General features: G+C 41.3%; 2 protein-coding genes and 1 non-coding gene across 5 annotated transcripts; 1 reads left to right on the top strand and 2 right to left on the bottom strand.

Annotated features, from left to right (window-relative positions):
* Nucleotides 1-29,356: 29,356 nt before the first annotated feature.
* Nucleotides 29,357-120,135, bottom strand: LOC102798253 (uncharacterized). 2 transcript variants are annotated; one of them, XM_006794688.3, is made up of 26 exons: nt 119,671-120,135; nt 116,977-117,096; nt 108,944-109,014; nt 103,166-103,289; nt 101,689-101,868; nt 94,565-94,648; nt 81,415-81,534; nt 74,702-74,872; nt 69,651-69,734; nt 69,271-69,438; nt 69,073-69,156; nt 68,240-68,407; nt 66,128-66,358; nt 65,805-66,035; nt 63,830-63,931; nt 63,481-63,557; nt 63,018-63,162; nt 61,508-61,745; nt 55,463-55,547; nt 52,852-52,942; nt 40,167-40,276; nt 39,762-39,836; nt 38,751-38,844; nt 38,613-38,653; nt 33,433-33,535; nt 29,357-30,552 (listed from the first exon to the last, which is right to left on the bottom strand). In XM_006794688.3, the coding sequence occupies exons 1-26, from the start codon at nt 119,899-119,901 to the stop codon at nt 30,169-30,171; spliced, it is 3,612 nt and encodes a 1,203-aa protein (XP_006794751.2). In that variant the 5' UTR covers nt 119,902-120,135; the 3' UTR covers nt 29,357-30,168. The 2 variants fall into 2 exon arrangements, with proteins under 2 accessions (XP_006794751.2, XP_006794752.2); XM_006794689.3 differs by lacking the exon at nt 74,702-74,872.
* Nucleotides 119,550-119,631, bottom strand: trnal-uag (transfer RNA leucine (anticodon UAG)). The gene has a single exon. It is a non-coding gene; the product is annotated as a tRNA-Leu (tRNA).
* A 163-nt stretch (nt 120,136-120,298) lies between the features above and the next one.
* On the top strand, nt 120,299-127,752 carry pex2 (peroxisomal biogenesis factor 2). 2 transcript variants are annotated; one of them, XM_006794690.3, is made up of 2 exons: nt 120,299-120,381; nt 126,251-127,752. In XM_006794690.3, exons 1-2 carry the CDS (start codon nt 120,378-120,380, stop codon nt 127,237-127,239), a joined length of 993 nt encoding a protein of 330 aa, XP_006794753.2. In that variant the 5' UTR covers nt 120,299-120,377; the 3' UTR covers nt 127,240-127,752. The 2 variants fall into 2 exon arrangements, with proteins under 2 accessions (XP_006794753.2, XP_006794754.2); XM_006794691.3 differs by having other exon boundaries at nt 120,302-120,381; nt 126,254-127,752.
* The last annotated feature ends 16,427 nt before the right edge of the window (nt 127,753-144,179 follow it).

Here is a 144,179-nt window from a genome sequence, read left to right as displayed (position 1 = left end):
GTAAGGGAGGTGTTGGGAGTTCAGTAGATATAGTTAAGACTCACTGAGGATAAGAGTGACCATCAATATTATCCTCATGGATGATCATGAGCTGCATACAAGCTGTTTCGTCCAATATCTTAGACACGGATGGAGAACTCTCTGTGTTAGGAAGAAGTTGAGCAAAAAGTAATCTCGGCTCCTTGTTTGCTACTTACATTTCTGGAGGCACCTGAATATGGTGGCTGCGCTCAGCCATAGAAAGGGGTGTAGAATGACCCACCCCCCTCTTGCAGGGTGACTGGATAACAAGTGTGAGGTAGTGAGGGAGAGGTGGAGAAAATAACCTCAATTTACACTCATTTTCACATTTCTTTGGCAAATGTTGCAACATATTGGGTTTTGCTTCAGCAGAGCCTGCTTTCTGTCCGGTGTGTGTGCTTGTGTGTGGCATGTGTAGACAATGGGCAGACTCTCCTGGTCTCCTAGTTGTCCTAACCCCCTGCGGCGAGGCTGAATAACACACCTCATCCTGGGCTTCTTTTCTCTCGCGCACTCATTTTCACACTCCCCTTTTCTCCACTTCCAAAAGGCTGAGACAAAAGCAGGCCTGTGTTATCGCCACTTTGTTTGCGAGTGTGTGCGTGAGCTTGTGTGTGTGTTTGTGTGTGTATGTAGAGGTCCTTTCTTGCTCCTTCAGGAAATGGTGCATCAAAGAGCATTATGTAGATGCTTGAATAGCTGCTGTTCAGGGTCTATTGGGGGTCGCCATAATTTTGTCTGCGCCTTTCTTTATTTTAAGAAAGAAAGTAGAAATGATCACCAAAGAAAAAAAATGTTCTTTTTGCAACACGGCTTTACAAAGCAGTGTTTTATATTTGAATGGTTTTTCCTTCTTTTCTCGAGACAAATATGACGTCTTAGCCTTATGAGACTAATTACATAATTATTTTTGCTATTCTGCTTAAGTGCGTCTTAAAAGTGATTTTTCAGAACTTTAAAAGAAGTCATGACAAAATATTCAATTGACTTCTGCTTTGACTATTTTCCCACTTTACTTTTTATCTAATTGTTTTTTCCCGTTGTTACTATTAAAGCATGAAAGCCAATGATTAAACACCATAGCCACTCGGTTCTGTACTGCAGTGATGCTTGCTGTACTAAATAGGCTCTTGTACAATAAGAATCCCCGTTAGCATCAGTAGACACAGCTTTTCTTCCTCTAGGTGTTCTAGAAAACGTGGAGCATTCAGCATGTGCTGCAATGTGTTTAATAAAAAGAAAAAAACAGCTTCTTTAACAAAGCCAAGATCTGTCATCTTACCTCACACATCTTACATCTATATGCAATCATTACGTATGGTTACCCTGCAATACAAGGCAAATCATCCTGATTTTTCTATCTAAATTTGCCCCCTTGCATTACACAGTTAATCATTTACTTCAGCCAATCTCTCCAATCTTAATGCCTGTCTCAGAGAACCATTTTATGTCCGTTTCCATTCTTCACAGGACTTGTGATGAACTACAATATTAAACCAGGTAGAATGCTCATTTTCTACCCATCAAAAGGCTCAGCATGCGAATGTGAGATTCCTGTGGTGTAGTAGAAGAGGAAACGGATCACTGAGTCTCCCTAAGGTCCTGCACAGTGATTAGGCTTTAGATAGGAGATCATCAATTCATACTGGGATCTATACCGGCTGTAATGATGGGGGAGTGTGTACAGTATGTGTGTGTGTGTGTGTGTGTGTGTGGGAAGGGGAGCAGGGGGAAAGATAGTCAATTAAAATGTGAGGCAGGCTAAAGAGAGTGATTATGTGCTGACCTTTCCAGCAGTTTTAGACACCGTGTCCGTGAAAGGGTTATAAGGAAGTCTAAATGGAAACAGACACACACAGATGCACATACACGCTCACACACATACGTAGAATTACAGTACTTTCCATACACTGCGTGCCCTATGGATTGGAATTAATTAAACTTCTAGGTGATATAGTGGAGGCTGATTGGAAGCTAATGTCCTTCTGACTGTTTACCTGCCCAGGGCTGGAACTACACACACCATATCTAATGAGCTGAGGAGTAGGATGAAGAAAGCGCAGCCACACACGTTCTCTCCTACACACTGCTGGGCAATTAAAAACCTTCCTCAGCCGAGATTGTGAAAGTTGTAACGGCTTGCTAATTCTCTGTGACTGAGTGGTGGTGGAAAGGCCTCGAGTGTGTTTGTTTTTGCATGTGCACAGTTTGATGTAAGCTGCCTGAGAACTCCTCATTTGTGACTATGTACAGTACCACAAAAAAAGTCCCATTGAACATTCGTACAAACTCCTGACCTTCAGATCAGAAAAGCCACTGTAAATACCTTTGTTGCTAGAGGCGTTTCTTTAATTTTCAGGAACAGAATATGAACATTTTCTTGTTTTTGATGGGGAGAATGTGAGATCAGATATAGAAATAAGGAAATAAGGACCTAGCTTTTCAACAGTTGTGAAGCGCTCACATCTAATTGTCATTCACCAGATGTCTAAAATTAGGATTTTCTTGTTTTCTACCCAGCCAGTATTTCTAATCAGTCAGTGTTTATGTAAATGTCGTCTCACAAATCTTACACTCTACTCTGAACTCACCTGCTCAGTTTCTGGAGATAAATGAGTCCCCCTGGATTTCTGGTTCCTTTTGGACACCTGCTCCCTCTCCCTTACCCCCTCCTGCCACAAACTTGCAATATTTCTTAAAGATGTGTGATTATAAACATCTAAAATGTTATACTGAACTTTTTTAAATCACTGAAAATGGTTATAAAGTCTAGTGGAAGTGGATATAATGCATTTTAAGCGTTCTGTTCAAAGAAAGTTTTGTGAAATTACTTTTACATTAGGGTATAACAACTGGAATCGCCATCGTAAAAGTGGGCTAGTATATAGCTGGTGTTGTACATATTGATAAACGGCTTGTATACAATATGCAAGTACTGACCCAGGAATGGGCAATACTGGCTAGGCTAGTTAGTTAAGTTGCCCTGTATTGATTGGGGATTTCAGATAATATCATGCCAAGGTGTGGCAAAAAAAGGGCGTTTAGGTTTTGTTTTTAGCTAGCACTAAGAATTAAACAGTTAGTCCATTGACAAAAAGTGTACTTAAAGAAATGTAGATTAAAACTACCAAAAATATGCACATTTGAAATCCGACTTTGAGTTCAGAACAAACTGATCTTTCTGGTACGCCAAAAGAAGCAAAAAAAAATAAAGAAAAATCTGGAATCTGCGAGTAAGTGGTGCAAACTTTGAGTCAAAAACCATCCAGATTTTTCAGTGTATCATTAACATTGTTGGCTGCAGCCCAATAATACCGAAGCAAAAGAAAACAATACCAGTTAAAGATTTTTTTGAAGAGAAATCTGCCATGATTGCAATGGCAAGTCAGCTCTTCTGATCTAAGGCACCATACCAATGTTCATTTCCACAAATGACATTATCACCATTCTTACAGCAGCCATCTTAAGTGTGCCATCCATTCATGGCTATTCAAGAAAGTTGATTTGAAAGCAATCTCCGGTGTCTGCAATTCTGCGAGGCAGACATTACACTGGGCACGGGCAATGTTAGAAAAGGCACAACATAGCAATAAATATAGAAACTGAGAGACAGGGGACAGTGATAAAGGGAAGAATAGCAGCAGAGAGTGAAGGTGGACATCCTGTACGGGAGGCAATCGGCGTGCAGGTTGGCTGTCCTTTATGACTCTCAGGGCTCATAATAACTGAGCTAAACGTTTATATTAACACAGCATATCAGCCTTGCCATCAGAGCAGTCAATGATAGAGAAAAAAAGCACACATAATTATACCGGGGGCCTCGAAATGAACTGTCGTTAGTTTCATAAACATACAGAAGGAGGGAGGGGAAACGTGAGAGAAAGGGAGAGAGAAGCAAAATCTAATTTACCCCTTCAAATCACATTCATAGGCTGGGACTGTCAGGGACCTCCTGAGAGTAAAAGATGAGAGAGAGAGAGAGAGCGAGAGAGAGACAGAGAGACTTAGGAGGTGGAAAAGGTCAGGGGACCTCAGCTTAGAGAAGATAGCCAAATATTATGTTAATATGGACTCCATTTTACATACAGAGCTAATCAGCGTGGCCCAGAATTAAAGGGGCAGATAATTAATTCTAGAGTAAGGGGTTATCCTCTTTGCCTATTGTCTTTGCAGGAAAGAGGAGGGCAAAGAGAGAGCAAGGACAGAGAAAGGGAGAGGAGTCCCTCAGCCTGTGTTGAACATGCAGTGATAAGGGACGAGCCGGGACATGGGAGGAAGCGAGAAGTGACAGAAAAGGAGAACAGGGGAGGGATTCAAAGGAGAAAGTGCAAAAGTATGTTGGATGGAAGTCACACAAAGGCAAATCACAGAAAAAGGTTTTGGCGTGGCAATGATGTCTGCCAGGGTGATTTTCTTACACCTTCTTCACATCTATTCTCTCATTTCTATCAATGGGGAAAAAAAACACTGTGAGGGATGGACTGACTGGTTTGGGCACGTTCTGGACGACCATCAATGAATCGGAAGGTGTGATAATGGTGTTTGATAAGTGCACTTGATATATATCCTGTCAGCAGCATTGTGAACTGCAGGGCAAAGGTGCTGGGCTTGGAGGTGATCTGTCCTAACAGATAATGTAAGTCAGTGGATCATATTGTGCACTAAATCCAATTTTTCTCTTACAAAAAGGTGCAAATAAATATCAGAAGGATGAGATGTCTTGATTTGTTTCTAATCCAGCGTCACCGGTTTATTATTTATATCTACCTATATGATTTAAGTGACTTTGAACGTGCTGTGGTTGATGATGCTAGGCGGGCTGGTCTTTTAGAACCTGCTGATCTGATGGGATTTTCCAACACAACCATCTAAAGAGTTACAGAATGGTCCAAAAAAGAGAAACTATTAGCATTAGAGCATTTCTGAAGGCACAACACATTAAACCTTGAAGCAAATGGGCTCCAGCAGCAGAAGATCGCACCATGAAGACTGCCTGGTCTGATGAATCCCGATTTCTACTGCAGCATTTGGACAGTAGGGTCAGAATGTAGTGGAAACAAGTCATCAGATCTCAATCTATTAGAGCACCTTTGGGATGTGGTTGAATGGGAGATTTACATCATGATGCTACGATATCAATATGGAGCAAAATCTCTGAGGAATGTTTCCAGCAGTTTGTTGAATCTAAGTCGAGAAAAGTAAGGCTGCTCTGAAGGAAAATAGAGCTCACCTAGCAAAGTGTAACTAATAAAGAGCCCAGTAAATATGAGTATTTAGTGGTAATATATTTTATCCATCCATTTGCTTCCGCTTATCCTTTCCAGGGTCGCTGGAGCCTATCCCAGTGGTTATAGGGCGAGAGGCAGGGTACACCCTGGACAGATCACCAGTCTAACACAAAGAGACACAGACAACTATTCACAATCACAGATTCACACCTATGGGCAATTTAGATTAATCAAGTAACCTATCCCCACTAACTGCATGTCTTTTGACTGTGGAAGGAAGCTGGAGTACCCTGGGGAGAACCCACACAAACACAGGGAGAACATGCAAAGTCCACACAGAAAGACCCCGGCCTGATGGCGGAATTGAACTCAAGACCTTCTTGCTTTGCGGCAACAGTGCTAACCACCGTGCCACGGTGGCCCAGTGCTGCCCGTATATATATTTCATGTAGTTTCATTTTTCCTCCCAGAAACAAAATGTATGTATGGTTGAAAACAAGATGGATAAGACATGGTGTAAATTTGATACTTTTATTCATTTTATATGGTCTCTTTATCCTGACCTTTTTAGTTACAAGATTGCATTATCCAGCAGAACCCATCTAAAGGTGTACAAAATTTGGGTTTTTTTCATTGCAGTACAATGTGGTAAACTGTTACACACCTGAAAGCTCGGTCCTTCTTTATTTCTCTGCTTCAAGAAGCTGAACCGATTCTCTTTCTCTGTCTCCATTATTCCAGGCTCCTGTTTATACCACGCACACCCGTACATTCACTCTCACACACTCGCGTGTACATGCTGAATTGTCCAGCACGGCGCAATGTAACTTTACACACAGAGAAAAAAAAAACCCACACCACGCAACAGTGTCTTATTGCATTAATGTGACACTGTACAAACAAGAAATATTTGTACATGCATGTTGTACTGCGCACCCAGCTTAGGTTGAGTATGCCCTGTTTACATGGACTAATGTCTGTTAGCAGGTACTTACTTTGAAGTATCATCCCACCATGCCTGTAGAGCAAGCTCAGATTATGTTGAGGCTGTCACTAAAGGGTATAAACATAGGCCTACACAGACGTGTACCCACACTCACTCATGCACAGTCAAAACCACATACTCACACACACAAACACCGAGAGCTTACATTGTATCAGTCTCCCTAAGCAGTCTAAATGCATCGTCTAGCTGGCCTCAGAAGGTGTGCATCACCGTTCTGATTTACATACGTGAAGTGCAGCAAATGCAGCCTGATGTTTTCACCTCTGCAAAAAAAAGATTACACCGGCTGGCGCTTTGCAACATGAAACGTTCCGGCTGAAATGTAATTTTCACCCCCATTGTTGGGGGATGAAACCAGGCAAACGACAAAAGATGGGATATGACAGAAGAGATACGGCAGAGGGAGAAAAGAATAAAAGACTGGGAGGAGAGAGGGAAGAAAGGATAAAAGAAGGGAGATCCAAGTGTTTGATATTCCAGGGAATCACAGCTCAACGAAAAAGAAACCATATCAACTGGTAAAATAAGATCATGCATAAACTGACCTGTGAGGTAAAAACAACAAAAATGAAAAAAAAAAAAGCCTGCTTCCAAGTTTCCATGTGAACCTTCCTCTTTTTTCCCCTCTCTGTTCTCTTTATTCAAACTCCAACATTTAACACTGTATTTAACACTGTTAATCAATTGACCCCCATTGTGGGCTAATCCCTAACTGTGCCTAATTCACTGGGCTCAAACCGTTATTCGACTTAGCTCTGTTCACTATCTTTTCAATGACATTTACCCAAATGGGACTAATATGGCCTCACCAGATTCACTTAATTTCCATCTGCTCAATTTGGTGAAGGATGAGTATGAATATGTGGCAAAAGAGGCTTGATTCCTCCTTCCTTTCTCTTGCTTCTTCTGCAACCAAAGCGGGGACATTTCCACCTTCAAAAATACATATTATAATATTTACAGAGTGGAAGACACTTTAAAAAGCTTATGTATTTTATTCAAACATGCCATAATATCTTAGGGTCTTGTAGAGAAGGAAAAGTGAAGCCCAACAAAATCAAAGCAGTTGAAACAAAACATCGGCTTTCTTTTGCCTCGGTAGAGTTTTAGTGTCTTTATAAATTTCAGCCAATGTATTTCATAGAAGCAGTGTTTTGCTGGTTAAATCTGAGCCGTGTTCAATAGTAATGCAATCATCTGAGTTTTTACTCCATTTTCTGTCTCTTCTAGCTGAAAGACCAGAGGACCAGAGTGTGCAGCTGAGACGTTATATGCATGAAAAAAAAAAATACAGATTAAAAACACAGAATCTTATATATGTGGTTGCTGAATAAGATACCAAATTACCATCATTTACGTGCATGGTTTTAAACAAGTTTTTGACAGAAACTGTTTCTTATCATCAAAAAAATAAATACAAGCAAAGCAAATACAAACCAATTTTTGAAATAAAAAGGAACCGCTTCCTAAACCTAATATCTGGTTGTGCCAGTCTTGGTAGCAAGAACTACAATGAAGTGTTTGCAATAACTGGCGACGAGTCTTTCACATCACCGCGGAAGAATTTTGATCTCCTCTTATTTGCAGAACAGTTTTTTAATACAGCTACACTGGTTTTCCAACATGAACAGCCTGTTTTGGTCATGCCGAAACATCTTAATAGGATCTCAATAGGATGTGAGTCCAGACTTTGACTAGGCCACTCCAAAACCTTAATTTTGTTGTTTTGAGCCCTTCAGAGGTGGATTTGCTGGTGTGGTTAGATCATTGTCCTGCTGCATAATTCACTTGATCTTAAGCTTCAGAGCACAAACTGATGACCAGACGTTCTCCTTCAGCATTTTCTGTTAGAGAGCAGAATTTATGGTTCCATCAATCAGTCGTCGAGGTCCCGAAGCAGCAAAGCAGCCCCAGGCCATCAGTCACCACCACCACGTTTGACTTATGGTATGACGTTCTTTTACGAAATACCGTTTTATGCCGGATGTCACAAGTTGGCTGCCATTTTTGGCCAGGCTTTTTTCTAATGTTGAATCATGAACTTTGACCTTAATTGAGTAAGGTGAGGCCTGCACTTCTTTAGATGTTGTTCTGTGACCTCCTGGATGAGTCGTTGATGTGGTCCTGGAGTAATTTTCAAAGGCCAGCCACATTTCTCCATTTGTAGATATCAGCTCTCACCATGTTTGCTGGAATACCAAAGATGTCAAAGAATTTATTTGTCAGCTGTTTCTTTGAATTTTGGCATGATGTGCTGCTTTTTGAGATCGTTTAGCCTACTTCACTTTGACAGACAGGTTTTGTTGAAGTGATTTCCTGATTCAAAAATTAGGCCTGGATCTAGCTGTGGAAATGAAATCAAGAACTTGTTCCACATAGGACCAGTAGGGTTTGGATAGCTCTTTTTTGCCCCATAATAAATGAAATCATCATTTAGAAACTATATTTTACTCAGGTTATCATTGTCTAATTTTAGAAACTGATTGATGATCCGAAACATTTAAGTGTGACAAATATGCAAAAAACTATGACTTTTTTTTTCTCAGCACAGGATGTTTGAGAAGGAGAAATAAAAAGAGGGAAGATTAAAAGAAGGAGAGCATAGAGAAGAAGCAAGAGAGGAAGGGGAAGAGGAAAACAGAAAAGAGAGAAGAGATAAATGATAAGATGGAGAGCCGAGAAAGAGAGTGGGAGAAGGAAAAAAGGAGGACAGAAAACGGGAGATAAAGAAGAGGAAAGAAGGAATGAAGAAAGGGCAATAGGCAGTCATGTAGGTTATATCCTGGTGTCATATCTTTAATGTGAATTTTGAAATCTCATCTTGTTTTCTGGAATCTAATGAACATAATATAGTTCTGCCATGGCACCACACATAACAACGTGCCATTACTTGATCTCACCCTTTCTGGAAGTCACACTGACATAGTTAAATCTCAATAAGTGCAAATAACAGACAGCAGTACATCATGCCCACAGAGCTAACCTCTGTGCTTTTGGATTTATCAGTACTGCGTCAGCAGATGGCATTAAGATGACATGCTAGTGGTGTAAACAATACACCATATACTATATTGTTGCTTGTCAGGGGAATATTATCTGCAATTTGCCTTCATATTGTATATCTCTTCCTCTCAGTGAGGTACTGGAGGTTCATTGCTTCTGATGAATCAGGAATGAAGAAACATTTACTCCGAAACATTGCCTTGGTTGTTGGCAATAACAAAGTTCTGGCCCAAATGAACTCTAGCTATGTAATTGTAAGGGATTTTTTGTTGTTATTGAGAAGCGTTTTTGTACAATTACTCCCATTTCCACTGTCAGATATATAAGCCATTGGAAGGGCAGAATGCACGATGGTTATCATAACTCAGAAATGCATTAAAAAATAACTACGCTGCGGCTGTCAAAGACAATTGCATTTACACACGCGCACGCATCCACACATGAGTGAGCACTTAGGCGCACATACGCACAGATGCAAGCCCACTGAGGCAAACATGCACACACATTTAAGTGCACACATACGGAGAGAGAAGGTGTTCCCACAGATAGTGGACTCAATGTTCTTAATCCGAAGCAGACCCCATCTGTCTCCCATTATAAAGACTCTGCTTTAGCCCCAAGAATGTCTACATTTCATAAATATTATCTGGGCCTGGCAAAGCTGGCCGGACAAAAGCCAGAACGCAGAGCATTTCTCAGGGCCGCATCAGAGCATAATTAGCAATCATAACATCATCCCTACATGCCATGCAGTCTTATTCTCTAGAAGCTTCTTAATTGCCTTGAGGTACAAACAAAAAAAATAAAGAAATATCTATTTCCTTAACCAAGAAAACATAATTAGATAGCAGGAATAACAGCTTAAAAGTGGGTCAAGTAATCCTGAATAAACAAAAAAAGTTTAATGAAATTACTCCACTGGACATGAGGGCAAGCTATTTTCCTCTGCTTGAAATCCCACACACACACACACACACACACACACACACACACGGTATTGAAGGCAGCAACAGCCCTTTGGGCAAATGAGGTCTGGGGTCAAACATGTTCCACTGTACAAAAATGTTGTCCTTCAAAAAAAAAAAAAAAAACCCAAAACAGAAACAACTGAAAGAAATATCTAAACTGTTCACCTTTCATTTTCTACGGCTTAAAACACCCCACGTGCAGGAGGGAGGAAACAGCAGATGATATACTGAGGAGCAGGGGGAAAAAAAGATGTAAGCTCATTACTGAGACAAGTTTTAAAACCAGAGAGTGGAGAAAAAAAAAGAAGAAAAGTAAAAGTTAAGCACTTCCTGAAACTTCAGCTTCCTTTCTATCTATCTTTCTTGAAGAGTTTACCCCCTCCCTGCCGTCACCACCACTACCACCTGTACCCCCCCCTCCTCTCTCTTACTCATTCTCTCTCTCTTCACTCTCTTTGAGTTAAGGAGGGTAAAGTAATCGTAATGAAATGACCCCGCGAGGCACGATGGCAGCCCTTGCCTGATAAGTTATTCCTGACTGGCTTTTAAGCTGCTGTCAAGCAATTTCCCTTGAAACCTTGCTTTGTTTTTTAAGGATGGTGTGTGTAGTTGCGGTGGTGGCGTTGTTGGTGGTGTGTCTGCGTGTGTGGTGATGGCGGCGGCGGCGGTGGTGGTGGCGGTGTTGGGGGAGGGAGGTGGGTGGCGGCAGAGTGGAGGGGGATGCTTTGACACCCCTGCTTCTCTCCCATGAGGGGTACACAGATGACAACCTCAAGGTATAGGTATGTGTGGTATGCCTGTGTGTGTGCATGTGAGCGCGTGGGTGTGTCTATGTATGGGTGCAGCGGGAGACATCTCATAGATGACAATCCCGCTAATTGAAATGACAGATTATTCTAATGTGCAGAAAGTCATTAAAAACCCTGCTGCCGTTTTTCTTCCTCTTTTTTTTTTTCTGTTTCCCTCGCAGAGAATATTTCTGACTCTAAGTCTGAGCTGGAAAATCTGCACTTAAAGGAGATGTTAGCTTTCCTTCCTTCAAGCTCATGATTATTATCAGGATCACCTGCCACATAGTTAACATCCAGGAGATACTTTTCTAACTTTCGCTCAAATGAATGCCACTGCTAAGTGATAAAGTTCGCGGGGTTGGACAGTGCATTTTTTTTTTCATTTCCACGTGAAGCCGTCGAGGGTGCGTGCTCTGAGTGGATTGATAAGCCACAGTATTAGTGATTATTCAGGGCAACTACTGCATGTGCAGCAGGATTATTTCAGCTTACCACTGGCTTTGAAAGCTAGGACACATTCCCAGCACTTCTTGTGCTATCTTGCCGAATACAATGCACATGCTATATTGCATTATTTTTAGCTCTCCACATGTGACGACTTTGAAAGAAGCCAGAGTCGAGCTACGACAAGCCATAAACCAAGACATATCTGCGCTCTGTGACATCCAATATCCCTGTCATTACCTTGAAAATTAAGGTCAAATGTCACATGTCTGTTTTTGTTCTCCATCCCTTTCCCAACTACCCCTCAGCAACTGAGTATGAGTGAGAAGTGAATATGTGGGGTGTAAAAATGAAGTTTGTCGCAAGATGCAGGGTTAGCAGTGAAATCGCGCAATGCACGGCTTGATCCAAAACCACAATAGGCTGTCTTAGTTAGCGTTGATAAGTGTTGCCCGGGCTCTCCGTAAGGGACCTACTGTTCTTTTTTTAAGTCAAAGGCTTGTCAGCACATAGAGTTCTGGCACGTTGCGCGTGACTTTAAGATCGTGAATGCAAGGCAGATAGGCGCAGTAAATTTCTCTGCATCCAAATACTTCCTCTTTTCTGTCTGAATCGCAAATATCCCACTATTTTTCAATTTCCAGTTGTCGCCTTTTTTTTACTTTATTTTTTATTTTTTTATTCCGCCCCCCTTCTCAAGCAAGCAGACTACACTGATATGGCGTCACAAGATCCTAAAACATTCTGCTGGCTGATATGGAATTTCTCCATGCAACAGATCCAGACAGCTAAAACACCAACCGGGGACACATTTTTCCATTTCTTTCCTCTGTCTCCTCTCCTCTCCAGCTAGTCCTCCTCCATTGACATTCAGCGGAGGTAAATATTTAACAGCATGCTATTGAGTGCCGTGTGCAGTGTGGCACAGGCCAGGCTGCGGTAGAGATATGTATATAGACAAGACTGTTTTATTAAGAGTCGCTGCAGACATATTAAGGTAAAGTATGCCTGACACCTAGGGAGGAAATTGCCAGTATATGACACTATTCCTCAATACTGTGGCAGCTCGCCTCGGTGCAATTTTGCACAAGGCGAGTGACAGAGAATGACACGCAGAGCGGGCGGGAGAAGGAATGAGAGAGGGATGAAATGCTGAGAAAGTGTGTAGGGTGGTTCGAAACAGGGGGGTGTGTCTTCAGGTACGTGCACAAATGTGTGTGTGGAAGTGTGTGCAATGTAGGTGGCATGGTGTGGTGACATGCAGAGTTTGTAATTGCCTTACCCCATGTGAGGGATTGGCCTAGAGATAGTGCTGTTTACCTGCGGTCCACTATGTTTGTTGTTTGTGGGCGTGATGGAGGGCGAGGGACTGCGCTGAATGATTAAGCTGGAGGCGCTGGTGTATAAGCTGTAGGCAAATACACAGCAGTATATGTACAGATAGACAAAAGAGGAGAATAACACACACACATGCGCAGACGCAACACTTTCGTGAGGCCCTTGAGTAGTTGCATTTATGGTGGCTTTCATATATTTAAATTCCAACTTTTTTTTTCCCCAAAGAAACCAAATCGAGAGTTCTGGTGGCTCAGCTCAAAAGGTTCTTCTGCGACACATTCATGCTTCATGGAAAACCGATTGCCAGTCCAAAAGATCAGCTTTAGATGGAAAAAAAATCTGTTACCTAACATCATAAGTATGTCCGAGCATAAACGCCTGAAAATAGATATTCTTCCATGAGTGTTCAGTTTAATTTATGACTCAGCCATGAATCATTATGAATCGGACCATTTTTCACGATTTTTTTTCCATGTAGGCCTGTTACACAAACACATGTGCACCCTGACACACAAACATTCACACACAAACCAGCCTTCTAACACTGAGAAGGCCAGTCCCGGCACAATAATGTGGTCCCATTGTTGACACATAGAGGGCACTGTTGCCTACAGTCTTAGACTTGGTAAAAGTCTGGCCTGCCTGTGCTGTCTGATGGCCTGTCTTTCCCCTTGAAAAGACACCAATTCACACAATTACATTCTAATTAAAAAGAACAACCTAATTAACCTAGGGAATGTATTCCATAATTCGGTAATTTTCACACGATCATCCTTGTGCTTGTAAATTATAGGTGATAAAAGCAAAAGCAGAAATTAATGCCACTTGCTAATTAAAATGGGGAGATAAACATGGGCTTATGAAAATGGGGGAATTGGGAGAGACTTTATAGTTTTAAGTAGTTTTATTATTACCGTGTCAAATATGAATTTGAGTCGTCATATTTTCTTTGAAGACTCAAAGCTGTGATTGGGATGAGCGGAGCATCACACAGCATGCTTTGCTCCTTGCCAACTCCCCAAAGAGACAGATATCCAAGCGCTGCACTATATCTTAAACATGCAGAACAAGAGCCTAGCTGAAAGTGATACCCCAGATCAAATTGCTATCATAAATTCTTCATAATTCAATAAAAACAGAGCGCAGACTTTGTGTTACTAATACATTTCCATTGTCTTTTCTATAGTCTTTTTTTTTTCCAGAGTCCCGAGACACGCTGTTGTGCGCCGGAATGGCAGCACTTGACTGCTCCTGACTTGTGATTCGAAAATTGAGCTAAAGGACAAAGAGGTGAAGCGACAATGAAGTGGAGAGACGCAAGGAGCGAATGGAAGCACAGACTAGTGGCACACTTCTGTGGCTCATCATCACCACCTATTCCCGTTTAGCAATATATCTGTCAAAGCCCTCATCACCATCACACGGTAGAGTCTTCGACTGATAATGACCCATTTAAAGTAAATAGCTCTGATCATCAGCATAGCAACCATTATCATAGATATATGGCCAAGCATGTGACTACTGAGGTGTCACCAGCAAACTGAACGTTCGTAACGTGTGCATGTGTGTGTCTGTGCGTGCAACTAAACATCCAGTTAAGCAGCATTAACCTACAGCTATAGCTTTTAGCTTAATACGATACTCCAACGCTCCTCTGGCAAATAGCCTAACTATTCAAAAATCAATTTCTGTTATATTACGAAACACATCTGATTCATCAGTTTAAATGACTAACTCCAATGTATAAAGCAAAATTTTAAATTACCATTAGGGTTCGTAGCATTAAAAAAAAATCATACTAAAAGCGACTGAAATTAGAAGCCCACGCTTGAAAATGGCATGTAATGATACTTATTTGATTCAAAATTCACAAAAGAATCACGCAGAAATATTCAAAATCTTGGTGAAGTACAATTGGAAGTTTAAGGAGTCACAATATTGTGTTTCAGCATATATGGAATACATGGCTGCATTTACTTCCACCTTAAACCATTTAACTCATGTGGACATTTGCAGAAATTGAATTTGGAGCGCTCCAATGTATGTCTGGTACTTCTATACTATATATCGCATATATACTTTATTATATTAAAAAGTGCAATAAGGAAAAGGCAGGTGCTCTGTATTTTATGTCTATTTTGAATCACTCGGTGTTTGCCTACATTTATTAGATTTAATGTAATCAGGTAAAGGATACTGTATATATCAATATGCAGATGCATATGAACGCTAGTGTTATGCATTAGCATAATTTCATGCATACTGCATGCCTAAGTATTGCATCTTTTAGTGCTGGTCACAATCAATTGGGGGACAGCATAAAATGTTCTGATAAATTATTCTGCTACAAAACTACCACAAGAGAGCTGTTTCAAAATGACCCAAATGTCATCTCCCAGAATTAGCTGGACCATGATGTGTGGCGAGCACACACCCTCCTGTCCTTTACTGGAAATAATATATATTACACCAGTGCTTCAGTAATTGTGTTTTAATAAAATCATTTATTTAAAATACAAACTTTAATGATGTTTTTTGATTGATAGTATGCTTTAATGGCTGCAGATCACGTACAACAAAATCATGCATGCTCACACACATACACATACACACAAGCATACATGCGCAGGCAGTTCAGGTGGTGTGTGCCACAGCCTGAAGCGATCTGTCTGCTGCGGTGACTCTTGACGCCCCTTCTATTTCTGTCAGACCATCAGCCGTAGTAAAAAAAAAAAAGAAGAAAAATTTAAGAAAAAAAAAAATCACTTGTTTGCTTCTGGTTCTGTAACGACCGAGAGTTTGCTTTAATGACCCAGGGTCTGAGGGCAGGAATAAATGTTTCTTCTCTTCACAGGCAAAAGCTGTGAAGAGAAGCCCTAAAAAGGATTCAGTATCACCCATATGACAAGAGTGCTTTCAGATACATCCGCTGAATGCCAAAAGTGCCAAAGCCACAGTTTTGATACAGCAGTTTTGGTAATATATAGCAAATAACGAAAGAATGTTTATGTTTGATCATATCCGAGCCTCATGTACTACATGACCCTGCAGTGTTTTAAAATCAGATTACCCAATGTTCACCTGTTTTTAATTACGCTTACTGTGTGTGGAATTTCAAGTACTGCACAGGGGGGGCTGCAGGCGTCTCGAAAAGGTTTTTACTCTCTTGCACATAATATGCTGCACACCGGCATATACATATGTAAAGCTATATGAATCATACACCCGTTTTCCTGTCTTTGTACTTCTCATGCTTCCTTTGCCTCGATTATCTCCGCCTGGACCAAGTTTATTATAAAGTGCACATAATTCTTTTCTTTTTTTTTTACCTTTAAGACACAAGTCCCAGGTAGCTTTATTATTAATTCACAAAATTACCAGACTATAACTTTGCATTGCTGTGCATATTCTCTTCATTACGCTTGTTCCTTCAACCATTCAGTCTGAGGTTTGTATAATGAAGATTTACTGTATATTATGCAGATAGAGACCCTTTTTTCCCTTCAAGACAGCCAATAAAAACTTACTTCAAGTCATTCTGTGTCAGGGTATAGTCAGAAAATTAATGCAATAAAAACACACATATGTCCTTATAAAGGTTAATGAATATAAGTATAAACAGTGGGACATCGGCATAATTTCGCGGATATTGTGAGCGGGGCTAAGTTAGTTTGTCTGGACTGCTCTGGCGGCAGCGAGCGCTACAGAGGAGGTAGTTAGGGCCTGGTTCTCTGCCAAGCTAAACTCCTGAAGCATGCAGAGGGCTAATGCTCTGCCTCTGATGTGTGGCACTGAAAAACCACAGGACCACTCTCAGGGTCCACTAAAACTCCATCACTCACTCACACCCTGGCGGAGACGGAGAGATGGAGCGAGAGCGAGACCCATCGAGGGAGAAGGCAGGGTAAGAGAGTGATAGAGGTGAAGGGAGAGGGGGAGAGAAGGAGGAAATAGAGAGAGTACAGTCACAGTGTTGCGACCGCGTGATTGAGGAATGGCTGCATATGAAAGGGGGGGAGGGGAAGCGAGGCGGAAAAATAGAGCGGCTGTATAGTCGAGGTGTCTTAATGCATATTCCACTCATCTTTTCTCCTCTAAAATTTCTCATTCCTCAATGGCGGGAGGGAAATCAGATAGCCTATATCAGATGGAAACCAGTGGGAGATCCTGGAGTAGATCAAAAGGTGTGGCTGTGGCTTAGATAAGTCTACCCACCATCCAGACACAGTTCATCTGTCTTAAATGGCTGCTCATTTCTCTTGTCAGATAGGGGTAATGCTATATATAGCAGTGATTAAGATGTCTGAAGCAGCTCTCGTAGTCTTTAGTCAACAGGAGACTTCCAAGGCCTCTGCTAGCACTGAAAGGGTATTTGTTTTAAATTAGCTGTTGTTTCAGGGTTCTATGCTTTCTGACACAGTGATATAGCCGCGGTATACGCTTTCATTATGGCACACATCTACTTAGCTGATCTTGTTAAAGTACAAATATTATGCTGGCTGAGGTACGCATGGTGATTTCACTGTTTGCTTTTCAACCAAGATGAAGCCAAGAAAAGTAAAACTTCTGGCACCGAACTGCAAGATGTGTTTTTATGCATTTGCAGAGCTACGATGACCCTGACAACATGCTGATACCTTAAGATGAAGATATATGGGTTTTTTTAAAGTCACCATTAAGAGTAATTTGAAGCTTAAGTGGTTTATGTCTTATGTTATACTTCGCTTACTGTATACACCAATGTCCCATCCAACTAAGTCATTTTGTCAGATCTGACAGTAGCGTCTGTCATTTCCCGGAAAACCTTTTTTTTCAAAAAAGTTGATAACTCATCCTGCACTCGGGGGGATGTACTAATTTTGTGCCTAATGAAATGGCACAAACTGCCGCATCAGTCCTGGTATAGTGTGAAAGGTTTGTGCTTGAGAATGGTGTGAGTACCAAGTGTGAAAGAACGCTAAAAGCTTATTCCGTGCGACAATGGTCAATGCGAATTTCTCTGTTGGCTTTCATTAAATTCCTACACTTATTTTGTCTTGCAGCAACAGAATTCTCACAGAACTCACTCACATTACATTTTCTAAATGTTTCAACAATATGATAAGCAATGCATTTATATCATTTTATACATGCCATTTAAATCTTTGTTTTGGAAATAAGGCAGAATGTTTTTTGGTAAACTGAGAAGGAAAAATAGCCTAATATGAGTCTCTCTGCTCAAAGAGAGACTCTTCATCTCTCTGTGAGCATATATTTAAAAGGTTAAATATTTTAATTCAAATTATTATTATTTGGAAGATTCTTCACAAAAAATGAAACAGCTCTTGCTGCGGGTCAGTTTTTGTAACTACTTGCAAACTTCAGATATTGCGATACTTCATTTCTTGGGTTTTAATATAATATGGAATGTCTGGCCAAGTGTTACATTACGATTAGACGGGTTTCGACACGACCTGCAGATGCCTTTATTGCAGGAATTGGCCTTTTTAGTGGCCTTCAGTGAGGAAACTTTCACTTCAGTGTCAGTTTGTGAAACCCGTACGGCGCTTTTGCAATCTCCAAGGCCCCTTCACCGGTATAACAGGCCAAAAAGGACCGAGACTCGCACATACGTACTTTCAGCGTGGAGTCTCTTGCTACTGCTGCATGATGTCACTGGCAAACACTCGACGTGGGGAACACACGGCCAAACAGCGAAACAATTTGTTTAATCATAAAGTGCATTTACATAAGGCAATGGCTGCATAAATGAATGCATAATTGAACAGGTTAATGCATAATGTAGTGCTCCCCAGGGACAATAAATAAAGTGCCTTTTGAAAATGTGCGAGACAGAAAAAAGATCGAGTGAGAATGAGGGAGAGAGACGACACTACCCGCCAAGCGCCAACAAAACATGAAACACGTTCGGCGAGACAATGCCAAGGCCAGCAGAGTAGAGAGAGAAAGGGAGAAAGAAAGAAAGGAATATGGCAGGAAATAAATAAATAAAAAGGTGAAGCCTTGCTAAGAGGATTTCAGGACATGCTTCGTTTCTTTCCATAATCTGTCTATTAGCACCAAAGTATTTCCAGCTCTCATAACCATGGCAGCGACACTATTAGTGACAAGCTCACACACCAATACAACTTAACATAGTCTCCTGGGAATTTATCCTTTACTTTCTGTCTCCTCTCTTTCTTTTGCCTCTTGTTTTGTCTTTCTCTTTCTTTCCTTAGCTACCACTCTTTTTTCATTCTATTTCCTCTCTTCTATCTCATTATAACACTACCACTCTCTTTCTCACTCTCAAAACCCTGCGTGATTTATTTTGTTGATACACACTTGGCTTGTCAAGCAACAGCAGATATTAATAAGTGTATAATCTCTAATCAAGATCAGAGCAGAAGGGGCATCTAGTGATCAGCACAGACACATGATTACAGTTCTGCTATACTGTCATTAGTACACTGCAGCTTCTCCTTTGGTGAGAAAGAAAGGAGAAAAAAAACATGACAGGATGTGTAAATGAAAATCACGCTGTCTGTGAAGGTCAGATGGTGAATTTAGTTCTTTTTCTACTTACACTATTTTTTTTTTATGGCTTTAATCTATTCCAGGTAAAATATGCGCAAACAGATTTGCACAATAAAATGGAGATATGTCAGTTCTGCATTATTCTGCTTACAACTCGAGCCTTGTTTAACAACAGCTGCGCTCCAGAAATGCTGACTACATATGCGACTAATGCAAAACACCACATTTCACACAGTTTTCACACATTGTTGTAAAAGAATTATTTGTAAAGGTTGCAGCACTGCGTGGCTAAAAACCCCCAAATAAAAACAACAAAGACCTCAAAAACAATACTTAAAAACGTTTTTAACAACCGATACTGAATGTGATGGAAAGATGCTAAAAACCTCAAAAACAGGCCCCAGATGATTATATTAATTATATAAACTAGGATGTTATTGCTGAAAATGATTCAGTTTGACTTTTCATCAGCAGATGCAGACAGTAAATAAATAAATTCAATATGAAACAGCTGATGTTCTTTAAATGTCTGGAAGACTGCAGTTCATCAGTGAGTCAGCCCCTATCAACTGAACCATGCTAACCTTAGCTTACAACTTACCGTTCAACCCTTTTTATCCAAATATGATGAATACTTTCTTGCTTCTAGATAGGTAAATAAATAGTGACAGCTATAATGCTTTACAGGGAATACAAATGAGTGACATCCACAGACAGTATAAAACATGGACGTAGATTCCAGGTCAGAATAATGAAGCCAATGAGGAAGCGCTTTAAGCCAGCATTGTGTCTGAAGGCCACCAGATGGCAATAGCTGTGGTTGCAAAAACTCTTCCGGTTCTACAGGGTGGGCAATTTCTATGGATACACTGTAATAACATGGGAATGGTTGGTGATTTTAAAGTCCTGTTTGTGGCACATTAGTACATGTGAGGGGGCAAACTCCTCAAGATGGGTGGTGACCATGGTGGCCATTTAGAAGTTGGCCATCTTCTATACAACTTTTGTTTTTTCAATAGGAAGAGGGCCATGTGACATATCAAACTTATTGGTAATGTTACAAGAAAAACAATGGTGTGCTTGGTTTCAACGTATCTTTATTCTTTCATGGGTTATTTACAAGTTTTTGACCACTTATAAAATGTGTTCAATGTGCTGCCCATTGTGTTGGATTGTCAATGCAACCCTCTTCTCCCACTCTTCACACACTGATAGCAACACCGCAGGAGAAATGCCAGCACAGGCATCCAGTATCCGTAGTTTCAGGTGCTGCACATCTCGTATCTTCACACCATAGACAATTGCCTTCAGATGACCCCAAAGATAAAAGTCTAAGGGGGTCAGATCGGGAGACCTTGGGGGCCATTCAACTGGTCCACGATGACCAATCCACTTTCCAGGAAACTGTTCATCTAGGAATGCTCGGACCTGGCACCCATAATGTGGTGGTGCACCATCTTGCTGGAAAAAATCAGGGAACGTGCCAGCTTCAGTGCATAAAGAGGGAAACACATCATCATGTAGCAATTTCAAATATCCAGTGGCTTTGAGGTTTCCATTGATGAAGAATGGACCCACTATCGTTGTACCCTATATACCACACCAAACCATCACTTTTGTTGTTCCAACAGTCTTGGAGGGATCCATCCAGTGTGGGTTAGTGTCAGACCAATAGCGGTGGTTTTGTTTGTTAACTTCACCATTCACATAAAGGTTTGCCTCATCACTGAACAAAATCTTCTGCGTGAACTGAGGGTCCTGTTCCAATTTTTGTTTTACCCATTCTGCAAATTCTGTGCGCCGATCTGGGTCATCCTCGTTGAGATGCTGCAGTAGCTGGAGTTTGTAAGGGTGCGATTTGTGAGTAGCTAATATCCGCCGAAGGGATGTTCGACTAATGCCACTCTCCAGTGACATGCGGCGAGTGCTACGCTGTGGGCTCTTGCTGAATGAAGCTAGGACAGCCACTGATGTTTCTTCATTAGTGACAGTTTTCTTGCGTCCGCATTTTGGCAAATCCAACACTGAACCAGTTTCACGAAACTTAGCAAGCAGTTTGCTAACTGTAGCATGGGAGATGGGTGGTCTCGTAGGGTGTCTTGCATTGAAATCTGCTGCAATGACCCGGTTACTGCGTTCACCAGATATCAACACAATTTCGATCTGCTCCTCACGTGTTAACCTCTTTGACATGTCAATGGCTGTGAACGAAGAGAAACTTGTAAATAACTCATGAAAGAATAAAGTTACGTTGGAACCAAGCACATCATTGTTTTTCTTGTGACATTACTAATAAGTTTGATGTGTCACATGGCCCTCTCCCTATTGAAAAAACAAAAGTTGTATCCAAGATGGCCGACTTCTAAATGGCCACCATGGTCACCACCCATCTTGATGAGTTTGCCCCCTCACATATACTAATGTGCCACAAACAGGATTTTAATATCACCAACCATTCCCATGTTATTACAGTGTATCCATATATATGGCCCACCCTGTATATAAGTCTATGGGGAAACAACTTTCTGTCTTGACTCTGTAAACACTTTTCCTGCCGAGTTCGTGGTCTCAGTCACTCATCTGGGTGAAACTCATCAGTTTCAAGGTCAGATCCACCCCTCCTCGTCACACCCAGTTACCAAAAAGTTCATCTTGGGGCTTCAAAATAGGACTTCAGAACCCAATGGAAGATGTCAAGGGAGCCGTGTCTATTGTCTAATGATGGTGTAGCCCTACTTTGCTTTGGTATGAAACGTAGATTAACTTATCGGAGTTATGGGCAAAGTTAACTGCATTTTACCAGTTGGTATCAGCCACTTGTCGATGCAGTGCAGTGATTCAGGCTTTATTAACTAAGCATACTCAAGAATACAGTAAATACCTAATCTGTAATCTGTACTGTAACTCTAACATGATCTGTGAGGAAATAGCAAATATTTGTAGATATGTTAAGTTGAAGAGACAGATAGACAGAGGGCTGTTGATTACAAAAGACGTCCCAATGATACAAATCTCTCTTTGGATGATGTTACATTAAACTGATTAGAGGCAGATTTTGACTGTCAGTCCACTCAACTGATTAGCAATAACAGAACACACATACACACACAAAAAAAGCTCTTCCTGACAGTCTGAAAGGGAATCACAGTCCATCTCTGCACAGCACCTCCTTTAAAACCCCCGATACATCCAACAACTAGAAGAAACTGAAACAAAACAAACCGGCTGTGTTCATTAAAGCCGCTATTGTGTGAGTCTCCGAATACACTCAGATACCTGTCAATGCCTGTTTGCATCGGGGGGGCACCGCGACGCAAACACCGCACGTGTGTACGTGGCTGTCAGGTGAGATTGTAGCATTTACACTGTGATCTGTCACACCTGATTACAGATACATGTTTCCTTCTCTCTGTGCCGCGCGCTGCAAATACGCGTGATGCCCGCGTGAGCGTGAGCGTGTGACAGGCAGGCATCGGCGGAGGTTTGGCGGCTGATGACAGCGCCGCGACCTCTGATGACGCCCTCCATTTTGTCAGTGGTGACTCACGCAGATTACCCCCAGCGCCATCTTCTTACTCTGTATGCTAATGAAACAGAGAGCGGGAGTAATGAGAAAAGAGTGACAGATAAAAAAATGAGTGGGGGAATATAGAAAAAGGAATAGGAAACAGTGTGTAGAAGAATACATGAGAGAATTGAGAGAATTAGAAACATGACCCAAAGTGTTTGTAAAGAGGAGTCACCGAAAGGGAGGCCACATGTGTGAACGTACACAGCGAAAGGGAGAGATAAAAAATATAGAATGTGGGGGAGAGAGAAAGAGAGGGGAGGAAAAAGGGAGACTAATGAAGGTCATCGGCTGCTGATTCTATATTGGGGGCTCCCTTGGATAGAATTTAGGGAGAGAGGTAGGGGAGGTGAGTGTGATGAATATGATTATAGTTGTGTGAGTGTGTGTGGCAGTAATGAATTCAGGGTGTGGGATAGAAATGGGATATAGGTCTCCGGGAGAGTTGAATTTCAAACAGGGACGCTGACTGCTCGCCGCCTTGGCACTGATCATTCCGGTTGGCTTCTTGTGTCCGGGCGTAGGTGCGTGTTTGTCTGTGAGCTTTGCGCCAAGGTAGCAGGTGTAAGACACGATCCGGCCTTCTGTAATTTATGTGAAAACAGAGCTGTCGTGAGATGTCATTAGCTAAAAGGCAAATTTCATTATTTCGCTAATGTGGAGCGTGATGACTCTTTTTGATGTCTCCTTCCAACCCCCCCCCCCCCCCCCTTTCTTTTTCCCCTTTCCTACCTGCTCCCTCTCTTTCCCCACCCCATCCACGCCCCCCGCTGCCTTTTTATCTATTTACCCCTCCTTTCTCTCATCCCCCATCCTCCCTCTCCTCCTCTTCTGTCCCCTCCTCATTCAGAGGATCTCCTTATTCAGAGCAGCGTTCCCTTTCAAGGTTGAAGAAAATGGCCATGTGTCTGCATGTGTGTGTGTGTGCGGAAAGTGGGAGTGATTTTCATTCATGGTCCTGCTGAAGGAGGTGATGGTGACTCACCTTCAGCCACAAACCACCACACACACACACTCATACACACCTTGCACTCCTTCCTCTCCTCCCAGCCTTTGATGTGTGTTTGAGCCCATAGCTAATCAGGTAGCATCAGGCCTAGTCCTCATTTCCCCTTCACACCAGCCCCATTAGGGAGAAGGCTTTCTGGAGCAGGCCGATAAGGACAATATGCTCTTCTTTGGCACTCTCTCTTCCATATATACCCCCAAATCTCACACTACTCACTTTCTTTCTTTTTCTCTCCCTCTGCTCCTTTCCCATCTTTCCCCCTCGCTCAGTCTCCAGCGTCTCTTCATTCCTTCATCTCTCATACTTCTTGTCACAGGTTTCTCTCACTTTTCACTTTTCTTTCTAAATGTCCCATTACTCCTCCGTCCCATTACTCCTCCTCTGCCTCTTCTTTTCTCTCCTCTTTCCCCCATCCCAACCTCTCTGCTCTCTAAATCACACCCAGCACCTCCTTTCCTTGCCTCCTTTGTCAGTCTCCCTCTGCATCCATCGTTCACTCTGGTTTCCCCCAGCAGTCCCAAACTTACTCCCCAAATCCCCAGCTACATTCTTTCAGTCTCTTCCCTCATCCATCCCTCTTTCCCTACTTTTACACTTCCTTTCTCCTTTCCTTGTAGTCCTTAATGCTTCCTCGCCTTCATATTACCTTGTAATCTCTCCTTCCTGCTAGGGCTCCTACTGTCTTATATTGCACATTCCTCCATTTCCTCTTACCACTTCTTTCAATTCTGGGTAAAACTTTTTGAGACATTGCTCATATTGTCAACTTGGCCATTTGTGGTCAAAATATTGGTTCTTTTTCTTAGTTAGTTGTGCATTCGGTAAACAGGGCAGCTTTTCACTTTCATTGACTAATAGCAAACTCACAACATTCATGATCTTCTTCATTTGTGAGCTTAATTAATAATTGTAAGATACATTTCTCCAGGCAACCAAGTAGATAATGGAAGATGCACCAATTTTCATTTCAGTTTCATTAATATATTTTGTAAGCTGTCTGCTATTTGCTACGCAATAATAATTGTACCTACATCATGGCCACTAAGATGTACACCTCAAGGTTACACGCAAATTCAACATTCAGTGAAATAGTCTCTGGTAGTTCAATAAATTTAATAAACATATTACTCCACAAACAGCTGTGGCCAGAGGTATTACGTCTTCAAGCTGTCCATGCAATTCATGTAAACATGATATTTCTTAAACTCCTCGAGAAATTTTTTTCAAACTCGACAAAACGGTTCACTTGGACTCAAGGATGAACTGATTGCATTTTGTAGGTCTTAGTTCAGGGTCACCTCACATCTGTCCCGCTTTTGTGAAGGTGATATATCAAACGCCTGCGGGGAATTTTATTATACAAACGTTCACTTGGACTCAAGGATGAACTGACGATGATGAAAACGAATTTTGTTCCCACACCTTGAGGGGCTTCTTTGAAATTTGACACAGTGATTCATTTGTACTCAAAAAGGAACCTTACAAAACAGATTTGTGGCCATGATTTAAGAAACTGTGCGCTAATCATACAATTTAACACACACTGTAAAGAAGAGACAAATGGTTACTGGACTCCAATATGTTGTAAACCCCATCCCCACTGACCCCGCCCATCCCAGATTAGCTCGACAATCTGGGAACACTCAGTATTGCCTAATTAAAAAAGTTCTCTAGTCAGAAAACTGCTGTTTTATTTTTCCTGACAACAAGTAGCATTGGGATACTTGAGTTAACAGCTGACTGTAAAATCGATGTTTGTGGTCTTCTGTTGTCCAACAGAAAACATAAAAGCATGATGTTGGCAATGCAAAAGCCTCAGTTCCCAATAGTGCCACACATGATGTGAATAAAATCCGAATCCAGCACTGAAATAAGTATGGTTTAATGTTTATTATCTTAGCTGCTGAGTACAGAAATATCTTACACACGCACGTTTTTATTGGACAGTTTTGAATCACAACTGCATCTTTGTGGAAGCTTTATTCTCTTTTCTGTTTTTCTTGCATCGGACAAAATAGATATTTTTTACATGCCTGTAATTAGTCCTTAGAAAAAGGGAACACGGGTTTTTCCCTTTTCCCAGGGAATAAGGAATACCAAGGAATTCTTTCATTTAAGCAAGAGTTAGAGTTTGAATGTAGGCTTATTGCCATTTTATAGTCTACAAGTCATACATATTTAGTATGCAAAATAAGCGAGTACATCGCTGTGCACTGTCACTTAAATGTTGACTCATTTAAAGCTGTATCACCCCTCAATAACTGGATTATTTCTAAGCTGACAAGTAGAATATTTTCATTTATGAATGACTAAAACAAGACTATATTTAGAATACTCAAACCGCACAGTTTATAAATTCAGTGAAACTAAAGCTAATACACTATGGTAACTTTCGCATGTAAGAAAGTATATTTCATATAAGCCTGATTATTACAAACTGTCATGTAAAAACCATAGTTGTATTAAATATGTGCAATGCATCTACATGAATTGAAAGAACTGCCAAAAATCTGTTCTGATTGGCTTTAAGTGTGAAGGTCATACAGAAAGACACACGATTAATTAACAATGAGTTAAAGCACACATCTACAGCAGTAATTAGGAGGTACAGAATGGGCCACAGTACCAACGATCACAGCCACAGTGGTTTCCTCCTAAAATAAACCTTTGGAGAATGTGCTGCGTGTACAAACTAGCAGTGAAAACCAGACAAGACAAGAGCAAGGACTTCAGACTTAGTATAGGATCAATGGAAATCTGAGTTTCAGTGACAGCTTAGACAGTTCGAAGGACATTAAATAATAGACGACAAAGAAAAAACGCTTTTGTGCTCTTTGGTTCAAACGATAATGTTAAACTTTGCAAAAGAATACAAGAAGAAGCCTGATGAATCCTGGGAGGTCATTCGGACTTTTGTTCAACTCAGATGGGGTGCAGTATGCCTGGCCTACACTACACTACCACAGTGAATCCACAGTCCTGACAGTGACTCAGGGCGGGGCTTAATGAGTCACTTGATGATGATATTTAGACATGGAACAAATTTGGCCTGAATGACAATGAGTGATTGGCTAAATAGCCCATCAGCAGACAGTGGTTCAATTAACCGACTATGTGCTTATAGACATCAGAGAGGGTCGGGCACAGATGCCACTACTGTTCAAGCCATTCCTCTTAAGGAGAGACACTTTTTATCGAATGAATCAAGTGAAACGGAATAACATTTATGCATTTTGTTGATGTAAAGAGTGAAATGAAAATCCCTCATTTAAAAATGTTACCATTTTCTCCAGGAATCTTAAAGATGATAATAAGTGAAGCAAATTATAGATAGAAGACATCACAATAGATCATCTTTCCAAGATGATCTATTGTGATGCCAGTCAGCTCTACTGTCTTCACTACGCTCTTACATTTTCATTTCCACATTATTTTTGCATGCACACTTACACGAGTCTCCACACCTCCACCCGGTCGCAGCAGGTGGCTGCCCCCCCTGAGCCTGGTTCTGCCGGAGGTGTCCTTCTGTTAAAAGGGAGTTTTTCCTTCCCACTGTTGCCAAGTGCTTGCTCATATTGTACTATTATTGCAGTGTCATTACCTTACAATATAAAGCACTGTTGTGATGTAAAGCTATATAAATAATATTGAATTGAATCAAGTTATTCAAGGGGAACACATCGGTAAATGTTATTGAATGAATTTTGACAAAATGTCAGCTTACAAAGAAACACTCGTGAACATAGTTTGCACCATCTCTTTGGTGATTTCTGCTACAGCAGGTTTTTGCTGTAACACAAACTCACAAGGTGAAAAAAACACCAGATGTGTTGTTGTGGCAACTAATAACCTTTCCTGTTGAGTTTATTAGCAGAGCTAAGGCTCTATCTGAGTTGCTCAGGTGTGGTCTATCTCCACCCATTTATTGCTCCAAGTTGGCTGAAATAAATTCTTAAAATCCTTTGCAAAAGCTTCTTGTACCACAAATGCTTACCAGACAAGCTTTGAACACAATATTTGCGTATGATTATTAGCACAGGCAACCATGCAGAGACCTACAGGGAAGCCCAGACTGGAGCTGATAGCGCATACACACACAAATGTCATGGGCACTAGCATCCCAATCATTTGAAATGGGGATCAAATAATAAGTCGTAAACACTGTAATGAGTGCTATGATTATCTTCAACTTCTCTGTTTTTTGTTTTAAAATCTCTCTTGCGGTTGAGGGCCCATACTGTTCACTAACAGCCCGACGCTAATTTGGGATAAAAAAAAATACTGACATGCAATATTTTGCTGGTTTACCACAGATTTCCAAGGGACCACACACACAGCAGTGAAGTACCACACATGCTCATTTGATAAAATTAGGTTAGGAAGGAGACCGTAGTGTGCTTTTCTGTCTTTGTGAGAGAAGAGCTCATGGTGTGGAAATTAAGAGCCTGCATGTACTTGTGTGCGTAATTTTGTGTGCATTTGTGTTTGTGCGTGTGTGAGAGAGGCTGACTAATCCCTCCACAGAGCTGAAACGAGTTAAAAACACATCAAAGGGAAGCTTAACCTCTGTGAAACCTCACCGGGTTTTCAAGAACAACAAATGATCATTCTCCTCATTGTTTCCAGGGGGACTCTTTTCACCGCCGCGCTGCTGACTTTTCCCTCAGTCCTGGGAGTTTTCAAAAAGCCTGTGGTTTCATTTTTAATGACTGTGCCATTTGTGAAAGTGTGTGTGAGTGTGTGTTTGTGAAAAGAATATGCGTGTGTGGATGTGTGGGTAGGTGCACGCGTGTGTGTTTGCACGTAAAAAAAAGGATATTTTTGAGTGTGACATGGCAAATGAGGAAAACAAAGCTAACAAGGACATGCAGCTCCACTCGAAATCATTAAAATGTATGACATCCTGACCAGCTATACAACCGCAATATATATATAAATATAAAGAACCAATGAAGGATAAAAAAAAAGAAAAAGTGGGTTTGGAAGACAGGAAGGTGGACACGGTGACAGAGAGAGGCAAGATGAAGAAGCCAGTTGTGGCCTGAGACCTGCTTTTCCTAGAATTCTCATTATCACAGTGTTCCCTCTTTATAACTTTGGATATGCACATGCTTCCTCTGCGAGTCGTTATTTGTGCGAATGAGAGTTGCTCTTATTCAAACACTTGAAACATGAATAGAGGAACACGTGCCCTATAGATCTACATGTTATCCCAGGTCCCAAACTCATTTTAGATCTTTTAATGGAACGATTTTACTTCCTAGAAAGGTACTTACCCATATCAGCATCGATGCCTGACTCAGCAGTCGTATAATTTTTTTTAACAAAAGCCTAATTAACGAGTACCACTGCCAGTTATTGTTACAGTACAAGCATCCAACTGGCAGAAATAATATATTTTTGGCACACTGACATGCAAAACAAAAGTGGGGAGGAATATAAAGCCGCTTGCAAATATGTGTTTTTATTTTGCTACCGTCACAATACGGGGCATAGAAAAAAATCAATAAACAGTTTTGAAAGTATAAAACATAATATCAGACAGCTAATACACCCAATCACGCGAGCACTGCGCTCGCCCACAGTCGCTCAAAGAGACACAGAAGTACACAGACACATAATGTACTCAAACATAGAGACGCACGGCCACATTCACCGCAGCAGACGCGGGACACATGGTGCACAGCTGGAGCATAATCAGAGGCTGCGTTACTGCCATTTACATCAACGTCTGAACCACGCCTGTGGATGGATCATGCGCTGTTTCTCATTTATCCAAGCCGGACTCATCTTCAGATCTACTGTTTAGCTCTATCTACATTAAGTTTCTTGTTTTGATTAGTTCATTTGTGCATTTAAGGTGCAAAAATCTGGTTATAGCTCAAGTGAACTGTTGGGAATTTTCAAATAAGTGCATTTGAGATTTTGTGCTCACTGCTGCAGTTTTGCTGCAGAATAATATTATTAATTGAAGATGTAATTGCTTGAAGCACTGAAACATTTTTGAGGACACAGTCAGTTATCATAATTTTAAGTCTATCTAAGTAATCTGTCAATGTGAACGTTTTCTTGGCATAAATCGTTGCATGGAACAGCAGTACCCTTATAAATATGGCTGAAGAAATTCCATTATTTTCTGTTTCTGAGCGCCCCCTTAGGCACAAAGAACTGTGGGACTTGACTTTGACCTGCAGGACATTAACCTCATCCTGGGTATGCTCCCCAGCGAGAAGCTGAAGGTCAAAAGCCATGGCAGGTCAAAGTCTTCAGGGGGCTTCATTTTGCCGGATTCCTGCTTGTCCCCTTAGACCCGGCATCTTCCACAGAGGCGGAGAAAGCGCACTTGGAAGACGGCCTAATCAAGGACGCTTTATCCGAAGCCTTGGACTCACCTGGTCTCTCTACTCCGACTGTAGTCGGCTTGGTTTGAGTCCCATTAGTGTCCCCTGTCACTGGGACTATACTCAGAAGACGAGGCAGGCCCAGGGATGAGGGAAGGGAGGCACAGATAGGAGGGCTGACACTGAGAGAGAGTGGGAGGTGGATGGTGGTTGTAGGGGGAGGAGGAAGGGGCCCACTCCTCTCCACTTGTCTATGCGTGGACCTCTCTTCTTCCAGCTGCCTACGCAACCGCTTATTCTCCTGACTGAGATTGCCTAACTACAGAGAAAAAAAAGAAAGAAACATACACAGAGAAGCACATGTGCAGACAAAGAGATTAATATGTTTGTGTAGCCAAAGGAACAGTGGCAAATTTTTGAGAAGTTCCCAAAAAACACGGCTCTCCTTTAGCCGAAGCAGTGGAATCACACAACTCGAATCAAAGTTAGCAATAAATATCAACCATCAAAAGTGAACAGCTATCGTGCTCATCAAGTAACTGACATTCCATTATGTGATTAATTCATCATCTTTCACAGTCGCTTTCATGCCTGTTGAAACAGAAATGCAAATGGAAAATTGCAAGGGGGTGGGGGGGTGGGGTTCAGGATTGTATTGTGTTCACAGTTTGAAATGGTTGCAAGTGGGAGTCATGCGACAGTGTAAATTTCTACATGAAAACAGCCAATTTGAGCGATCATTAGAGGTCGATTTGACACAAAATCATCCGTGACACAAAACAAATCGCACATCGTCAGGACATGATTGGGCTCCCTGAAACACAATTATAGACTAGCTAAATTGAGGATTTTTTGTTTTATTTTTGTGTGTGTGTGTGTGTGTGACAAGGACATTTGGGTAAAGGCAGCGTGGAGTGTGAGTTAAAACATGGCTTTTAATACAAAAAATAAAAGCATTTATATTTGTTGTAAAAGCTCGGTAATTATATGCAAAATGTGCCAGTCTAAAAATTGTAATAAGGTAGATAAAAGAGAGTAAAAGATATGAAATAATGTATTTTTAGCTGTGAGTACGAGTAAAATAAGAAATTAAAGGATGTAAAGACAAAAAAGACTCATCGGGTAATGACAGTTGCACTCATCCACATCTGTTTTTAAGTGTGCGTGTGTGTGCGTGTAAAAACTGCGGTTAAAGAATGATGTCACATTAACATGTCTGGCCATGTGTGAGTCTGCGTGTGTGTGTGCGCGAAGGAGAGAGAAAAACACAAACGGAGATGAGACAGACACATTTCCGGATGGTTCTGCTAATATTACCCGTCCAGACATCGTACGCATGCACACAGACACAGAGAGAGACACACACATGCTCAATAAACTCTGAGCACGGGTCTTAGGCTTAACCCTCGAAGAACCAATGGCATGTCGACGTGTCAAACTATCGTAAGATGCTTAAAAGGTATTTACTATCCTCAACAGGCAAACCTCCTGCAACACGTCCATTTTCAGTCATGCCAAAAGCAATAACAATTCTAGATGAAAAACACAGAGTCTGACATTTATAATTAACTGCACGCGACCGGTTTAATTTTTCTCATCTTTTGTGGCTCTGGATGCTTTTCTAATTGTGAGGCGGGGGGGTTGAAATTAAAAATCACAGCTTGTCTCCTCAACCTTAACTTTCCGTGGGTGAATTGGTGTGCATATATGTGGATGAAAAGGACACAAGGATGTGTATAAGTAGGGGTGAAGGGAGTTAAGCCTGTGTGCGTGTGTATTTTTCCACAGTTTGTATAGTTTTAATGCAAATTATGGCAATTACAGAACTATAAAAGAGTTGCATAAAAACTGTTCAGCTGCCTAATGCCTGTTTTAATTGTCGCGTGTAGCCACGAGACAACCTGGATATCAGCAGAAGAACGATACCCTGCTGCTGATCGAGTCTCGAAAAGAATCTCGATTTTTAGTCCTCTCGTGTTCGTCTTCATCTCTGTTAATTTCCTGTGACGTTTCAAAAGTTTGCATGAAATTGGCTTGACAGTCGGATGGAAATCATGCATATGTGCTCCGTATAATGCCTTTCGGCGAGTGAGAAAGCGACGGCGTCAAACCAGTTTGTTACTATGAGTAAATACGACTGATTCAAGGAGACACAGACCTGATTTGTAACCCAACGCCTTTCATAATCTGAGTCATTCCATTCAACTTCTTTACTGATAGCTCTGTGTGCGCGCGCAAGTGTGCTCACTGGAGAGTGAGGTGTTTACATCCTCTCCTTTCCTGACTGCCTGCGTGTATGTGTGTGTGTATACTGTCCACGTTGGATCGATGTGTGTAATGATTCACACTAGAGATTAAGAGGTGCTATTACACACCTGACCTGTTAAACAACACCTCTCTTTCTCTCTTGTCTGAGTTCTCCTCTGCGTTTCTCAGCGTTCCTCTATCCTAAACCCACAGCTAATGTCATTTGCTCTTCACTGAAACAACGCTGCATTAAAACTTCAACAAGTACCAGCTTTTGTCATACCCCGTCAATCAGCGGGCCACTTCACAAACTAACAAAAGTCGGGTGAGCCGCTCCCTAGGCCCTGGAGTTTTGGAGAACTGAGGGGGCTGAGGAGTACTTTTGATTTGTCTCTTCTTTGGTGATTTGTTGACTCTTGTGAAGCTCAACACAGTAAAAAATGTCAGCATTTCCCAAGAATATTCCTCTGTGTTTTTTCCCCCACATTGTTTTATCACAGCGGGCCATTTCCCTATGCTGTCATGGAGAGATCAGCACGGCTGTATTGATATACATCTCTCTCTCAGTTTCATGAAAGGGAAATCATTTACCAGTGGAAAGGAACGTCACTGCCTTTTCCCGATACGATTTGTCCCCCCCCTCCCCGCACACACACACACCCCACTTCCCCACACCACGTACACCCCCCTACACCCCGCACCCCACCCCGCTGCCGATTTTTCACTTTTATCGTAGGAAGAGGAAATGGATGTCTGCGTGCGCCTCTGTGTAAGTGCGCTTGTGTGTTTGAAGTTGGACGCATGAAAGCTTCCTCTTCTGTGTGAGCTCAACAGCAGGTGGGCCGGTGTGTGGGTGTGTGTTTGTATCTGTCGGGTAAAAGGACTGTCAGGACCCGGTGTGTACGTGTTCTCGTGTGTGTCTGTGTGTGCGCGCGTGTGGACGAGCGCTTACTTGTTGATTTAGCATTCCGATGGCCTCCAGGTTGCTTTGCAGTCTGGTCTGCATGTCCTCGATTTTGCTGAGGTTTAGAGCGACGCAGCCCTTCTTTTCCATGCTGCAACACAAGTGTATGCACACAGGCAAACAAACATACATGAAAAATAAACTCTTTAAAACAGTACAGGGAGTTTAGCGGTCTGAGAGAAAAAACAGAATAATAAAACTCTTTCCTTCTTGCAGCTCCTTTAACTGCTTTGTCTGTAGTTTAGCTTAAAAAGCACATTAAGTTTACACTTGCTTCTACCTATTCTTGCACAATGACATGCGTTTGCCTGACTGAACAGTTTCAGTCAAATGTCCTCGGAAATCTGGGGCATAAAGAAGTTGGCGTGCATCATCTTCATTATAACTATCTTCATTATAACTTATTACTAAACTCAAAGATGGGTGAGCAAATGGGTTCCAGAAATCATTAAATTATATAAGAAAGTGCATCTAAAGCTGGGGAAAAAAACAAAGCAGCAAAAAACAAAAACAAAACAAACGCAAGCGCAGCCAGGGAACATTAAGAGTACAAGAAGCCATTTAAGATTTTAACTGTTTATTAAAACCGTTTTGGGAAATGACAAACAAATGTTAGGGTCTCCTATCTTCAGACCGAGGGCTGTCTAAGGAATGTCTATTAAATTAACGACGGTGGATAATGGTGCTCTGTACGGGCTGAAGAGCTTGCTGCCCCCGCTTTACGCTCTTTCTTTCATGCCCCAGTGAACCTGTCCAGTTAGCATTTGGAAAAAAAAAACCTTCTAAATACTTTATTGAAGAGTTCTTAGCCCATTAAAGTACCACTGTACCTCCCCAATGTTAATTTTCTTGTAAAAGAGCAAGCTGGGATTTTCTATCAGAGCAGCGGACGGGAAGACGGTCCCATTTTGCCTCAGCTGAGAAGATGCGCGCACTCATTGAAACGCTAATAAATAGCCCCATTGTTCCTGTAGATGCGTGCGCACGCTCACACACACGCAGTCATAAACTTTTGCCCTTATTAGTCGCAACTGAAACCATTTAAGATGCGAAAGACACTTGAGGAAGACACAAATATTTGAATTGACATTGTTTTCGGCTCCCGTGCATTTGCAGCTAACAAAGGCAACAACAAAAACAGTAGATAGTAATAACGCAGCTTAAAAACAGTACATAGCAATCTCTTGACTATTTCCTCCTCTGATTTTTGAATCATTTATATGGATTTAATATTATTTATTAATTAATATTATTTCTCTGGATCGTCGTACAACTCTGAGTTATAGCATGTAGCTTAGAGACTGAACAAAAGAAATGGTTGCTCCAAAAAAACAATTTTTTAATGGCAAAAAACAAACTACAATTACAAATATATCTAGATAACATGAATATTTTTGATAAGTTCCCCCAAATATGTGCAAGAGAAACACAAAAAAACCAATCCATACATTCCCCAGCTGACAAAATATAATCTGAGTCCCTGCATATTAGCCAACTAACTAATTTAGCTTGGCCAATATAAGTAAGAAAACCTAATTTCCTGAAAATGACATTTATAAACTGAACATAATTGCCACTGACCCTTGCAGATCTTTTAATTTCACACCCTAATGATGATACAAAGAACATTAATAAGAGAAATGCAGAAATTTCCTTTGATCTTTCAAATTTCGAATGCCGCTTGAAAGACGAGTTCCATGAGTTTCCATCGCTACAGCGAAGGGGGAGAAAAAAAAAATAACAGAAGACACAAACTTTAACCACAAGCCAATTCCATAAAATCCAAAGCGCCACATCTACACATTTTCCTCAAATGATTTAAACGCTTTCCTACGCGGTAATGTGGTCTTCAGCAGATCATGAATCATCTCCGCTGCTGAGACAACTGTGTGAGATTTATGCACTCGATGTGAGAAACCGGCGAAGTGCCGAGCGCTTGGCTTGGCGCCCGTGTAAACATGTGTTCCTGTGTTTACACGCAAACACAGATGTGTGTAATTAGCAGCCTAATCCAATCAGTGTGTGTATAATTACAGTCATTAGTGTCAAAGCCAAGCGGCCATGCTCTCTAAACCAGGCAATAAACTACGTGGTTCCTCTCCTGCTCCAGTCTCACTCATCTTTCTTATTTACTGTCCTCATTTTTGCTGTAAATTTTATGCAAGGCTCGGCTCTCTTTTCACACAGCCGCCCTCTCATCGCCGCTTTCTGCTTTTCTGTCACTTTGGTTCTCCTTGTTTGTACAAATCCTCTGCTGTGATCACTGGGTGCTCTTAATTGGAAGCACATCGTTAGCGGTGCAACTGATGAAGCCTGATGCTTTATGAGCGCTTCCCCCACATGGGTTGTGTCAGGCAGCCACTGAGTCAGTGCTGCCAGAGGCAAACAGCATCAATCTCTCTTTCCGCCACTCACTGCATATCAATGTGTACTGGTATCATATTTTCAGATATTAGCAGAAATCATTTTTGGGTTGTAATGTCTGTTGTCAGAGTTTATCCTTCTTCTTTTTCTTCTTAATAAGCATTTCTGCAGGAGAGAGGTGGGAAGGGAAAGGAGGGGCAAGCGGCATCGAAACCCATCAGGCCACACGCAGCACTTTAGAGGGAGGTACAAGACACTTGTACAAGTGATTATCATGAGGGGCTTCAATGAGATTGTTAATTGACACTGTGATGTTACTGCGCAACAAGAGTGTAACAAACTTTTTTAGTATCACCGATCCAGGGCATTAATTGTGCACATAACAACTCCTATCATTGGTTTTTAGTTTGAGCAATACCGCTTTTACCCGTAATGGCAAAATAGCCTCATACTTTGCCACTCGGCTACTTATTTACACAGTGGAAATGAAAGGCAAGGTGTTAGTTTGATAAGCGACGTAATTTGGTCTCCGTGGCTAAAAACCTTTGACATATGGACTGTAGATTGTACATTGTTTAGGATCAAACTCTACAATCCGTTCTATGTCCAGAGCCACACCCCTGCATTGATATTACTGTCCTCATAACAAGGTTTCTAAGGTGAACAGAAGTTTTGCCTACTTTTTAACTCTTTCCCCCAGAAAAATGTGGCCTTCCCTGTACCCACCAGGACGACTTTTGACACCTCAGATGAATAATTTGACGACCATTGGAATACTTTCCGAGTTTTTGCAAGAGTAGCTGCATAGGCAGAGACCACCCTCACCAACTTTCAATGCACACCCAGTCATTTTGTCCTATGGGGAGGCCTGAAATATAACAGAAACAGCTCGGTTCAGAAGCGTTACCCCTAGCAGGCTTTTAAGGGATTACAGTGCTGAAGAAAAATATATATTTGAACATCTACAATTCTACAACATCTGGAAAACAGCTGCTGACGAGGATTACAGAAACGGCTACTAAATGGATTTGGATAGACACGATGTAGTGTAAACACCGTTTCACAAAAATGTCTGCTCATACAGACATGCTTTTTGTCAAAACATCACCTTATTAACAAGCGCTTATTCGATCTGTGTGTCTAAATCTAAGTTTTCCCGTCTGTTATGGCAGCAAATTGAGCTACGAGTTGGCTGATGCTTGGAGATTTCCTTATCCTTCATCCACTAGGTGGATTTTGAGCAGAAAATGCAAATAAATATGCCAATATCCTTTTTGACTCTTAAGATTTATATTTGCATGTAAAAAAGCTTCAGTTTTGCGTAAGTTGTTGAGTTTTACGTAATTTGTTGAGGTTGAGAAATGCAGAAAATTTCGTTTACCGAGCTAACACAATTGCGGTCCCCTCCATCAGGCCTCTCTGCGCCTCCCTGTGGGCTTTACTTTTTCACAAAATAACAAATGCAATGAAAGGCCTTCTCATTCAAGCAGCTTTATAACAGTAGGTCAGGTAATCATAATAAATTTCTTTAATAAAGGCATATCTAATGACAAAACCTTCACCCCGTGTTGACTGCTGTCAGTGATAGTGACAGCAGACAGACATTGTTAAGATACCCCCTGTCCCACCAGTAATGAAATTTACACTCTGAATGTATACGGCTGCCTTGCAATCATGACATTATCTATTGCTTTATAGAAGTGCAATTTTAACACATATGGCATTTTTTGGTAGGTGCGAGTGTGGGGGAAGGTGTGGGCATACTAATGAAATAAAATAAATTAGGAATCAACATAATGAAGGAATGGAATAAAAAAGGGGGGCAAAGGAGGAAGAGGGGCTGGATGGGGGTGACACTATGGAAGAGGCTTTCATTCACTGTTTTTATCTCGTTCCGTGTTATTATATTCGCTCAATCAAAACCCTCTCTTATGCATACATCTATATGAACTGCCTCTCTCGCTCTGTCCCTCTCACTTGCTCATTCGCAATTATGAGGGAAAGACAAAGAAAAGCGATTCATCTTTCTGTCGCGGCCCCTTAATGATATCATTAAAATGACTGACAGCTTTGAATAGCACTGGAAACCTACCCCAGTCAAAACAAATCTGATCCGTTTTGGAAACAGAGTCTGGTGGTTTGTTAGGGGAGGGGTGCAACATGAGCACATGTTAAAAAAAAAAAAAACGAGGTGAGGTTAGAACGGGGCGTGGGCGGGAGAGCTGTTAATGAGGGGTACCTTAGGGGGGCTCACACTTGGGGTATGGGGAGTACCGCTGCAGGCAGGTGCCCCCACAAACACCCCCTCTCCCGTACGCGCGCACCCTCTTTTCTCACTTCCATCCCACACCCAATCCCATCTGTGCCACGTTCGTTTTCATTGGCTTAATGAACATAATAAATATATCTCCTCTCTATTGATGAATGCTATTTGGCAGCCACGGGGGTGGCAAGCAGGAGAGGATGGGCACTTGATTGAAGTGTAATCATTGTTAAAGGCCCAGCATGAATAACATATTCAGATTGAGGAAGAAGAAATAAAACAGCAGCACGTGCGCACACACGGGCACTGCTACGCACAGGTGGCCGGGCCCGCGGGGCGTTTCATTCACAACTTGGCACTCCTGCTGTTACTATCATCATCAGCTTTGTTCCGACCAGATTGTGTGCGAAAGAGCCAAACGTGGTGGCTTTTGTTACATGCTAAACTTTGATCAGCTGCTGAATGCAAACAAACGTATGCCTTTAAATGTGTGGTCACACACACACTCATACACGTGCCCACATATATGCAGATGACTCACGTTTTCCTGTCTTGCTGTACTCCCCAGTCCCGGAGACGGGCCTGCAAACAATTATAAAAAACAAACCTGTTTATGATTGACTCGCTCTTGTATCTCCTTATTTGTAGTTCATTGCTTTTCCACTCTGCCCCTGTTCACCTTGAAGAGTTCCATGTCTTTCTCCTTCTCATCCACCGCTTCTTTCAGTCTCTTTACCTCCGCCTTCAGTGTGTCATTAGCCTCCTGAAGGCATCTGACAAAAGCAGAGAGACGCTGAGACGCGTTAAACAGAGAAATATACATGGAGAGGAAGAATAGCAGACACCTATTATCATCAAGAGACTCTTGTTAACATTGCTGACAAAATAGTCTTTCAAGCAACACCAGTGATGACCGCGTTTCTCTCTTTTCCAGAGCAGCCTTTAACTAGCAGTTCAGACATCATCGCATACACGCATATACTGTAGTCCATTATAACACAATTCTTTTTGCACAGCATTTATCACTTACCCTAGTGACTATCTATTTCAGTATCTTGCTGTGCCCACCAATTTCAGACCTATTAAGAATTCTGAAATTGTTTTATTTGCAGGGGGGGCGGGAAGCAGACATTTTCCGGTTAGGGAATATTGAAGGACTGTGTTCATTATGAAAAGGAACCATTGTGGGAGATGTGATTTCGACAAAGGTGTATGGAGTCTGTTATGCACAAGAGCCACATGGTAACATGACAAAAACATAAAGCAAAGCACACACGAGCACACACGAACGAGGACACGTGTGAGTGGAGACAGAGGAGAACATGGTTACGGTGGTGCTGGGTGGGATTATGAACGTATGGCACTATAGCTAGACAGCTTTGATCTCTGGCATGAAGAATATGTCACGCCCATGTATGTGTGTATTTATGAGACATGACTAAACAGAAACACTGTCAGGTGTGAGTATGTCAGGGAGTCTACCTGAATCACCTCAGCATATGCACACACACACACACGTACACAGACACACTTCATGCTGCCTCACTTCCAAACCACCGCCGACCATCTTCAGTCATATTCCCTAAATAAAGCGATGTACAGGGTTGAAACACATTTATTCGAACATACTTGTCTACAAACGCAAACAAATCTAGCTACTGAAAAATATCGCTGTGCCAAATATACTTACTCTTTCTCTTTAGTGATGATAAGTAGAGCTTTGTTTTGGGCTTCAATCTGGGCAATAATGCTCTCACTGGAAGCCCTTAGTAAGGAAGACATGTTTTTTAATGTAATTCTACACAAACTAACACATCAACAGTTTTTGGCTGTCCTTTAGTTGTTTGAATATAAACAAATAGATCAAAATGCACCATTAAACAGGTTTAAATATATAAAATCAATATTTTCTACAACATAAAGTATTTTGTAGATTGATCTTGAACTGTAGCTGCACATAACAGTAAACTATATGATTCACACATATTTTATAGCATGTGCCAACTAAGAAAACATTAATAACTTCCTTTTATTTCCTTAAATCCTCTGTTTTTATTTTTTAAATTCACAAAAAACATGTTGGGAGTGTCCATACTTTTGCTCAGTGATCCAAAGGTTGACATTAGTCATGACCAGCTGGCTCTCGTGCAGAAGCTTTGCATTGTCAGCCCGCGTCCCCTCCAGCTCTGACCGGAGCGTGATCACCTACAGTCGATACAGTAGCCAAGAATTATCCATCAAAACTTAAGCAGTTGCAATCTTTTCAGCATTTCCTTATTGCAGATATACTGCCCCCTTTTCTCTACTTTACCCAGCAGATTAGTGAAGTACACACCAATATTCACTCTAACCAAATCCCAAGTAATTTAAACTGGTTAGCAGCTTAAAGTATTTTTTAAAAATATTAACATCCTGCAGCTTCACACATTTATGGACTGCATGTCTCTGTCTTGTAAACAGACACGCCTGTGCACACGCTCAGATGCAAACATCATATTAAATATAAATGTGGGGTGGAGGGGAGCAAAGGTGTGATTAAAGAAAAGCTAAAAAGCGGGGTAAGTAATGCTTTAAATAGAGGGGGTGCAAAAAGGGTGAGACTAAATGTCAAAAATAGAGCATAATGGCAACACAAGAGAAAAATTAGGTAAATGGAGAATAATGGAGGATGAAAGAGATGGCATTTGCAGACACAGGTATAAATAGCAAGGTGAGGTATTAAGCAGGCGGGAGGGGAGATGGAGGATTTGGTGGGTGGGTGGAGGGGCAGAAGCAGACTGGAGGCGAGATTGGAGAAAGGGAAAAGATGGGTGTGGGGTGAACAGGGACTGGATGGCACTGGCCAAACTGCTGACTTTTTCATTCTGCTTATCAGTCAGGACCTTTCCAGGCCTAAACTCTGGGGACCCTGACATATTACCCTTATCGCCATAGAAACACCTTGATATGCCATACCATCTTCCCACAAAGACTTGAGCAAACACAGAAAAAGTTTCCAATATGTGGGCCGTGATTTAAGTTTATAAAAATGTCAAATGATTAACCCGAAATGTCAAAATATCAACTGCAGGTATGAGATGAATCAAGCACGGTGTGCATCTGTGTGTCTATCTGCATGTGTATTTTCAATCTCACACGTGCACAAAATATATATGTTATTATTTTACATTGCCAACGTGTTTCCAGAAAGTTAAAGAAGATTTAAATTTAACACATAGATAAGACTGATTCTGTTGCTGCGAAAGAAATTGTATTCCTGAGCAATCAAACAAAGAAAAGTGATTAAGAATCATTATAATTTGTTTTATCATCCAGTGACTTCAAGCGAGCATAACAGAAAAGTGAAGGAGGCAATGATTAGCCAACAAAAAAACGATCAGCATTAAAAATAAAAGAGATTATTGTCTGTAGCGTCCAAAAACTTTTATAACTCGACATCTGTTTCCTGATGATTGAGCATCCATTAAATATGCTTTGAAAACAGAAAAAAACCCACACTTTTAGTTGCCTGAGGTCAAGGTTTTTAAATTATTAACGACTTTATCTGACAGAAGTCAGTCAGCCCAGGGCTACAAACAGAGGCACCAGTTCAAAAGTTTACAACCTCTAAAGCTGATGAATTTTTCACCTGCACAAGAATATACGACGCAGCAGACAACGCATCGGGTTTTGTTTTTGTTCCACTGTAATCCAAAATTCAAATCTGTTGCAACACAAGGAAATCCACGAGACACTCATTTGTTTAATACCTTATGCATCCACTGAAAAAAACAGAACTGACGTGCATAAGAGTAAGCAATGAGGCTGTGAAGACGCCAGTGACACATAATTAATAATTCAGTTTGCGTAACATGATGAAAAATTGCGCTTTTAATTAGGATTGGATTAAGGAAGGGTTGCATTTCAGCAAATAAGCACTGAAGAGAAACCGTGGGATCGGTGAAATTACATCAAGCAAATCATTAAATTTTGAAGAATAAACTGAGTCAGGGTATCGATTGTAATTACATTAACAGTGGAGTAAATATTGTCAATCCCCCGCTGTTTGTGACTTCATCTTGTGTTTTGTCTCGTGCTCTGACGCATATTCACGTGAAAAAAGTTCTGTTTAAGCATTCATAGCAAAACCCCCGCATATTAACACACCCATATTAATTATAAGCGCAAATATATCAAGCTATACCATTCAAAAGATCAAATAACACCCACCCACGCAACACATGGGCGCGCGTACGCTGGCAGGATCTGCGGCATGCTGTAATGACAGTAATTACCTGCGGTCTCACATTAACATCTCCCTCCTGACTGTCTGACTGGCTCAGCTAGTGGAGGGATGTAAATCGCAGCACAAGTCTGATGTTGCGATTAGGTCTAAATTACACATCATCACTCTGTTTCCAGCAGTGTCAAGGGAGGCAGAGAGAAGGGTTTGTGAGGAAGAGGGAGGGACATTTGTAGAAAACGGATGGTGGGGGGGTGGGAGACAAGGAGGTGCCACTGCAACAGTGGGGAGGAGTAAGTCAGCACACCTGCTTAACATTTAGATTGGTTTTGTTGCACAAATATTTTAGCAGATGATGGGGGCTAAAAGGGGCAACAAAATGCATTTATAACCAAGTTTGGTGATACCTCTTGTCCTTTCAGCTTTATGCTCCAGAATATGAGTTGACTACTCCTGCGCTGGTGAAAGATTTCAAATCTTTACAGCTGCTGCACCGTTCCTTTTTTAATTAATTATTTTTTTTATTTATTCTACCAAAAAGAGAAAAGAAGAAGAAGAAGAAAAAAAGCCCGAGTCCTTCCAGCCTACGCTTTTCAATAGATGCAAGCTAGACTTTGCTGGACTCAAACATTTTTTTCTGAACCTATACATCTGAATGAACTTTCATGACAAACCTGAAAGCATACCTGCAGATGGAAAATATAAAAGGAAGAAAGAAAAGAAAGAGAGCAAATGATTGTAGAGACTTTAGAAGTTAATAGATTTTCCATCTTTTCTATTCTCCATGGAGCTGTGGACCGGTATCACATTGCGCATTGGACAAAAGTGTATTTTCACTAAAAGCCACCAAACCGTCCAAGGTCAGGGGATAAACATGCGTCAAAGCAGACTTTTCTTGGTAATGAGAGGAACATAAAAATGAGTATAAAATCAGAAACAGATAGCCTAGTTGTTGCTTCTACAACCATCAAACCGCTAGAGCCGAATATGAGCCATTACTCTGTTCCACTCAGCTCATCAGAGCACATCCTCTCATCAAATTAATGAACACATTTATTGTTAAACACGTTTTTATAAAACATTCATTCATTCTGTCTAATTAAAAGACCCAACAGGCCTGACATCACTTAAATATGCATACTTATCACTCACATGGTCTGAATTAAAGATCCACAAGTGCGTGCGGGGCTCTGTGTGTGCACTGTATGCGTGCATGTATGATGGTAAAAGAGAATGAGGCTTCCTAAGCAGGCCTTCTCACTCTAGGCTTAATGGTGGTAATCGTGGCGTGACCCAACATTAAGACAGTGTGTGCGTGTGTTTATGTGTGTCCCACTCTCCCTAATGGTGACGATGATGACATGTTCTCCATTAGACTAGTCAGTGGGCCACAGCAGATCTAGCATATTAATGATGCTGATGATGGCTTCTTTAATTACCTTCGTCTGCTGCTGCGTGGCCTGACTCCTTTTCCCCGATTCCTTTCATCACACACTCTCCTACGCATGCTGCTGGGTTGTTTATCAGTGGTTGCCATTACTGAAATCCTCTGTCTTGCATCTAGCCTGTGCGTGCACAGCTACATAACCAGCCTTGGTTGAAGTTTCACAAGCCCCTTCAGGAATCAGTAGAAAATAAGTTTAAACTTGTAAGGCATACAATGGAAATATTTTACCAAGTTCAGTCAATACGCCAGCACTAATATAATATCAAACAACATCCAACCTTAGAAATAATTCAATTTTGCACTTTTATTCCACAGATCCTGTATAAAGGAGGGTAAGCTAGTCCTTGAGGCGTAACAGGATTACTGACAAAAAAAAGAAAAAGAAATGTGCAAATATTGTCGTGCGGCGTCTAAAAAAGAAAAGGAAAAAGTCGACGTTTGATGAAAAACTCAAACAACAGAAAACTTTAAATGCATTATGGATTGAAAGGATTCGCAACAGCACAATGAGTGATGTTTAGCTGTCCGGCTGACCGGGTCGCACAAGTGCTTAAATAACAGCAGCAAAACAAAAGAGCAATTTTAGGGTCTGAGGTGCATCCGTGCTGTTTTGTTTCAGTGATGAGTTTGGCAAAGCACAGAGTTACGGGGAGGAGGCGCTGCCCCAAAGCATCTTGGGGGAGAGGGGAGCGGGAGATTGACAGACGGGTTGGTGTGAAGTCTGCAGTGATGCGGATGCTGTAGCGGTCCATTGTGGCGAAGAGAGAGCTGAGCAAAAAAGTGAAGCTGTTGATTTACCACTCGATCTACATTTCTACCCAAACCTACGCACGTGAGCTCTAGGTAGTGACCGAAAGAATGAGATCATGGTGGTAATAAGCTTCCCCCAAAGGGTGGTTAGGCTCTCCCTTAAACATATTCTAAGAACCTCAGCATAACTCGTTCACATCGAAAGGAAACTGTTAAGGTGGTCCGGTCAACAGGCTAGGATGCTTCCTGAATGCCTCCTAAGTGACTGCTTGGAAGCCGCGGGGAAGACCGAGGCCATGCTGGAGAGATTACATCTCATAGCTGGTGCGGAAACTGGAAGAGCTGGAACATGCTGCCAAAGGTGTGTGTCTCTACTTAGGCCACTGCCACCATGATCTGCACCCAGATAATCGGCAGAAAATGGATGGATGGATAAATATAGCATACATTGCAGTACGTGGTTTGCTTTTTAACTGCAAGGCATTTATACATAATTCATTAGGTTCTCCTGCACACGCAAACACGCACACAGATCCACACACAAGGACTAATAAATAAAAATAGAATAAATAAATAAAAATGTGCCAAGGTCAATCTCCTCGTGGATGCTCTTAGTTCAGTGCTCTCAGCTCAGCGACGTGGGGCTATCACACAACACAGCTTGTAATAGAGTGACACAACTCTTGGAATCTGTGAGGGCGAATTTAGCAGAGCTAAACCTTGTTGCCAAGGTGAAATAATTAGATGTTAACCTTGAATAATTACAGTATTAGTATTTTCCCTTACTTTTATTTGATTAATTAAACACTCTCATGTTTGATTTATTAACAAAAAAAAACTAATTTCCACTCTTTTTAAAAGTGTTGTAAATCTTGACCAAGGTGACAAACTGTTTATAAAGTAAAACATGAAATAAAATAAAAGAGCTATGACTGATGTGAGTCTGCCTTGGTGAAACTAACAAGGCAAATACGTATTTTGTGCTTGAACAAAGCTCAAAAAGCTTAAGAAATCCAACACATTATCAATAAAACAAAAACCAAAGGTGACAGCAAAGAGGAGAAAAAAAAACCTTTCAATACACCTTTTTCTTATCGCCTCTTCCTTCCAGTCTGAGACTAAATTCTTTCTGCCATATGTCACCTCTATGAACCCGTCTGTACAGGAACTTTTCATGATTTTGTACCGAGACAGAAACACAAACGTACAGCCTTCTTTGGTAAAGAAGGATATTGGGTGACAGCTAAGAAGGACGTGAAAAGTTATAGAAACAACACGCGAGGGGAAAAAAAACATGGTTAGTTTTCCTGCTTGACTGTCCTTTCCATCTCTCAAATGAATTACAGCAGTGTAGCTTAATGAGCTGTGTGGGATGGTGATGGGACACACATGCACACACACTGTGCAAATACAAAGTCCATTCCATGGTTTAACAGTCAGACAATTGGGCAACTTCTCTTTATTCATCAACTAAACAAATGAGCTTCATTTGTCTGTCCTCATTTCGCCATGTGTGTTGGTGTGTATGTTTGTGTGTGAAAACGGTGATCGAGCGCAGGTCGTTCTGAGCTAATTAGTCCAGGCTTGGGGGCTTCTATCACGTATAATGAGTGAGATCAGTGAACAGCTACAACCGTTACGGCGAACCGACATCTCAAGTGTCTCTAAAATTTGAAATATAATACATGCTTGTTTTGCAACGTGCATCCACTTAGCCAGATTGCAAACAAAAACCAAAAAGATATTTACAGGCTTGCACATACAACATGCTGTTCCATTTTTTTTTATACAAAAATCTGCAAACAAAAGTTCCACAGTTGAAAGTAGTTTGAGAGGTCCTATTGTGACTTTTTCTGGCTCAAATGAGAAAATCTTTCCATATTGCTTTAAAAAATATTTCTTCTCATTTCCAGGATTTCAAATATAGATGTTTTGTCAAGCCATGAATCTAAACAACCAGTCTTTGGTGCCTAGACCTTCAAATGTGGACGTTTTAAAAGAGAAACATTACTTATCCATGTCCGTCCGGTGTTGCTATGGCTGACGTGTCAAGGCACTGCCAAAGATACCTGTCCACATTTCTGTGCCAGCAACAGAATAGCAGTATTTGTTGCCCTGGGGTGAGAACGCACGAGTACTGGATGACATGATTTGATGGAAGATTTCTATTACGCAGTTAGGACCACAAATTTACAAAAACATATTGGCAAAACAAATGAATAAGGCCCTAATTCTAGCAGTCGAGTCCCAGACAGTTGATTCTGTTCATCTGGAAGTAGCGTTTTCAGTGGGAGAAACGTTTCGTCACTCATCCAAGTGACTTCTTCAGTCTCAGCTGACTGCAGCTTTCCCCAACCTTATAAACTGTACATTTGCATAAAGCTCTTCCGTGTTGATCCAGGCGTTGTTTGTTCTCACTGATGTATAAATCACATATAAATGAACCAAAACCATAAATTAATAATTAAAACCCTTAATTTAAATATGTTTTAAAATATTATATTGCAGATAATAACGGCCGGATTGTCATAAAAAGACAAAACAATGGCTTTTGGGGGAAAAAATTCCCAGACCTTCATTACAGTTATCCTATAAAATGTACCTCAACTGGATTTAGATCACATAACTGACTCTGCTAATGCAGATTATTCCAGTTCTTTACCTTTAAAAACTCCCGGGTTGCTTTTAGATTGTGTTTTGGGCCACTGTCCATCTCTTTGAAATGCCATTTAGTCAACTTCGCTCCAGTACAGCTGAAACCAAGCAGATAGTGTATCCCTATACAGTTCCGTCTTCTGTCACATCATCAATAAACAGCAGTGATCCAGCGCTGCTGGAAGATATGTATGTCAGTGTGTCACACTGCTTCCACCACACTTTACAGATGAAGTTGTATGCTTCCAAGCCTTCTTCATACTCATTTTCCTGCCATTTCCATATAACTTCATCTCCAAATAATGCTGTTGCAGAGCTGGTGTGGCTTTTATTTTCAGTGCAATATCAGCTTGGTTGATGCAGTGTTTAGCACTGTCAGCTCCCACGCTCCAAAGACATGATTGTGAGGTTAATTGGTAATTATAAATTGGCTGTAGGTGTAAATGTGAGCATGAATGGTGGTCCGTCTCTCTGAGTTAGCCCTATGAAGGACTGCACCCACCTCTCACCCTGTGACACATCCTCATTGGTTAATGCAGTTCATGTACTTTAGTCATACAACTATTAAAAGATTATGTTTAGGGAAATTCCAATATTACGTGGACCTAACTGCACATTATAGCGACATTCAACACACCCTTGCACAACTTAAATTTATATTGTGCATTCACACACAGATTGGTAAAAATCTACAAAGTATTTTTTCACATTCAGATGCAATTTTGTATTTTACCCCCTTCCAGAAAAAAAAAACTTCATAACAGAATTTGTATGCAGTTAAATACTGCCTAATGATTCATTGTGGGAAAAGGTGGTAACAGGAGGTAGCAGGATGACTCTTTGTTCCCTTTTTTTTTTTTGGCAGTTCTATGTTTTTCTCAAGGATATTAACAAGGGACCAGACTTCTCTCTGTAATCACTAGGCAAGCGCCCCGCTGACTCAGAGTGATTAAAATCTACTGTCTAATTGTATTTGTACAGATGACATCAATAGTAGTAAAGATATTTGGGCAACTAAAAAAGTTTAAGAGCATGAAAACATGCTTATAAACTTTGCTATCTGAAAACTTCTCTGCAAATTCTCATTAAAACTGCTTGAAATCTTTAACTTCATGCTCAAAGAAGTTGAGGTAAACACACTAATGACTATGATTGTGTGTGTTGTGTGTATGGCTGAGTAAGTGTGAGGGAGAGGGAAAGAGGGATGATCTGATCAATCACAAAAACATGCCTTATTTTTACCCTGATTGGTATTTGAACTGGACTCATGCAGAGGGACAGGACTGAGCAAAGTGTGCATGTATCTCTTCGTGTGTGTGTGTGTGTGTGTGTGTATCAGTGTGTGTATGTCCTGAGCAGCATGCATGGAAGCGCAAAACCGACTAACATGCGAATCGTTAACTTCATACCAGAAAAAAGATACTAAACAAACCCAGAAAACGCAAACAAGACTCTTTCGCGCACGCCTACGTGGTATACACTGTGCATACAAAGACATACATAGAGAAAAAGACAGAGCTATCTGAGGTTCAGCTTCTGTGCACCAAGGCAATTTGTAATATAGATTTCCTCTATAAGCCACTGTAGAGTACCATTTACCATTTCAAACCCTTTGATTTTTTTTCACCATTGGATAATTCATCTTCTGCCGCTCAATAACCAAGATTGGGACCTAATGAAGGAGTCATAGTCACAACGGCCATCACACAGGTGTTTAAACACAGTTTGGAGTCAAATTCACTGAAAAGCTCATCGGTTGTTGAAATGATGGAGGACACGAAGCATCCAAAGGAAAAATGCAAAGAATTGTGTACAAAGGTGGGTCAGTGAGCGCATAACGTATACAAATACATACTTTTTAATACATACATTAAAAAGTATAAGAGTGATTAACTGAATTATTTATAACCAGATGTAATCACTGTACTTGCTCATACAGTATCTTGAACTTAAACCCAAAGGTTACTGAAACATTACAGTTACAGTTACAACAACACCAGTAGTATTGGGAGCATTTTTATTGGCTGAGCAATGTGTTTCAGCCACAAGCCAAAACATGCACATACTACTTATGCTGCATGAACTTTTACCACTTTAGTTACTAAAGCGGAAAGCAGACTTTAGGTTCCATGCCAGAAGGCTCTACTCTGTTTCTACTAATACTAAAAGGCCAGAGAGGAAGTCCATTATTGATATTGGCAAGATTCTGAACTCATCTAACTTGTCAGTCCATTAAGGTCACCTGATAGGGGTTTGCAGTGTCTGCTTTACTATCTTAGTCATTAGATGCTCATGGCTGTTGCTCCTTAAAATGCTGTGAAGAAATACTATGATGCGATGGGTAAGAGCTGGATGAGAACATTTCTTGCACTTTCATATTAATCCATTAAATATAGGGCTATAGCCAGCAGCCTGTTTGCTCAGCTTAGCATGAAGTATGGAAACAGAGGGAAACAGCTAGCCCAGTTCTTTGGAGGCCCTGTAGAGTCAGGCTAGCTTGTAAAGTGTGCCCACAGTTTTGCAATGTTGTATCCACGAAGTTGTGGGATAAAAGAAAAACAAAAAAAGGAACTGGAGTTTGGGATTGGATCAGCCAAGTAAATCCACTTTAAGAAATTTTAACAGTAAAATCAAGGAGTTGACATTTCACAGCTTTCATTGTGTGTTTAATGTGTACTTCATGCCAAAATCAAAAGCCTCAATTTGAGGCAGTTTAGTAACCTACAGTTCAACTAGTCCATTAAAAAATCTGTGTGAAGACTGCAAACTCAGGCACAGATTACAACGTGAGTTAGATAATGGTCTCAGAGGCCTCTATTCACAGGCAATGGGACCTAGCTAAACAAACAGCTAAAACATGAAAGCTCGATTAGCTCAATAAATAAATAAACATCACAAAGAAAGGTATCTAGAAAAATTACTGTATAGATAAAAAAAAGGGAATCAATCAAAAGTAAACATGATCAAATAAGGAACTTAAATCAAAAATCAACGTGGGTACGGTCATATAAGGTGCTTTGCTAGCTGTCCCTGTGGCAGCGAAGCTGAAGCAGATGTTAGAAAAGGTTTTCAGCTGCATATCCAGTAAGCGTTGTACTTTCCGTTAATTATCCACAGCTATTCACTACAGCCACAGTCATTTTGATGACCTCTGCATAAGCTCATCGAGGAACCCAGAAATCCAAACAGTGTGTTGATTCCAATGAGATTCAAACAATTACAGCGGTGATGAATTCCCTTGGCAAGTATTATGGATGCATTCCAACAGCTAGCAGTTCACTATCCAAGCCACAGAAACTTTCCTTCCTAGGTAGCATATCAATCCCTTCACGTTTCTTCTAACCGCTAAGATTAATGTCTCTGTCCACACAAAAAGTCTTGAAGCCAGGTACGGTCACACTGTGGTCCACTAAGTATGTGTACCAATATCACTGCAGTGCTCCAAATACATACATAATAATAAATACAATACACAACACTCTGTGCTTTTCCTCAGAGAATGGTCTTAATCAGATCGCCAAGCTCATCTGTATCATTGTCTAAACGCCTCAAATACCCCCTGATGATCGCTGGAACAGCTCCATCATTGAAACCCCAAAGTTTCCTGCGTGGGTCCTCCAGGATTACAGGCCCTGCACTGGGCAATAGAACTGTCAGCACTATCAGCTGATCAACAGCCCCCACTGCAAGAGTGTAAGATGAAGAAAAACCTTTAGTAGTACACTAAACTTGACTTTGCAAGACTTGCAGAACAAACACTAGACGTTTCAGCTTAGTATAAATCACAATGAGCAAGAAAAAAACCCTAAAATGTTCCATTCATGCCTCCATTTTCTTAACCGCTTATTCAATTTAGTCACAGGGATCTGGAAGTTCTCCCAGCTGTCATAGGGTGAGAGGAAGAGAACACCTTGAACAGGTTGCCAGTCACATCACAGGGGTTACACAGAGAAGCAGACAACCACGGACACACACTTACACTTCTACGGCTAATTTGGAAGCCCAGTTAACTTAACATGCATGTCTTTGGAATACCTGATGAGAACCCATGCAGGCACACGGAGAACATGCAGCAACCTGCACATAAAAGCCCCAGCCGCCGCATTCAAACCCAGAGCCGTCTTACGGTGAGACAGCAGTCTATTTTTGAAACTGTATTTTTTAATGATAGAAAGAAAAGGAATTTACTGTATTCATTTGTGAACATTTAATTGCCTTTAATCAGTCAGTTGTGCTGTTTTCAGGATTCCAGGCTTTTAGAAAATAGCTACATTTTTCCATAAGAATAAGAAAACTTCATCTTGATGGATAAAGGGCAAATAAAATTAAAACCATGGGGACTGGGCGAAGAAAATCAACTTATTCATCTTATAAGATTTTTCTATATTTTTGAGGAATTTCCCGAAACGTGTCCGCATGAGGAAAAAAAATCCTTTAATATTGCAACTTTTATTATAGAAGAAAGAGACCTTTTTTTTTCTTGATAATTCTTGCACTAGCAGTCATTGGCACGTCTGCTTCAATCAATAGTCTGACATACCTCTGACAAATGTCATGCAAAATTTTTGATCACAGACAACAGAGAAAAGAGAGCCAGCCACGCAGCAAAGGCAGACATGAAAGAGTTTTCAACACTCGTGAAATAGATGAAGAACTCTTCGCGAGCGCTGACATGGCTTCTGACTGACCAATCAGCTGGCCTTAGTTGGTGTCTTACTGGCCCTGGGCTATCACAATTGTCAAGCCATGGTGCACTAAACAGAAGAAAGGAGAGCCATGTTATGTGGACTGCATTATTCACAAGGACAGAGTGGAGGGAAAAAACGGAGTAAGGTGAAGGAAAGTGAGTGAAGGGGAACAAAATGAAAAGAGAAGAAAACAACAGAGCACATGAGTGAGAGAGGACAGAAAAACAGGAGTGGGAAAGAAAAGAAGACACGAAAGAGAAAATGAAATACATAAAGAAGAAACTTGAAGGTAAAAAAAGGGAACAAAACACATAATCAAGGCATGAGAGAGCACCGTGGTGTGGGGAAGCTTACGGCTGGATTCAGAGTTTGTCAAATCTAAATGAACATCACTTCCCTACACTGGCTATGGCCTTAATTATCCATTCTGCCTTTGTACAGCGGCAGCTCAGCTCTGACAACTGCTCTCCCTTGAGATTCCCCCCAGCTCCCAGCTAGAACATTAGGGAATATCAGGGAATATTACACCTAGGAATTAACGCTCCAAATCACCTTGCTAGGTTTAGGTCCCGCATATACCCCTCCCTTTCTTGGACAAGATAATCCTGGCTCTAGCACCGGATATATGCCACTAATCATCAAAAAGGCAAGGGGGTGGGTGGAGGGTTGCAGGGAGGGAAGGAACAGCAAGGAAGATCTTCAAGGGAAAGGGAGAATAGAGGAGATCATGAGTATTAGTATTCATGTTTATGTAGTACAGTACACCTGGCTTAAATGTTTCATCCAGATGGGTCAGCGAGAAAAATCAATAGGCTGACTGGTAGAAGAGTTAGATAATCGCATTTAAATAATGAAGTGGTAAAACCTGGCATAGCTGTAATTTGTGTACACACAGTATCAATTCATTTTCTTCTCAGCAAACACCTCACCTGCATTGTGCCCCGAGCCCCTTTTTAAACAAACACCTGAAATTATTTGGGAAGACTGCGTCACTGAGGTTTGGTGCGTATTTCTTCACCTGGTCCAATGCATCCTGTTTCTCTCTCTCTGCTGTGAGTTTCTGATGGACAGCCTCTGTCAGCTCCTTCTTCAGCCCCGCAGCCATTGACCTGCGAGCGAAAACAAAACAGCCGAGCTTAGTATGATCCTAAGACGAGGCTTATCAACGAAAAACAAAACAAAAGACAGCTTAAGTGAGCAATTCGTTTTTGGTTAAACTGATTTCATTATTCAAATGTATTTTACAAATACATTATTTCCATTAGCGCTCCCCAAAAACAAACAGAGACAGAAAATCCCGATCCGTGTTAGTGTTTAACGCAGGCCCCGTGAAGTGTGAGTATGTGTGTGTGGCAGCCGAGCTAAGGGAATGTGAAGGGGATCAATATGAAGGGGTCTATTCCTGCCACGCACCGTGCGTCCGTGCGTGCGCGAGTCAGTCAGTGTCTACGAGTGTGTGTGTACGTGTATGCGAGCGAGCCTGTGTGTGCCGGCTGCCCTGGCTACAGCCGAATCAATACGACAAATGATTACCATTTCCACAAACCTCCCTCCACAGCCTCACTTCGGCCGCTCTCGGGCCTCGACACCCCTCCGCCAACACTCCACACAGACACACACATATATATATATTTATATCTATATACACACACACATAAACAACCCCCCCCCCTCCTCCACTCTTGACCCATACCTCTAAAAAGCTGATATAAAAATGAGAAATTACAACTTTATGAATAGTAAAAGCATCAGGGCCTTTTACGGCCAAAAGTTTTTTGACCATAATCTGAAGTTAGCATATTATTGATTTTACAGTTAAAAAAAAGAATGACTAGGCAGGGAAAGACCACAAAGTCAGCATCTGTCTATTAGTTTTTATTGGCTTTTGTGTTAAAACGACTCATCCAAAAATATCAAAACCTTAATAGAAAGCCCAGTATTTACCCAACTAAATCTTTCTAACACTGGTGATAAATGTGATTTATACTTCATACTTAAGTTCATTAATCAGTCTATTAAGTGCTAAAAAAAATGAAACTTTAACTTACTACCACTTGTTCTGTCTACAACTTATTATTTTCATTATCGTTTAATCTGCCAATTATCTTTCATTTTTAATTATTTACACTGTCTAGAGCAGTTCCCAAGGACCCAAAACCTAAAGTGTTTTTACATGATTATAGGTTTTATCCTCTCAGAAAGACAAACCCCAAATGATAGAAGATCAAATTTTTAGATTTGAAAGGCTGGGGAAACTTGTTTTGTCATTTCAGATTATATTTGATTACTTTATAAAAAATGTCACGGATAGCTGTTGCATTAAGAGATGGCCGATAGCAGAAGGGTGACAAAAATAAGAGAGAAACAAGAAGGCGATATCTCTAGGCCACCAGTGCTCTCCTTAGATCCTACAGTTTTCCTTGGGTAAGAAGTGAATGATGAAAAAGTAATGATCAAAAAAAATTATGAAATATGAAACCTTGATAGTTATGAAGGCACACCAGCAAGAGCTGGGCAATTTTAATTAATTTTCTTCTCAGATGATTAGAAGGCGATAAAATGAAGAATAAAAATCCGTATACGTTTGTATAATGAAAGGAAATCGTAGCCGACTACGCTCAGAATCCCTCACTAAATGTTCCTCAGCAACTTTAAAGCTGAGCCTAATAAAGCAACTCATTGGTAGCAAAAGTTGAAGGAAAAGCCGTACAGCCAAAACAAAAGGAAGAGAAAATGTCTGACAGATCGGTCCGTAGAGAGAACATATGATAGGATGAACAGAGTGGGAGAGAGAAGGAAAGAAAGAGAGGAGGCGTCCTGTGGAGAAAGAAGGGGGATTTCCCACAGCACAGATGGAAGCCATTAGCATGGTGCTGTTGCTTAAAAACCTTTCATGTCTTTGCAGTTATTAGATAATACCCGGTTAACAGTAAACAGCATGATTCTGCAAATGGATATAATATGCAGGCACAGCGATTGTTTTACCATACAGCATCTAAAATTGGTTAAAATCTAATAAAATGTAATAATTCAGAATGTAACCTATAAAGTCTCCATACTGAGTTTTAAATTGTCAGTTGACGAGCAAAATGTTCCATGGCTCAACTTAACCAAGAAACTCCCCGAGACGGAGACCGTAGCGGTGAGGTCATGTCGAAGCCAAAGCCGCAACCACAACTATGCGTGCACAAACAGCAACACACAAACACACACTCGACTGGGTGATACATGCTTGCTGATGTCATCACCGCAGCTCTGGTGAAACAGAGAGGTCAACCAGAGGTCTCACCTCTGAACTCCGCGACCCAACATCTGCTTGCTCACCTTCTCCCATCAATACATGTTTGTATACATTTTCTCTCGCATGAATCCAGGAGCAGATAAAAGGGAAAGCAGTTCACATGTTCAGGAACAATGTAACATTTTGCTTTGCAGGCTCAAACAATGTATGCATTTAGAGCTCAGGGCTGTTCTGCTCAACACATGTTCGGTAAAAAAAAAAGAAGCCTACTGTGCGTCGCACGTAAAAAAGTCTAAATGTTTTTGATTACCGAGCTTACGCGAGGGACGGCGGGAAGTGGGATGAGAACGGAAGCCGCTTTCCCTTTTTCCTTCTCTTTGCTTCTTACCTTATTTTCTCCTCTGCTAGCTTGCCTTCATTCAGACACCCCTCCATCCGCCTCACCTCCTCTGCACGGGCTGCCAACTCCTCCACTGAGCAGGAGAGAGAGAGAGAGGGGAGACAGAGGAAGAAGAAAAGTGTGCGATAAAAAGCAACAGTTCATTTCAGACACACTTAGTTGGGATTCATTAGAGAACAGGCCTTATTCAAATAATCACACAACCACAAAAAAATGCAAAAAATAGTCATAAAATTGCCTCAGATAGCTCTCGATGCAGAGATGATTTTGTTTTTTGAACTGGATTAAAGAAATAACTCTCCGAGATGACTACACACTTGCACGACACTTTACATCTTTTAGCAGGCAAACGTTAACTGGATGATTTACAAAACCTGCATACGGAGGTCTTTATTGATTCTTGTCAAGTTCAGCACGAGTGGGAAAACATGAACTGCGAGTCACCTTCAAAGCGAACCAAGAACTCTGCCACAGAAGAGGCACTGAATGCCTTTCAGAGGCGGAGAGGGAAGGGAGGAATGAACACAGTGCACTGCTTACAGTTGGTCGGCGAAGCAACCTTTTGTTGAGAGACAAAAGGGGTGCTCCCTGGTTTCGTCAATAGATGGCACTCTTTACCTTGAGCAGGCCACTTGAGCTCATACCCCTGACTGCAGCCCTTCAATCACATACCCTTTTCAGCCGTCTCTTCCATCTACATGCAATAAAACCCCATTGTCCTACACTTAGTAGTTTAGCACATTGAGGGATGCATAATAAACCACTAGTCAGGTTTCTTGGCTAGGTTTGCTTTGCAGGCCCTGTTCAGTTTGAATTTAAAATTTAGGATTTGCCCCCGCACTCCCCTCTTTTTTTTTTGTTCTGTATGCTGTTTTGTGAGTCAATGTTTCTTCATAGCTCTTAAAACCTTTTCACTAAATTCAGTATTCATTGAATATAACATAAACTGTCAGCCATCGGTGACCAAGGCTAGTGAATATTGAGAAGGTCTGTGCGCTGAATATGAAGAGGTGTGTGCGCTCCTGAGTCTGTGTTTATGCGTGCACGTGTGTGTGCGAGTGCGGGTGTTTGTTGAATATTTACGGAGCGGACCTTGACTTTCTGAGTGTGTATTTGGGGGTGTGAAATAGAAATATAGGAAATGTGTATTTCTGTAAGCTTTTTAAGGCCACACAGAATGCTAGGATAGAAGTGGTGGGAAAGACTGAACAGGAGGAAGCCAAAACCAATACCATAAAGGAAACAATACAGAAAAGAAAATCCACATTTAATAAAACTATGACTAATTTATGGTTTTGTTGCATCAAAACTGTTTAAACTAAAGCCCTAGGAAAATTGAAGCTGCAACTGCAATTGCTAAATATTTAACGATGCGCTTTTATTTGTGTATCTATGTGCATGCATGTGCCCTGCCTTGGCTATTTTACCAAACCTCAAGGTGAAAGTTTTGCTATGAATCTCAATAATCAATAAAGTGGAGATGTGAAAACTTGAGATGGGGATCAAATTCGTATTCAAGGCATTCGCTTTTCAGGTGACCTCAGTGACACCTTCCACCAGGGGAAGCCACAGAGAGAGCAATTAACTGCATGCGCTGACCGTTTACACAAACTCTCTTATTTGTGCCCGAGCTCGCATAAATAAAGGTGAGCACGCAACTGAAATACACACTGAAAATTAAGTGAAAAACAAATTTGTAGAAATACGAGGGGAAAAAAAGGGCATAAAGGAAGCTGGTGCAAACACATACAAGTCCTTACTTAAATGTGTATATTTAGCTTGGCAAGACTTGATGACCAAATACTGACAATTTTTTTCCACATAAAATGAGGATCTGCAGAGGGGGTGTGGATTTTGACACTTCTCTCTTTATCTTAGTAAAAGCAGAACTGCGATCCATATCCTGAGGTCTGAGGCCCTTAGCAAACTGTTTTGAGTGGCTTCATGAGCTGTGTCCGTAGTTCACAATTTAAGATCTTCAGTCCTTCTCTTTCTTAGCTCTTTGATTCTCGTCTTCACAACTTACGGTGTGACATTAGGCCACAATGTAACTCTCTCCCGATCTCTCCTTCTCAGTGCCTTCGTAGGAGCTTCAAAGCCCATCATGCAGCATCAGCCTATAATCACAGATCTGCGGTCAGATTACCCTGCTCTCACCGCTAACCTTTAACATGAGAAGGATGAAAACCTTGCTAACCCTGAATCAGTGGTTGGGGCTAGGCCCGGCCCTGCCTGGCCCTCATAAAAGCTTCATAAGGCTTCATGGGAGCTTCCTTTGGCTTTGTTGGGGGATTCGGAGCCGGCTAAGGTGCTCCCGAGAGATGTCCCAAAGCCTCCCAAGACTCTTTCTCTCTCTTTCTGAAGTTTCATGGGCTTGCAACACTGCTTTTGGGTATCAGCCAAAAGGTGCAGACACACAGCCGCACACTGTCATGCACACAAATACACCACAAGAAGACCAAAAAAAAAAAAAGAAAAACCACACCTCGTATGCACACAACAGTGAACACTCACAAAGACAAAGACTAACACACACAAACACACACGCGTACACCCCAACACACTCCCCTCTTGCTCTCTCCTCTTCGCTTTATTTACAATCCTCTGGCAGCGGTACAAGGGCCCGGGGCTATAACACACGGCACCTAATGCTCAAACTGCCAGGTAATCTCATGTCTGACATCCCCCTTTGATAGAAACTGATCAATAGACTCTTGTAAAGGAGTCATTTTCTCTGATGTTTCTACCAACCACTTCTCTCTATCTCTAACTCTCTCTCCTTTTCGCCCCCCCCCCCCCTTCTCTTTTATTAGCCATACATTTATAATTCATATTTCAGCGGGGCTGAGTTTGCTCTGAGACAAAGAGAGAGAGAGGGGGGGGGGGGGGGGGGGGGGTAAGGGGTAAGGGGTGGGGGGGTATGCTTCTTTGTGTAATAAAGAACAATAGTGGTGAAATGATGGGGAGAAATGCCAGTGTTTGCTGCTGGTTCCGGTGAACAACAGTTTTGGGGATCGATAGAGTGTGAAATGGGATTATAGCTAGTAATAGAGGTGAATTGGAGGAGAGAGGCCTGTGCACGTGTGTGTCCGGGGATCCAGACTGGATAGCAGCAGCGCGCACACACACACATGCGCGCACACACATTCACACGTACAAACGAGTGCACACACAAACGTGCAATAATGATTTCATCATCTTTAGGCAGATGCACATCAGCAGCACAGAGGGGTGGTAATATCACATTTCTGTTTTGGTGGAAGTGTGGAAATAAGGATATAGTGTTTTTGTTTATGCCGTTATTTCATTTGTTGTCACACGGCATCACATTTATTTTGCATTATAACCAACCTTACAACACATCTTATTTAAGATGTAAGATGACTCTACTAGTCGGGTTTGAATATTTTAAAGATCCATCCCCGCCCGTGTTTCACGAGCAGATGCTATGAAAACACCTACTTAAGAGTACGCCACATCTGATTTTCCTGGAAAACAGATTACGAATACAATCGTCCCTTCGGTACACCTTTATGTGCATTTTCTGTAATGGCTCGTGTGCACTGTATGTTCGAAATAGTGCAATTTTCCGCATGTATCACACACACCCCGGCCTATTCCGAGAGCCATAAGTGACAGAATGACAGTAAATTTGACACAAGCACCCATACGCCAAGTTTAAGGACTTTTTTCTATCCTTTTTAATCACTCCTTTCTTTCCAGTCTCTTCATCCTATCCTGACACAGTCTGATTGAATCCAGCTGCCTTCAGACACTTCAATCTAATCCATGTGACACTTCCCTGGTTTCCAACTCATTCTCTTTTCCTGCTTCTTTCCTTCTGTCTGGCCACAGAGACCTTTATATAATATCCATTACTCCCAAACTACATTTATATATTAAACTGTAGAAAGCATATCAACAGCATCAGAGGTAAAAATGCTTTGTTAAAAACACCAAAAATGGCAATTTATCTCGTTAACTGTCTAAATAGCAACATCAAAAATGACTTTGGACTGATATGATTATTACTTCTGAAAACCTCATACTGGCAGCTACTGTGCTGATAATTCATTGATTTTTAATTTACCAGCTGAGTAATTTTGTTATTTTACATAACAATTTACAGACGACTGGGTTATAAAAGGCTAATAAGTTATGTAGAGTAATTTAAAGCATCTTAAATATGCATTCCTGATTAAATTATTCTGGTTAGAGTCAGCTCTAGCATACATTTTCTTGTTGACTCACAATTGTATACCTGTTTCTGCCTGTCCATATTTTTCTTATCATTCAAACCTGTTCACGTTCACAGTCCAGTCCATCTTAGATGAGGTCTGCTGTTATTAAGCAACAAACAAAATCATCACCACTCAATGAAATATTTTCATAATACAGAAAGAACCTCGACGAGGGCTTCATGTTAATAAAAAGGCCCTTTGTTCATGACAGTAATTTCTCAAGCTGACTCCTCACCCAGTTTATTCAGACCACTGCTATATCCAGGTAAACAATGCCCCCTTTGTTATAATAATGCATCTTTATTCTTCTTAAGTCATTACAATAGGCTCTGCATTGCTGGATTGTATTTGCTGAAGGTAAAAGCTGAATAATATGTGGTTTTGTGTGTAGAGTAGAGTTGAGGGAATGCGTTTTGATCACAGACAAAGGCCAGGCTACACAGCGTTGTCCTTCTGTCTCTATCTTGTTAATGAGCAGTGTTCAGTGAGCAAGCCAGCCACTGTCTGCCACAGAGAGAGACCTCAGATTCATCTCTCTGCGGACAATAGGTGATTGTGTGTGTGTGTATGTGTGTTTGTACCTTGGAGAGCCAGTGTGTATGTGCTAATTAAAGCAGTGGGAGTTGGAAGAAATGGCTGCAAGCGTGCGCATGTGAGGTGTTTGCCTGGCGTGACCGTCGATGTGTACGTTAATTCTTAATGAGACATTTCTGTGCCCAGAGAGACCCAGCCATCACCATTCCTACACTGACGCACTACTACAAAGGCCACCATTGGCCACACGCACACATGTACAGACACACACAGAAACCAGATCATTACCATACAGCTAAAGCAGTGCACCATTAAATCAAACCTCTATCTACAGTGTGTGTGTGTGTGTGTGTGTGTGTGTGTGTGTGTCTGAGTTAACATGGTGTGCAGACAGCTAGCTACAACATCACCACACTGCTGGCTAATTTGAGCTAACTGATTGAGCTAACAGCAGTGCGGGCGGTTCTGCAACAAAAGACAGGACAGGCTGCGTACTGTAGCTCCTCTGGTATGCGATGGGCTTCTGATCGCCAATAATGTCCAAAACCTTTGCAGCGGGGAAATGTTCATAGAGTGCTAATAATAAAGGCAGGGTGATGAATGGATCAAGCAGTGAACTGACATAAAATCTTTGCTTTAGGTCATGTTGACTTGCTTGTTAAAAAAATGTGGATGCTGAATCAAGCACTGGTGAAATACAGGTTAATTTTCACATGATACTGAGTACAGTGTTAGTTCAGGCAGGCCACAAAGTCAAGCATAGCCATATTCCTGTCAGATCAATTGATCTCCATGCTTGCCCACAGCTGGAGGCTCAACTAATGCATCTAGCTGGCAAATCTCATAAAGGCCACACTGTGTAAGTGTCTTTAGGAACCTACGGCTTCTTCTCATCTACATGCCACATTGCAACCCACCTTCATCCCCACTCTTCCTTTTCATGCTATGCTGACAGATTCATATAATGCGTGCAATAACACTGTCATTGAACCCTACTCTGTTTTATGTTGGGGTCTGGCTCTTGCTCTCTCCGACTACAGACATCCACAAATGCGCGCAGAACAGCAGAGAAGTCCCTGAACAGCGACACAATACTGAATATTAATAGCGTTCTTCTTATAAATATATTAGTCCTAACTGAAATATGTATATGTTATCAACATGAATATACGGTTGACAGAAAATTATTAGTTTATGACTAACTGCATACATGGATCAGGACCAACGGCAGCTTATCAGTTTATGGACTGATTGCTACCTGTAACTTGGTGACTGCTGCGCAGCTCCTCCAGCTCTTTCCTCAGCTTTCCGATGAGAGTGCTCAGGGTCTCATTCTCTCTGATAGCACTCTGCAGCTTCTCCTGCTCCTTGTGTAACGCCTCCTGAAGCATCTGGGCCTTTCTTCTCTCCACATCCACCTCTCGGCTCTTTCTCACAGACTCTTGTCTGGCCTCCTTCAGTTCCTCATCTGACTGCCTGCGGAGTGTCACCTGTACCTGCAGCGTACGGGCCAAAGAAACATCCAGCGTCTGTTCGGTTTAAATATGTTGCACAGTTGTGTTTATAATGTGCTGTTGCCATGTAACAGTTGCCATCAATAGACCTCTAAATATATCATCAGAAATCACGTATTATTTGCTTTGCTTGCTGCTTACATTTAAAGAATTTCCAAAATGGTATCGCATCATATTGTATGGTCCTGAATAAAAACCAAAGATAAAAGATATATATATTTCCATTTAATCTAAAGCTGGAAAAGACAGAAGGTGGTGGAAATGATGGTGAATATAATAATAATAATAATAATACAATAATAAAACAGAAAAACATCATGAACCAATATAAATTCTGTGTTTCTGTAAAAAACACACATTTAGTAACCCAAAAAATACATTGTCAAATACAATTTCCTTAAAAAATGTTTTTAGTGTTAATGGCTCTGAACTCAGCCCTTGTATGTATGACTGATAACTCATGTAAAGGATTAGACTCTTGTATAATTATGTATATATGCATAATGATAAAAGTTAATAATGTGTACATGCATTATGCATGTGATGAATGTAGATGTATACTTCAAGATATGTGTACCTACATGACACGGACTCATTATGTGGTATTCCACAGGGGAGTTGTGTGAATGAATGGGCAAGACTTGACAGCAAGAGAACCTGCCGCTGTGTGTGTTTGTGGGAGTAATTGTAAGTGTGCGAGCATATGATTTTGGTAAGAGTAACATGTGTTCTGCTAATATGTGACAAACACAAATTAATGTGCGAAATCAAATATTACCGTTTCCACCTACCCATACACGGCTAAGCAAGCGTACACACAGACACGCGCAAACATAGACACTCACACACATACAAATGATGTGTCCAAGACTGCCAGGAATGCTGGCGTTCTGCCAGGCTACAGTCACCACTTTGAGTAATTTGAATATTTAGTGTCCCATTGAGCTCTTAATTGGAGTCAATTTCACCAGCCTTGGCACCGTTTGGTGCTTTAATTAATGGCGAGGCAATTTGTTTCTGCCAGACAATCGCAGGACAATCACATGAGTGGTGGGTGTGTGGTGCCCGTGGAGGTGGTTGAAGTACTCCTCTTTGGGAACTCAAACATGTCCTTAGATTGAAATGACTGCATCGCGAACATTTAAGGACAATGGCACATGCGTCTGAATTTAAAAGCAGACGGGACAAAGGTCAAATTAATATAGCTCTCACTAAATTAGAGGACAGGTCAGCAGATATGCATTACTTTAGTACCTTTTGGGTGTTCGCCAGTTCAAGCTCTAAGGATGCCACTTCCTGTTTTGAACGAATCACTTCCTGTTCCAGCTGTTTTTGATTGCTCCGGTGAGTTTGCTGGGAAGCAGCGAGACTTGGTTTCAGACCCACCTTTTCCTGGACTCTAAGGTAAGGAGAGCAAAGAATAATTGCCTGAGCAAACCGGTCTGTAAAAAATGTGCTGCCCAAGTTAACACAGCGTAATAATATGTAAACCAGATAGCATATTAATGATTACTGAAATTAAAAAAAAAAGATTTCAATAGATTTTTACATTTGCCAAGTAACATAATATATCTACTGTGTGCCATTTAGTAAGCAGACTGTTGCGAAAATGAGAGCGAGTTGGGGGTGGAGACTGATGAGAAGGGCATGAAAGGAGAGACAAGGACAGAAACCGAGCAGCAGAGGAGAATGAGAGTTTTATAGACTCTGTTATTACTGTCTCTCTAGCTCTGACTTCATCTGAAGAATAGTGTTTTCACACACCGCAAGGTGTTCAACCTGTGTTGCACAGCGCTGAAACACACACACACAAAGAAAAAAATGAGTGCTGGAATGTAGCAAAAACTGTTTGTCCATGTAAATATAAAACAAACTTTAAATATAAGCCTACATTTACATTTGTCAGCGTTACTTCTGAATACTGGAATGTCAACAAATTTTATCTCTCAGCTGTTATCACTGAACATAACTGTAAGTATTGAAACTGTGGCAGATATATTTTAATGTTTCATTGTGATGATAATACACAGAATGCGTAATCCCAGCAGTGCCATGCAGGATATTACCTTCTGCAGCTGCTGTCTGAGTCTTCCTAGACTCAAATACTCCTCATCAGAATGAGAATGGCTCCGACGATAGAGCTGCAGGTCACACTCCACAGCAAGTTTCTATAAGTAACGAGAGAGAGGGAGAGTAAGTGATATAGATAGTTAGAAAAAACATATTTTTTAAGAACATCCCGCTTGTTTAAATCTTATTTTAATCAGTTCTATAACCCTAAAAACACCTAAACAGAAACTTAAATAGAAACAAACCACCAAGTCAAGACACAAAAGGGCGAATGAATTGAATGAATTGCATTTCAACAGATTACACTCATTTTGGTTTACTAATAAATGGCAGTGGCATTGATGGGCCATTAAGGAAGCACATTATTGTGTGTTACACTCATTTGTGTATTGATTTGCACAGAGAAACATGACCTTGGTGTTTCAAGCACATTATACAAACTGTAAAACAACAAGTTCGAACTTAGCACGTGACTCTAGCTCATAGGAAGTACTATGAGCAATCGCGCTCATGAACATCTGCCTTGTTCTCTTAATTACAAATGTATATATATGTGTATATATGTATATCTCTTTGGAAAACAGTGAAAGTGTTACACTTTGTTTTTTACTCCAGAGAGCATCGCCAGGAGTAATGCTCTCGCTTTTTTTCATAAATTGCTTAATGTATCACTACCCTCAATCTTACCCTATTAGCTGCTGTCCTTTATACAGGCAAATTATGTAAGTAATTCAAAAGTAGACATCTTTATAGGAAAGGGAAGAAATCTTACTTATCTTCAACTGTCCATCTTTATGTTATAGTGAAATATTCTCTAGTCGAATATAAATTGACCAGTAGAGATAGAATTAAGATACTACACTCACAATTTGAGCCAGTCCATGGTTTTCTTCCCCATTTATCCCTCAAATATGAAACGCTATAACTTCTAAACTGCTTTTATAGTCATGTTTTCTTTCATTTAAAACTGTTTCATGTTTTCCACACTGTATTTCTTCGTAAACAGGAAATAAAGGCAATGGTGATTTTAGGGTTAGCCAAGCCCAACAGTGACATGAGGTAGCGCATTAGCAGGACGTGAAGCTCCATAAGAACTTCTAACCTCTTGATAGGCGCCTTACAATCAAAGTCATTAGCCAGTGTAATAAAGGGCCTGAGATACAGCCATTCTTCAACAGCCTAACTCTTTTATAACCAACAGATTAAAGTTGATTGGATTAAAATGACATTCTGCCCGTCTGACCTTGGCGGCAGCAGTTAAGTTCATCCAAATTAAATTTCTCCGTAATAAAGATGATTCATTTGTTGCCTGACGTAGTAAATATAAAACAGAAAGGGGGGAAAAAAGAAGAAGAAAAGATTAAGTGACACACGCCAGTGCACAGATGCACAAATGCGCACTAGTACACACACACACACACATATACATGTGTGCGTACAATGTCACAAGCACACAGAGCAATATATCCATGCATGCACTTGTACAGCATGATTGGAGCTGGCAAGCACCTGGGTGCACTTGCAAAAATAGAGACACCCATCTGAGTTAACCCCAAAAAAACAAGGCATGTATTCAAAACCTAGTTTTTAAGGAGGTGGGTGCATCCATGAAAAAATACATAGTGAGACAGTAAAGTGTGCAACAGCATTAGTTTCTTAGTTTGAAATGAAAGGTTGAACTGGTTTATGACCGAGTTTTCCACTGATCTCACAGTCAACCTCATTTGTTACGTGACATGATTACACAGAATTAGTGTATACAATGAATCACACTGTTTTCAGATGTTTCATTAAGTGGAAGGAAAACAACTCTTTTGCAAGAAAGGTTAATACTATTTGTTATGCAAGCAAATCAGGTTGTCCACATAGATATAAAGGATTAACTATGTTCATGTATTTGTACGTGTGTTTGTGTCTGGATTTATCCTTTTGTTATTGCTGTGTCTGCATTACGTAAATGTTTTCCCGAACCTGCTGATTGAGTGTGTCCATCTGCTCCTGAAGGGATCTCATCAGGCTTTTGAAGTGCTCCACTTTTTGTTCACTCTCTCTTAGCAGGTTGTGACTGGCCTGAAGTTCATCTGTTAGTTGGTCAAGAGCCTCCTGTGAATTCTCCCACTGGCCAACCTTTTCCTGATACCGGCGCTCCAGCTCAGCTAGCTCTTCCTTCAGCGAAGAAGCTGCTAACTGCGACTCTCTTAGCTGCCGTTAAAACAGGTAGTCAGACTCAAAATTAAAGGCATATTAGACAAAACGTATGTACGTATTTAAAGGCTATATCGGCCATTATTAACCTTTTCCTGTGAATATTGTAGTTCCTCCTCCAGACGTTCCACGTGCTCTTGCACCCTGCGCTCCTTCTCTATTGCTGCCGTGTATTTCTGCTTAAAAATCGCAGCCGTTTCTTTCTGCTCCTGGGTGTGCAAATTGGCCTCTTTGAGCTCATCCTTGGATTCTTTCAGCTGCTGATTAAGAAGTTCCACCTCCTCCTTCTCCTTATTCAGCTTCTTTTCAACTGTATCAGCCTGAGAGCAAAATCAAACAGAGTACAGATGCTGATGTTGACCTTTGTTTTTCAATAAAGACGATGAAAGCAGTCAAATTTAAAAAGACACAGTGGCACGTGTGAATGTGTGGACAAAAACAATGTGAAGTAGGAAGCAATAAATAATCTCGCAAAACGTAGACTTTTAGATTACATAAACTATTACAGCAGCAACCATCATCATCATTATCATCATGCTAAAATTCAAACAGTGAAACCAAAGTCATTACTCAATGCTTCGTGACTAAACGTGCCTTAAAAAGCTACTTGAACAGACACATGCTAGTTTGTTTAACATGGTGTAATTTACTGCACTGCTCTACAGTAACCTCTGTCATAATGAAAGGGGAACTCAGGAAGTGAAACCGGGCTTAATCCTGCCGTTACACTAGGAATCCTACCGTAGCTCACCTTTCAAGGGGAGAGGTTGAGAAAGTTAAACCCGCTCTAACACTCAGCTTGAGTTCATCCACATTAATCCCGCTGTAATCTGGATCAGAACACGAGGGTTTTACGACTAATGACAGCCAACTAGTTAGATTTCAGCGGTTCACTGCAGCTCGGTTTAACCAGGGATTAACTGGGCCCGCAGGACTAACACTGGATTGAAGGTGGCACGAGAGAGAACTTGCTCATGCAAAAGGAAGAAAGAGACAAACCAGAGGAGAGGAGTCATCGACTCTTACTCTCTGTTTTAGAGTGGAAAGACTGAACAACCTGTGTAGGTGTACGGCCGCGTGCGTGGACTGCTTAAAAGCATTGACTCAGCCCATGCAGCCTCTGTTTTATCTGAGCGTGATGGTGGTGAATGGTGAATGTTTGACGAGGTTGTCTGAGGTAACAGTTTGAAAAGAAATCACACGGAGAAGAACCACACGCTATAAAGTGAGACGTCGTACGTCGGCTTTACATATCAAAGCTGTATTTATTACTTGCTCTACTTGTGTCACTGTATTTCTCTCCTTTAATGAATTCACTATCCTACAGGCCAAACACTAATGGTGGACTTTGCATTTCTCTCTGTTACTGGATGAAAGGCCTCATAACAAGACTTAATGGGGACACTATGGCTTTCTTGTGACCATAATCAGGAGCGTGTGCTTTGGGGAAACAAACAACCCTCATTAAACATGATGGAAAACACATCTGACCCTCATGACCTGACAAGCCTCATTTAGCCTGATGTTTGAGTATTCACTGCCGTCACATGACTACCCAAGTTGACCCTAAGTTGATAATAACTTTATTCTTGGTCTACATTTCCCTATCTGTATTCATGCTTAGTTCCAATTAGATGTGAGAGTTTCACAAACAGTAGAGTCATCGTGTCTTGTTTAGTAATTCAGATGATGTAGATTGGAATATATGTAAGATGACTACAAAATAAAGCTTGTCTGCCGTAAGCGAGTCGGTTTGCCGTTCCTGGCAGAAAACTCTGACTACTTGATTGTCTACCGTGATTTAGAGCGCTCGCACTCAAACGCACAAGTGCATCCGTTTTTTCCTTTTATGTTCCTCATTGGATTATCGCAGTAGATGGCTTTTCTGTTGGATTACGTCTCAGCCGACAGACAAGTGAGCACACAAAAGAGTCGACTTCTGCGCCGTTATGGACCTCCGACTTAAACCGTCCTTGAGCTTTGTGACCTCCGGCTGTCGGTCTTTCAGCCTGCTGTGCATTTGGCCGAGCTCAGAGTTGTTCTGCTTCAGTCGGCTGTGAAGCACGGAGCCGGTCCCCCCTCCGGGTTACGCTTCAATTTTGTGAGCCTGTTTCACGACTTCCCGGTCAGAGTTCAACTGATCCGTAGATTTCACAAGAAGTGAGCAAAGGTGAAGAGGAGAGGAGAGAGTTTCTCTTTACCTGTTGCTCCTTAATACGGAGCTGCTCTTGTAGCTGCTGTTGTTCTTTCTCCTTCTGCTCTCTAAGGTGCTCGATATCGCTGACCTTTTCGCTTAACTGACAGGCCTCTTCCTTGTGCGCTCTAATCGTGCAGTTTAAGTGTCTTACCTCTTCCTCCAGAGCTGTCACCTGAGCCAAAAGAAAGAGAAGAAAAGATGAAAATTGAAAAGGATGGAGACGAGGAAAGCTTTACGCTGGGATACCATGCACATCCAGACAGACAGAAGAGATAGTGAGGGGGTGGCAGTAACCAAAAAGTGAGTGTCAGGTTTGAGTCAGAGAGTTTCCCAGTTTAGTCTCAGGACCAGCTGGGAAAATGTAGGCACAGCAAACATGAATGAGTAACGATTCCCTTTTCCTTAGCTCCAACTTTCGCAGAGCCTTTGAGCAAGGTGCTACACCTCCCATTGCTCTGATGGAGCTGCTCGGTAGCCAACAGTAGAAGACTGCTGCTGGTTTGGGCACTTCCCTTGAGTAGATGTGTGCAACTCTGTGGGTGTAAAGCAAGGAAGTGTTGAAAAAATAGGGGTGATCACTGAACCTAGCCTCGGCATATAAAAGAAAAATAAAAAAAATTGTAGGAGAGAATTGAAAGCCCTAAGACAAATTTCAAACCCAAAAACCAAAACATAATATAAAAAAGAAAGCGCCTTTTTCATAAAATACTGCTTAAAAACGGCCAAATATGCCGTTTTAAGGGGAAGAAAGGTTTCCATTTCTCCGAATTATAATTTTTTAATCTCTAAAAACTGCATGACACAACCAGAAAAGTGAACGCAGACGAGCCACCGCACCTGCTTCTGTGTTCCTCGATGCTTCTGTTCAGCTGTTATCATTTCGGCTCTGAGCTGCAGAATGAACTCATCTCTACTTCGAACCTAAAAACAGAGAAAATTAACAAAATTAATAAAAACGTGCATTTAAATAAGTTGCACATCCTGGCATTTTAGCCTCTCCAGTTCCTTTAATTAAACAGACAGAGAGAGATGGACCTCAAGGTGTGAGGTGTGGAGTTTGTCATGGCTCAGAGCCAAGTCAGCCTCCAGTTTGGCTTTGCTCCGGTCGAGGTGGGCGCACTCTTTGCTTCGGTCCTCCATCAGGACTCTCAGCTCATCCCTCTCCTCACGGAGCTTCTCCAAAGACCTGTCTTTACGAAGCAACTGTTACATTTGCACATAAATTAGCATCCACACCAGGGGAAAAAGCTTTAAATGTCCAAAGACGAACATGTAATGAAACAATATTAATTCTAAACCCACTCAACATTATCCGACAAACAATTAAAAACAGGTTGCTTTAAAAAGTGATTCCATTATCAAATTTCAGTGTGGTTAACAATAATCATGAAAAATGAAACTGATGTTTTTTTTACCTCTTTTTGACACTCTGAGTGTTGTCCCTTACTTTCTGCGAGCTCCTTCATCAGTGTACAAATCTTAACCTCCCTCTTCTGTATCTGTAAGATGAAAGCATTTAATCACACATCAAACACCCATTTTTTTGTTGTTTTTGTTTTTTTAATCGCAAAGCCACAGCCGCTCTCATAAGATTCGGACAAGGGAACGTCGTGTTGAGAACATTCGCTGGCGACTCTGTCACCGTTTACTGAACTCGAGATAAAATATTTGAGTTGTTGTTTTCATATTTGTGTGTTTCAGGTAATGGTGGCGGTGATGGGTGAATGACACTGCATACAGGGAAACGGCTGTTGATGCTTCTCTTGAGTATACGCTACGTCTCACAGTAGCTTGTGTTTGTCTGTTTCCTTGGTGACCTTCCCTAATTACCCACTTCTGCTCGATGCCAAATGAGTATGTGAGCGTATGCGTCTGCATGTCTGTGTGCGCTTTCATGTGGGTGTGATTCCTTACAAGTTTGCCCCGGGGAAATGTTTTGGACATTTTTTGTTCTCATTTCTCTTCTGTACGTGTTCACCGACTTCCTACCTCGCCGCGGTCTTTTTCTCATTGAGGTTGGTGAGAACGGCCAGGTTTGAGTGTCGAGCCAAAAAAGTTTCTTTTTAACTCCGGGATATTTTTGCGATGGCTTATTAACATTTTAAAGATGTTGAAGTTGTTCTTTTAACCTTTCTATGACTGAAACGTGAATGTGATCATCACCAAAACAAAAAACAAAATCAGCGGCCAGTATTTGGGAGTTGAAGACCGAGAGGAATAGGATGCTCTAAATTAGTTAACCTTTTATACATTGACATGAAGGCAAGATTGTATTACTTGATATCTAATCCTGTGTTGTGAGTGATTTTACCACAATATCACTGACAATGCTGACAATAACAATAAGAAAGAAGAAATGCTATGTCTCGATCTAATTTTAACAGCTTATTTGTTATAGTTGAAGCAGACAAGTTTTCACTTCCAATTTGTAAGAGCCTTTCTTTTGGAATTGAGTCAAATGCTCGCTCTCCGTTTCTCTATCCCTCCCCACCTGCTGTCTGTCATCCATGATCTAGGGATCGTTTTGACCAGAGTTGAGGGCTTGTTTGTAACAGTCCAGGGGGATTGATGGAGTTAACTTGGCTCTTTGGCCTCTCACCTCTGGCTGTCGGTGGCCAGGCTCACCAGACGCACTAAACCTGAGCTATGGCAAGTGAAGAAGAAGAAGAAAGAAAAAAAAGCCCTGTGTATACACACCGCTATCCACGCACCAGTTAAATCACACAGGAGCATTCATGTAAACACTTCGACTCATACAAATAGGTAGTACCCTGGTACCGGAGTGATACCGATAGTGTTTTGCATTCCACAGACATCAGATAAAAAAAACATGTGCACACAGACAAAGAAAAAAAAACTGACCAAAGCTTTTATTCATCTTACAAATACAAGTCATTCCACTTACCCATAGCAAACACTGCACACTCTCTTCCTGCCAATTGTTAAACCGTAGCTTGATTTATCTTTGAGTGCGTGCGCGTGCATGAATTCCCAATGTGAGCGTGTGATAGGCAGAATGGATGTTGATAAACACCGGAGGACGTCGTGTCAAAACAGACAACTTGTCAAAACGACACGCTAACTAGGTCAATCACAAAGTTTAAGGAGAAACTTTGGAGTGGAGCTTTGGTTTATGCATATCTCTACCTGGATGTCTATGTGTGTGTGATAAGCTCCTGAACGAATCTGCAGGAGGGGACCTCCAATATCGAAGGTATTTTTAAATCAATGAGCTCTTAAGTGCATCCCAGTCTCAATGTGTTCACACATAACGCACGCACACAACACTCGGCGTAGATAGAATCCCCACTGACAGGCAATGACAAGATAAAGAGAGGGAGGGAAAAAAAGAGGTGCGCAGGTGGGGGGGGGGACAACGACAGGAGGGGGAGAAATAATATTTGAACAGTTGGGGGTGGGTGGGGTAGTGAAGAGGGTGGTGGGGATGAAACAGAGATGTGGCAAGGCAAGAAAAGAAATGAGCAATAAGTGAGATCAAGAGAGAAAGCGAGGCGAGAGAGAGGGAGAAAAAAATCTGTAAGCTTTTCTGACAGTTGTAAAGCGCTGTGACCAGGACCCACGTCTGTCCCTGTCCAACCTTGAAGGCTCGAACAACTTTAGTCAACGCTGCTTACCTTCCACTGTACTGCTCCTACTCCGTTCTTTTGTGTTTGCTTTCACCTCTTTTTGCACTTTAAATAGGAGGGCATCTGAATTAGTTTTCCAAAAGTGCTTCATACACAACGTGTGCGTCCTTGCATTTTAAACTAAAGTCCAAGTGAGGAAGCTGAGGACACCAGGCAGGAGAGTTAGCAGCAGATTAAAAATAAATAGCCACATGCGAGGATTATAGTGCACACGTCTGTTTTGAAACACAGCTTCATTTACTGTTCTTTAGTCTCCACGCACATAGAGTGAAATATTTTAAGATTTACAGTAAAGGGTCTGAAAGGTCGTGCCTCACATATAGCTCTATGGCGAGATTTTGTGGCTTTTACTGTCCAGCAAAATTGCAGCGAACATGAATCCTCAACTCAAGAAATCCCCCGTTCTGCTTCCTGTGCACATTCGTGATCTGTGATCTTTAAAGAAGAGTTTGTGTGCGTGTGCGTGTGTGTCTTTTGGTCCTGGGAAGGTGAAGTAGATTATTTCTACAAAAAAAGCCGCTTGTGATGTTAATGATTTTATTATTGACACAAGGTGGTGGTGATGGTGGGTGGGGAGGGAGGGGGAGGGAGAGACAAGACTTCAACCTCATGTCTCAGTCGCAACAACATGTGGCTGTTCACATGATGTTGATGATGATGTGCGAGTTAGTTAGAAAAAAAGGATTCGGGATTAAAAAGGTAGGAAATTAAAGGGATTAAGGAGGAAGTTGTGCCCGTCCAATTCCTGACAAGCCTGGCTTCATCAAAAGTGTGTGTTTTTAATAAGGCTCTAAATTTAAGACTGGACATTTACATAAAAAAGGGCACACATCTGCTTTTATTTGACAAATTTCCTGTGTCATGTATGTCGTGTTAGTCACAAAAAAATGGAAAAATAGAGTAAAAAAATGTCAACAGCAAACCGTAGATGTCCTGCAAACATCAGTATCAGTGTTTGGCGAAATGTTGTTTTAACAGAAAAAAAATGATACTGCAGGGAGAGGAAAAAAAAGTTAAACAGATGTTTCAGTGGTTTCTTATATAAATCTAATATAAATGCCGTGTCCACGCTGACTTCCCAAGAATTTCGGATAATTAAGATTTTAAAGTGACTAGAGTACTTGTTCTCTGCAGCGAGAGCAGACTGCGTTCTCTTTTTATTCGGAGGAAAGAAGTGCAACTGTAAGTGAGAGGGCGAGCGAGAGCAAGAGAGAGTGAATCAGCAGAGTACATTTAAGATGAAGGAGAGAGTGTTGACAGTATTTGTTCAGCTGTGCTAATGTTTGGACATTTAAAGCCGCGGCGAAAAGAAAAAAAAAAAAAACACTTAATGCAAAGTTCTCCGTTTCATTTATATTTGAGAGGGAGCAGGCGCGCTCGCTCGCGTTCCCGCACACCTACTGCAGCCACCGTCCACACAACGACGGAATGAAGTGTGCATGAGGGAATGCAAAGCTGCAAGTGTGTGCGCCCTTGTGTGGGTGTGCGAGAGAGGGCTTGTAATACATCAGAGAAAACCAGTTTTTGTGCATAAAGCAAGGCCAGATGTGAAGCAGAAACCAGATCCCTGGGCTGAGAGCTGTGGTCCATCCTTTGACTTAACCAGCACAAACATAAAAGACTTAAACACACCCACACGTATACATGTGCACACAGTTGCACGTGCACAGGTAACTGCATGGAATGTATGTGCGCGACAAAACACATGAGCACAAAACCGTTTTAGAAATTATTTAAAACTCTCCTGTATGTGACAGCTTAGCTTCGGTGACTTGTTTTTAAGGAGTTGAACTTCAGTGCAGCTGCTTTCATCGTGAAAATGAACTGCTGTGCACCCCCTAATTAAATTTCTTAAATTTACCCAAACTCCCATACATGAGCTACAGAGGAGCATTTTTAAATGGGCGCTCTAATAAATGGCTGACTACTGTAACAATAGACTCGCGGATAGCCAGCAAAATTCTGAACTTAACCTTCACCCAAAAAAATACGTTGAAAAAGTGTATTGTCAGTGAAGAGGCATCCCAGTGACAAGGACCGAACCTCATGTGCTGTGTTCTGTTTTTTACAATTCCGAGCCCTTGAAATTTCCCAACGGCTTTGGGAAAGGTATCTTTGCAACCTGGTTAATTGAAGGTTAAACACAAACCACTAAGCACTAACATATGCTTTTGGTGTATCGTATAAAGGGCAGAGCAGGACAAAAAAACAGGTCTAAGAAGCAATGTTGCACATGACCACGTGATTTCCCAGCTTCGCCACAATCCCAGCAGTAGTGAAGCTGAAATCCCATTTTAGCGGAACAATCAAAATTTTTGCCAAGTCTGTCTTCATCAAAAGTATGTGTTTTTAATAAGGCTCTAAATATCAGAACATCCTATTACCCATTATCTAAAACCTTATTATCAGCACTATTGTAGAAATAGACAATGCCTGTCACAGTGAATATTACATTTGAAAATTTCATATTTAAATGAATCCCTCACCTACGCGACCCATCTTATCAGTCCCATTGTGGGGAAAGACAATGCATTACATTAAAGTGAATATTATATTTAATCTCCCATCCAGTAGAAATTTCGTATCTCTAGATTAACCTTTTTTTTTTCTTCCAACGTGCCCGCTTTCTGTAGAAACTCTTGCTTTAATGGTGAGGTGGAAAACTCGCCTTTAATGTACCAATTGTCAACAATTTGAGGGGGAAAAACACGCTCACGCTTCGGTTTAATTGTAAAACAACAAAGTCAAACAAAGGAAAGATTTTACAAGAATTCACATTTTAATATTTGAAGTAAGACCTTGGAGACGAAGCTGATTACCTTCTTTTCACTGGTGCGATGCTCGAGAGCTAATTCCAGCTGTAGACGTTCAACCTCTTTGCTCGCATGGTGCAGCTGGCCTAAGATCTGCTGTCTGTCTGCATTCAGGTTGGTGGTGGTCTGATTCAGGGCATTCGTGATATCACTTAACATACCCTCACTTATTCGTAACTGCAAGGTTAGCAGAGACAGGAAGAAAGGCAAGGATGATGATCTGAAAGTACTGTTTGAGGTTAGGACCTTTAAGCCCGCCAACAGACAAAAAGAAAGCTGCGGTGGACCAAAACGCAAGGAGAAGAATGAGCGACCCATTGCAAGCAAATACAAATAAGAGAGGTGGGAGATGAAAGTAAAATTTAGAGACGTTTGCTTCAGTTTTTTCTCCGTACAAGTGAAAGGGAACATCATAAAGGCTTTGTGCCAGGCTAGGGACCCCTGCAATTACCGCTTTGACTCGGGACCAATAAAACTGCTTGACTACTCGTCATAAAGTTGTAGGACGCTAACCGGAGCAGTGCTTCTGAAACCTGGAGGCAGCGCTCTCACTGTGTTGTGATCCTTTTGTATCTCTTCTACATCAGATGCATCAAAAAGCTTTTCATTAAAAGAAAAAAAAAAGCATCACATGATGTTTAGCTGGGCCACGGCCCCTTTTCTTTGTAACATACAAAATCACGCCGGGCAACAGAAAGCAACCTGTTTATTTTCAGACACTTACTTAAACCTTTGACACCGCAAATTTTCAAACTCGGCCCCAGAACATCAGTAACATGATGAAATGAAAATACAGTGTTACACTTATCGCATTTAAGCTGCTGGCGCCTTCTGAATACACCAGTGATGTCAAAAAGGTAATAAGGAAATTAAGTTAGTGTTAGAAAAGTAAGGGCATAAAGTCAGCATCTAAGAGCCGCGCTGCTTTTATGTTGAATGTATTTCATTTAGCTGGCTGACAGGCACCCACCATGCTAAAACACTAAGGAGCAGACAAATGACTTGGTTTGGCCAAGGACACAGTAAATAGGTTAATTTAAGCCTAAAACACATCACTGCCACGCGCCACTCTGATATACCTAGAGGGGTGAGAGGAGGAGGAGGAAAAGAAGAAGAGAATGAAACAGAGAGGGAGCGAGAATAAAAATAAAGAGAGGGAGTGAGAGGACAGTGAGAGAAACCTAAAGGCCATTCCATTCATCATGCGTACGACTCTTTAATGTTCACATTCATTACCACTGATTCTCATTGGGGCAAAAGAGAGAGAGAGAGGCTGGACAAGGGAGATGAGAGAGGAAAAAGACAACAAAGGAAGCAAAAAAAAAAAGAATGATCTGAAGAAAAATAATTAATAGAAAAGAAAATCAAGCCAGCATTTAACCCCTCCCCCCCATCTTGTTCCTTCTAATGGCTAAGTGATATTCACACAAACATGCTTCTTTAATGTACGAGGCTACCCTCTGCGGAGCTAAGATGGTGGGGATGAGTTATTAAATATGGAGAGAGGGCAAGAGAGGAAAGGCGGAGGAGGAGGGGAAGAAGGACTGATGATTAACTGTGAAGGAAGTAAAAAATGAGGAGAATTCCCCGATGTACCTCGCTGGATTTGATTTAGAGAACGGTGCCCAGTTCTGCTCCTTGTTTAAGAAGATCTCCTCTCCTCTGTGTGCGAGCGTGTGAAAGACGGAGCGTGCTTACCCACTGTGCTCTGCCGTGTGGCTGGGCTGTCTTTGAGGATGGCATTCTAGTTTTTCTCCTTTATGACAAATGTTCTCTTCAGAGACTTCTATGTGACTCGCAAACTAACCACATCCTGGGCGAGGGGCTTCGCATGAGCCTCCACAGCTTGGAGGTTTTCTACCTGCAAATAAAAAAGTGCTCAGGGGCACCCTTTCGCCTCAATCGAAGATTTCCCGTAGTGTTTGCGAAACTACCAACAAGATGTGGTGGTTTCAGTTACAGAAGATAAACAAGATGTTCGTTTCAAGTAGTGCTGACACTTTGTGGATTTTTATTTTTATTTTATTTTTGTTTGAGCAACCGGGTCAGGATTTCTGGAATGATTGTTGCTGAGTTGTATTTCTGTAATGTATTTTTTGGCTCTTTAAGCACGACTTTTAAGTGCTGTTTGCATTCATTACATTCAAGAGAGGGCAGGCATTTCTACAGCCAATATTCCCAGTGATTGGTAACTTACACCATATAAATAGCAGTACGGGCCAGAGATGTCATGATCCCTGGCTTTTTGTGCCAGGTTTTTGAGTTGCGTCTTCGGGTTTATTATTTAGTTGGGCTTCTTTACTCTACTTAAGCTCCTACATTTTGAGTTATGATTTTCTCATTTTTGTTCTATGTATATTTATGTTTTAGCTCATTAGTTAGCATTTGTGCTTAGTTCCCACAGTGTTTTCTCTCACTTTTCTTTAATCTGATTCTAATGTAGAACGTTGTGTGTTTCTTTGTGTTTAGTTTTGGGGTTGTGAATTCTTAAGTTATAGATTAATGGCAGGTTTTTCCGTTACTTTTAGTTCTTTCTGTATTTCATATTTTCCAGTTGTCCCTCTGTCTTGCTCTGTGTTTATGCCTTGGTCCCCTTGTGTTGCCTTGTTCTGTTCATCTTGTTAAGTAGTAATATTCAGATTAGTATTCGTCTTCTTTGGCTATTCCCTGATGTGCCTTCAGCGTGTGCTCTTCTGCTTCCTTGTGTTTTCTTGTGTTGTTGTAGTTCTCTGGGTTATGGTTTTGTTTGGATGTCTAGTAGCAGGTTTGGAATTTTATCAGCTTTTATTAGTCTTTTGCATTTGGATCTGCCACCTTGGATCTGGTCAGAGGGCCCGGTGGCGCCAGTGTCCGGCAGCCTCGCCTCTGTCAGTGTGCCCCAGGGTGGCTGTGGCTACAATGTAGCTTGCTATCGTCAGTGTGTGAATGTGTGTGTGAATGGGTGGATGACTGGTTGTGTAAAGCGCTTTGGGGTCCTTAGGGACTAGTAAAGCGCTATACAAATACAGGCCATTTACCATTTACCTCCACACTACAATCCATAGCCTATTGTAGCACAAAGGAATTTCATCAACTTGAACTTGGGGTGAACTGTCTCTTTACCAGCAATTTATGATTTCATTCATACGGACAGCCAATTTAGGATTTACCTAACTTACTTAGCATGCATGTCTTTTGACTGTGGAAAAAATCTGAATCTGAGAAACCTTGGCAAGCACCAGGAGCATGAACATACAAACTCTATGTGGAGTTTGCATGTTCCTGGAGACCAGGAGAAGCAAAACTGCTAATCACTGCACCACAGTGCCACTCTAAGTAACTGTTGGTGTGCGTTACTGTACATGAATTTGCGCTTGAGCAATTACTGATACAAAAAGACCAATAATTTCAGAGGAAGCAGACAGTGGGTGAACTCCTCACCCCAAACATGAATGTGAGTGTGTGTGGGCCCGTGGTTCAGATCCCCCTTAAATCAAAGCCTCTATTCATTGGGACTCAGTTAAATGGTCCTGTGTTAGATTAGCAAGGAAGCTCCGCAGAGAGTCGCAGCAAACACACTTTGAGATACCATACCATACCTTTGTATGCACGCGCACGCACTAGTCGAAACGTCTACATATTTTTATTTCTGGATGATTTAAGATCACGTCATAACAAGATGCAGATATAACCATAAAAAAAATATGGAGCTAAAGACACACTCAAAGTGAACATGGCCACCAGGAGCAGACTGCGGCTAGGGGCATGTGTCTTGGTGCAGTCACAACCTACCTCTGCCTCCTTAAGTGAGCCTCCCAGAAACACTTCCTAGCATTAATATGTCCCACCCAACACAGCGCAACAGTGAGTTAAAGGTGGTCATCAATGCAGTTAAATTATCTAGAGCTTTGCTAATAGATGGTAACAATTATAAGCAATGGGCCACCCAGTATTATTGCAATAATGAATTAAAATCTCTCTTTTATCTGGATTATTCGCCCCAGTTTTTTGTGTGACTATTGGGAAATAAGTTTTACAAAAACTAGGACAATAACGTGTTCATTTCAGCGCTTCAACCAAGTTCAACATATTACACCAGAGAGCAAAAGTTCTTTATGTTAAACCATCTACGGCGCAAGAGGGATTTCAAATGAAAAATGGACATTTGGCAAAAGAGCACATTTTTACACATTTTAAATATTATTGCCATCAATGTTAAACCAAGTAAAAGCAATAAGATCTAATTAAAAGTCAGCTTCTGTAAATGTTTTACTATACTTACTTATGACTGCAATCCGGACTGTTCGACAATAGCCATATTTCACATGCAAGACACAATTAAAGGCAGTGTTCTGTGTCAGCTTAGTTACTAGACAAAGTCTTCGCTAATATCCAATATTAAAACTCGAGAAATATAACGTTTTAAAGGCTTATATACCGGTGATAGCTGCGCAAAAGAAGCTTGGACTCATGGTAAAGTGCCCAGGAGCCAAAAGGAAGAGCGATGTAAAGTGACTGATAGTCTTTATTCCTGTTATCTAGTGCCAACATCATGGTGTTTTTTGCTCTCGTGAACAAGTAGAGACTGAGTATTATTTTTGCAGCAGCAATCAAGCCTTTCTTGGAAACAAAGTCACATTTACCCTGGAAAAACATCCAAATTTGAGTTACTCACAGGGCTACAAACAAGGTAATTCAAAAAGCCTATGTTGTCACATCTAATTTGTTATGAGTCTGTATAACAGGATGTTGACATTTTCTTATTCCCACTCACTGCGGGTCAGGCCTGTTGATCCAGCTAGTTAAAGATCTCAGTGTCTGCCAAAATCCCTCCTATAGCTCAAGGTCTTTACAGGTCTGACTTTCTCCATAATATTGTTACATAATTAATACATTAGGGTCATTTTTTTCCCATCTCCAAATCTGCCACCATCAGAGATGATTAAAAGTTCCCATGTGGTCTCTGTGAAGTCTTAATTCTCCAGCAGAGGAGTATAGGACCTTGGCTGAGAGTCCGGAAGAAAGAATATCAGATTTGTGATTTTATTTCAAATGAGTGCTTAAGCCCTGGACTTTCATATTAGTAGAGCTCCTATTGAGAGAGAAACCTCAATCTGATCAAGTCTCATTACTTTAGCAATCAAAGTTTCGCCCCTGGGGTCCACCCCTCAACTCCTGCCTCCCACCTCCTCCCGTCTGTCCTTTTTTTTTTCTCCCCCTCTGCTCACCATCATACATTTCTGCCACCAAGGCAGAGAAGAAGAGAAAGGGAGAATGGCTTGCGCAAATCCTTGATTGGCCAAAGTCTATCCTCCATCTAGGATTACGAATAGAAATGGAACATTTGAGGACAAAGGAAGGAGGGGTAAGATGGGAAGAGACAGAGAAGGAAGAAAGAGATAGATAGTGTGTTAGGGAGAGATGTGAGTCGCAGAGTTATGGGCACAGAGAAAGACAGAGAGAGAGAGAGAGAGGGTGGCTAATATAATTGAATTAAAAAGATGGAGCGGGGCCATTTCTAAGCAGGTGGGAGTGTGGAGTGAGAAAGAGCAGGCGAGATATTAACTTCTAATAAAAGAGAGATTAGAAAGTGGCTGGGAGGACTGCTCTGTCTTTACCTGTGGGAGTGACGGCCCCCACATAACCTTTCACTGCAATATGCACACTGATATTGGCCACCATATTATGAGCATGCTACACACAGACAGACGAATACATGAGCATCCACGCGCGCACACGCACATTTTCACCTCAAATAACCACACACACACAGTGCATACAGTATATATACACACATATATGCAGGAATATACGACATTTGATGAGACGTACAAGCGGGCGCACACACAGAGTGCATTATCAGCTCTCAAGCAGTGATCCAACAGGCAGCAGCTATCAGATAATGAAGACGCAGCTCTTTGGGAAGCTTCTGCCATACAGACAATTAATTAACTAATTGGTCTAATGAGCTTGTTAATGCCACGCTTTTTTTGGCAGCCTGTGTGAATACATTAACGAGGCTAATTCAATTAAACAGGTGCAGATTTCACAGCTGCCTCTCTCATGAGCATGAATGCACACGAGCGCACACACACACACACAAATCCTACAGGTGTTGTGTACATGCTCGCTTCATTTGACTCTGACGTCTTTCTCAGCAAAAACCTTGGCATTCGATCAAAAGCATAATGATATGCAGATCAAGTGGTGTGTACTTGTGTGTGTGTGTGTACGTCAGTCAGTGCTTGTGCCTCAATGGGCCGGTGTGCCTTTGAATCAGAAGTACAGCTCAATAAGCTCTACTAGCAATGGTAATCTGTATAATTGAAAGGGTATAAAATAAGTGGGTGGAAAAGTGATTGAAGCGCTAGGATGGCGTAGTTAAATTAGCTAACAGAATCCCAGGGGTCAACCAATAATGTTAGCCAAGGGTTCACAGTGCAATACAATTCATTTACTCAAAAGCTTTTCAGTACTGTATGTTTATTTGTGTACTTATGTGTTTGACCAAAAAAGACTATGACCCGGTGTTAAAAACACTAAGCATGTCTTCTCTTGAAGTTACTCTTTCCCATTTCTTGGCAGCCTTCGCTCACAAACGCTCTTACTGCGAAGCAGCAATTCATTATAGATAAATAGGACTCATTCATTGAAGAATCTGTAAAATGTCTTTAAATTTTATACAAACATAAAAGAAGCATTTGAAGTATGTGCTTGTGTACCCTTTGCGTGCATTTTACCTTTTGCCTCGTTCCATTTAGCTCGTCAGTTAGTTGCTTCATCCTCGTCTCTTTCTCCTCCGCCCTTCTCTTGAAACGATTGTGGAGCTTGTCTTTCAAATGCACCATTTTGGCCTTGGTCTGGAGCAGAAAGAACAGTATTATTTAGTCATTGTCATAAACTGGAGTCAAAGTGTTAGTCAGTTCACTTTTAACGTTGCTTGTTCCGTTGTTAAAATTGATAGAGAGAAGCGGTTATGAGCAAAAGTGTTGTCGATTTTTTAAAAAGAATCAAAATAGTTTTTTCATTTTTCAAGAATGTGAAAAAGTTTCACATTCTTGAAAAATGTCACACTATGATTTTGTCACAGTGATTTTCTTGCTCTGCACACACATTAATATGTTTATACACTTAGATTACATTATAATGTACATGCAAGCATAGAGACTGCCTCAAGGCTAAACTCATGCACAAATGCAAACAAACATTGGAGAGCTCGACTGATGACACGGGGCTTATCTAATGTGAGGTCAACAAGCGACTGTGCTTTTCTTGTGTGTGTGCAGTGTATATGCACGGTGATTTAATGGGTTGTTACACAGATACAACAGACGTTCCCTCACAGGAAGACTAAAGCACTAAGATTCAAGCCAGAGTACGGTTCTGAACTTACCAGTGACTAATGTATTGCTAATCACTCAATATTTAATCCATACATGAAAAGAAAGAGCAGAAAGTTTGATTTTTTTTACACTATCACACGATGGGAAATCACTAATTGCTGGAATATTTTGTAACTGGCAGAAATAGTGTTAACTAAACTTGCCGGGAGATGATAACACTGATTAATTTTCTCCAGCTTCATCATATCCACCCCTTTCCCCTATACATAAGTCTGCTTTCTCTCCCTCCCCCCAATCCCCTTCAGCCATTACTGAATACTAAATCAGACCCCCCCCCCCCTTTTTTTTTAAATTTCCACACAACCTAGTTTCATTTTTCTCCTTGTGTCATTTAGCCTTGACATAGCATAGCATCTTATGCGTTAGGTATGGCTGATGTGAATTTATTGTTATTGTTATCTTTTTTCCATTTGCTGCTTGTCTGTCCAGCTGTATGCTATGCATGGCTAAATCATTACCTGTGCATGTGGTACAGATATTGATTCCCACCATTAGTAATTTGCAGTAAAATCTTGACAGTTCGACGTGCTAACACAGCTGTGTTTAAGAACCAAACAGCACCAAAAGTGTTCTTTTCGTCAAAGCACAAATATCGCCAGAGGTATTTTGTGTAATGTTTGTTTCTTGTAGATAATAATGAAGTCTGTGTTTGAGAGTACACCCCATGTATGTTTGTGTGTACATGTTAGCTAGGGAGAAGGGAAATAGAGGTGATTGTATACAGCTACAGCGTGTTTTCTGCTGATTTTTGCCATTGCATTCTGCTGCTTATTGACACATATTAAAGCTGTAGCTGCTACACAACTCCAAACACAGCTTGAAGTTTATACCACAAATGTAAACAAGATTCGTCTATGTACAGTAATGAATATTCCTATTATCCTTGAGTAAATAAAATCCCAATGAGCAGTGATCTTAGCATCTTAGCTTTGGCTAAAACCTCTATGGGAGGGATTAAAACTTCCTTAATGCATGAAAAACCTTGTTTTGTGTGTGCAGATCATCATCAGTAAGTGTCCCAACTGCAAATAAAATCACATTCTCTTTAACAATCTCAGTAGCCCACACCAAAAAAAATCTCCCGTTTTGTTCTTCTTCTTCATCATCATCAATCCATACAACTGTTAAAAATCAAAAAACTAAAGCTGAGCAGAAACCGTAACATGTACAATTTGGGCGTGCTCACTGGGTTTTGTCAGCGCGAATAAATATTCATTTATTCTTATGTTTTTCAACAACGCTTTTCTATCCTACCACTAGGCTTCCTTGTCCTGCACTTAGAGAACTTGGGCTGCTCTAAGGTTCTGGGTTTTCTTCTCTTAAGTTGTTGTGTCTTCCTGTCATCATATTACTTCTCATCACCTGCTTGCATAGCCTGGAACCTCGCCCTGGAAACTGGAAGTGGGAAGTGATTTGGAAAAATGAGGGCAATAAAAAAAAAAGCACAGGGATGAATGGAGAGATGTGATATAAGGTTATATGCTAACCCAATCAGCAGGCTGCTGTTTGCCGACAGTATAATCAACATATCGGCCTAATGTCATTACAGCTATATGAGAAATAATATTGCGTGAAATGATATTGTGCGGCACATGCGTGTCTGTGAGGCGCACACATGAACTAGCTCCCACGTCCACATGTATGTAGCCCCCAGCACTTCTTTGGCACAAAAAGACACAAAGATGCAAAATCGTGCATGAATGCAGACATGGCGCAAAAGACTGTCCTTATCGAAAAAACAATTTCAGGATGATTCATTAATTGATCACCTGATGGTTTTCATTGATTACATAAAAAAAAATACAATTATAATATTATTTTATCCCATTGGTAATTCATTTTTCAAGATTTTAAACAGTAAAACCAAATTTATCAGGAAAAATAGATCACTTCAAATTTAATTACTGTTTTTATTTCATGTGCACAGCATGCGCACGTGTATATATTTGTACAGTCACACAAAAAGGATGCCCACTGGCTCTGACACAAAAGGATATTAGTTAGTGTGTGGCTTCCATATCCTGAATGCATGAGGCTGCTGATGGCCTCTATTGATGGACACTGGCGTGAAGCCATCACTCAAGTTATGGAGCTTTAATTGGAGACAGCATAAAACGATAAACCAAGAAACATGCATGGCTGAACAGCCCAATGTAAACCATTAATCATAGCATAGGCAAAGACAAGTGGCTGCCGCATACACACGTGTGAGCAGCTGCAGCGGTGCACGCAGACTGCTCTCGCACCACACACCTTGCATATGTGTGCATGAGACACACACGCACGCACACACACACACACACACACACACACACACACACACACAGCAGAGACAAGAGACCCAGTCACATATTCTCATGATAGATGACCCATTTAACTTTGATTTCTGAGAGAAATGAGCTTGCCAGTGATACAGGGTTACCCCACACACACACACACACACACACACACACACACACACAGAGGCGCATACACTTACTCACTCATTCATGATATACATTGATACTAAACATGGGTTACATATATAAAGTCACACAATGCATTCAGTTTATATGCAAATAAGAGTTTGCTTTATTTTGCAGACCAGTGTGCAGTCCCTCTCTCCCACATGTGCACACACACACACACACACACACACACACATTTACTCTGCCTCGTATTTGCATGTAAAGCCTTATAATATGAGGATGATTTGTGATGTAAGCAAGAAGTAAATCGTTCAGCTGTGTCTATCATACCTCTGCTCTCCTTTCAAATATGACTACTCTCTCTTACTCTCTCTCACACACACACACACATACAGAAACTAACACAAAAAGACAGACATATTATATGTTTTCATAACATTTGATGGTGTTTTTTTAATATTATATTATATTTTTTTACCTAACAGCTGTAATGCTTGGGAAACAAGTCACCAGTGTCAGCACTAAAAGTTAGTCCCAAACAAGTTAAACAGTGCGTCTCAAATCTTTTTAAACAGCTGAAATTGAATTGCCTTGAAGCTCTTTTATTACTTAACCGCTGCAGCTAATTAATACTGACTTCCACATGCAACCTGGCGATGAAAAATCAGAGAAATCCTGGGACAGTTACGGATCTAGGCGAGGGGGGGAGTGTTTATTGGATAGCAACTGGAGTAGGTAGAGATGTGATTAATTTGAAGAGGGAAGGCTGCATTGAGGAATTTCCTGAAAAGATGAATCCTCACATTTAAAGGGAATATGAGAAGTGACTGCTGCTCTGACTGAAGCGAGAAGACAATTCTTCCAAATGGGAGAGAAAAGAAGAACTAAGGAAGCCCAAGGTCTCAGTGTCAGTGGGTTGACCAATTCAGTAGGCTGACATGAAACCGGAGGAAGACAGAGATGACAAATATTTCACATTTATTTCTTTTTTTAACTTAAAAAAATTGAATTTTTTACCTCATGTGCCTGCTGTCAAATACTCAAACATTTCTTTTTCACCTTTTATACAATAACTAATTATCTCTTGTAAAGTTATATTGTTGCAGTCCAGGCCTTTTCACATTTGGTCCTTGATTGCAAATGCTAAAATTCGACTACACCTTACTACAGCTGCTGTCCAGTGACATATGAGACAGTGTTGATATTTAGACAGATGGATGGTATAAATAGAGGGATAAAAACCTACCAAATGCACACAAACATATAACATGTGCACACGCACACACACATACACAAACGCACGTTCCATACAGCAGGCTGCAGCCCCTCAGCGCTCCTCTGTCCTCACATGCTTGGTTTCCCCATCTAATTGCTGCCATTCGTCAGTGTGTGCGCGCGTGTGTGTGTGCACATGTGTGTGTGTGCGTCTGAATTCATTTGTGTTTTTTGTGTTCCCTTCATAATTTTGTCTGCGTGCATTTACAAACAAGCACGGTGAAAACAGAGAAAGTAGCATCATCAGACAGACAGGTAAGACTGGGAAAAGGGAGAAAGACAGAAAGATACAGAGGCAGACACACACACACACACACAGAGCTGTCACAGTGCCATAGGGCATACAAAACCTGTCAGCGTTTAAAACTACCGGCTTGTACCCTGCCTTGCCAATTGGAATTAGTCTCACATCATATGCCAGTTTCTTTGTCAAAAGCAACAGCTATTTTATTCTTACTACAACTAAACACAACAGTTTAAATACAATCAGAATCACTTCACTAAGTACCATAAAAGTCGGCATATTTGTTATTTCCCGAGTCAGTTTTCGCATGGTTCAGAGATTGAGAATTTGATTGTGCATATAAGAAATGCCGTTGCACACAGTGAGGCACGTTAAGCAACAAGGAATAAAAAAAATGCACAAATGAAACAAAAGGCCACAAATGAATACAAATCGATATTTGAGATCACTGGCTAAGAAGCTTCCAAATAATACTTGAATACTTTCTTTTTTTGATTGAAGCGAATAAAAAAAAAAATCGAAGTGCCTGAAACATGCTAATTGCAACGTAACTTGATATGTGATGTTGACATGTTGACATTTTCGTATATAAACAACTGAGACTGATTGCACTCCTTTGTGCAATCATGAAAATATGTGCTGAAGAGTAGAGCTGTTTATGTTCCGTATGGCCAGTGTGTGTCTGTGAAATTATATGACAGTGTCTCTCTCTCTCTCTTGCATGCTTTCTCTCTTTCCCTTTATATTTAATAAGAAGGTCAACATTATTATGTGTTTTTTTCCCCTTTCATGTGTGAGTGTGTGTGTGTGGGTGGGTGGTTGGGTGAGGGGGGTGTTCAACATGATAATTTGTCAGTTTATGTTGTGAGGGGGTAAACAGATAAGCAATCCACAGCACAATCCTTCATCCTGCTCTGATTATAAATCAGCTGGAGCTCTCAGAAGCAATCAGCAAGAGCAATCTGCAGCCGGCACAGACACCTTATCAATCAGAGGGGGCCATCACACTGTCACACTCACGCGCGCGCACATAAACTCCCATATTTGTACGGTCCTGCACCTGCACTCACCTACGCATACACTTCGACATAGACACAGGTATGCCCCAATTGTAATTCTGCATCCCTACCCTGCAGTCTCTTCTTTTAAAACTTCCATCTCTGTTTTTTTCCGCCTCTCGTGAAACAGGATCACAACAAGTGAGTCGCAACAAGAGTTTCATCCAGCCAGCTGCCTGGCGGCCACAGAACCGTGCCTAGCGAGACACATCACTCCTAATTACAGTCTGATATTAATAACAGAGAAAAATATTAATCTTGGAGGTAAACACTAAGCCGCTTAAAGGAAAATTGCAAATAAATCAGATTATCTTATAGGAATATCCTCCAAATAGGCCAGGGGGGTAATGAGAATCCTAGGCCCAACCTCTCCCTCGCTCCCGCCTTCTCTCTCTCTTTGTCATTTCCCACTCCCCATTCTCTTGCAGGATTGAAAAAGGTGTGACTGCGTGTACGTGTCTGGGTGTGTGTTTGCGAGCACGTCTGTGTATTTATAAAGCCGCAGTATGATCCACCGCCTCAATCCCACCCCACCAACTCCACCACCACTGGTGTCACCTGCCTTCTTCTTCTCTCTTACCGAATACTGCTGTATTCATTTTTCACCTCCAATTTTATTTGGGTTGGGGTATGGTGGGGAGGGGTGTGAGGGGGGCGCCGCCGAGCAGATTCAATTAGGTTCTGTGATTGGGCCGCTGGCATTCAACGAGGTCATGGAAAGGTTAAGGAATTCAGTGGCACAAACATGATTATAGCTCTGTAGCATTTGATCAGAAGTAAGGTTTGTCACGTCAAAGTGGAGCTCCTCTATTTCTTGCACCGGGACCACCAGTTTGGCCAGAGTGTTATGTGAGAACGGCTCCAAGTGCCGATTCGTCCAGTGACTGCTAATTGCATGCAGAAGACGATGAATAAACAGCACGTTTGGAGATATATACAAAGATATACAGCAGGATTTATGTATAACTCTGTCTTAGAAATACAAAAAATCCTTGAACTCAAGAAAGTTTCATTGTTCTATCCCAAATGTGAAGCATGTGAAGTATAATTTTGGGCTGTTTTGCTGCCTCGAGTACTACAGAACTTTTCATTACTGAGGGGAAAATGAAAGAAGTCCAAGTCTATCACAATATGTTACAGGATAGAGCTGCTCAACAGTTAAAGCTCAAGCTAGATGCTGGGTGACGCAAAAGGACAAGGAAATAAATTGGCAACTTAACAGCTCAGTTTCTGAGCAGCCCACTCAGAACCAAAGCCTTGAACAATATTGTGGACAACTTCAAGTAAGCTGGTCACATTGGACAAGAAAATGGCTGAGATGAAGCATACGGTAAATAGTCCAAATGTTGTGTGGGACCCCAAACCCTGTTTTTTGTGGTTATTGCTGTACTTGGAAGTTCCATCCATCCATCCATCTTCATCCGCTTTATCCGAGGCCGGGTCGCAGGGGCAGCAGCCTAAGCAAAGAGGCCCAGACCTCCCTCTCCCCAGCCACCTCCTCCAGCTTATCCGGGGGGACACCAAGGCGTTCCCAGGCCAGCTGAGAGATATAATCTCTCCAGCGTGTCCTGGGTCTGCCCCGGGGCCTCCTCCCGGTGGGACATGCCTGGAACACCTCACCCAGGAGGCGCCCAGGGGGCATCCTTGTCAGATGCCCGAACCACCTCAGCTGGCTCCTTTCGATGTGGAGCAGCAGCGGCTCTACTCTGAGCCCCTCCCGGATGGCCGAACTTCTCACCCTATCTCTAAGGGAGAGGCCAGCCACCCTTCGGAGGAAGCTCATTTCCGCCGCTTGTATCCGCGATCTCGTTCTTTCGGTCACTACCCACAGCTCATGGCCATAGGTGAGGGTAGGGACGTAGATCGACCGGTAAATTGAGAGCTTCGCTTTTACACTCAGCTCCCTCTTCACCACAACGGACCGGTGCAGCGTCTGCATTACTGCAGCTGCAGCCCCAATCCATCTGTCGATCTCCGGCTCCCTTCTCCCATCACTCGCGAACAAGACCCCGAGATACTTGAACTCCTCCACTTGGGGCAGCAACTCATCCCCGACCCGGAGTGGGCACTCCACCCTTTTCCGGCTGAGAACCATGGCCTCAGATTTGGAGGTGCTGATCCTCATTCCCACTGCTTCACAAAATCTAATAACCAGTTACTTGGAAGTTGAACTGGTTATTAAATTTTTTCATTAAATTTTCCTTATTTACAGTGTAGCTTGATTTGTATTTATTAAACATGCCCATCAGGGATGAGGTCAAAGATGAGAACCAGTATAATTGTTTGTGTGTTAGCATGTGTTTAGCACATTTGGTTTGTGTTCTTGTGGCTCAAATGAGATTCATGTCACATTTTTTGAAATGTTTTTTAATGAAAGCCAGCCCATTTCAAAGGGTTCACTGTTCATTGTCACTGCACAAAAGTGCATGTAAGATGTCCTCCAAATAAAGATTAATATGGAATATCAATATTTGTTGCTAATGCCCCTATCATGCTTCAGATAGGACAGACCCAGGACAAACTTGAGAGGTAATGTCTCTCAGCTGGATTGGGAATGCTTCTGTGTCTCCCTCAAGAAACAGGCGAGGTAGAGACTTGGACCTGGATGGATGCATGTTACTTTACTGGAGTTAGTACTCCAGTAAAGTAAAAAAGCACTACATAAGATGTAGTTCATTTACCATTTACCACTTGATTAACTGATCATCAGCTGCTTAATAAAAACATATATTTGGGAAGTTTGCTGGTCTGGAGCACTCAGATGCATGTTAACACAAAGCTATAATCCTTCCAGCAGTGGACCTCCCAGCAAAATCACCCCAATGTCAAACCATGCAACACTCTGGAAAACAGCAAAAAACCCAAAAGCTACTTCTCTACAGGCCCCATTTAACATGTGAAATGATAATGTTCATTTCAGTACAATTAGAAAAAGACTGAACAAGTATGGCTTGTTTAGAAGGACTGCCAGGAGAAAGCCTCTTCTCCTGGCAGTCCTTCCATGGCAGAACATGGCAGTAGGTTTGCAAAGTTACATCTCAACAAATCACCAGACTTCTGGAACAATGTGTTTTGGACAGATGAGATCCAAGTGGAGTTGTACACAGTGCCATGTTTGGCCAAAAGCAATCAGCCTATCAGGCCAAACACCTAATAGGAGTGACCACAGGCTTTGGGCTTGTTTTGGAACCACAGGATCTGGGCACCTTGCAGGTGGTAACTATGAACTCCTCTGTATTGCAATGTATTCTATAAGCAAATGTTAAGCCTTTTGTTTAATAGCTAAAATTGGGTGAAATTGAGTCATGCAACAGAACAGTGACAGATTGACAAATTGTGACAAATTGGCAGAAAAAAGGCCCAGTCAAAGTCGTCAACCTGACTAAAATGCTGTGGCAGGACCAAAACTGAGCTGTGCATAAACAAATCACTGAAAATGGACTGAAGCAACATTGTAAAGATGAATGGGCCAAAATTCATACACAATGATGTGAGAGACTAAGTAACACAAAAAAACATTCATTCAAGATACATCTGATAACGGTGACTCTAAAAGCTACTGAGTTGTGGGGTGTACTTAGTTTTCCCAGGACTTCATAGAGTACTGTGAAAACTTTTCCACGTGGCTTTGGGGGTGTTTCGACTCGGAGTCCACTCCAAGAGTAACAAGATCAGACACATTTCAGACACCCCTGATTTTTGACCACTGAGACTGAAAATTGAGTTTTCTCTGGGTGCAGGTTTCATATTTACTTGCAGTTTATTGTCTTACCTTTGCTAGCTTTGGGCATTGAAAACTACTTGGTTAGGTTTAGGAAAGCTCTGCTCATCAAAAACTAACGACATCATGGCATTTTGCCTGGACTTATTCTGGACTGGACTGGATAAGATAAGCACTTATGATCATTAAACTTTTAAATCCAGCTATAGATCATAACTACATCTCACACAAGCGAAAGAGAGTCTCAGCACGTGTGTGCACAGATGTTGCATGCTGCAAAGATAGTAAGCATGAAAAGAGACAGAATGTATGTCCACAGAAACATTCATTTGCACTTTCTATTTTTTCTTTGTACCCCCCCCCCCCCCCCCACTCCACACACACACACACACGTGCACACACACACACACTTTCTCTCACACACACTCACATACACATATTTAGAGAGTAGCAGAGTAATAAAGCCCACCCTTGCAGTGAAATTAAAGCTAGTCAATGACACTGCCTGCTGAGTACACAATAAATCATTTTTATGCTCAGATGAAACAACCAACATAATACTAGCTCGGCACATGTATCTAATATCACCTGGAGACTCAGAAAAAAATAAATAAAACAAAAAAAAAACAAAAACAACTAATCAAATGCCATATTGGATGTGTCAGATTCATGTCAGTACAAGAGATTAATACTAAATATAGGAAATATGGTACAATGGGAGTATGAGATCTTTTTATATTCAAAATGACCAGGCAGAGAGCACATTATGAGATATTGGATTGATAAACAGGCTGTGATGCTGTTGTTCAGTGAGTATAATAGAACTATGACACTACTCCTGGGTAACCAAAGATTGCAATATGATTTTAATGTGTTTTATAGACACAAGCCCTTCAGTGAGAGGAAATTATGTCAATAAATAAGCAGACTCACATTTTAAAACAAAGGGAATCATAGCCAGTGAAATATGTGCACATATATTATGGTGTTTGGTTATCAGATATGATACACAATACGGTCATGCGTCAACACACACACACATATTCTGACAATAGTACTTGGTGAGCTCTCAACCCTGAGGTTCTGTGAGTGTTAGCGACACATGCTTGTTTTTTATGGTCTTTACCATATGTTTGCTATTTCCATAGCTTAACTTATACACTGCTCAGAAAACATGAAAGGAACACTTTTTAATCAGAGTCAGTAAAACTTCTGGGATATTGATCTGGTCAGTTAAGTAGCAGAGGGGGTTGTTAACCAGTTTGGTGTAAATACAATTAACAACATGTGCAGTTAGAGGGGCAACAATGAGACAACCCTTAAACCACAAATCGTTTTTAAAGGTCCAAGTCACTGACATTTTTTCCCTGCATCTTTTCTGACTGTTTTTTCACTACTTTTGCCTAACGTCAGTGTCACTACTGGTAACATGAGTTGGTGCCTGGACCCTACAGAGCTTGCACAGGTAGTCCAATTCCTCCAGGATCGCACGTCAATATGTGTCATAGCCACAAGGCTTGTTGTGTCTTCCAAAACGCATGTAGGAGATTCCAGGACATAGGCAGTTACTTTAGGAGTGCGGTAAAGCTTTAGAAGGTGCTTAGCCCATCAGCAGAACCGGTATCTGCTCCTTTTGTACAATGAGGAACAGGATGAGCACTGACGGAGCAACAAAGAACCTCCAGCAGCCCACTGGTGTAAATGTCTCTGGCCAAACAATCAGAAACAGACCTCATGAGGGTGGCCTGGGGGTCCAATGTCCTTTAGTAAGTTCTGTGCTCAGTGCACCCTCTAATTTTCACAGATCGAAGCACTGAATATATGTGATAGATGTGAAAGGCTCTGGAGAAGTCGTGGAGAACGTTATGCTGCCTGTTCATCGTTCAGTATGAGCGGTTTGGTGGTGAGGAATGGATGAACGCACAGATATCTACAGGTTAGACAACAGCACACTGTCTGCTATTAGGTATGCCCTGGTCCAGATCTGGGAGAAGATCCCTCAGGACATCGTCCATCCTCTCAATAGGAGCGCGGTCCAGTATTGTCAGACATGAATACAAGCACCAATTACTGAGTACCATTTTGAGTTGCTCCCAAGAAATTTCAACAAAATCGACTAACTCACTGAATCATTTTTTCACTTTGATTTTCCAGATGTTTTTGAATTCAGCCCTCTGTATTTTGATCATTTTTATTTCCATCAAACAATTCATTCTTTCATTCATAACACATTACCCAGTCCATATCAGTATAGATAACCAGCATGATTTTTCCCATTGAGATCTGATGTATTTTCAAAGTGTTTCTTAAAATCTTGAGCAGTGCATATTAAACGTGTTATAGAATGAAAATGCAAAAGTAAAAAGTACATAAAAATTTCAACAGTTAATTTTTTTTGATCAAACAAACTTACAATGGTTTTCTAAACATTTACATATTTCTTTTCACTCTGACCGGATTTTGCCCAGAAATAAACATGACAGTGTGTGTCAGTCTTCTCATGTCAATCATCTGTCTCACATAAATCACTAGAAGCCACATCCCTTAGTGAGATTTCCCATCTGCTAATGTCTGTCACTTCAGGTTGCAGTCAATAGACCTGTTTGGTACACCCGTCCCTTGGTGGAGTCTAATTGCCCATTGCAACCCTCAAATGTGTCCTACACTCCGCAACTCTTGAGAACCTCCACCAGCACCACCCCCTCCACTACGAAATCCCCATTCCATTCTCAAGATGGGTATTTACATGCCCCACACCGTGGAGAGCAAACAAGCTCATTTAAAAGTTCACATGCTAATGTGTGACATTTAATCCAAACTTTACACGGGGAAAAGGACACGCTACAATAGATTTTGATTCCTTTCTTGTCCCTGAATCTCATCATCTTTTGCCTTCCATATTTATGAGTTGAAAAGGCGGGACACCTTGGTGGAGAGTAGGGGAAGGGATAGGGAGTTGACTGTTTGAAAAGTGGGCTGGGTTAGTGGTGATCATCCAGAGTTCTTTGTTGATAGTGCTCATATGCACAATTTATTGACTGCTCATCCTACTTAAAGCCACAGTTTATAAATCCACCAAATAGCTCCTAAGTTTCCTGCTTCATGTGTATGTGATATTTAATAACTGCAATATTACTAATTAAATCTATTTAATTCATGATTTAATTAATTTTTCATCAGCGTTAGGTGTCTGCAGGTTTCTAATTTTTAGCGAGCAACTCCTTGGTTTAACTAATCGCAGTGACAACTGTTTGTAATATCGGCTTATCGAGTTAATTCCATAAATTGGCCAAGTCACAAAGGGAAACTGTTAGAAGTTGTCTGGTAAATGTACTCTGAGAGGAAGCGTCTGCACACTCAGCCAAAAACAATTTTCAAGAGATACACCACTCTGTGCTGTTTTGATATTTCAAAGGGGTGGAAAGAGTGGAAAGTGGAAAAACCAAATGGTTAGCCAAAGGGGCTGCGACTAAGAGGGGTAGTAGTTTCTGCGTATGCGTGTGTGAGCTACATTCTTGGTTCCACCAGCTGGCTGGCTGACACACATCCACATGCACTCGATATTACTGTACAGTCCCATGAAGATTTATGACTAATCTAGATTTTATTTGTAGATGCTGAGTATTTAAATCTTAAACCCCGAGTTAGTTCCTCTGTGTGTGTGTGTGTGTGTGTGTGTGTGTGTGTGTGTGTGTGTGTGTGTGTGTGTGTGTGTGTGTGTGTGTGTATGTTGTGTGCATGTGCATGCGTGTGTGTGTGGGTTTATGATTTATCTTTGTACCTCACACAAAAGTGTCTCCTCCTTCTGGTGAAGCTCTGATAACTCCCTCCTCTGATGTTCCACCTGCTTCCTGCTGGCCTCCAACTACAGAGGGAAAGAAAGTGTGCAAAGGGAAAGTAGAACGATTAAAATAATAATTAATAACAAATATTTGAAATTCCATACGCAGACTTTTGAGGCTTAAACTATTTTCCAAACCATACATGGATAAGGGTTTGGTATCTTGCATGATTTTAACACGTGGGCGGCACTTCCGGTTCTGAAAAGAACATATTTATGGCGCATTAATGTGGATCGAGAAGCAGTGGAAGCTAAAGGCACAGAAGTGGGTCAAGTGAGCAGAAAGACCTAAAGACACAAATGGATCTAAAATGTGAATTTTCTGAGGCAGACAAAAAGATTTGTGATGTCCAAATAGTCCGCTCGTTTTTGTGTGAGTGCATGCGGATGTCTCTTTCTCTCTCTTTCTCCCACACACGCACTCACACACACATACTCGGATCGACCCGGACAGGCCAGGGATGAGCACACCCCATCTGATCTGTGGCCCGTTCATTCATTAGACCCATGCTCTCCCCTATTGATTTCAGCTTAAGTAATGAGAAAGCTTATCCAAAAATCTTTAGCATTTGGGCTCCAACTTAAGGGAATCAATGGGGCCATTTCCCATTTTGAACAGCACATACGCAGGGGTTTTATGTATGGTGAACGGGACAAATCCTGATGCTGATAAATCAATAAGCCTTTTTGTCAATGGACGGGCATGCTTGCACTCACACATACATGCATATGCGGACACACTTGGCTGATAAATGGTATTTTTGAGGCAATTAAAGTGAGCTGTAAACATATGAAGGCCAATCAATTGGTCAGTGAGGTCTATTATCAAGGCTTTAACACTGATTTAGAAGGGGCTTTAAGTGTGGCACAGTCACTTGTGCAGATCAGCACCTGCATAGATCAGTGCTGCTCTGTGCTAAGCTGCTCATACAACAAGAAAGTATGTGGCTCACCTCTAAAGACTGAAGTAAAGAAAAAGAGGAGACTTAGCATTGCTGTATGACATGCAAAATACATAATTTATTTATTTATTTTTTTGCTGCTTATGAAGTATTTTAAAGAAATGCCACAGTCAAGTAACACCCTAATTGTAACCCTCACTTTGCACTTTCCCTCTCTTTAAAAATCGGATCTTGCATCGTATTGAAATAAGATAAGTGGAGAGGAGTAGCTGTTTGCTCAACAATTCTATTTTAGCAGGGACAGAGAAGCTTGTTAGGAAGAAAACTAACACATCAGCGCTGCCCCTCAACAACCCATCCCCCAATGCTTCTACTGCGGTAAAGGTGAGACACGCGCGTTAGCAAAGTTAACCTACAGACAACATTTCTCTGAGGTAATTGGTTCTGCATTAATATTCATTTGACTTTGCATTTAGTGACTATGGCTCCCTTCACTGCTTTGATGCACTGTGCCTATGTCCCCTGGTACATCACACAACATTAACCCTATAGCTCTGATTATGATTTCAGCCATATATGCATATTTATCCTTGCTACCTGAAATGCAAGTGATTCGATGCTCGACCAAAACCCCTCTTTTCTTCCAGCGTGCACTGGACCTGTCTCTTAATTTATAATTTGAAGTGTATAACATGTCCACTTCTTTTATCCCCCCCACTTTTTCACTGTGGTTGATCGGGTGCGTGTGCATGCGTTTTGCTGAGGCATGACATTTCAATTGTGCATCCAATCAAATTGGAAAAGAGGCGGTAAGGAAGGTTGGGGAATGATGAGGGGTGCGGGGGTGTACTGAGGGTTGCAGACCAACCGTTACCATGGTGAATCATTTCTGTCAAAACCACCAAGGTCACAACTGCTGACCTGCAGCGTTATGGGACTTTGGAATAGCATACTGTAAATGGACACAAGGATTTCTCTCTTTCTTTCCTTCTTTACACATTTTGTCCTTACTTTGCATTTTTTCTCTCTCATTATCTTTGTGTACATTTCTCCTTTTCTTTTTTTTTCTTTGGCTACTTGAAAAAAACAAAAAGGCTTCTTGTTTTGCCTTTCTTTATTACTTTCATATTTAAGATTGACTAATTGTACCATTATGAGACCTTTGGTGTTACTGAATCCATTATGCATGGCCTGTGCTGGCAGTGGGTCTGAACACAGCCTGTTTTCAGTCATTATAATTCAGTTTGCTAACACACAGGCATTGTGCTAGTGTGGGGTTAGGGGAGATGGTATGATAAAATATTGAGGGCGAGCAAGGCAGCTGCAGATGCTAGCTGTCATGTGTGAGCGAATGAATGTTATGACAAGCATGTTTAAACATTCATGCGGGGAGGATAGTTTAGGAGGGCTTTTCATTAACACCAATATGTCTTCGTCTCCCCGGTGCAGACACTGCTGGTGGAAGCATGACAACAACAGGGAGGAGAGGAATTAACATCTCGAGAGGAAACTGCCACATATACAGAGAGAAGTAGAAACAATCAGTCCTGTGCGAGAGCACACACAGGCATACACATTTAACACTGGCTGACTCAACCAACTCTAACAGACAACTTTCTCTTATTTACCAGGACAGCTGTGTAACTGTAACATCGTGTTCAGGGCTGATCAAGTAGGTGGAAAACTTCAGTAGTTTCTCACATCAACCACAACAACAGAAATTATTTTGTTCAAATTAAGACTGAGAACGAGGGAGGTTTCTGTGCCAAATGCTGTTAGGTTGTCAGGAGATTTGACCAGGCAGAAACAGTGCAAGTTCTTGATGCTTTCTGGAGACTGGAGAGAAGAAAAGCTATTTATGGTAATTTCTTGGGAGCGAAGAAACATCTAATCTGTTTACATAACCTTGATGAAGTGAGATCAAGGAACAATTACAGGTGATAAATAGGGATTTAAGCTAATGCTGCTCTGGTGTGTAGGGTCAACAATGTGTCCGTGCAGAAATTAATCATCTTTTTTTTTTTCTTATTATCAAGCTATTTGAAGTATCTCTGCAGCTAGTGATTTTAAAAAAAGGCCCAGATATAACAATGCCATAAAACAGTTCAACAACACTCTCTTGTTACTGAGGCATGGTATTGTGAAAAGACGAGACACGTTGTAGCAAACTCAAACTCCATTTAATGGAGTGCAAAATCAATACTTATGCTGATGATCTCATGACGTCAAATCAAGGCGAAGGAGGGAAAAAAGGAGCATCATGCATTCTCAACATAAGTGGCTTTGACTTGCAAAATGTGTTTGCATAACATGAGCTTTAGTTAATGTCATAAATGGCTCTAAATGCTGCAAGGTGCATTAAAAATATGCACAGTCATCCGTTTTACCTACACCTTGATGCAAACATTTTGAATTAATCTAGTTTTCACTGGTCAAGCAATTCCATTTTGATATTCAAATTTGGTGCGCATGTGTGCCTGTGCACGTCTGTGCATGACTGATCTAATCAGTCTTAAATCAGTTAATAAGCCAAGGACACAGAGGAGATGACTCAGCTGATGTGAGCCCGAGCTAATATTAGCATCTCGCCCCCCGTTCTGGACCTGCAATGCACGGAGTAGCTTCTACTGTTTGGGCTTCCCATTACAAAAGTGCACGCTTTGGACATTAAGAGCAGCAGTTAAGCGCACCGCAGTGAATTCCATTAGCACATTAGCAAAGGTGCCACGACCTAATGCTAAGGTTGGGTGCCGCATTTAAGACCTTACAGTATTTGTTCTCTAAAGCAGCTTAAGTCAAATGTGAGGGTAGCCCTGAAACTGTTCTTAAAACTAAAAGCAAGGCTAATCCAAAAGACAGGCCTGTATATGTGAAAATGTCATGGTTGCCACTCTTTTAAGGGCCCTAAACAAAGTATAAATCTAATGCAAAATTATTCGGAAGCAGTTGTTCTAATTAAACGTCTCCCAATGTCAGATGCAAAGGCCAAACTGGAAGACAGGATGAGTACTGTTCTGTCAAAACTAATAGTCATTTCCAAACCACACATGATCAACTACATGGCTAAATGTTCAAAAGCAGGCACATGCCACAGAGGCAAACAGATACATATACATGAATGCTGCCTATTAATTTAAAGCCAGAGAATGAAGTTGACTTGGGGTAGGCGGTTTGTGACACCACAAATCTAGGAGACTTCCTGTAAGACATAAATCTGTTGTGCTCTCACTCTCTCTATGGCACAGGCACAACAAAGACAGTCTTGTCCGGGTCCCCCCCACCCCCACCCCCATCCATTCATTAGAAGCACAAGCAGCTGCGGCCAGGTTCAGAGACAATCTACATTCTCTCTCTTTCAGTCACTCATTAATTCCCTCTGTCTTTTTCTCTCTGGTTCGCTCTTATTTTTAGCCGTTTTCTCCCTCTCCCTCCATTCCTCGCTGTCCTTCTCCAAGTCTCCCTCTCTCTTCTCTCTAAACATTGTCTCTTCCACATGGCCCGGATAATGAGTGGTGGAGCTAAACGAGAGGAAACACGGCTCACTATTAGGAGGGGAACGCTGACTGAAGGTTTTAAATAAACGGAGAGAACTTGAGGCCAAATTGTATTTCCAAGGACATAAACTAATGGAACAGCCAGACGTTCTCTGAACAAATACACACTCTGTTTAAACAACCATAATAGTTGTAAAAACATACATGTCAATGTAGATCTAACTGAGAGACAGGCTGGCAGAAGGCAAAGAGAAATACATATAAATGCAGATATCCCCCATATATGAAAGCCCAAAAACAAACACTGTTCAATCCTTCTTTTCTTTAGTTTGGAAAGCTTAATATCCTGCATTTAACTGCAGAACAATAAGGACATGAAAAAAGCATAAACGCTCGTCTCTGAAAAGTAATTAGGCAAACGTGTTTTCTTAAGTGTCTCTGATATGCTCTCAGGCACATAAATCCACACCCACACATAAACACACACAGAGAGGAGCCCACCCTGCCTCGCTGTGGGGTTAATTGGGTTATCTAGTCTGATTAGCATAACTAATTAGGATCCTTGTTAACGGAGGAGTGCTATTTATTCAATTAGCGCTCTGTGTGTATGGATCCCCTTCATCGCTGGTATAAGTTCAAATGAAAACGAGGCAAAGCTAAGTAGGCATGAAGGGAGACCTGTGGGCGCCTGTGCGCGTGTTGATTTCATCATTTATCTGTTCGACACACAGATGCTCACCATCAGGTGCCAGGCACTTCAGCCCCACCAGCACCCCCACCCCTCACTACCACCCCCACCAACACACACAAACACTCCAAGCTTGCTATGCTGTGGCTCTTAAACCCCCTCATCATCATCATTAGGTTTCTGATTAGCATAATTAGCACTGTTAACCAGATGAGCTTGAGTGGAGCCAGGCTGTGCCAGTCGGGGCAGCTGACAAATGTCAAGCTCCTCGCACTTTTCCAGGTTGCGGAGGGGGCTACTTGTTCCTCATCAGGTGGGTTTATGGCACATTTCCATGCCCTTAGTGATTGCTGACTGATAACAAATGGTCTTTCCAGCACATTTTGATGCAATGTGCGCACACACACTCACCCATTAAAAAAAAGTCAGAGGGGGATGATTTCTCTCTCAAGGCAAGCAGCCCTGTAAAAGTGACACAGCTCTTGAAGTTATATCAGTTAATAGAACAATGCTGAGCTCATACCACCAATTTATTCATTCGTGTTTGCAAATGCAGATGCTGTCTTTTGTTTGTGATGCTCAACATGCGCTTAAAGCCGACAGTAAACACAGAAGAAGCAAATCAACAGCACTCCTCCGGTCGTCAGCAAGTGAAAACTCACAAACACAATCCAGCACTCACAAATAACCAGAGAGAGGGAAATGAAACAGAGAGAAAGAGAGAAGGAGCGCTACATTTACTGAAATTAAACATTTTCTCATCAGCCTGAGGGTGCAGCAGGCCCACTAATGTATTATTCATCCCCACTTCACAAAGGAACATTAATCAATTATGAAGATATGAGGATCTTAAAGTATAGAGGAGAGACGAAGAGCGGCTTGTTCGTATTAATATGCGGCCGCAATCGTGCGCCTCCACCCCCCCACCCCCTTGGTCCTCAAATCAATATTTTGCAGATTAATTTGGAGCGGTTGTGGCGAGATGGCAGGATGGAAGGAGAGGGGGGGGGAGAGGAGAGAGTGTCTGAGGTCTGAATTAAGGTGAAGTGTTTTGTTGGGGTTTTTTTCTAGGACTGTGTATGTGCATACACGTAAATATGCTATCTGCCGTACTGTTTTTGGTAAACATATTAAGTCTGCTCAATAAAGCGATGTCCATCATCCAAAAAAAAGTCTTAACGTTGAAACACTAAGTTAAGATTTTGATATAAACGTGTATCAAATTGTAAAGAGAGAAACTTCATGTAAATCATATCAATGATCAAAAGAATCTAATCATCCTGAAACTTGATGAAGGTGTGTAACTTCTTATTGGCAACCCAGTTTGCAGTTTTACCCGCTGATGAGTAGTTCTTGTTAAGTTACAGAGTGCATTAATACACTCGCCACAGAATTCAAAACAGCTGCCTTCTTAGCACACTTTTAAACAGCCCGGATATAGTCTTTTCCATCTTCCTCAAACCCCCTCTTCCACTCTTTATCCACTCCTCTGTCTTCAGTTGCTCCTGCCTTCTCCTCTCATCTGTTTTTCTTAACGCTCCTTTTTTATCTTTTATTTTCTCCTCATCCTCCCTCTACCTCCATAGCACCTCTTTTCTTCTTTAACTCCTCCTGCAGCTCATTTGTTCTTACATTCAGCTTGGAGAGCTGAAGTCAGGCAGGAGAAGAAAAGAAAAAAAAGAAATGTGCAGGCAGTCACATCCCTGCAATCTGTGGAACAAATGAGGTACCAGTCACATAATCTAAAAAAACTAATCTGAAACATCAAGAGACCCATCGCAAGACAACATCCTGCAAGGCAGTAAAAGAAAAAGTGGGTCATGCAAAAAAGATGGCTAAATTGACTGGCACTAAGTGAGCGAATGTATGTTTTATTACACCACACATTAATAGCTGTTGCATGTGCAATATGCGTGGCACGTGCATGTGTATGTGTGCAAACAGCAGTCCCGAATAGTACACGTGTAAGCCTTTGCACACCTGAGCAAGCGTGTCAGCCCCCTCCTGTTGCAGGAGCTGAATGTTAGCTTGCAGTTTGGTGATGCAGATGTCTTTCTCAGCAATCTCCTTCATGTTGTCTTCGTGGATCCGCCGCAGACAAGACAGCTCGCTCTGCAGGTGCACCAGCCTCTCACCGCTTTCCAGCACCTGCGTCGCAGTCTTCGCCAGAAAGAAATTAAAATTTGATTTCCCCCCCCACAAAAAGAGACAAAGGTTTATTTTCATTGAGAATTATTCACTGGCTAATACTCCTCATACAATTTTTCCAAATTGCTTTTGATTACTTTTTCATAAATGTCTCGCAATAATCTGAAATGAATTGGAATGAATAAAATTACATTTTTATATCAATTCTTAATGTCTCATTTTAAAATAGAAGTCCATGTAATTACAACTGTAAGCGCCCGAGCGATAATTGCCTGGGTTGTGTAAGACAAATTCATAGTTAGAAGTTCACATATTGCAGATTAAGATACAACGTATACTGTAAATATATATCATTTATAGTTTTATGAGGACACACTTAATTTGGCCACGTGTTCTGGAAAGCTGTTCATTTGATAGTGTTGTCGTGCTAACAAACAGTATTTTTTAAGTTATGGCGCTCACATGTACCAAGGCTCCATGTGTGTTTGTGTGTCCTGTAGATCTGTTTGCGCATCTGCATTGCAGAAGCACCAGCTAAACAGAAACACAAGTGGAATAGAAAATATATAGCCATTTGTTGAAAATGTGATTAACAGAACAAGCTCCAGTTACTCAACTTGTTTCTCTACGGATCTGTCTGTAATCACACAAACCACTAATTAGCAGCAGTGCAAATGAGTCAACTCACAAGCAGCATAAACAAACAGTAACCAGCCAACACACACATAAACAACCAACAAGCCTGGGTTTACCACAAGCACAAATGCGTGTGTGTATTTCTGCAAGCCTGTGTGTTTACGTGTGCCTTAACCATAAGCCACAGAAGACAGTAAAACAGCAGTGGGTATAATTTAGTGACACCCTGTAAGGAGGTGTGGGAAGGTTGTAAAAATCTCTCCCTTTTAATCCCGACCGGCGATGCCATGTTTGTTACCCAGGGCTCTGAGATATGCTGGTAATTCATCACACACGCCACGGCTTCCTGTTAAACCTGACTGCACATGGAGCGCTTGTAGCACAGCTGCCAAACCAATATCGTAAAAAAAAAAAAAAAAAAAGACTCCTCCACCTTTTAAACAGCCTTCTGAACAAATAATTTCTTAGCAAGTCATTTAATTGTTTCAATCTTACAACTGCTATGAGAAAAAAATGAGATTTGTTTACATTGTCTTGCTTTTTTGGGGGGAACTATCTTGAACCCAGACAATTACATGCAAATGACAGAATGTCTTGTTTGCATTTTTGTGGCGTGATCCCGGTAGCTCATTCTTTGGAATGTGCTCAAATCAAGTCAAGTCAAGTCGGTTACCTTTTGCTTTCCTTGTATATTCTCTGCAAACTCCCTCTCCAGATCCGAGATGATCATGTCCTTGGTTTGCAGCTGGATTTTCACATCTTCCGTCTCAGACGTCATCTGGTCCACGGAATCACTGCTATAGCGGAAAAGCATAAGGAAGAGGAAGGAAATCGTGAACTACTGAACAAGCAGATAGATGTAAAACACAGAAGGGAAATATCTCTTTTCAGGTTTATAGTGAGTACAGAGTGCATTATTAAGTGATGTGAATTACAGAGATGAAAGCCACAGCATATGGCAGTGTATATAATTGTTTCCATCACAATGTATAAGCTTTGATCCTTAATCAAATTGTTTTAACAACTGATGCAGGATAAAACAGGAATGTGTAAGCAACATGCAGCACATGTATAAGCTGTAAAATTCAAAAACATCTAATTCAAAAGCAGCAAAGAGATGCTGAGCCTGTTGAAATTTGTGCTAGGTGACAGCAACCAGAGCTGATATGTGTTTCTCTCCGTCAGTGTGTGTGTGTGTGTGTGTGTGTGTGCGCACGCGTGTGCATGCGTGCGTATGAGTCTGTGTGTCTCCCAGCGGTGAAAATACGTTAACTCTGCCCAGACACCTTTCTGAGTCACCAGTGACAGCTGTCACACACCCAAGATGGAAAGAGAGAGAAAAAAAACCCAGATCATACGGCACTGTGTGGTACTGTTCACAAACACACAGGCACGTACAAAGACACACGCAGGCACACGCACGCACACACAGTTTCATATTTACCAGCCTCATGAGATGAGCTATTCTGATGAAACTTTGCACAGATTAAAAATGTTAAACTCACATTTGATCAAGCGTGTCTACACTTTCACACCAAGTGGAGAAGGAAAGGCAAGATTTGACAAAAGTGACATGTGAGTGGATAGAGAGCGCTGAGAGTTAAATCTTTCACTTTGGCAAAAAAAAACCAAAAAAAACTTTTCAGTCAAATGGAGTAAAAGCCACAGAGGAAACAGTGAAAGCTGACTTTAGATTATAGTCTGGTTCTGCCTCGATAGGAGAATGGGAACGTGTATGTTCTCCTGTTATTAATCCACTTGATGTCTTTTTTTTTTAATCGTAAGTAGAGTTTTCCTCTGTTGTAAATAATCACCGAGCTAAGGTGATAATTTACAACACACAACCCGTGATATAGAAGCCTAAGTAACACATAGGTATGTGTAGAAGGATGGTTTTTGGCCCAAAACATGTCATTTAAGACCAAAAGGAAAAGAAATGCTATCATTTATTATAAGATGACTTCTTTAGGTCCTTTTAGTCAGAGGTGCACAACTTTGGTGTAAAAATAAGCTAATTTAAAACCTATTTTCCTATAGAAGGAAGACACTTGGAAAATGGATGTGAGTGCGTGCAAGCATATGCTCGCTGCAAAAACAAAGATTTTTTTTAAAAACCACACTGTTCTTATCTTGTCCAAGAACTCATAAACATACAACTAATGCAGAGTCAAAGGATTAAAAAAACAAAAATAATAAAATAAGTATAATTTGTATTACTTAACGACACATAAGCCTCTATTTTCTGCACCATTAATGGGTGGAACTGAATTTATTAAGGAGAGGAGGATCCTTCATTTCCAACAGTTTTGCTTCTTTTGGGAAAATCAAAATGAAAACACGCAGCAAATCCTGATCTGCAACAAGTCAACATGCAAATTTATTCATGCCATTCAAGTGCGTATGCATCTGCGTGCGTGTGTGCATAATATTGCAGGTCATTATTATGCATGCAACAAATACGGCTGCACGGCTTGTTATATTGCAATATACAATAAGTACTTGTGGTAAACAAATGACACAATGTCACACCACCAGAGGAACAGAGAATTCCTATTAAAAGCATTAAGTGTTGTTATGATTACTGTGTGGACAGAGAGAGCAGGTTGAGTGAATGTGACTGAATTGTGCGTGTGTGTGTGTGTGTGTGTGTGTGTATTACTGTGACTGTATGTGATATTAAAGCAGGCTCTCGATTTCTCAACCTGTCATTCAGCCCTATTAAGCAAGGCTAACAAAATTAGTCATGAATATGCAGTAATAACAAATGCAAATTGCCACCACTCCCCCCCAACACGCTGTGCATGTGGGTGTGTGAGCGTGTATACATATGTGTTTGCCCCTAGGGCTATAGACATTGGCTCTGTAAACCCAATTCTTTCTACATCATTACAGCAACAAGGCATAATTCATAAGAATAATCTGAACATCTATGTAACCTGGCATGCAAAAAAAAGGACACAAGTCCTCCTTGAGACTCTCTTCACACGATGGGGTTCACATATAGTACAGCGGGTTCGTTTTAACCTTTTTATGTTGTGGGGAAAAAATGGCTGGGGGTTTCCCACTCCGCGTTTTATGCTTAAGACACAAGCGCACACGTGTCGGTGCATGTACACACACCAACATGTAGATAGTCTGTTGCCTCCGTGTCCCCAGGGTGGTGTTTGACACAGCCTGGGCGCTGCCACAGCAATTAACCTCCCCCGTTAATGAGAGGAGTTCTGTCAAGCAGCCAGATGGCACTGCCTGGCACGCTGCCATGCAAAGACACATATGCTCATATGCCCACACAGCTTCATTCACAAACACATACACACCCAGAGACATGCACATATACACATTTAGGAACATGCACACGCAATGCAATCATGCCCCCCACCGCCCCAACCCCACTGTACATCTAACTGTTGCTGCTTGTCAGCGTCCCTCACCCCTTCCCCACCCCCCTTCTTCACCCATCTCCTGCATTGTCTTCTCTCCATCATTCCTCCCTAGCTCCATCTCTGGCAGCTGCTTATCCATGTCGCAGCACTGCAGATGTCACAACTCATCAGCTGGGAGAACAGCAGGGGAGGAGAAGAGAGAAGATTTTTTTTAGAGGAGAGGAGGAGTTTTCTTGCATCTCAGTATTTGACAGAAAAGCAACCAACTGGATGAAGTTTTATATATTCGCGCACGACTGACTAATCAATGTGCTCGTTTCGTGACTTTTGTTAATGTCGGCGACTTTTTCATACATATAGAAATGTTAGCCGTGGCTTTAATAATCAGCCGTATCGTTAAGAGGTGCGTGTGCTTATATTCGGAAATGGGCAGATACGAGCGCTGCGCGTGTTCTGCTTTGTGTGTTTGTTTGTTAATGAGCGTGGCACTTGGCCGCGGCACGGCCCGCTGTGTGTGCATGTCTGCATGTCCGTACAGCAGCCCACCAGGCCTTCGTATTGATCAGTTAGCTTGGCCTAATAGGAGAAGAGGAGCCTGACCTGGGAAAGTCAATATGGAGAAAAAGAGACATATCCTCCTCCCGTCCTGAGAGAGAAGTGGGAGAGAGAGAGAGAACGAAAGAGAAGAGATAGATACAGAGGTAGAGAGTCTACTGTACACTGTCAGTGCTGAAGAAAATGGTGAAGAGTGTGTAGCTTTTTGGAAAACCAGCTGGACAACAGAAAAACAACCAGCGCCAGAAGAAAATAATAATATAACAATGATGAACCCACCCCCCTAGTCTCTTGAAGCCCATGTATCTCATCACTCTGTTAACAGAGAAAAGTTTGAGTTTTGAATTAGAACAGTCTCACAGAGGGATACCGCCTAAGTTTCACATAAGTGAAGTTCCTACCTTTCCCAAATGAGAATCAGGATATTCTGTCAGAGCTTTTTTTTCTCTCTCTTTCCTAACTAACTTTCAGCATTTGACTGCTTTTGGCAAAGGAAAACAGCACTCAAGTTAACTCCTGTGTAAAAAAAAAAAAAACTCTGCTGGAGATTATACTAAGGGGAAGTAATTTAAAAAATAATTGGGATAAAAACTGACACTCACTCACACATTAATACACTGATAGATCAATGTGTGTGGGGGTGTATGGGGGTGTCTGTGTGTGTGTTATGTACACCATTTCAACAGAAATATATAAATAAATTTGTAGATAAACAAAAAAAACCAGAGAAAACGGAAAAGTAGATAAAAGACTTAGGTTTCACCACGCACACGCATACATACACAAACACACACACACACACACACCTGGCTGAGTGATGCTACCCTGGAGGGTGGCTTCAATCTGATGCGTTTAATGTTGACGCTGGTGGCAAGAAACACACACACTCACCCGCTGTTTCAACCTGCCTGTCATTTCATTTCAGGAGACCTGATTTACTCATTTCATTTATTTAATTTTTTTATTATTATTATATGTGCAGCCATTTAAAACGCTCAAGGTGTGATGCAAAGCCCCACATCTCTGACAGCAAGTACGCTGGCTGAGGATCCATCACACCCTTCAGTGCCTTTTACAGGAATGGCATAGAAACCCCGTATAGCCACAAACTCGGCTGTGCCACATTGTGCCAGACCATTGATTCCTGCTTAGCTGGGTGCTTTAATTGGCTGCGCTGCAGGCTGTCAAACCACCGACTGTCACTTTTGACCATATTTGGATGTGTTTTTTTAGCTGTTATATGACAGCTTGTGAAAAATAAATATCAACTGCAGTAATACCCATGTGTTTGGAAATTAACTGTTTTTCTTTTAGGTCAGTAAATATTATAATGTCACCTTTGATGACAAAGTCATTACTTGTCAGCAGGGGTTGTACTGGAGTTTGAGATGAGGAGGAGCTCTTGTGTAGTGAGGTCAGGAACACATGATCTACTGCAGGCAGTAGAAACGGGGACAATGTCTTTAGTTAAAATTTGGGCAGATTATTCACTTTTTTTTGTAATTTCAATAACATAATGAATACATTTCAATAACTCTACAGCATACATCATTGCTTTTTAAAATCAGACTACTTCCTGCAATAATCACTTGATACACCATGAAAACATATTGGCATTCTCTAGATGAAACTAACCTATATTTTGACTCTTCTGCTGCGGATGAAAATGCTGACTTCATTCTAAGCATAACTGCTCTGTTGCCAAAGGGTAACTACGAATTTGTGCACAGCAGCTCAGCTGCTTGCTTGGAGAAAAGCATTTGGGTTAATACCTAAGATCACAATGGCATGTCAGAAGATAAATAATTGATGAAATTACTGCTGCTGCTGTGCCACCTGCGTAACTTGCAGACGGCCAATCTCTTAGTGTCGGGACATCGAGAGATTGCGTTGTATTGTAGCATCAAACAGCTGTGTGATGCTACAGCAGCTGTTTTATAAAGGCAAAGAACAAAACAATGATATGTACAGCACGAGACAAGGTGTAATTTGAGTTTTTATTTGGATGGTTGTTTACATTGTATCCAAATGCTTTTCAATTGATTTTCCTATCAAACGTCTTACTGGTCAAGTGAGTCCATGTGCCGAGCTGGCAATGAAAAAGTGTGAACTAGATAAATATGTATGAGCACAAAGATTCAAAAATGCTACTTTCATTAGTTTTGTCAGAATGTAAAAATAAAAATCTGTCTCTCTGGGAAGATCTAACGTAAAAACAGAACACGTCTTTAGGGGCTTTGGAGCATTGCATGGTGGGAAATATCATATAGGGATTTGCATATTGCCATGGGGACAGTGGTGTTGCAGTGACTCCCTAAAGAGTTCAAGCTCCCTCAGGATAGACACAGTCCCTGAGGCCAGCTCTGTTACCTTTCTCAACAGTGGGGTACCTGTGCATGTGTGTGAGTGAGTTTGTGTGGTCGAATCATGAAATTAATCATTATTTCAGTCAAAAGTGAACTTCTCCGAAGAAAAAAACTGCCTAGCTGATGAGAAGCGAAGGTAATACAAACCTGCGTGGGATGTGAGCCACAGGTCCAGTAACCTCATCCAGCAACAAAGGCTTCAACCCAGCCTCAGACACCTGGGATACACAGAAAATGACATCCTGATTATTTATTTCTGTTTAGTGTATTTGTAGTAACTGCAGCATTATAATGCAGTACCGTACACCTTGAATTGAATTTTAATGCTAAAGTAGTACACCCAAGAAATAATACGTTCTCTCTGAACTCTAACATATCCAAATAGTTCAATATTCACTTCAGTACAACCTAAATTTCTGTTTATTAGATATACACTGCTAAATAAAGGAAAATAGCTTTGTAGAAATTGATTTTCTCGGGTGTAAACCGTGATGAAGTCCGACAGCGCCCAGGGGTAAAGGTGTGAAGTGTGTCACCCCTGACTAATTGCTAAGAATTTGCATCTTGTTGACCGCAGCAGCATGATAATATTATCATGAGGAAAGAAGACATTAATATACAGCAACTGCATAAATAAAATTGAAGGAAAACAATCATTCCTCATTTTCAAACCCAGAATCCAAGATTAAAATTGAGATAGAACTGATTTAATAATTCCACTTCCCTCCTGAGAGATTTTTTTAAAAGAACATATTTAAAGCAATACAGTAGTGTGGGAAGTCAAGTGCATTGAAAGGAGGACAGAGAAAGCAAGACAGAGAAAAGCTTATGCAAAAACACAGACAGACACACACAATTCTCAGATATAGTTTCAATTCAAAATACCCCTTGCCATTATCCCGTCTGCCTGTCTGTCTGTCTCTTTTTTTCAAATGAAAATTTGTAAGGACGAGTGAAAAATGTGTCAGCACAGTTATTGTGAGGTCAATTCACACTGTGCAAAAAAAGAGAACAGCATAGAAGGGGGGCAAAGGAATTAACTGAGTTCAAAAGAAAAGTAAATAGTTCTGATTGTCCAGCGTTTTTTATTAGGCCAGACTATTAAAAAGAGGGAAGAAATAGACAGGACAGGGCAAAATTAACAAGGGCAATAAGCAACAGCTGAAAAGAGCAAAGAAAAAGAGACATGAAAAAGACTGCCAGAGAAGGAGAGAGCGGCAGGAGGCTCCACGGAAACAGAGAGGCCCGGCACCGCTGGTAAAATATCGGCCACTCTATCGCCGTGGTGACAGGGGTCACTCCGGGAAAAGGAAATCAATGCTGACAGCAATGACTCACAGGTCAACACATATCCCCCGTGTGTGAGTTAATGTGTGTCTGTTCGTTTGCTTTTGGCCATGAGTGTGTGCGTGCACGTGTGTTTTTCAATTATGCATATGTTAAGTGTGTTTATGTGTATAACCGTGCGTTTGTGTGCATGCGAGATAAGATATGGAGCAGTAGAGCACATATGGAGTGCATAAAATATCAAGTTAAACCATCCAAAAAAGGGATCTGAAGCATGTGTAAAGACAAGATTCAGTTCATTTAATGTGTAGTATTTAAGGCCTAATGGTAAAAGACAATTATGCAGGTCGCCTTTGCTGTTTTAAAGGAGACTAATCATTAAATAACACACAGAGTCTGGATCTTCCTCATTTTTGCCACCACTTTACTATGAACTTGAAGAAAACTTTAAATTAAGGACATTGATTGGTGAATGATGATTACAGAAAAGGTGTTCACTCACACATTAGTGCAATTTAACCTGCTGGCAGTATTTATGTATGGGGACTCCTCCTGTGTGATGGCACGTTTGAATATTATGTTGTATAATACCAGCATAGCATTACTGGTCTATAAGAAAGTAATATAAAAAGCCAAGCTGTCCGTCCTCTAAGTAATCAATCTGTTTACCAAACCACATCTATAAAAATATAAATTTAAACACACACACACACACAAAAGCCACACAAGATCATAAAATATTTATATTCTAATGCACCTGCAATGTGACAATGAGAGGACCTGGAAAACGTAGAGGTCAGCGGCTAATATGGGTAGGCTGTGTGTGTTTAGGAGTGTGTGCGACTGTGCGTGCAGGCCTTATATATACCCTTGGGTTAGCAGGAGTTACGACCTGCTTACATTATTAAGGTGAGTAGTAGGCTGTGTTATGTATGCCTAAAAAGCCAGTCAATTCATTACTGATGCAATCCCCTAAGTACATGAATAAGCGTGCGGCTTTCTCCTTTTCTCTGCCTCTCTGAACTGTAAAGGAGACAAAATATTGGTGCGATGCAGGGGGCTTTAGATAAATCAGAAACAGGAGGAAATTAATAATAAGAAATAAAACAACATTAGCTGATTAAGTATGTATGGCAGAGTGACGGCTGAAATTTACAGGCAGCTGGGGCTGGGTGTCCGGAATAAGGTCTCATTACAGATCACGGTGTGTGTGTGTGTGTGTGTATATGTGTGTGTGTGTGTGTGTGTCCATCGTTAGTAATCCGTCACCTGTGGTCTCAGCTTTATGAAAAGGCCTGCAATCTATGATAATGAGCCCTGTGAAGGTTATGACCACAGTAAACTCATTTGTTAGCATTAAGTATATATGTGTGTGTCTGGCTGGCTGGCTGTTTTATGTATAATACAGCAATGTCATAAAGGAGTGGCGAGGAAAAATACTTTTAAAGTATTGGTGAAAATCATCAGAGACGGGGAGTGAGAGAAAAAGAGGCAAACAGGAAAGAAAAAGAGAGCACATTACACAGATGTTGCATCACATCAATTAGCTTCCTTGGCCAGTTATTAAAAACACAGAGAGGACTTATACAATATATTCTTCTACACAATGTCCTCGGCATAACAAGCAAAACTAACTTCAAATGTTGTGTCACAATTTCTTATTAGGAAGGCAAACGTCCTATCATCACTACAGGTCCTTTCCTTGTTATGTGCAGGAAAAAATGGTATTAGATATGAAGTAAAGAGATTGCACTTGTAGTTGCAGTATGGCTGGTAAGTACCAAAATTGGTCAACAGTAGGACTTCTATTGTAAGAAATACAAGGAAAGCGCAAAATAACAACAGTCATTCCCAGACCGATTTCCTTCTTCTCCACTGTCACTCTTCCTCCTTTTGCCTCAATTTTCCTTCATTTCCTTTTCTTTGTTTTCAGCCTCAAACCTCATCACAGTCTCTTGTCCCCTCCTGTCTCAATCATTTGCCCCTAACATACTCCCCCCCCCCCCCCACCCCCACCCAACACACACACACTTCCCCTTTCTTGTTTCCTTTTCTGTCTGAAAATAGTCATCAATTTTCTCCCGAGCTGGGTCAACTAAAAGCAACAGAGGAGAAAAAAGACAAAAAACAAACAAAGCGGGAACGTGTGCTCGTGAGTCACCAGATCACAACACAAAGCGAAGGCTGAATAAAATAGAATCAAGCAACTCAAGCCAATTGTGACTGGAAGGAGCATGCCAGCATCTAGTTCTGCTACGTCACGACCTGCATGTTCAGAATGAGCGTGGACAAAAAAAAAAAGAAGAAAAAGTTTACTTTAATTTTGCTTGAGCCTAATTCAAATGATGCAACTACAGCATACAGGCAAAAGCACGTCTGCTGCCTTACTGAACATGTTATTGACGAGATACAGTGTGGCATCAAACGTACTGGCAGAGCCTACCCAATATACTGTATGTGCCGAGACGTCTCTTTATAAGATTTTGCCTTTAATCTTTCAAATATAAAATGTCCTATTTTGCCAATTTGTTGCATAAAGACTGGGAGAGTAAGCTTTATTCCTAATTAGTGAAGTGGCACTGTTGTAAACCTTCCCTCTGCCCAATGGAAGAAGACTAAACTGTAGCAAATCACATTCATACAAAAAGTTGCTGATTTTAATTTTGGCTTGCCCAACCGTGAAAGTTGCGTTGACTAAACTTACCGGTTGCTCTTAAAGTAAAACTCAAGTAGAATCATTTCTCCACAGTTCAGCAAGCCACTGTCGTCTCCCTGCATCAGACGGACTTGTTACAGTTCCATCCTGTGGCTGATATATTAACAAAGGTTTACAAGGGCAGAGCACTACATATGTAAGTTTGGCCTTATGGCTGACCTTACAATGCACTTAGTATCCTGTACAGGGAGTAATGCTGCAGCCACTCCTACAAGCCATTTATTCCAGCTAACGACCGTCAAGCACTCATAAATCAGCATTAGGAACCTCTTTCGCCCTCTCTCTCTCGTTTAGTCCCCCTTCTCTGTGGCTCCCTCCACTCCTCCGATATTTTCTGCCCCTTCTTGTATGCGTTTTTTTGCCCGCGCCCTTGTCACTTTTCTTTTTTTTTTACATTTTACCTTTTCAAACCTGTCACTCATTCTCATTCAAATTCAATGTTTTGCATTCTTCTTCCTTTTAACTACATCCACACTGGCAAAGTTGATAACACCATTTGAAAAACGCTTAAATAAACGCATATTCCTTAACCAAACAGACGTTGGCATATAATTTGTTATCCAAGTTTAATTGAACACCTCTAGTTAAAGCTGATGTCTTTGTCTTCTTATGGGCAAGAATTGTGTGCTTTGTGCATGACACAAGGGATGGACACACGGTGACTGCAGGCTGCAAACATGGGCGTTGAGATTGCTGTTTCCAAAACTCCATCTGTAAACTAAAACTGGGTCATTGCAGATCTGTTTTATGGGTCCTAAAATACCAAAGCAGTGCAGGTCTACAGGTGTAAACATAACAGCGTTGATGTAGTGTGCATATGGCCTTATACTGTGTATCTGTCTACCTGTCAGTCCTCCTCATCATCATCTCTTTATTTATTATGTGTGGCCCCTCTACCCCCCTGCCATCCATCCTGTTTCACCCTCTCTTTCTGAAAACCCCTTCTCCTGCAGATAGAGATGGCGTCCCTGAAAGGTCTAACCTGGTATTGGCACCTATATTGATTTTAATTAAGCTAATTAGTTCATTATTCCAAGGATCAAACAGGGGCATCCATTACTGCATAGACAGAGAGAAAGAGAGACTTAGGGCTCTTGGGTGTGGAGGGGTGCTATGGAGTTAATATGGTAATGAAGACAATAAATTATCACTCACAGCAAAGTCATTAACAACAGCATTAGCATAGTCAACCACCGTGACCCCCGTGACCTCCCCTGCTCTCTCTTTCTCACTTTCACTGCCTTGTTCCCTCAGAGCACCTGCCACAAACGCGAATGCTGAAGCGTGCGTGAGTTGTGTGCATGTGTGCATGTATTTGTTGGGGGAAGTGGAGTTTGGGGGGGTTGATAAAGGTCACAGAGATCATAGACTGTTTTTAATGCTAACCTGAATTAAGTTTCAGCAGTCACTGCTACGTAGGGTTGGACAGGTGTTCTTTGAAACGCTTCTACTGCACCAAGTTCGCAGCATGAATCATATACAAGCTAACCACAGCTTAATCAGTTAGGAAGCACGCTAAATCAGTACTTCTATTACAATCATTTTCTTCAACATATTTTTGACAGATAGTCTTAATGCACCGGAATGTATGTATTTTCAAGTAGACCAGATGTCAGAACTCTAAAGTTGTGGTCATTCTTAATGCAGGGCTGATATGCGCTGTAGCCTGCATACTTACGTGTTTCATTTACATGTAACTACAACCCAGGAAGAAAACTGGGCCTTGAGAGTCCTGCTATGAAAGCTCCACATGACAAGAAAAATTGTGCTCTCATTAGCAAGAATTAAGTCATGAGACCAATTTTATCATTTGGTTCCCAGGCTTTAAGATTTTAATAGCCCCTGTTCTGTGGTTTATGGGAATGTCATAAATAGTCACTTTGTGAATCACATACACACACACACACAAAAAAATATTGGAGCCTCTCATCACAGCTGGAGACATTGCTGGCATTCAGTGAGCAAATTTGTTGTCATCACTTGTTGTAACTGGTTTTGCTCTCTCCTCCGATACAAATAACACAAAGAAAATCCTTTGTTAACCACCGTTTATAAAGATTAACAAGCATGGCCAATGGGAGACTTCCAGTTTAGGCCGCAAAAGAAGACTGCAAGCTTTCCAATGCAGGCTATCGAACTGTTTGTCCTATCATGTGGGTGTTTTTTTTATCTATGATTGTAGGAAAATTTTGGGGGCGACGGTGTTCAAATTTTGTCATGACGAGCTGAGTGGATCAAAGAGAGGCCAGCTGATTCTAATTTACCTCTTCTGATCTGTACTTGCTAACAAATACATGTCTCAAATTAAAGACATGTCTGTCACTGCAGATGTTTTCCTAGTACAGTTTAACTTGTTTAAGTAAGGTTCAACACATAAAAAAGACTATTTCTTCTTTATCTAAAATCCTGGGTTGTCCTATAACCCCTTCAGTTAAAGCAGGTGTTCAAGTACAGTACAAGTTTGTATTGAATGCAAGGGACATGTCCATCTGTCTGTAGATGGCACAGACCAAAGGCTAATTGTAACAGTCTAGAACCCAGAATACAATCCTTGAATTTTATGATATTATGGCCACAAAACAAACTCTGTTTAGTGTCCATTAGAGTTCATCCCTATTGTGTATCAACAAGACCATACACTACGATTCAATCAGACGTTAGCCAAGCTCCTATTACAGAGCTCATTGCATCGTTTACATTGTGGAACGGTCCATAAGTAGCTCTAAATGCTCTTCATTTGATTGGATTTCGCATTATGGACATCAGAGCAGAAACACACTGACTATCCTGTCCCCTGACTATCCTAATAGACTGTTGAGTGAGACGCTCCATTTGTTTGTATTTGTTTACCGATGTAGACCCTGAAAACATACAAAGTAGCATAAACAGACAGTGAGAGCATCGTGTAAGACGGGTGAAAATGGAGATTCAAAGGCTCAGAAGATGGGTCGATAGCGGCAACAAACTATTATGTTCCCTCACAGCGTGTCTCTTTGGCTGCCAAACGAAGCTGCTGTTGTCACAAACAATAGCAAAACTGCGATTGGATGGACTGAAGGACTCTTAGAATGTCACTTTAAGAAATTTTACGAATTGTTCTTCACCTTTCCCTTTAAGCTGTATGTTTTTAATCAGCTTGAGAAATGGAAAAATAAATTAGTAAAGTTCCTAAAATTCCATTACTGATAATAAATGTGAAAATTAACAAATGTCTTTGCTTTTCAAACTATCCTGTAGGCATGTATTGTGCTATAATTTGCAAGAAAGACATATATTGTAGAACTTATTCAATAAAGGAATCTGAGAAAGTGCTATGGAAGAAAAACGGCAGAGATGCCGGTATTTGTGTTGCTTAAGCAATGTCAGTGAAGAGAATTAAGTTTTAAAATGATGAAAGTTAAAATTGGGCAGCTTTGAATGCTCAGAAATGCAAAGCATTATGTTAGCGTGACCTTTGTAGTAAGGGTGTAGAGAGCACACAAAGCTAGCCCTCTGACCTTCTACATAATGGCAGATAAGTACTTTGGTGTATAATAAGCCATAATTACTTTTCTGTGTGTAAAATCCACTCAGAGGAGAGAATATTGATAGAAGCCTGGCCGTAACTAAAATGGAACAATGACTTAAGGTCACTACATCAAGTGGTGGTGATGTTGTTAGTTCCTCCTATAACAAAGTTTTCCTTTTTTAGGCAGTTTTTCCAAAGACCCAAAACCAATAGTTCATTATCTGTCTCAAGGATAGATTCTAATACACATTAAGGAAGAAAAGAACACTGTAAAATCGCTAAAATTACAGAAGATATATATTAAAAACAAAAACAAGAGGGCTTTTCATGCGCAGAGGAATTTTTGGCAACCTGAGGAGGTTTAAGTCAGCCACAAAAAGAGACCTCTAACCCTTGATCATGTAATAAAATTATTTTCTGAGAGGTTTTTGGTCTTTCTTAGTCAGGCATAATAGCATTTTTGTTGATCGAATGAACAGAAATAAGAGAAAAATGCATCGATTTTTGTCAAATAAGGTAACAAGGTAACTTTGACTTAAGAGTACGCAGATCAGTTATGCTTACTGCCATGGCTAGTCACCTCTTGTAAGCCCATTCTGAGCCAGGAAAAAAAAAAGCGCTGGGCGCAGTTACATCTGTGTCAAGATGAAGCCATTTATAAAATCTTACAGCCAAAACACGATCATGGTTCTGTCCAGCTCCCCTTTGCAAATCCTCAATGGTCTGAACAAGCACCTGGATGTGATCTGTGAGGTCATTCACGTAAGACTGCAGGAAGTCCACTTTCTTCTGTAAGAGTAACAGTACAACAGGATAAGATAGTGGTTAATTATTGTGGTTTAATAAGCTGACAGTTTATGTGTTTAATTAGTTGCTGAGCTAGGCAACTCATTCATAATCCAACACAGCAGTCACAGATTATGGTAATTGTTAGGTCATACAGGCCTAGAGATTCTCTGGGAAAATGTGAATACTGTAACAGATTAGTGAGTGGCTGGCCTGAGTTGGTGACCATAAACAGGGCAGAGTAAGATTATTATTAAAATATCCAATAATAAAAAGTTCATTAAAAGTCAAAATGATGAATCCCAATATGGGAATGTGCACAAACACTAACCACAGTGCAGTTAAGCAACATATATCCCCTCAATCCAGCATGTCACTTATAAATGTAGTACTCCTTCTTGATGTTAAAACAGGGACTATATCCCCAGTGACACCTCACAGGAAAGGCAAGAGATCCAGGCAAACACAAAATAATAATGTGTTTCTTATTTAGTTGCATCTTACCCATCTTTAGAGCAGATGAAGCATTAGCATTGACACACATTAAATGATGATCAATTGTATGGCCGGACAGGTTCGGGGTCTCTGTAACTTTCTGACAAACTGAAACAAATACATCTAAAGACAACAAGTGCAAAACATGTTGGTGGTGAGATGTCTACAGGCTCTCATTCTATCCCAACAAGTACCCGAGACATATAAAACAGTTGAAGAACGAGCCAAAATACAACAGCTTATAAAAGAGAATAAGAAACAGGGATATCGTCAAAAGCCACCAGTGACTATTTTGATTCTACTTACATTGTGTCAGTAAGCCTTGTTGTTATTATGGCAGTGTTTGAGTATCTAAATCCGTAACATATTTTATTCACTGAACTGGTTGTGACATTTAAAACTTTTTTTTTCTTTTTCATTTTCCAAAACCTTTATATAATGCTGAATATGCCAGACAAAGAGGCCAGATCCTTGTGGCTTTCACACAGAAGCCCACCTAAGATTCACAATAGATGACCTCTGCCCTCTATCATAGGAAAAGGAATACTTAGTGATCATGCACTCAAAGTCTAGGGAAGACTCAAGAAGGCATTTCAATGTTCAGATTTTATTACTTACAAAAACTGATAACCTAAACGTACTCTTTATTTTCTTATTCCAGGTTAAAAAAAAAAAAAGAAGCCTGTGCACTTAGCTTAAGGAGCTTTTGCAGTTTTCCAGATACCCTACACATACAATGATTGTCCCTCTGATAAAAGGAAGTGCCACAAACCTAAGAAGTATATTGCCTTAGAGGACCACCTGTACATCTGTGCTGAAAAACATCTGTCCCCTACAGCCAAAAGTAAATAAGCAGTTTATACTGTCCCCTGATGCATAACATTATACTGATGTTTAGCTTCGGGGAAAGTAACTTTACAAAGATGGCAAATGTGACAGTATGGTAACATTCTAGGGTTGACATTGTTTGTTTGTTGTTGTTGTTGTTGTTTCTTACTTACTTTTCACTTTTGGAAAAGCTAGCTGTGATAAGTGCCCTAAAGCATAAGAAAAAAAATGAATTCTTGAACTGGCAGGTTGCTCAAACATTTCAACATTTTAAGAAACATCATAAACCTACAATGGGTTCATGGAATAATGGATGTTGTATTTTCAGCGGACACACTTTATGATTAAGTGTTCCCATCAACCTTTAGGACTTGGGAGCTCCTGGGTTCTGAACATCATAACCTTGTTAAGCTGGCCCTCGACTGGGGCCGGCTGACCATAACCTATTCTGAAACCTTGTTATTTTTGCTTTGATGCACAGTCCAGCTCACACGAGCTACATTCTGTTGCTAAAAGATGTTACATGACGATCCCGATGATTAGAAACCTCTCTTTTTTAAATATGAGTGTGGCTCTGTGTTCCTGATCTCTGCCGCTCAGATGGAAACATAATGCAATTTGCCACCTGTTACAAGTGCTGCGGCTTTATGAAAGCACCGCTGCGCTTCCTCCTGTCATTTGTCTGACAAGACAGAGGTCATCTTCTGATGTTAGAGTCAAGGTGGACAGGATGCTGTATGATTTGTAATGGATGGATTATAGCCTAATGACAATAGATGTTAGCCTAAATCTAAACATGCTGTAGAGACTGTGTCTGCTAACCCGTACTTTATGCAATTGTCTGAACCCATAAAAACAATCTTTCACAATCCAGGGTCCAGACTACTGGAAGGGCGTGTGCAGAATCGTCATTAAGACTACTAGCATTTGTTTCCAATGTTAATAGGAAAAAATACAATACTATTAAGGAGCTCTTTATTTTAAATACCTAGATTGGATTTGTGTGTTTCAACGTAGCTGTATAAAGTGGGAACACAAAGTCTGGATTTATTATTTCCCTCAAGAAATCTGATGCTACACTTCTTAATTTTGTCCTGGAGTCAAACCGGATGTTACGCCAGGACTAACAATAATGGCAGCGGTGGGATTCGAACCCACGCCTCCAGAGAGACTGGAGCCTAAATCCAGCGCCTTAGACCGCTCGGCCACGCTACCCACAACGTGCGTTTCACATGTGGTAAAACAACTACTCACCTGTGGTAGTTCTCCCCGTCTACTGGTGTCCTCCTCCAAGCATCTTAACTTCAGCTCGTGAAGCCCTCTGAACTCGTTTAGTAGTTCTTTAATAATGTTTAGCTCTGTTTCAGGACTCTGATTGGCTACTATGAGCTCTTTTTCACCTGAGCAAGAAGACAGGTGAGAAGCGTGACTAAGCGTTTCCGACAATGTTGAGCTTTTTCTTGGCTGTGTGCAAGCTGCACGCATTGCTCCAAAAAGTTCCTGCCACCTGTTTACTAAGTCAACTGCGTAAAGGCTTGCAAAAAGCTAGCTAAAAACAGTCATAATCTCGGTTTGGTAAAATCTTATAGTTTAGGCAAGTACACGGTAACCTGGAAAAAACAAATCAAATCAAGATCCCGGCACTTTGAATGAACTTGACATTTAAGACTGAGTAAATAATTGCCGTGGCTTTTCTTAACAAGTTGGTCGCTATGTACCGTTGCTACAACTGAAGAGTTTGAATTATTTTTCCCCAGACGGTATGCAGTTTTTAACCAGTGCTTTGGCGCTACGCTATGCGATTGGCTCATTTTGATCACGGGTTTCTTAAACGTGACGTACACACCCGCTACTGGTGAGTTTTCTTTAGGAGGCGGGATGACGATGTACAACCCGGAAATACAAGTGCTGTTGACATTTCAGGGAAGACTGGGTTACATTGAGTTCGACCCCGAAAAGCGATGGGTAAATATATGAATATATGTCTTCATTACCCTGCTGAAAAAACATGAGCCTGTATTATTTTCTTCTATGCCCACATGAAGCTCAATAGCGGCATGTCTGCTTTTTTCCCCCGAGCTGTTAAGGCTCGTCGTCACATGTTATCAGCTCCTCGCTGCTGTATCAGTATTTTGTCTCTGTGTTAGCCGCTTGCTTGTCCCCCCTCTTTTCCTGCACGCTTTCATTTAAAATCGTATCGATTGTTGATGGCTGTTGATGAGTATAGTGACCACTGCATAGTGTTCAATCAGCCAGCCGTTTTTGAATTAGTATTCATCGGGAGTCTGGTTCAGGTGTGTATACCAGCTGAAACTTTGGATGGTAACCTTGTGACTGTGTGCACCTTCAAGAGTATGTTGTGCAACTCCGCACATAATTCCATTATTCCCCTAAATAATCAGTGCCAGAGATCAAAACCTTCCACATTGAGATTCAAGGCAAAGTTGATCTTATTGATTTTCAGGAGACTACTCACTTCATTTCTCTCATCCCAATCATCACTGCTCTACTCTTATCTGTCTCTTGGTTATATCTCTCTTTTCCAGTGGCTTTGACTGTATGGCTCTCACACTCTCTGCCAAAACCTAATCCCTCCTGTGATTATCACATAATGCTCTTGCCTTATTATCAAAATGGAGCAGATTTGGGTTTTGTTGTTGTTGTTAAAGACTGATGGGCTCAAGCTTAAAAAAAATGTTTAAAAAAAATTAAGCAGACAACGCTATTATGAGGAGAATGTGGACCGGCTGATTGCATGAGATTGTGGTGTGATGTGGTGTGTGTGCTTCTGGAGCCAAACACTTACTTTGATGAGTGTGTTTTTTAAGGCAGCCGCACAAGTTAAACTAGGCTGTGATCTCACTCTGGGGTCATAAGGTTATTTTATACAGTTTCCAAATGAAGGCAAGTCTTAAAGGCACTATAGTTATCAGCGCATTTGGAGGGGGAAAAAAATCAATCCAACATTAATTTATTCCACAGTCTAAAAGCTACAATGTATAGTGTCAATCCTTTTAATGAATTTTGGAAAAAGAATGTTCATATTTGCAATTTAAAGTAATAAAAGATTAGCACTACTGTTCAATCTAAATTTTACAAGTTCAAATAGACTAAAAGGAACTGGAAGGCACAAAGATTTGCATATTTTTACATATGTGTTGCTGGAACTCCAGCATGCTAATCTAACTATAATATAGTCTATATTTCATGTTTAGTTGTCTGATAATAATATATAATGTGTAAATTACTACAAGGTATTTTGTGTTACTTTTGAAGGAAATCAATCAATCACACTTTAAATTAAACATGCCAAATGAACTCTTACATGTAGCCCCAGCACCATGAGTTTGATTGACAAACACGTCCTGCAGTAGCCCTCACATTCCTGTAGATTTTATTGGCTTGTCCTCAGTTAACTATCACATTTTTTTCCTTTTTGTTTTTTTAAAAAGCTAAAATGTTTACTCTTTTATTGTCTGTGTTTTTTCATGCATAAAGAGAGGTCAAGAAACGTGCAGATCAAATATTCCTGAGGATAACACTTTTTATTTGCATGAGTTGCTCTCTCATTGACTCCTCTGAAAGACACAACTTTGGTTCACTCATTTATTAGCCATTCTGCTTTTTTTTTTTCCGCATTCATTGTGCCTCTCTCTGTGCTCTAAATGTTTCATGACTTTTTAAGTTGTTTTTCTGCAAACCGTTGAGCTTATTACTCATACAGCCTTAGCATACTCAACCTTGTACTCATGAAATCAATTAATTCTCTTAAATAATTCACCTTCTGAGCAAACCAGATTAAGCGGAGCACATTTTTTGTGTGTCAGATGTGGTGTTCTAACTGATGTGTAATTTCTTTTTCTTTTTTTTCTCTCCTATTTTTTTTTTGTATTCAGGCATTAACTTGGCTCCTACCCCAATGGCTTGGAGTTTTGGGTGATTAGAGAAAGAGGAGAGCCTTGATAAAGCATTAGTGTGTGACGCACACACAGCCCTAAGACCCCTCTGTGCATCTGCACACATTCATTTTTCATGAAACAGACTCATAACAATTAGTCTGGTTACCGCCTGGGTAATCTTAGTGTCCCCGTAATGCCTGTGGTCTGCTGTATGACATCACTCTCTTAAAAGTTCTAAATCAGACATTCTCATCCGTTTTCATAGTGAGGACATTAGCAAGCCTCGGCTAATAGGCCCCGCACTTGTTTCTGGCGAAAGAAGGGCAATAAAGCGAGGGAGCGGGAACGAGAAGGGGGGGGGGGGACTGACTGACTGGAGCGCTCAGAGAAATAGGTTTTATCCACCAGAGCTTTTACACAAATTAATTTACATGAGCGAGAGAATAAAATGTAAAGTTGTAATCCAGCATGCTTTGCCAATGCATAGCCTATTTCTCGCTACAAGCATCATAGAAAGCCAAGTGAACATTTATGCATTATTTCAGCAAATACATTATACTAACAACCACAGCTAAGTGGTTAGGAATCTCAGCGCGACACCACACGAGGGGCTACATCCAGACTTCTAGCTGTGCAGTTTCCAACCGGTGTGCAATGAGCACAGAAAAAGCAAAGTGCAATCCCCAAGAGACGTTCACCTTCCCAGCATCCCCCCACAGCCTTTGGTCCCATTGTCCTAAACAGTCTCACACCTCCCTAGACACCAAAGCCAAGGTCAAGAAGAAAGTGAGGCCTTCCTCTGTCTATAGGGTATTCCCTGGATGCCCACACCTCAGTAGGGCTGAACCACGTATGCTTCAGAAATGTTCCCTCCTCCATGATTGTGACTGTCTGTCTCAAGGTCAGCTCCTAGAGAGAGGTTTGAGCTTATCTGCCCACCTACTCACGCTTTATTTTCCCTCTTTGGCTATCATTTCCCCAAGTTTTTTTTTTCTTTCACTATATCAGCAGACATTAGCTCACAGTTCCCAGTTGGCAGTTTCATGTCGCGTTGTCTGACGTATCCATCTTTGTCCGTGTCTTTGCCTATCCGTCTTTTTTTTCGTTGGGTAGCTGTCATTACAGCCCATTGTCTAGTTTTCAGAGCACCCAGTGCAGCTGCAAGGCTTCAGACTGATGCTCTGTATGCTTTTGTTGCCTCATCTCTCCTTCCTCACACTGGTCATGGCCCCTTTTGCCTTGAAGCGGTGTTGCACTGTGTTCCGTGTTAGATTGGATATTGTTGTTGTTGTTGTTGTGGTTGTCTGTAAGCTATGGCAGTCAGCCTTGAGTCAGTGCACTATCTTTGTCTGAACAAGATGCACAAGCTATGGAAACAAGGGGAAGGGAAAAAATAAAATAAACGCTTATATGACCTGAATCAAAATACCCTTTAACATACCCCGGAAAATGTTTTGAAAACATTTTTCACTGCTCTGATAAAACAGCAAGACCTCAAAAATATCAGGTGATTTTTTTAAATTTAATTTTTATTTTTTCTGTTGTTTTTTTTTCAACGACCTCTTCTAACTTGCCTTCTGACTCTCTTGGTTGTCAGTTATCAACTCTCCAAAAGAGAGTGTGTGTGTGTGTGTGTGTGTGTGTGTGTGTGTGTGTGTGTGTGTGTGTGTGTGTGTGTGTGAATACATCATGGAGTCTCTTTGCTCATATCCTTGTATATTTTTTCCTTGTGCGTGCAAATGCTGCGCTGTCTGTCCTCGCACCCACACCGTGTCATTACTCTGTAAACACTGGCATTGACTGTGACTTTTGACTATTACATAAGGAACATGGATTTCCAGCTGTCCGCGGTAAAAGCCCTGTAAATTCAAATGCTTAATTTTTATAGGCAGCCCGGCATTGACTGAAGTGTCTGCTTGTTATATATTTGGCAAGTGCTGCAAGTCTGAAGGGAAGCTGTCAATAGCAATCCCAGCTATTGATATGGCAGTGGGCAAGAGATGTTACTTGGCCCCCAACTCCAGCATCCCTCTGATCCCTCTACATCATAATTACATTAATATTGACAGACCCTTGACAATAGTCACATTACTATTGATAGGTGGTTGTCAATACTGTGTTTCCCCAAATAAAACATATTCATTCATAACTTGTAAACTGCTCGATAAAAGGCTTTGAAAAGACTATCGGACCCGGCCGGGTTTACTCTCCTGAGAGAGCTGCTGCTGTGACGGGGATTTCCACCACCTGGCGGTATATTTGCGTGCGTGTGTGTGTGTATATGTGTAACGGTGGGCTGATAGATTAGGTTTGCGCTGCATTAGAGCTCTGCATAGATCAAGGCTATGCTTGACATAGTCTCTCACACACACATGAGGACACATAATCTGCTCATTTTCTCCCATCAAGGGAAAAAACTTTCAGATTAGGCTAAACAAATAGTGCCTGTTTACTGGTTAGCAAACACACTCAGACTACGTCTCTTGCTCTTTCCCTTTTTTTTCTTCTTCTTCTTTTTTTAATCCAAACTCTATTCCCGTCACAGGCGAGGTTCTAGTCACTAAACATGGCAGCATTTCAAATACAGCTCAATGAATTTGTCATACCTGCTTACTTTAGCGTGAATTCACTCCTTTCATTCATTTGCTAATTCTAACTTAGTTGGACCGTGTATCCTAGCCCTATTGAAACATCTTGAATACACAGATGGTCGTGTGCACCACCACAATAAACCCAAGCTTTGCCTGTGCACGTTAGAATTTTATTTTTTTCACCTCCTCAAAACGTCTAAAGTGACCATCATCTCTCTCCTTCTGTCAAAACTGCCATATTTACCCGGCTGAAATCTCTTTTAAAGCCTCGTGACAAATCCTGTTCAGCGAGACACAAAAGTCACTGTCAAAAAAAGGCCTCTCTGTCTCTCTCTCTCTCTCCCTCTCTCTCTCTCTCTCTGTGGCCTTCTTGCTCTGTCTCTCCCTGCATTAGTTAGTCTTTCACTTCTTTAAGTATTTCATTTGAGGAAATGGCAGATAAAACTGGAGAACTGTGAGCGGTTTGGAAACGTATGCAGCACTAAATAGCCCTGATGTCACAATGGCGAGATCCCATATGGAGTCGAATCGAGGGGGGAGAAAATTGTTCCACATTTGGCAGATGTTTACGGTGTACCAGAGACTGTGCCGTTAGCCTAATCCCTAGTGATGTGATTTGTACACACACCCCTATCTCTAGAGGGAGCGGGCACCAGGAGCCCCTGGGCTTCTGCTCCTGTGTGTGTGTGTGCAGAGGGGATTGTGTGTTTATATGCAGGGGAAAGCAGTCTAAGACCCCCTGCTCCTCTGCATGGCGAGGCTCTAAGGTTGCATTAAGGACGGGTTTTACATGTGAAAAGTGATTTCCCTTCCTGTGTATAAAGACAAAATGACCTTCCTAACAGGATGGGCTTCACCTCTGGAGCCTCAGCCCTTCCAATGACCGAGTTGTCCTTTTAATGGTTGAGCCTCGGTGTATATTATGTTCATGATTTGAATACATTAAATATGCTATTGTCTATACATTAATAACATATTAACTGATGTAAAGGCTTTAAACATTTATCAGTGTTGGGGGGAAATTGGCTTTTTTTTCTGATTTCGGCCCTTTTTTTACTCTTCCATTTCTGTTTTTAAAGCATGTCTAACCATTTGCGTGTGGCTGTCCTTGTTCACTCCAGGAAAATGTCATTTTCACAAAGTTTGCTTTGTCAGAGTAATATTTGGTGAATCATAGTATCATAATATCTAAGAACGATGCGCCAACATGAACAGAAACTACATTCAGGCTGCAACAAGAGCCCAGTCACTTTGTCTTTTTTTCTACTGATTAAAATATTGAAAAGAACATGTTGATATGTCCTTACTGTTTTCTGTTTTTTGGGTGTTTGTGTCTTTTTTCAGCAGGGTTGGGAAGTGAGAATGACCAGAAAAAGGCTGCTAGAAGTCACAGCCCCCACTTTGATATGAACCCACAGACCCCGGTACTGCGTATCAGTCAGCTGGATGCCCTCGAGCTAGACTCAGCCCTTGAGCAGCTAGTGTGGACTCAGTTCTCGCTGTGCTTCCAAAACTGCCGCCCAGGCTTCCTCACTCCTCTGGAGCCTGAACTGAGGGTTTTGCTTCATTTGCTCCTATGGAGGTTCACACTCTATTCTAACAGTGCCACGGTGGGGCAATCTTTACTGAGCCTGCGCTACCACAGCAAATTTTCCCTGTCTCCCCGTTACAGGCCTTTATCCCCCAGGCAGAAGTTAGGTCTGGCCGTGCTCACTGCAGGGCCCCGCTGGCTCCAAGAGCGTTCCCACAGGCTGCTGCCGTACTTGGGTTTGAGTTCACAAGGATCTGTGTCTGAAAGAGAGAGCGGTTTGCTCCATCAGGGTGTCCGTAATTCGCTGACGCTTGTTGCTGGTATTGTTAAGTTCACAAATCTGATCAACTTCCTTGTGTTCCTAAGGAATGGCCGGCATCCCATCCTCGCCGAAAGAATCACAGGAGCTCAGACGGTTTTCAGTCAGCCAAATGTGGCCCGGGAGGTAAACTACAAGTACATGAACCGAGAACTACTTTGGCATGGCTTTGCAGAGTTCCTCATCTTCCTGTTCCCACTGATCAATACAAAGAAACTGAAGGCAACAATACTGTCTGCTGTGTTTGGGGGGGAAAGTGCAAGCGGGGAGGGAGCAAGGGAAGGGCAAGAGTTGTGGAAAGAGTGTGGACTGTGCGGAGAGTGGCCAACCATGCCTCATACGGTGGGATGCCAGCACGTTTTCTGCTACTACTGCATTAAAAGCAACAGCATTGCCGACCCTTATCTCACTTGTCCCAAGTGCGGGGCGGAAGCAGGGCAGCCCAAGCTGGTCAAGCTGGAGGTGGAGATGACTGACAGGTGATAATCATCTCACACACAGAAGAAATGAAATGAAGTTGCTATGAAATTTCAGATGGCTTTTGTTTTGTTTTGTTTTGTTTTGAAAGATTTTGTCATGTACAAGTTTATAATTAGACTTATCTCCATGATGTCTTTTCTGAACACGCATCAGCCTGCGATGTTTAATGTATATGTGCACATATTGACAGTCTGCTGCCCCTTCTGTTTTTCCAACTGGACTTTGGAAGGAACTATTTGTCTTTGGTGCACTGGACAGACTGCGGAGAACGACACAGAGCATATATTTGATGAGTGAACATGTTGATTTATGCTCCAAATTGGCTCTGTGCTGACATGTGTGTATGTATGAGTGTGTGTGTGTGTTTGTTGAAATGGGAATATTTGTTCTGATGAAAAATGCAAAAAGTCAGCTGAATAAATAATGGGAGGGATTTCTGATGCCTCTCATCATGGCCAAATTAGCATTTGTTGTGTATTTTGTGCCTAAATTGTATTTCAACATCATTAAAATTGATAGAGTGCTACCTCTTGGGTGTTTATTTAGTTAAGTGGAGGAGAGAGAGATGAGGGAAAGTTATAACAATCAGCACACTTCTCTCTAGACAGGCCGGTCGTTCTAACTCCCATTATCCGTTTTCACAGCACCCCAACATGCTCAAGATCAAGGGGGCAGCCGGGGGCTTGGATTGACTCACGCACACACACTTGACAGCCAGCCTCTCTTTTCCCTTGGCCTTTCTCTCTTTTGCTGCATTTCCATCTCTCTTTCTGTAATCTCCAGGGCCCTCGCCCCTATAAGACTGTAGTAAACTGTACCAAAACCCTGGCAGTCGTCTCCTTCCTCGCAGGCGAATTACTCTCTAATCCCTGTAATGAGTCCAAAGATGCTTATTTATGCTGGAGTTAACCTCTACCAGTGAGCCCAGCCCCGGGCCAAACTCACCCCAGCTGAGTGAAGCCTTTCCTGGGCTGACAAGACAGGAGCGGGGTGGGGAGGCTACCTCCTAACTCTCCTTCCCATCCCCTCCTCCCTTCCCAGGCTCTGATCACTAGTACTTAATTGCTGATTGCTGAGACGATCAATCGGAACTGCAGGCGTGATAGAAAGCCTATTGCCAAGGAGCTTGTCTCAAATCTACCAGCTCAGAAAGACATTTGCACTCAGATGAGGTTGTTTCCCTTGGACAGAGAGGGTAAACTTAAATATCTGTCCTCGTGTGGTATATGAATTCCCTGAAGAATACTAGCTGGTTGCACTGGAAGGGCTGATTTTAAATTATTTATTACTGACCAGTATTTCAGCAGGCCTTTAGAGTATATGTCCTTGGTGGTAATGCAAGGCCAAAATTAATTATTTTTGTATGTGTTTGTGTGGTTTGGTTTGTTTTTTGTAGAGCACCTACAGAAATACTGAGGTAGCCCTTCACCAGAATAAAATAAAATGTACACCTTGGAGGGGGAGGGGGGAAGAGAGGGGGAGGGGGGAAGAGGGGGGGGGGGGGGGCACGTCCTACATGATTAGTTTGACATTATGTAAAAAACACAGGGCTCATCACATGGATACTTGAAAGTCCTCCTTTACATCAAGGACATTTTGACTAATGAATCCTACGCTAATGCATATAAAGTCAGGGACAGGAGAGAGTTGTCAATATTTTATGCACTGCATTACATTAATGTGCGGCAAGTCCCAGGAAGTGAGATTAAGGAGATGTTTGAGATTAAGGATGCATATATGATCAACCTTAATGCCGCTGGGACACCGGGTCATTGTCTTTACATTCAGACATACTTAAAATCTCAACCTTTTCCACTGACATTACTCTACAACTCTAATTGAAGTCCCCCAATCCCCAGGAAAGTGAAAAGATAAAGAAGAAACACTGTATTAAAGTCTATTAATTGAGTTAGGCCATGGATTGCATTAGTTGGAAGTTGGAACAGGGCTCTGGACTTACGGAAGGTAGCTTGGGCTCAGTTAAGCCTATCTGTCTTTGGATCTCTTCTAATTCACAGGCTCCATGTGGAGAAGAAAAAGAGGAAGAAGCCCAGATTCCCAGCGGCTATGCAAAGCAATCTGCACATTCACACGCAGCCATTTAGGGAGCAAATTGGCCCTGTGCCCCCTCTGACGATGGTTTTAAGAGAAAGGGAATTAGGGCGTTGAATCCCTAACTAGATCTTCTCCTTTGATGAGCCTCTTCATCCGCCTGTCCCTCATCTCCATTTCTTTGATGTGAGGCGTTGATTTTCCTGATTAAATAGTTTTTAAAGTAAAAAGCTCTTCTCTGGGCTCTGTAATACTGGGTACTTTACTTTACCTATTGTAGGTCCGTTTGTGTGCATGCTTGTTGAATGGTCCATCTGTGGTATTCTTTAATTGGAACAGAGCCCTTGGCTTGCAGATAATAATAAGGGTAGTACATGCATATTTTTCTCTGAGAAAGAATGTTATCATTTAAGCTTATGTCTGGCTTTTACCTCTTCATTTGAAATGGCTAGAAGGACTCATCGAGCCCTCTGAATTGCTAATTAAATTAAAGAGTAAAAACACATGTGCTTTTTCACTTCAGCTGAATTCCATCTCTGATCCCTCTGCTGCTGCTGGTGAAAGCTTTTACCTGATTTTCAACAGGTAAGGGAATTGCGTCCCTCTTGTATTGGGAGATATTTCCAACAACTGACAATGCTTTTAAAGAGTGAATGACATTATTTTCATGCCAAGAAAAGATGAAACAAAGCTGCACCATTTATTTGATTTTTGACACCTGTGTTGTTGTTTTTTTATTTGTTGTTGTTTTTTTCTCGTGGCATGTCCAATATGTCAATAGGAGTTACAAGTATCTCATATTTCATCTATTCAATAAAAGACATGCCAAACATAAAACAGCAAAATTCCTCCAAGGTAGTGAAATCCTAGGTGTGCTGAAGTTCAGGGCTGCAGCCGCTGCAGGTACCTGTATTATGAGAGTTCTTTCAACACCTGCCGGGCTTTGGATACCACCGGGCCCAATTATCTTAGTCTGCCTCTTCTTCTTAACCACCTCTTCAGTCTAACAGGTCAGGGGGACAATCAATCACACCTAAAATAAGGAAGTAATTTCCTGAGCTTTTATCATGGTGTTGAGGTTTTGTCGGGTTGCATTTCACACCTAAAGAAAGACGAGGCGGCTCTGGTTTGGGAATATATGTATATATATATATATATATATATATATATATTTATAAAATTGGCCTTTTGTTTTTGGTTCTGAAGACCCAGGATAATTTGGGTTTTATATATATATATGACGTATATGTACAAACCAATACTTACTGCACAGAAGAGCAAATGCAAAGATCAAGAAAATACACAAAAAAGTGTTCTATCTTATGATGCATGTCGATAAAGGTTGTGCTACTTTATTACTTTAAAAAGCTGTATCCTCCTCCACTGCATCAGAAATGCGCATCTCGCTCAGAGCATGCATGCAGACAGTCAGGGATGTGGTGGGTGTATTCTTGTAAACTCAATATTACATGCTTTGATATACTGCGTATCTATTTTTTTTTTTTAATCTACCTTCTTCTTTTTTTTAAAGTTGGACATTTTGTGCTCATACTGTAATTAATTTTTTTTTTTCAAATATTCTCCAAGCTAATTGTGCTCTGGCATACAGTACAAGCCCAGTATTTTCTTTCTTTTCTTTTGAAGGACAAATATTAAACTGCAGCGGTTTAAAACGATCAGAGACTTATATTTGAGATTCAAATATAACAACCAAGTAATTCGAATTTTCTGGATTATATTTTACATCCACTTACTTAAAAAAAGATCAAAGCAACCTTACCGTACCTGTCCTGTGATTGGATGCTGGGACAGGTGTAGCAGAGATCTGGACAAATGACCTGAGGGTCTCATAATGGGGGATTATACTCTGGTGTGTTGTGTGCCTGCGGTAGCATCTTTCAAAACCAAGCCTGTTTTTATGTTTGTGTGCGTGTGTGTGTGTGTGTGTGTGTGTGTGTGTGTGTATACATCTTCTAGGCTGTGCATGCGTGCTTGGGCCATCTCTGTCCTCCTACTGATGTCTAGAACAGACTAAATGGGCAATAATCTGCACACATCCCTCCAGATGTCCCAGTGAATTTCCTGTGGCTTAAGGCACCAGCTGAGCTCTTTGGAAGTCTCGATAACTTCTGCAAATGTGATTGAACCTCTGCTTCTTCAGGAATTTGGTGCAGGACACATTGTGCTTATTCCAATTTCCCCTCAAAGGGATGAAAAAGCGGGAATGTGCTTACTTCGAGTACTAGATCACCTATTGGTGCAATATTTCTCTTTTTAAAAGGAATTCTACAGCAGGATGTTGAGTATGTGGTGTGGTTTTGAGGTTGGACTGAAAACTATTCCTTTATTTTTTTAGATGGATATAATGTTTAGACTTGATTCATCTCTGGTAGAGATTGTTAAAACTAAGACTATAGATGTGTTTCCATTAATATCCTCTTTAGTTTTTTGTTTTTTGTTTTAGTTGCAGAGGTGAAAAAAGAGCTTTCCCCTCAAATGTCAATCAAATTTAATACTCAAGGCCCTAAATAGGAACCACCAAACACATGGTGCAAAAACAGCATGAATATCTGATCATGTCCTGCAAGCCTAACTAGATATTTAAAATCACTGGGCTAGATCTTGAGCCTAGTTAAAGAGGAAAATATCCAAAAACACAACAGTATAAGCATTTTCCTGGAAAGGAGTCTGATGTGGGGAAAGAAAAATCATGTAAAGATAGTATGGAGTTTCCGTCTGGGGGGAAGGTAACAAGAGGAATTTCTAAATTACATGTGTAGGCAACACTGAACAATGAGACAACAGCAGGCAGAAAAAGCCTAGCCCTGTTAAGTATGAGGCAGCCAGGTAATGACAATGTATTTGTGCATTTCAGCATCTCGGAATCTCCAGCTTGCCGGGGGAAGAAGGAAATATAATTTTTGTGGTTGCCATGGATACCTGCGTATGAAGGTTTTGCTGCGAGTCCCGACTCCTCGTGGAGATCAGTGAACCGCATGTGTCAGCCAGCATTAACCTGCTATGTCCAACAGATGCGCAGAGACACACATGCACAAGACGGAATAATAAACACGCACAAACATGCGCATTAGGTTCCTCATCTCAGCATAAAGTACAATGCGAACTGCAGCCAGCTAGGCGTGCGCACGCGGCTGCGAGCAGAGCTGTGCATTGTCAGAGCCGGTCTGGTGCTAGATACTCTTGAGTGAGCAGGGAGCAGTAAGCAGAAGAAGAAACACATGTAATGCTGTTCTGTTGTACTACATGAGGTGCAAACGTCCGCCGTGGAGGGGTTTCTGTGTGCGATGTTGTCTAGCTCGTTTTTCACCGCTGTAATAACACTTACCTGCCATGCTTTCATGCCATACTATTCCCTGAATTTTTGGTGAAGTGCACTGATGATTTCATCATTGTTATGTGTTCATGTATGATGCTTTAGCTTTAAATTTAGAGTAGTCGTATGTGAACTAAATAAAGTACTGCTATTATTCCATTATATTCCTTGTAAAGCAAGAGTTCATTCTGGGGTGGCATGACTGTTAGGTTGCAGTGCAAGACCACTAATGTGAAGGTTGGTGGTTCAGTCCCTGGCTTCTCTAATATGTGTGTCTGCTGGCAAGATACTGAACCCTGTGTTTGTGTGTGTCTGTGTGTGTGTGTGTGATAACCAAATGTTATATGTACCAAGAAGTAATGAGTGTGACTTTAGTGTACATAAAAACACCTTGAATGGTCAAAAAACCTAGAAGGCTGTTGGTCTGTACCTTGTAATTTGATTTTTTGAATAACTTCAACTGAATCCTTGAAATAAAACTTGTGTTTACAAGTTGTTGGCTTTCCAAGAATAAGACATTTGTGGTTTTTTGTAGCACTAACGGATTACTAATACTAGATTGTTTTATAAGTAGATTTTTTTTAAATGAAAGTAAGGGGCATAAATTAGGATCACAGGTTTCCAGCTTAGATTCCAGCTAAGAATCAGCATCACGGCATTTCTTTTGCTTCCCAAACACGGCACACTTTTCTCTGCAGGCCCCCTAACAGACACTCTGGGCTCGTTGTCAAGTATTATGTTCTCAAGCGTTTGTGTTCGTCTTCTAAGCCAAGCTGCTGGAGTCCTCTTTGCCCCATCCGCAAAGGCCTACACAACGTTCAGCAGTCATATCTCTCCTTGTCTATCTGGGAGTCTGGCTTGTTTTCCCTCAAAGTCAAATTAAAAAGGTATGCCAGAAAAGAGAGCATATCTGCAATTCAGAACACATTTTTCTATCAGACAGGAGATATATTGCCGACTAAGTATTGTCAGATGTTGGCAAATTCCACATATTTTTCATATCCGGCCCCCTGAAACTTGGGGCCGCTTTAAGACTCAAGGCATATCATGGACAAAGACTGCGTTTGACCTTAGGAGCATAGGCAGGAATGAACCAAATATTCATTCTGTTTTCTGCGAAAATATTTTCTCTGATCTAAATGCAATATCACCAGCCATAAATCATTTAGGAACTCATTTGGAAATCATTTGGAAAACACATTTATTCGGGGGGAGGTGTTCATCAATAAATGTGGCTCCTGTGGAAAGTTTTATTTATATATTCAAGTATTCTGTAGATTCAGTTATTCATGTATTCACTCATTCACAAGGCCCAGTCAGTGGATTTGCTTTTGTCACCGTGTGTGTGTGTGTGTGTTTGTGTGAGAATGTGTGCGTGTGTACGAGAGACCCGAGGCATAGCCCTGCTCTGGTGCATGGCTAGTGCTGTTCCCCAGGGGGCTCTCATCTTTTACTGAGCCTTGACAGAAGATGGAGGCTGGGAGAGGGGTCCGCTGCATTAAAAAGCCTTTACCTAGTTCTGATTTATCACCCCTGCCTCACACACTCACAGACACACACGTGCGCACACACACACACACAAACCCCGCTTGCCAGCCCCACACCATCTCACCATTCCTCGCCGCAGCTCAAATCTACACTCTATCAAACGCATGGACATATAGATGCATGAGCGCGCACAATCACATGCACAGAGTCCAAGGGACACACATTTGCACACCATCAAACACATACTCATTCCATCATAAGATGGCTGCCTTGGAGAAAAAGTGAGGGTGCAAGGCGCCGCACTGCACCGCAGTGGTGATTTTGCATTTTAATGGTACCCCCCCTCCTCCTATCTTCCGCCCCTCTCTCCCCTCAGTTGGTAATTCTGGTGAGTCGCAGGCTGGTAGGCAGCAAGCCACCAGCTACCTCATCACAGGAAGACAGAGTGACACAATTACAGGACAGCATTTCCCGGGTACGTCACCTGCAAATGGTTACATTTGATTGTGACCGCCTCTGAGGAGGGAGAGCAGGAAAAGATGGGTTTTTTGCTTGCGTGTGCACCGGGGGATGAAGTAGATTGTAATTATGCAACAAAAAGAAAGCACAGAGTCTGTAGAGGACACCCATCAAGCATGAGCCTTTAACTGCGCATGAAGACAGGCACAAATAAAACAAAAATCTCACTCAAAGCAATAAGTGAGACATGAACAAAGGTAAACACTGTGTTTAGCTGCATTACAAGCAGCGCAAAAAGATGCAGAAGTAAAACATGCACACATGCACACACACAAACACACGCATAGAAAGCATAGCACTATGTCCTTGAGAGGGTCCAAGACATGGTAATCATATTCATTCATTCGTTCATACATATGGGTGGAATACATTTGCTCCATCTCTCCGCCCGAGTTATTGCATGAGTGCTGATAAAAACTCAGGACAAAGAGGAAAAAAAAGAGAAAAGACACAGGGAATGAATTTGATCAGTGAATAAAGACTTTTTTCCTCTAAACACACATTTATATGAGCTGACCGCACAAGAAGCTGCCTATTTAGCGCTGCTAATTTTTATCATTGTGCTTTTTTTGGTAAACCGCAGTGAAATCGTCATCTCTACAGTCACGTTTCACCACAAACAAGACAGATAAGAGAGTTTTGGATTTTTGTCTGTGCAGATTTTCTGTTTCCAAGGCCCACAGTGTAGCCATTTACATAAAAGAAAATATTTTGTGGGCTGCAAAGGTGTGAAGAGGTCAGCAGAGAAAATGGTAAAGCTGAAGTCTTTTGCCTTGTTGATGTTAAGGATGTCTTATAGGCTTTGTCCATGTGTGTGCGATTAAAAGAGGCATCTGACGCTCGTTGGTGTGAAATTTAAGCAAGGTCTTCCTCTTTCATGCACAGGCTGTGTGTCTAATACTACATGCACATATTTGTGGAAGGAAACGAAGGAGGAGGAGGGGAGAGGTGGCTCATAATGGAATAATTTCTCATTTCTTGCAATAGAGGCTGCTGGTATTAGAAAAATTATGATAAGTTCAGCCTGAAAAGGGGAAGAAGTCATTTGTTTAACTTCTAGGTCTATGGATTTTTGAAATAGGTTTGACAAAGAGAAACCTTTTTTTGTCTGTGAAGATCAGCTGTCCGTCACCTCCACCACCTCTGGTTCACGTTTTAATCTATTTTTGTATGTGAATTTGTCTGATTTACAGGATGCGTCAAGCCATTTAAAAGCAGTGACATTAGCGCTGCTGAATTGTGCCGTGTGTGTTCCAGTGTTTGTGCATGTGCTGAGGAAATGGAGGGTGAGAGGAAGGCTGCTGCAGCTGTTGCCTCCAAAAAAAAAACAGTAATTCATTGTTGGTCATGCTACAATCTAGATTACATCTCTCGCAGCTTAAAAGTGTATTTCCCCATAAACAGCAATCTACGACTCATAAAAATTCATTCTGCTTCAGCATAAACAATCCCCTCGTCCTCTCACCCTTGCATATGTGTATGGGTGTATATGTGTGCGTGTGTGTGTGTATTCATGCATTTGTCTGCACGGCATAAACAATCCCTTATACTCCCGTCAGGAACACAGAGTGATCCATCAGTTTCTCCACAGAAAACCAATTTCACTGGAGATGTTCAGTTTTTCTCCGACACACCACCTATCGTCGCAGAGAGACAAAAAAGGGGGGGGGAGGATGAGAGAAGGACCCTCACATACACAGAGTTAGAGGCAGATAAAGAAGAAAAAGAATGGCGAGGAAATGAAAAAGGGAAAAGAGGTAGGAACTGAGCAAAACTGTAATGAAAAGATGGAGGAGTGAAAGGAAATATGAAAGACTCATCTCGATGTGTTTAATCGGACAGCCTGGTATTTGCCTTCTCATCAGTTCAATATAGTATGTTTAAACCGCTCATCTGTTGCTCTACACTCATATGCACTAGAAATTGACACATAGTGCCTGTCAAATAGATTTTTATACGAATGCTGCGGGAGGAAAAAAGTGCCACAGTTTCAGTTTCTAAACAGTTGTGTTATAATAATACACAAAAGAAAAGACGAAAGACTGCAAAAAAAAAAAAAAAAAAAAAACCCAACCAAAAAAAAAAAGAAAAAAAAAAAGAAATCCTCGCTTTTGACTTTGAGAGCTTGAAGTGTGGAATTATGAGCGAGGAACAAGGCATGCTTTGGCGGCCCAGTTTTCCCCGTGTTGAAGCGGCCAGATGACAACATAATTACAGAGAGACATCTCATAACATGTGATTAAGCAAACAATGCATTTTGTCTCCTCCTAAGGTCCCCGTTTCTCTTTTGTCTTTATGCGTGTGTTTGTTGAATAGCTGTGTCGCATGCGTGTTTTTACGCCCACAGGAAGGAAAAGGCGGTGAATCCATACGCATACGCGAACATGTATATGTGGGCATAATGCGGGAATAGTCGGAGGTATCGCATGCAGCCAAACAAGAAATGGACAACAGGCTAATGCATCTTTGCAGTAATGGGCCTAAGTTAAAACAAGATGAGAAAGGCCTTCATTTTAGAGGAGCTGCATTGGTACTAATGACTAGAGGGCCTCCAACTGCCATCTCAGCCTATTATAACTTGGAGATAGCTCTTCTGTGTTTTTAAAGATGAATGCAAATTAAAAAGCATTAGGCTACATTCATTTGCGGTCTTTGGCATATAGGCCACTTTTGGTCCGAGGGCCACTTAAGACTGCCTTATTTCTTCAAATGACCTTGAAATCAAAGAAAGAGCAAGTTTTAATGATTTAGAGGGCTCTTAAAGACTCGAAAGGAAAAGCAACACAGGGTCTCATTAAAAATTTCATTTAAACATTAAAAAAGCTTTTTCTTACAAATGTCCCTGCCAGGATGCTGAGTTGATACACAAAGAGGGCCTTAATAATAGGCAGCATCTGAGCCAATTTGATGTCAACGCATCTCCTCAACTGTTTGGCGGCGATTCCATAAATAACAAGGCATTCTCATTTGGTTGTTTTATCATTTTCTTTGTGCGACTCTGCGAGCTGTGGTGCATTGTGATTTTAAGAGCAGGGCATGTGAATGACCTGGGGATTGCACGGTGTCACTTCACATTTAGCTTCTATTTCCTCACCACCACCAGCTCGTCCACTGCACATGCTATGATTTCAGTTTGTGTGCAACCGTGAACAAAAAAAAGTGAGACATATTCCATCACCCCCTTAAAATTCCTTCATTCCCTCCTCCATTGCTCCCTTATTTCCCCAATGACTCAGCGTGCCTTGTAAAAACCTTAGCCTGGCAGCTCAGCACCCTTTAAAATGTAAAGTAATATAACAAAGCCTGACACAATGATCTCTATTACTGTGCTATTGTTTCAGAGGTCCGGTGAATGCAAAGAGAGCCGTGGCTGTCTGAAATTAAGCAGGCCTGCGCCACAATGTTCCCATTACCACTCTGAATGAAAATATGTAGAAATGCGATGAGAGGACTGTAATCCTGTTTGTTTGTTACAGGTGTTAAAGCACTATAAGTGCCAAAAAAAGGGAAAATGTGTCACATATTTTTCAGTTTTTGGCATGTGGATCCAACCCCTCCATAACTTCACATCTCATGTGTTTAGTTATTTACAGCCCTGACAACAAAAAGCCTTGAACTGTTCAGCAAACTACACAGCACCCTTTGTGTCACAGGCAAAACAGGAAATCAAGCTTTTGTCCGCTCGAGATGGCATCAAAAAACACCTTGTTTCATCTGTCTTAAGCAATCCCATCTTGACGCCTTCACACATCCCCATGTGGGGCTGTGCAGCTCCTCAGAACAGATTGGGAAACGGCACGATCTGCCGGGGAAGTCCCAGCGGGCTGCCATAACATGCTCGTTTGCCGACGTACCTCAGTTGCACTGAGCCCATGTTTGATTTCTCTCAGGTCGCCCCTCCTTTTCTTTCTCTCCTGCTCTCACTCTCAGTTTACTTCTATCACTTGCTCATTTCGCTGTCTATATCACCTACTTTCTTTCTTCCATTCTCTCTGTTCGTCTTTTGTCCCTGACACTCGGTCTCTGTCAACCTGTTGGCCTGTCTGTCTGCATCTCTTTATTTTTCTCCTGGGCCTCCCTCGCATCATATCTCACACCTCCCTCTCCTTCTCTTTCACTTAAAAAAAAAACGTGTTAGTTGGCTGCGCGTTTCGTAGAAATGCCAGCAGTGATTGTATCCTTCATCCACATTGCAATAATAAGGCAGGTGTACTCCTGCCCCCTCCATTTTCCTCACCTTCTTTCTTCCCTTTTGTACCTCAGAAATAAGGTATTGCAGCAGTAAACACTACAGGCAACAAGGCCAAAGGAAAGATATAGAGAAAAAAGATTAGATTGCCTTTTTTTTCATATGTTAGTTTCTGCGAGGCTTTTGTTGACACCTGGCTAAATCCAGACAAAATGCTGCTAATGTTTTTTTTTTTTACATTAAAGAATGCATTGCTACACGAATCGGGCCTTTTGTCGCCTCTTTCAACGTTCTCCTCCCCACTGATGCAGCCCTGCCAACTGTATAAATAGCATTTATATGTTTATTTGCAAAAAAAAACAAAAACATCCCACTGAATCTCAACCCCCTGTGGGTTAAACATAGCAAAGTTTTGCAGAATCAGTTTTTGAATAAAAAAAGTTGTATTACACCTGTTACCGAGAAAACAACAAGTTTTTGTTTTGGTGCATACCCCGAAATACAGCTAGCAATAAATAATAAGATTTCATGTTGAGTATTTGTGCACAGGGGACAATGGTTTCCTGATTTCTCAGGTGTAATGCTTCTGTGGATGAATCGCAGGTGTAGGAGATATTGTGTGGTGGATAGAACCCAGGTGCGGGAGTTATTTCCAGTCTGTGCAGTTAATCACCAACCTGACGCTGAAATATGGCTTGCATTTTAGCGGTTTTAAAATAGAGTTCCCTTGACTGCATGTACTTAGGTAGGGAAATACTAATAATAAGGGCAAGATAAAGTCAAGAGACTATGAGAATGTTTCATATGTGTGTGCTGCAAAATGTGCTCTATTTTATCAGCAAGTCTGGCCTCAAAGTATGCAACGTAATAAGGACTAAAAAAGAACCGTCTGCCTGATAATAACTTGATCGTAGTTTCAACTCCTATGCAGCAATCAGGGGTTTGATGTAAGGAGCTGATTAATAGCTAACTTCACAAATTCCTGTTAAAGGATTTGATGTGCAAATGCAGTCTTCTGAGTAAAAAGAACAAATGAGAGACGACAAACAGCAGAGGTTATCTTTTCCTTGTTTTTGAAGGCCCAAACGCAACATAGGGACTTGGAAAATGTGGAAATGTACACATGCGGTATAGATTTAAATTCGACAGATGCTACATGAACATATTTATTCAACAAACAAACCGAAATTTGACGGGTTTATTGTAAAACGCGCTCCCTCTGTCTTCATTTTGGTTATGATCTCTCGAAAAGTCAAAATGTCACAAAGGTTTACATCAGAAACAGACTGTCTAAATATCCGATTATAAGCTGTTTATCCTCATTAAATGATGACAACATAGCAACGCCAATGTGCAAGTGGCCTTAGATGTGGTGCTGGTCAATATCTATTGACAGACAAATCATTGTTGTTGTTCTTTCGTTTCATCATTGTCCAGGCCCAATGCATGAGGGGGCTAAACTGCGACTGAATGTGATTGGATTTTCAGTCTCCATCATTAAATTCCCATGCGGGGAATACTAATTCCAGTATTTAGTGCGGTGATGCTAGGGCTTGCTTTCATCTTAAACTGATTCCAGTCTAATTAGATTGGGCATGTGGGGGGTGGTGGATGTATCCGTCTGGACTAATCCCTGCCTCTCTGTCCCAAACATTGTATTATCCAGAGAAAATCCATTGGCTGCAGGCTATTCAAAGCCAGATCTGCCTCCACTGCAGCCTCTGTACTGTATCATCTGGAAAGCTGTGGCTAGAAGGGTGCACTGTGCAGTGAGGGTGGAACCTAATGGTCATGAGTGATGTATGGGTTTCAGAAAACGCCATTTAGAATTTACAGTAAACCTTTTATCGTGTATTCATTGCAAGAGCGCTCACTGCTGTGGCCTCTTTAGCAAAGCTGTGTCTAAACTACTCTGAACTACTCTTCAATTCAGTGGGCCTCTTCATTCTGGGACAGTGCAGTTAGGTAGTCGGTTTGGGTGGCCCCTTTATGGTCACATCAAAATTCTGCTTTAAGGCTTTATGCTTTGTTTGGCCTATAAAAAGTAAACAATAACACACTTGTGTATACCCTCAGTACTGCAAACACACACACACATGTTACTGTGCACAGATTACCCTGTCATCCTGCCTGTGAATTACTGGCAGACTACAGTGAAAACACAATGTAAAGAGGTCCTTCTTCTAGGCGCTGAGAAGGCCAGAAAAATGAAAGGCCTTCAGCCATTGTTCTCCACAAAGGTCAAACGCAATTCAATCCCATAATATGGAAGCGGGGTGGGCTAAATCGGCAACCGCCTGCGCTTTAAGGGTGAGCAACAGGAAAGGGCCATTCAGCAGAACAGTTGCACCCTGTGAGCTGAGCACATTCGTCAAGGGCGAGGTGTGAAGTCAGAAGGGGGAGAACAGGGAGGGTGGGGGAGAGAAACGCTGTTTTTCAGGCTTTTACATGTTGCGGCTCTTTCACTGCACACTGAAGTGTGTGAAGTGAAACAATGGAGGCCACAACTGATTCTGACTGAAAAGATCCCCATCTTCCCCCTTCATTTTTGCCACCCTTGTGAAATTTCATTAGGTGGATTTAACAACTTGTGAATGTCGGCTTTTTCCGTGACCCTGACACTGATGGCCGACACGTCTCGCTGGCAGGGTGTGATATATTGCGTTGAGGTGTTCCTGAGGTGCAATTTTTAATATGACAGCTTCTGTTGACCTCACATCTAAAAAAAAAAAAGGCACCCAGTCTGACACTGGTATCCATTTTACTTTTTAATATTAAAGCTAAAAAATGTTTCTCTTAGATTCTCTTCTCTAATTGTTAATGTTTCAACCTGAACTCCCCAGGTAAAAAAAAAAAGTAATTCTTTTGTGGCTGCACATCTTTTAATCGATCGTCATGATTGGGGTTTGAGAACAGCACCTGACCAAATCCAGATTACCAGACACTTCCAGTATAATCCCCCACATCTGCTTAGAGTCAGATTATAACAAATAGCATAATGACAGGAAATATCCTTGATATGATTTCGGATTTTGGTCAGTGACTGGAATGATGAGGATTCTTGCTGGGATGGTGACGCAACACATCAAGTCTTAAAATTCATTTGAACAGCAGTGTATGACATATCACACTGTGTCATTATTCGTTTAACAAAAACTAAGCCAGAATGCAGAAACAGTGTCTAAAAAATGAAGTGCACGCCCATGATTCAGTGGCTTGTAGAACTACGTTTGTTTAGCAGCAACAGCTTGAAGTAGCTGCTGTCTGTACGACTTTATCGGTCTCTTGCATTGTTATGAAGGCATTTTGGTCCACTCTTCAGTTCACTGAGGTTTGCAGGAATTTATTTATACGCAGCTCTCTTAAGGTGCCGAAACAGCATTTCAATCAGGTTTAGTTCAGGACTTTGACCGGGCCATTTCAAAACTTTGATTCCTCTCTTTTCTAGCCATTCTGAAATGGCTGAAATAGCCATTTCAGCGATTGTAGATTTGCTGCTGCATGACCCAATTTCAGCCATGCTGTCAGAGAGATGGTCTCACATTTGACTCTAGAATACTGACAAGTTCATGGTCGACCCAGTGACAGACAGGTAACCAGGTCCTGTGGCTGCAAAACAAGCCAAATCATCACCCCTCTGCTACTGTGCCTGACAGTTGGTATGAGGTCTTTGTGCTGTGTTTGGTTTTCAGCAATAATAGTGCTGTGCATTATGGACAAACATCTCCACTTTGGTCTTATCCATCCAGAGGAAATTGTTCAAGAAATCTTGTGGTTTGTTCAGAGACAACTTTGCAAACGTAAGCATGCTGCCATGTTCTTTCTAAACAAAAGAGCCTTTCTCCTGGAAACCCTTCAAAACAAGCAATATTTGTTCAGTGTTTTCTCTAATTGTGCTGTCATGAACTTGAAAATTCAACATGGTAAGTGAGCCCTGCAGAGTCTAAAATCTAGCTCTTGTGCTTTTCTTTTGTGCAATTCTTTGAGCCTTGCAGTGGTTGACACTGTGGTGAAATTCCTGGGATATAAACTCCTGGAAAGACTGGCAAGTGTCTGAATGCTTTCAATCTGGGTCACTGTAGAATAGTGGACTTCGAAAATGGGCTTAAAACCCTTCCGAGGTTGATGTGCAGCCAAAATACCTCAGACCAAGAAACTACTAAAACTCTAGTACAGATGTCCACACATGCTGATGAATCCATTCATTTGATTAAAAGTGCCCAGCTGCTAAATAACCTCTTAATTCCTATGGAAGCAGTAAGGGTATACTTAATTTTTAACACAATGCTCCTATATTTTGGCTTAGCTTTTGTTAAATGAATAATGCACTTGCATGCTATGTGATGCAAGTGCAGGTGAATTTTGAGAAAGGTGTATTTTAATATATTATGAAACCTGGATTACAAACCTGTTACAAAATGTGTGGTAAATCAGTTGTTTTGTTCTAAATTGCGACATGCATCTAGAACTGCCCTAGAGAAAATAATTTTATATAAAACTGTAACAATAATAGCTAAAAGACTCTTCCAATTTACCTTTCCAATCCTATAACAAATGATATTCAAAGCACTATATCCATCCATCAGCTTCCTCCTATCCAGTTCAGGATTGCAGGGTGGATGGAGCACATACCCAGCTGCTACGAGGCAAGAGATGGAGTACACCCTGGATAGGTCGCCATCCACTCACATCCACAGCTGTAGACATTTTAGAATCACCAATTAACCTAGTCTGAATACCTGAAGAGCATGTGCAAACTCCACACGGATGGGGGATTCAAACCCAACAAATCTTTTGTAATATAATCCAACTGAAAAAAAAAAAGACACAAGTACAGTGATAAAGACTAAAGAAATTCTAGTCTGGCAACACGTGACGTTTTGTTTTTTGCATTTGAGTTCAGTTTAAAAAACGTGTAATGTAACTGAATAGAATTAAAGGGACGACATTAACACAGCAAAACCACAAAAGCGTTTTTACTGAAAATGAAATAATATTTGATGAGACCAAACTGGTTTGCAGATACAGTTTTTAATGTATCACAACAATGAGCAACAAACATACTTGATGAACTATTTCCAGAAGTTGTTCAAATACCATCTACAATAAACGTCATTTCAACTATGACAACAGGTCTGTGACAAAATAAAAAAAAGGTTTCAAAACCATGTTATTACCGTGATACGGTACAGTTGAGACCTCAAACAGTACAGTAACAAAAACTAATGCGACTACTCTCTATATATAAAACATCAATAACATTTTTGGTTTAGTTTATTTAAAGTTTTAGCCATAGGGGCTTCTTCTTATTAAAACCTCAGGGTGCATTTCCTATGTAACCCAGATGTTGAAGAGTACATA

The sequence above is a fragment of the Neolamprologus brichardi genome, chromosome 9 (assembly GCF_056152115.1).
Source record: "Neolamprologus brichardi isolate AB-2024 chromosome 9, ASM5615211v1, whole genome shotgun sequence".
Classification (NCBI taxonomy): domain Eukaryota; kingdom Metazoa; phylum Chordata; class Actinopteri; order Cichliformes; family Cichlidae; genus Neolamprologus; species Neolamprologus brichardi.
Note: the sequence above shows the minus strand (reverse complement) of the source record. Positions and strands in the feature narration are given on the sequence as shown.

Excerpts from the sequence above, each read along its gene's own strand:
- LOC102798253 (XM_006794688.3), bottom strand. The coding sequence starts at position 119,901 with ATGCGTGCAGCTTGCACACAGCCAAGAAAAAGCTCAACATTGTCGGAA. Across the intron at positions 74,873-81,414 it reads TAAATGGAACGAGGCAAAAG|TTACGAATAAGTGAGGGTAT; the intron begins GTAAAATGCACG and ends CTAACCTTGCAG. Across the intron at positions 38,654-38,750 it reads AAGACATGGAACTCTTCAAG|GCCCGTCTCCGGGACTGGGG; the intron begins GTGAACAGGGGC and ends AATTGTTTGCAG.